The sequence below is a fragment of the Dasypus novemcinctus genome, chromosome 3, assembly GCF_030445035.2.
Source record: "Dasypus novemcinctus isolate mDasNov1 chromosome 3, mDasNov1.1.hap2, whole genome shotgun sequence".
In the NCBI taxonomy this organism is placed as follows: domain Eukaryota; kingdom Metazoa; phylum Chordata; class Mammalia; order Cingulata; family Dasypodidae; genus Dasypus; species Dasypus novemcinctus.
In genome coordinates, this window is record NC_080675.1 from 46578525 (window position 1) to 46722703 (window position 144179).

The 144179-nt window shown below is 38.3% G+C and overlaps 1 protein-coding gene, 1 long non-coding RNA gene, 1 other non-coding gene and 3 pseudogenes across 3 annotated transcripts; 3 read left to right on the plus strand and 3 right to left on the minus strand.

Moving 5' to 3' along the window:
• Positions 1-2638: 2638 nt before the first annotated feature.
• SGPP1 (sphingosine-1-phosphate phosphatase 1) lies at positions 2639-82217 on the plus strand. The gene is made up of 3 exons (XM_004477260.5): positions 2639-3750; positions 70131-70220; positions 79785-82217. The coding sequence occupies exons 1-3, from the start codon at positions 3052-3054 to the stop codon at positions 80334-80336; spliced, it is 1341 nt and encodes a 446-aa protein (XP_004477317.2). The 5' UTR covers positions 2639-3051; the 3' UTR covers positions 80337-82217.
• LOC111760193 (tetraspanin-3-like) lies at positions 60571-64899 on the plus strand (annotated as a pseudogene).
• Positions 66087-67276, minus strand: LOC131277921 (glutamine synthetase pseudogene; annotated as a pseudogene).
• A 10367-nt stretch (positions 82218-92584) lies between the features above and the next one.
• Positions 92585-95267, minus strand: LOC139438651 (uncharacterized). The gene is made up of 2 exons (XR_011648330.1): positions 94986-95267; positions 92585-94804 (listed from the first exon to the last, which is right to left on the minus strand). It is a non-coding gene; the product is annotated as an uncharacterized lncRNA (long non-coding RNA).
• A 23905-nt stretch (positions 95268-119172) lies between these two features.
• Positions 119173-119335, minus strand: LOC111760211 (U1 spliceosomal RNA). Its single transcript, XR_002793968.1, has one exon. It is a non-coding gene; the product is annotated as a U1 spliceosomal RNA (small nuclear RNA).
• Positions 119336-141498: 22163 nt separating this feature from the next.
• LOC131276179 (double homeobox protein A-like) lies at positions 141499-142043 on the plus strand (annotated as a pseudogene).
• Positions 142044-144179: the final 2136 nt, after the last annotated feature.

Consider the following 144179-nt stretch of genomic DNA (forward strand, 5'->3'; position numbering starts at 1 on the left):
CTGACACAGCAGCAACAAAAAGAGACACAGATTCCCAGTGCCACCTGATAAGCAAGCAGACACAGAAGAACACACAGCGAATGGACAGAGAGCAGACAACTTGGGGAAGGGGAGAGAAATAAACCTTAAAAAAAAAAATTAAAAAAATTAAACTTAAAAAAGTTCTCAGTTAAGAATCTGAGTATAAAGCAATGCCTGTTTCTTCTTTTCAATCTTTGAATATCGAATTTCTTTTTTTTCTTTTTTTTAAAAAATTATTTATTTATTTTTTAAAATTACATTATGAAAAATATGAGGTCCCATTCAACCCCACCGCCCCCGCCCCCCACTCCCCCCACAGCAACACTCTCTCCCATCATCATGACACATCCATTGCACCTGGTAAGTTCATCTCTGAGCATCACTGCACCCCATAGTCAATGGTCCACATCATAGCCCAGACTCTCTCATGTTCCATCCAGTGGGCCCTGGGGGGATCTATAATGTCCCGTAATTGTCCGTGAAGCACTATCCAGGACAACTCCACCTCCCGAAAACGCCTCCACATCTCATCTCTTCCTCCCGTTCCCCACACCCAGCAGCCACCATGGCTACCGTTCCCACACCCATTCCACATTTTCTCTGTGGACACTGGATTGGTTGTGTCCATTGCACATCTATGTCAAGTGAGGGCTTAGATTCCATATGGGTACTGGATGCACTCCTCCCGCTTCCAGTTGTAGACACTCTAGGCTCCATGTTGTGGTGGTTGACCTTCTTCAACTCCATGTTAGCTGAGTGGAGTAAGTCCAATAAATCAAAGTGTAGGAGCTGAAGTCTGTTGAGGCTCTGGGCCTGGGTGTCATATTATCAGTCCAGAGATTCGAATCCCCTGAATATCGAATTTCTTAAGCTGATTTTATATTATTGTATTCTAAATGTAGGTTATATCTGAACATCTTAACTCTGCCGCTGCCTTCCTTTCCATTGTCACTGCTCTTGCAACATACCCCTACCCATAACTTTTTTTTTTAATTTATTTCTCTCCCCTTCCCCCCCAATCCCCCCTGTTGTCTGTTTTCTGTGTCCATTCACTGTATGTTCTTCTGTGACCGCTTCTATCCTTATCAGCGGCACCAGGAATCTGTGTTTCCTTTTGTTGCGTCATCTTGTTGTGTCAGCTCTCTGTGTGTGTGTGGCTCCATTCCTGGGCAGGCTGCACTTTCTTTCGCGCTGGACGGCTCTCCTTACAGGGAGTACTCCTTGTGCGTGGGGCTCCCCTATGCTGGGGACACCCCTGCATGGCACAGCACTTCTTGCGCGCATCAGCCCTTTGCATGGGCCAGCTCCACGTGGGTTATGGAGGCTGGGGGTTTGAACTGCCGACCTCCCATGTGGTAGGCAGACACCCTACCCATTGGGCCAAGTCCATGTCCCTACCCATAACTATTACTAGTTTCCTAAGCCTCAATTTTATTTTATTTTTCATATTGCTAGCAAATTTATCTTCCTAAAGATGACTACTACAATCCCAGCATTCATTTACGTTTCTGACTCTCTATTGACTCCAAATTCCTTAGCATAGTTTTAAAATCTTCCCATAATTAGGTCTAACTTTATCTCTTCTTCCTCTCACGAACCCTTTTAGCTATTTAAAAAAAAATTTTTTTTATTAGCAAAAGTGTAGGTTTACAGAAAAATCATGCGGAAAATACAGAGTCCCCATATACTCACCCCCCTCACACACACACATAGTTTTCCCTATTATTAACACTTCGCTTTGGTGTGGTACTTTTGTTATAATTGATGGGAGAATATTAATGAAATTTTTTAAAAAATTAAAAAAATTTTTTAACATATATAACCTAAGATTTCCTCTCTTAGCAACATAATTGAATGGGGTTAATTAAAATCACAATGTTATGCTACCTTCAGCACCATCCATTATCAAGTCATTTCCATCACCCCAATTAAGTTAATTATGCATTAACTCCCCATTGCCTATCTCCACCCTAGCCTCTGGTAACCTGTATTCTAGTTTCTGACCGTATGAACTGCTTATTCCAATAATCCATAGCAGGGAGATGATTCAGTATGTGTTCTTTTGTGTCTGGCTTGTTTTACTCATCATGGTGTCGTAAGGTTCACTCATGTTAGTTAAGCCTCTAAATCAGCCCTATCAAACTAAAAAATCTACATGCTGCATTCAAGACACCAATTACATTTCATCTGTGTAAACTCTCTAGGAATTTAAATTTATTAAAAGGAAATTCTACATGTAAGTCAAGAGTAACTGTCCGATTCCTTAATTTATTCCACAATATTTGATCATTGATACAGTAGTTTGAACTTGTAGGTGACTGACTTTTCTTTTGTGTACTAGAGCTGTTAGTTTTACTAATCATATATCCTTGCTGTATCCTGGGGTCTACATCTAGTCTTGCCACCCCTGGTCAAAGGTACGTGACTTTCCGGACACCAACCGTCGGACGCACTCTGAGATTACTCGTGATTACTTGAGTCTAACAATTCAGGGGGCATGGTGGTTATTTCGCATCCATTCATCATTACCATTTGATTCCGTGCCAGCAGGATGTCCGGGTTCTTGGCACTGGCACCGCCGAAGCTGGCACCAGGATCGTGGCCTCTCCAAGTCAACGTCCCGCACCGAGAAGCGGACGACGCCCCGCTGGTCTCAGGGACAACCTCACCGACACGAGCAGGCGGAGGAAGCGTCCAGCCGCGGTCTCACGCCCTGTGTGCGCCAGGCCTCTCGCCGCGGTGCCCCCGCCCCCAGCAGCAGGGCGGGGCGCGCGCTAGCGCGAGGGGGTTGCGCGGCGGCCTGGCGCGAGCGCGCCGTGAGGGCGGTACGCGCGCGGGGGCGGAGAGGGGGGGGATACGCGAGCGCGCGACGTGAGCGAGCGACGGCTGCTGCGGCCTGTGGCGCGGTCGCCCCGCCGAGGCCAGCGGGTCGAGAGGAGTGCGGCTGCCGCTGCTCGGGCGCGCGTGGCGGGCCCGCTCTGTCGCCCACCCGCCACCGTTTTCTTGTCCGCCGGCCGCACGCGTCCCGTTATGTCGCTGAGACAACGTCTGGCTCGGCTAGCTGGCCGCCTGCAGGAACCGCAGAAAGTGGCCAGTTTCCAGCGGCTGTGCGGGGTGGAAGCGCTGCGGAGTCCCTCCGCCGCGGTCCCCGCCGGCCCTAGGGAGGATGAGGTAGCGGCGGAGGTGCCCTTACCCGGCGATCCCCGGCGGCGAGGGCGGCAGCCCGGGCCGTCCGGGGACCCCCAGCCTCCCGGGGGCGACCGCAATCAGTGCCTGGTCAAGCCAGGCAGCGACGGCGCCCCCAACGGCGTGCGGAACGGGCTGGCGGCCGAGCTGGGCCCAGCCCAGCCGCGGGTCGCCAGCGCTCTGCGCCGCAACTCGCTGACCGGAGAGGTAGGCGAGCTGGCTGGCGTCAGCAACTGGCCTCTCTACTACCTGTTCAGCTTCGGCACCGAACTGGGCAACGAACTCTTTTACATCACTTTCTTCCCCTTCTGGTTCTGGAACCTGGACGCCCTCGTGGGCCGGAGGCTCGTGATCATCTGGGTGTTGGTTATGTACCTGGGCCAGTGCACCAAGGACATCATCCGCTGGCCGCGACCCGCTTCGCCGCCCGTGGTCAAGTTGGAGGTCTTCTACAACTCCGAGTACAGCATGCCCTCCACCCATGCCATGTCCGGCACCGCCATCCCCATTGCCATGATCCTCCTAACTTACGGCCGCTGGCAGGTAAGGTTTCCTGTTTTCACCCCTCTCGGCCTGTGCGAGGAGACGCCCACGTGAAGGCTGGGCTAACAAACTCGGAGTTCCCCTTGCTCTCTACAGTATTTCTCATTTGGCCGTTCCCATCCCAAACCTTTCTTTCCACAGATTTCCACGGTGCCCACAAACAGGCCCTTTCTAGGTTTCAAAAAATTAAACGTCCAGGGAAAACCTGTCAGACGGTATTTCAGCTGTCAAACTATATTTTAGTAGCAGTGCCTATCTTAGAACCCAAAGGAAACAAGTTTTGTAGAATAATGTTTAATCATTGGTCTTTGGTTGACTTTTAAACTTTTAATTCCTGTGATGCACAGTGGAATTGAATTTTCCCTATAATTAATCTTTAAATCTCTCGGACATTGTGACTCTACTGCCATCCCCAACATTGATTCAGCATCAGATGCAGGTTACGTCGTTAGCTTTACTGTGAGTCAGTGTTTACCAAATCTTCGTTTATTCCAAAACGATCTTGTTAGTTCCAGGCCATGAAGCAAATAATTTTAAATGAAAGCCACCGGTTCGGAAGTTAATGGAGCACATTCTACCCTAGTAACAAACACTCTGGGTCCTCCTCTTTCAGGAGTGGTTTTGCTAGTTGCTAATTTGCTGGAAGACAAAGTTTATCTTTTATCTGTAGTATCAATTGCTGACCTACTCTAGAATTCTTGCATTGACTGGAAAAAATGCATGAGTTTAAAGTTATTCTTAAAGATAAGGTTCTTGATCAGATTAGTAAGTTTTGTAAATATGGCAAGTATGACAGCAGGGTCATTCTGACACTCACATTCAGGGATGAGTTATTAAGAGTGGTTTATGTTTTGATTACTTCTTTTGGCCTCTTTTTTTTTTTTTTAGTTTTCCATGGTCCATAAGTATTACTTGGGTTTAAAACTAATTCACTTCCATACAGAAGCAAAATTTATTCTTAAACTGCCTTTTTTGCTATATCTGCCTTTAAATTGTAAAGAGATTTATTGATCCTGCAAACCAGCCCCTTAACAAAGTTATAGAGAATCTTTCTTAGGAATCATACCTTTTTTTTTCCTTCACTGTACAAAATCATCTTATGTTCAGAAATTCACTTTTGATGTAAAACTACGTTATGATAAGCTTCCTTATCCTAGATTAAATTTCTGTATAGATAAAATCTTTGTTCCCATGGGTACTTCTGTAGAGTACATTTATCTTATTGTAAAATGGAAAATATGTAATGCACATAGTAAGACTGTCAGAATTACTAGGGAAGAAGAGTACCATAAAAAGTGTTTCAGAGGACTGTACAGTGATATTGAGATTGTAAAGTAGTGTCACCTATTTTGCATGATAAATAATATCTTGATATTTTTAGTTAAATTTAAACATTTCAGAATTTAAGATTGTCAATGAATTACATTTGGCATGACAATTACTGATTAATATCTTATTTTCATGATACACTCAGGATTCTGTAACTATATGGTCTTTTATAACTAACTCCTCCTCAGTGTTTCATGCTGTTATTAGCAGTCCAAGTAAGGGAAAATAGTTATTTTTGCTCTTATTCAAAGTGCATGCTAACCAGGAAGTCTGAAAACAGTACTGCTGAATTGTTTACCAGATACAGCTATCAATATTTTAACATTTTGGGTTATTTGAATTATCAGAATAAGCTTAAATTATAGTGTTTTTTTTTAAATAACCTAATGTATTTAATTCAAAGTTTGGGGAATTTGTATATCATACAATTTTAGAATTTGGGCTAGATAGGACTTTAGAAATCATCTAGCCTTGAACTTTCATTTTATAGATGTGGAAACTGACCAATTACATTAGAATTAACTTGTAAAAGTAGCTTAAATTTCTTATTTTACATTTTATCCATAAAAACATATACATTTCAATCATTATTTTTTTCGTTAGATGTTTTAAAGACTTCCTTAGATGAAAGTTTTATCTTTATATTTGACTACAAAAATCCAGTACATGAACCAAACTAACTTTTATACCTTTTTTTTTTTGTCCTCATCATTAATTGAAAACAAAAGTACCTTCCTCTCCTTGAGTCATTTTAGTGCTCTTCTCTGTCAGTTAGTTTGTGTATTTATGAAGAGGGGTCCTTGTATTTCCAGGGTGGGTAATGAAAAAACTTTTAGAAACTAGGGTAAGAATGAAAACAATGAAGACCTGGTGTTTTTGTAAGTAACAGCCGTTTGGGTGAACGTTCTGTCCCTTGGCTGTGTTTCTACTGCTTATTCTGGACAGGCATAGTTACTTCTTTGTGCTAAGGTTGCTGTAACATCTCTCAAAACTTGAGTTATCTCACATCCCATCTGTTTGGCTTGCAATAACTGCTTTACTCCCCACAACTTCATGCTTCTGCCCTACTTGAAATTTGCTCAAGAGACGCCTTTTTAAATTAACTCTTTGTGTTTTCAGTATTCCTCAGTTCTTAAAACAACAGGGTAGCAAAATTTTATCTGGGGACTTGTTAAAAGTAGCATTTCTGCACCTTACTCCCAGAGTTTTTCTGATCCGTTAGATAAGTGAGGGCATTGTATTTTACTGAAGTATTTCCCCCCAAGGATTTAAAATAAGAAATATACCTTTTTCAACCCCTTCCAGTAAAATTAAATCTCGATCCAGAGGTTCTATTTTATATTTGTCCAAGATTGCTGTCTTAGTTCTTTTCCAGTTCCAATCTTCGAGTCTTTTTAAGGTATGTTAGGATACAAAAGGGAGATTGGAACAGTACAGCTCCAAGAAGTTATTTGATATTGGAAAAATTTAAAGTTATTATGGTGAATATAAGATAGAAAATATTATGGCATTTCTCAAGGGATTAAATAACTTGAGATCTTTTGGCTAGGGTAGTGTTCATTGTTCTTATATTATGAGATTTTTTTGTAGCCTGAATGGAAAAAAATTAAGAAACAAGGGGCATAAATATTAAAAACAGTCTTTGAAGAATAATATAAAATAAAAAATAAAGCACTACTTTTGTAATTATATTTGCATGTTCTTTCCAGAAATAAAAATTCTTTATTTTAAAATAATATGACATATAATCAATTCTAATATCCTTAATTTAATGATTAAGGAGATATTAGACAAATTTCATTTTTTAAAAAATGATTTCTAGAATTAACCATACTCATTCCCAACTTGTCCACATACTTTCACTGCTTTTTATAATAATAATAATATAGTAATAGTCATCATCCTTATTAATAAATTTATTAAGCTCTTGCTATGGTTCAGATATTGTTCAGATCTGTACCTATTGCCTCATTTAGTTGACTATAACACCTCCGTGTTTGGTCTTACCATTAATACCAGTTTACAGATGAGGAAACTGAGGTACAGGGAGGTTAAATAACTTACTCTGTAAGTGACAGAAGCTGGATTTAAGTTCCTGGACTGACTCAGGAACTTAATAGAGAAAACTTCTCAAATCACTCTTTGTGTGTGATATTTAAAGAATCTTTGCAACAGTATGTACAAAACGGAAGATTATGATTGTATGTTAAGGTACAATCATATTTATAATGTGATTAAATACATATATACTTATGAATATGATTAAATACATAAATATATATAAGTATATATACATAAATAAGTGTATATGTATATATATTCTTATATATATACTTTGAGAAAATGAAACAGTTGTGTGTGTGCATATATATATGCAATATCCACAAATACTTGTGTTTTGGACTGATAATAAGATGTTGGATGAAAATCAAATGCTGATTTGATTAAACTTCCTTTTTCTCTATCTTCTAAATATATATATAAATGGATTATAAAATTCAGTAAATATAGTAACAGCTTTGGAAAAGCACATAAGATAAATCTATTAAAATAAAGAGTAAAAGGAAGATAACTGTGAGGTCATGAAAATGTTAAAGGAAGAAAGACAAAAATAAGTGTTACAAAAATAGGTTAAAAAATGGTAAAGACCAGAAGAGGCTTCAAGAGCCAAGGGAAGAAGTTGATTGTGGTAATTCTTAGAAGAAACACAGTTTTTTAAAAAATTGAATAGGATTGTACTTGATTTATTTTTTACCTAGCAAGATAATTTGAAGTGGACATTTTCCTGATTTTATTACTGCCTATTACTAATTCTTTTTGTTAAGCAGTTTTATTGAGATATATTCATATACCATACAATCTATCCAAAGTGTACAATTGGTGTCTTTCAGAATAATCACAGTGTTGTGCATTCATCACCACAATCAATTTTAGAACATTTTCATTATTCCAAAAAGAAAAACCCCATACCCCTTTAGTAATTATCTCTCATTCCCTCTATCGGTCCCTAGCCCTGAATAACCACTAATCTAATTCTGTCTCTATAGGTTTATTTATAGTTACCTTTCATACAACTGGAATCCGTACTATATGTAGTACTTTGTGTCTGACTTCTTTCACTTAGCATAATGTTTTTTTTTTTTTTAAAGATTTATTTATTTATTTAATTTCCCCCCCTCCCCTGGTTGTCTGTTCTTGGTGTCTATTTGCTGCGTCTTGTTTCTTTGTCCGCTTAGTGTGGGCGGCACCATTCCTGGGCAGGCTGCTCTTTCTTTTCGCGCTGGGCAGCTTTCCTCATGGGCGCACTCCTTGCGCGTGGGGCTCCCCCACGCGGGGGACACCCCTGCGTGGCAGGGCACTCCTTGCGCGCATCAGCGCTGCGCATGGGCCAGCTCCACATGGGTCAAGGAAGCCCGGGGTTTGAACCACGGACCTCCCATATGGTAGACGGATGCCCTAACCACTGGGCCAAAGTCCGTTTCCCTAGCATAATGTTTTTTAAACTATTGTTAATTTTTTAAATTAAGAAGTTGTGGATTTACATAAAAGTCATTAAAAATATAACATTCTCATATAACCTACTATTGTTGACACTTTGCATTGGTGTGGTACCTTTCTTACAACTGATGAATATTAAAATAGTATGTTAACTATACTCCATAGTTTACATTAGGTGTAATTTCTCCCATATACCACCCTGTTAATAACACCTTGTAATAGTGATGTACATTTGTTATAGTTCATGAAAGAACATTCTTATATTTGTAATATTCATCAGTTATCATCCACCATAGGATTTACTATGTTATACAACCCCATATTTTATCCTCTATCTTTCCTTCAATTTATGCACATGATCCAAAATTTCTACCTTTGTGCTACCATCACCTCTGTCCATTTACAAACATTTACAATCAACCTAAATAGGAATTCTGCACAGATTAAGCATCAGTTCCCCATTCTCTACCTCCATTCTATCTCCTGGTAACCTGTATTCTAGATTCTAACTTTATGGGTTTGCTTCATGTATTTACTTTTTATTATTCAGATCATACAATATTTGTCCTTTTGTTTCTGGCTTCTTTTATTCAACATAATGTTCTCCAGGTTCATCCATGTTGTTGCATGCTTCAGAACTTCATTCTTACAGCTGAATAATATTCCATTGTATGGATATACAACTTTCGTTTATCCATTCAGTGGTTGTTGGACACTTGGTTTGCTTGGCAATTGTGAATAATGCTGCTATGAATATCGTCATGTGCAAATGTCAGTTTACATCCCTGCTTTCATTTGTTCTGGATATATGCCTAGTAGTGGGATTGCCGGACCATATGGCAATTTAATCATAGCTTCCTGAGAAACGCTAACCTGTCTTCAAGCACAGCTGCTGCATCATTTTATGTTTTGACCAACTGTGAATGAATGTTCCTCTTTTTTCGCATCCTTTCCAACACTTGTAGTTTTCTCTTTTTTAAATATGCCCATTCTGTAGGTGTGAAATGATATCTCATTGTGATTTTGATTTGCATTTACCTAGTAGATAATGACACTGAGCATCTTTTCATGAGCTTTTTAGCCATTTGTATTCTGTCTTTGGAAAAACGTCTATTCAAGTCTTTTGCCTGTTTTTAAGTTGGGTTGATTGGCTTTTTATTGAGTTACATGATTTCCATATATGTTTTGCATATTAAACCCTTATTGGATATGGGGTTTCCAAATATTTTCTACCATTGCATAGGCTGCCTTTTCACTTTCTTGGTAAGTCCTTTGAAACTCAGAAGCATTTAATTTTGAGGAGGTCCCATTTATCTATTTTTTTTTCTCTTTCTTTCACTGCTTGTGCTTTGGATATGCAGTCTGAGAAACTATTGCATACCACAAGATCTCGAGAATGCTTTCCTACATTTTCTTCTAGGAGTCTTTTGGTCCCAGGCCTTATATTTAGGTTTTTGATCCATGTTCAGTTAATTTTTTGTAAGGTTTAAGATAGGAGTTCTCTGTTATTCTTTTGGATATGGATATCCAGGTTTTCCAGCACCATTTGTTGAAGAAATTCTGTCCCTGTTAGTTGGCCTTGGCAGCTTTGTCAAGGCTGTGAGATTCTATTTCTGAACTCTAAATTGGATTCCATTGGTTAATATATCTCTATTTATGTGAATACCGTGCTGTTCTGACCACTATAGGTTGGTAATATGCTTTAAGGTCAGGAAGTGTGAGTCCTGTAACCTCCTTTTTCAGGGTATTTTTGGCTATTAAGGGGCCCTTACCCTTAAATAAATTTGATAATTAGCTTTTCCATTTTTGCAGAGCCGTTGGTAATTTGATTGAGATTGCATTGAATGTGTAAATCAATTTGGGTAGAATTGACATCTTAATGAAATTCAGTCTTCCAGTCCATGGACCCCTTGTTAAGAACTGCTGAGCTAGACTCTCCAGCACAATCTTGAGTAACAGTGGTGACAGTGGGCCTCCTTGTCTTGTTCCAGGTCTTAGAGGGAAAGCTTTCAGTCTTTTACCATTGAATATGATATAGCTGTGTGTTTTCATATAGTCCCTTAATCATGCTGAGGAAGTTTCCTTCTATTCCTGTCTGTTAAAGTGTTTTTAACAAGAAAGGGTGCTAGATTTTGTCAAATGCCTTTTCTTTGTCAATCGAAATGGTCATGTGTTTTTTTCCCCTTCAATTTGTTAAAATGTGGTGTTTTACATTAATTGGTTTTCTTGTGTTGAACCAGCCTTGCATGCATGGGATAAAACCAACTTGATCATGGTGTATAATTCTTTTAATGTGTTATTGGACTTGATTTGCAAATATTTTGTTGAGGATTTTTGCATCTATATTAGTAAAAGAAATTGATCTGTAATTTTCTTTGCTAGTAGTATCTTAATCTGAGTTTGGTATTAGGATAATGTTGGCTTCATAGAATGAGTTAGGTAGTGTTCCCTCCTCTTCAATTTTTTGGAAGAATTTGAGCAGGATTAGTATTAATTTTCCTGGAGAGATGGGTAAAATTCACGTATTAAGCCCTCTGGTCCTGGGCTTTTCTTTGTTGGTAGGTTTTTGATGACTGATTCAATCTCCTTACTAGAAAATGGCCTGTTGAGGTCTTCTATTTCTTCCAAAGTCAGTGTAGGTTGTTAGTGTGTTTCTAGGAATTTTCCATTTCATCTTAGTTTTCTAATTTGTTGGCATATAGTTGTTCATAGTATCCTGTTAATTTCTGTGGGACAGTAGTGAAGTCCCCTCTCTCATTTCTGATTTTATTTGTATCTTCTCTATTTTTTTTCTTTGTCAGTCTAAGAATTTGTCAATTTTATTAATCTCTTTGAAGAACCATTTTTTGGTTTTGTTTATTCTGTTGTATTTTTTAAATTCTCAATTTCATTTAATTTTGCTGTAATCTTTGTTATTTCTTTTTTTCTGCTTGCTTTGGAATTAGTTTGCTGTTCTTTTTCTAATTCCTCCAGTTGTGCAGTTAGATTTTTGATCTTAGATCTTACTTCTTTTTTAATGTAGGCTTTTAGGGCTATAATTCCCCTCTCAGCACTGCCTTTGCTGCATCCCATAAGTTTTTTTTTTTTTTTTTTTTTTTAAGATTTATTTTTATTTATTTAATTCCCCTCCCCTCCCCCCGTTGTCTGTTTTCTGTGTCTTTTTGCTGCGTCTTGTTTCTTTGTCCGCTTCTGTTGTCATCAGCGGCAGGGGAAGTGTGGGCGGCGCCATTCCTTGGCAAGCTGCTCCCTCCTTCGCGCTGGGCGGCTCTCCTTATGGGTGCACTCCTTGTGCGTGGGGCTCCCCTACGCGGGGGACACCCCTGTGTAGCACGGCACTCCTTGCGCGCATCAGCACTGTGCATGGGCCAGCTCCACACGGGTCAAGGAGGCCCGGGGCTTGAACCACGGACCTCCCATGTGGTAGACGGACGCCCTAACCACTGGGCCAAAGTCCATTTCCCCCATAAGTTTTTATATATCGAGTTCTCATTTGCATTCATCTTGAGTTATTTATTGATTTCTCTTGCAATTTTTTTCTTTGACCCACTGGTTGTTTAAGAGTTTGTTGTTTAACTTCCATGTATTTGTGAATTTTCCAGTTCTCCCCCTGTTATTGATTTCCAGCTTTATTCCATTATGGTCAGAAAAAGTGCTCTGTATGATTTCAGTCTTTTAAAATGTATTAAGACTTGTTTTGTGAGCCAGCATGTGGTCTATGCTAGAGAGTGATCCATGAGTATTTAAGAAGAATATATATCTTACTTTTGGGGGTGCAACATTCTGTATATATCTGTTAGGTCTAGTTCAGTTATCATAATATTAAAATTCTATATTTCCTTACTGATGCTCTGTCGAGATGTTCTTCTATTGATGAGAGTGGTGTATTGAAGTTTCCAAATGTTATTGTAGAGATGTGTATTTCATCTTTCAGTTTTTCCAGTGTTTGCCTCATGTATTTTGGGTTACCCTGGTTATGTGCATAAATATTTATGATTGTTTTTTCTTCTTGATTAGTTGCCTCCTTTATTAATATATAGTGTCTTTGACTCTTACAGCAGTTTGCATTTAAAGTCTAATTTTATGGCAGTGGACTTGGCCCCGTGGTTAGGGCACCTGTCTACCACATGGGAGGTCCGCGGTTCAAACCCCGGGCCTCCTTGACCCATGTGGAGCTGGCCCATGCGCAGTGCTAATGCGTGCAAGCAGTGCCCTGCCACGCAGGGGTGTCCCCCATGTAGGGGAGCCCCACGTGCAAATAAGAGCCGCCCAGCACGAAAGAAAGTGCAGCCTGCCCAGGAATGGTGCCGCGCACACAGAGAGCTGACACAGCAAGATGACGCAACAAAAGGAAACAGATTCCTGTGCCGCTGACAACAACAGAAGCGGACAAAGAAGAAGCTGCAAATAGACACAGAGAATCTTTAAAATAAATAAATAAAAAATAAAGTCTAATATTAGTAATATTAGTATAGCTACCGCAGTTCTTTTTGGTTACATGGAATATCTTTTCCAGCCCTCTACTTTCAGCCTATTTGTGTCTTTGTGTCTAAGGTGAGTCTCTTTTAGACAGTCTATGGATAGATTATATATTTTTCTATCCATTTTGCCAGATCATCTTTTGATTGGGGAGTTTAATCCATTAACATTCAGTCTTATAACTGTAAAGGCACTACTTACTTCAACCATTTTTCCTTTGGCTTTTATATGCCATGTATTATCTTGGTCTCTTTTTTTTAACCCTTTTAGTTACCTTTACTGCTAATCTTCATTTCTATACTCTCCTCTAAATCTCTTTCTCCTGTCATTTCCTTTTAGCCTGAACACCCTTTAATATTTCTTTTTTTTTTTTTTTAAAGATTTATTTTTATTTATTTAATTCCCCTCCCCTCCCCCGGTTGTCTGTTTTCTGTGTCTTTTTGCTGCGTCTTGTTTCTTTGTCCGCTTCTGTTGTCGTCAGCGGCACAGGACATGTGGGCGGCGCCATTCCTCGGCAGGCTGCTCCCTCCTTCACGCTGGGCGGCTCTCCTTATGGGTGCACTCCTTGTGCGTGGGGCTCCCCTACGCAGGGGACATCCCTGTGTGGCACCGCACTCCTTGCGCGCATCAGCACTGTGCATGGGCCAGCTCCACACGGGTCAAGGAGGCCTGGGGCTTGAACCGCGGGCCTCCCATGTGGTAGACGGATGCCCTAACCACTGGGCCAAAGTCCGTTTCCCCCTTTAATATTTCTTATAGGGCAAGTCTCTTTTTGACAAAGTCTTCCAGTTTGTTTATCTGTCAATATTTAAAGCTCCTAAATTTTTTTGTCTTTATTTTTTTAATGTTACATTAAAAAAATATTAGGTCCCCTTATACCCCCCACCCCCCTAAAACTCCTAATTTTTGAAGGATAGTTTTGCCAGGCAAATTTTTGGCTGGCAGTTTTTCTCTCTCTCTTTCTTTTTTTTTAGTATCTTAAATATACCACTATCTTCTAATGAGAAATCACCACTTGGTTGTATTGTAGAACCCTTGTATGTGATGAATCACTTTTCTCTTTCTGCTTTCAGAATTCTCTCTTTATCTTTGGCATTTGAAGTTCTGATTAGTATGTGTCTTGGAGAAGGTATATTTATTCTGTTTGGAGTATGTCATGCTTCTTGGATATGTATATTCATGTCTTTTTTAAGTTTAGACATTTTTGACTATTATTTCCTCAAATATTATTCCTGCCCCTTTTCCCTTCTCTTCTCCTTCTGGGACACCCATGATGTGTATGTTTGTGTACTTCATGCTATATTTCAATTTCCTGAGAATTTGCTCAATTTTTTCCATTCTTTTATCTATCTTTATTCTTCTGTCTGTATAATTTCTGATGTCCTATCTTCTAGTTTGCTGATTCTTTCTTATGCCTGTTCAAAACTGCTGTTGTTCGCCTTTAGTGTATTTTTAATCTCTTCTATGTTGTCTTTCAGTCCCTTAAGTTCTGTTGTTTTTCTTTGCATGCTTCCAAATTCTTCTTCATGGTCACTCAGTGTCTCCTTAATATCCTATATATGTTTAGCCATATTTTCCTTCTTCTCGAATTGAGTTAGGAGATATTTTTGAACATATATGATTAATTGTTCCAAATTCGTGTCTCCTGCAGCTTTGTAAATTGTTCCTTTGGTTGGGCCATATCTTCCTATTTCTCAGTATGTATTTTTTTTTCCCTGATGTTCTAGGCATCTTATTATCTTGATGAATTTACTCTGATAATTTCTTTCTCTTGCCCAGGGTTTGATTGGTGATTGGCTTTGTGTTAAGGCTCTTCTTTGACCCTTGGTTCAACTTATTCTAGATCTTTACATTTGCCCATATTTAGCTCATCAAAACAAAGTCAAGGACCCATGAAGGAAGCACAGACCAGTTCCAAATGGCCCTGGGGAGAGGGAAATATGCCAAAAAAATCTTTTTGACAGCTCCCTGAAGCTACACTTTCCTGACCTGCCCAGCAGATGGTGCTCTTTGGCAAATTGTTTCCCACAGCACTAAGGAGGGAATGTGGTTTTTCACCTTCCACTGTCTCCCTTCTAACCAGGGTTGAAACAGTGGACACGAGGATTCCTAGAACCACAGTTCAGAGTCAGTACCCAGGCATACATATTCACCCATCAGAAGACACACTCAGCCCTCATCCATGTCGCCCTCCCTATTCCCTGGGAGGAAGGCCTCCATGTCCCTCTTCTTCAGCTGCCAGTCACACAGACCATGCCTGAATCATCTTGACCCAAGGGTGGGGGGTGGGTGCTGGCCTTTGCCATGGAGCACTTCAATCATCTTTCCCTCTGCAGCTTCTCAGTCTCACCATCTCGCCCTTTCCTGAATGCTGTATAGTGCTCCCCTGACCTCTAGAGCCCCAGTATTGCTGTTTTAGACAATTTCTCCTATCCACTAGCTGTTTTTGGGAGAGAAGTGTGTCCTGTAGATGCCTACTCTGCCATATTCCCCAGAAGTTCCTCTAATTACTAAATCTTGATTTAAAATTAATTGCATTTATTTACTTGAATAAGTACTATATATACATGGTACAAAATTCAAAATTTCCATAAAAATATGAAGAGGAGAGTATTTTTTCCTCATTCTCTGTAACACAGCTATTCAGGTCTTTTCCCTAGAAGGGATCTTGTTTGCCCTCCCAGAGATAGCTTTAACTTTTGTAGACATATATTTATATACTTTATTTTTCATAGAAATGATAATGTATTATACCATTCAGTACCTTTCTTTTCTTTCTTAGAAATATATTGTGGAGATTTCCCTTTCCTTTGAGCCAATAATTACTGAATATAAATTATGCATTTGTTTTAAATGCCTTATAGGACTTAACTCTTTTAATCCACATACTATCCTATGAGTGTTATTAGTAGTTTACCAAAGAAAAAACTGAGGCAAAGTGAGGTTAGGTTAAGCAACCTGTCCAGAATCACAGCAAATACATGATAGAGCCTGGATTCAGAGTCCACAGTTCTAACCATTAAACATGGACTCTCCCTCCAGAGTTTGGATTCAAACCCAAGCATTTTGGCTCCAAAGTGGTACTATACTACCGTATTATATTGCTTCTCCTTATTAGCACATTCTATATTATATAGAGTGAGAATTATATATTTTTTCACATTTTCATGATGTTCTAATATATTAATGTAGCATGGTTTATTTAATAAGTTGACTATTCTAGGACCCTAGGTTTCCAATTTTTTCCTAATACTACAATTACATAGTAACTGTTATATACAGTTGATAGTTGATCCTAGTTTTTTGCAGTAGTTTTATTTTATAAAGTCACTACTAATACTGAATTATTGCCCCTGGGGAAAATACAGGGTTAGGTTCCTGTTAGCCTTGGATCAACCCTGTCAATACATAACCTTATATTACATGTGTTTCTCTTTTAAGACACTTTTTATCATTTGTTTCCTCCTTAAATTCATACAATAATTCCCTAAGAAGTTCTCACTAGTCTTTTAGAGACTACCCCCATTTAACCCCATCTAGAAATAGCATTATTGCTTTCAGAACATTTTAGAGCAAATGTTCTTTATTATCTTTTTTTTTTTAAAGATACATAGATCACACAAAGTGTTATACTGAAAAATATAAGAGGTTCTCATATACCCCCATTCCTCCCACATCAACAACCTCTTTTATCAGTGTGGCACATTCATTGCATTTGATGAATACTTTTTGGAACATTGCTAGAGCAACATTTTTAAACAGAGCCTCTGAAAATAAATTTAAGCAAATTTAATGAAAATATCATTGAGAAACAGTTGGAACTCATTAAATAAGATGGTGATTCATTGATATTGAACTCATGACCACTGTAACTCATGTTTGGAAAAAAAAAACATGTATTTTCTCAGTAGGGTACATCACAGTCTTTTTTTTTTTTTAAGAATGCAAATTCTTTTACAGTTCTATAATATAGAAAGTCTGGCTTGGTTCACTCTGAGCTAATATCTATGTGTTCTCAGGGTTATGTTCCTTTCTAGAGGCTTTGAGGAAAATCTCTTTCCTTGCCAGCTTCTAGAAAACACCCTCCTTGGCTCATGGCCCCCTTCCTCCATTTTTAAGCCAGCAATGTTATAGCTCTCTAATCATTCTTCCTTAGTCACATCTTTCTCTTTCTTCTTCTCCTCCCTCTTCAATGTTTAAGGATGGGTCTGATCACATTGGACTTCTTGGACCGTAGAAGCTAATCTGCTGATTAGCTTTTTTTTTTTTTTAATTTTATTGGTATAAAGCATAATTCTATCCAAAGAATACAATCTGTGGTAATCACGTTTGTGCATTCTTCACTGCAATCATTCCCAGAGCACTTTCATTATTCCAGTAATAGTAATAAGCAAAAAATAAACAAAAAAACCTCATCACCTTTCAATCTCTCTGTGCCTCACCTGGAGTACATAGCTGCTATTCTTTTTCCTTCTGTCTAGCATATTTGTATTTATATTTTGTAAAAACAGTAATATATGCAATGTCACCCATATTTGTGTTTTACATGAAGTTTTACTATCTTATATATTCCCATGTTACCATTTTTGGCTTTCCTACTTGTAATATACATGACTGTAGCAGTTTGGTATTGTTTATGAATTCCAAAAATAGATATTAGATTCAGAAGTTTCACTTTTACTTATTAGATTATGATTAAGGCTTTGATTGGGCCCTGTCAGTAAGATGTTGAGTCACCAACCCTTGGGCAGCGACTCATAGAGAAAAGGACAAGGTTGAGGAGTTAGCTGGATATTTTTTCTGAATTCCAAAAGTAGATATTGGATTGTTTGTGAACTGGTCTGTTCCTCTGGGTGTATTAGATTGTATTAACTTCAGAGGTTTCACTTTTACTTGAGTAAATTATGATTAGGGCTTTGATTGGACCAAATCAGTAGGATGTTGAGTTCCTGCCCCCTGGTGGGTGGGGACTTACAGAGAAAACAGCATGGCAGAGCAGAGAGTTTTGGGATGCTGGAGCCCAGGGAAATAAACACACAGGGGAAGAACACAGATGAATAGAGAAGGCTCCAAAGACATGGCAGAGGCTCAGGGAAGAGAGAAACCTGATAGTCTACAGCTGATGTTGTGGAGAGACCAGATCAGCTGAGCCAGGAGAGGAATAAGCCCCAGGAAAGAGATGAGATTCATCCCAACCTACAGCTGATACTGGAAGAAGCAAGTCCCACGGAGCCTTAAGAGGAAGACGGAGGCTGAACCCTTGCAGACATTGGCAGCCATCTTGCTCCAACATGTGGCAACAGACTTTGGTGAGAGAAGTAACTTATGCTTTATGGCCTGGTAACTGTAAGCGTCTACCCCAAATAAATATCCTAATTTTTAAAAGCCAACAGATTTCTGGTATTTTGCAACAGCATGCCTTTTGCTGGCTAATATAATGACCTTAGACTTTCCTTTTCAATTACTATCATGCCCATACAATAGCAGTGCTAGTTACAAACACCATGATATGCTTTTAATCATTTCTGTTCATTTCCAAAGATTTACAAACAACCTTTTTTTTTTAACAATTTTGCACAGATTAACCCTCAGCTTTCCATTTTCTACCCACCTTCTATTTTCTGGTAACCTATATTCTAATTATTAACTCCATGGGTTTACACATATATTTAGTTCCTAATAGTGCAGTCATACAGTGTTTGTTCTTTTGTTTCGCTTCCTTCACTCAACATACTGTCCTTCAGGTTCATGCATGTTGTTATATGCTTCACGACTTCATATCTTCTTACTTTTACGTAATATTCCATCACATCGCAAGTCTTCTTATACGTTGGGACACTAAACAGCACTTCAGCACTCTGCTTCCCATTTTAAACAGTGAAAGGATGAACAAAAAGCACAGAAATAAGGAAAATGTGGCACTAAATGTAACACATAAAGGAGACTTGTTTACAGTATGAGAGCAGAAACAAGAAGACAGAACTTCACCTTGTTTGACCTTGGCTGGAAATGTGTGTCAGGTTACTTACAGTTTTTGCTACTCTGATGTCCATGAATGACTGGAAAAGTTCTGCAAATATTGATTTTAAATAGTTTGAAATTTTAATATGAGGATTATTAATAAATTTTAGCAAGTAGGTGAAATGACAAATACTGAATCCATAAGTAATTAGGACAACTGTATATATTTGAACACATGCTATGTCAAAGAGTATATGCATTTGAAGCTTGACAGATAATACAGAATTGCCCTCCATAAAGATTATCTCAATTTACATTGCTACCAGTAATATCAGAGTACCTAATTTCCTATATTCTCATTAATGTAATCAGGCTATTTGATTTTTTGCCATTCTGGTAGGTGAAAAATAATTTTAACATTGTATTAATTTGGATTTCTTTGATCAATAAGGGTGAATAGCTTTACATAAGTTTATTGATCCGTTATCTCTCCTTTTCTGTGACCTACCTATTTAAAGCTTTTCTCTACTTTTTTCTGTTAGGTTGTTGGTATTTTACTCATGGATTTTTAAAACTATACTTCCTTGTTTTCTTTGTGGTGGTGGTTTTTTTAAGTGGTGTCTCTACCTTCAGGTAATATTATACAGCTTCAAATATAACATAAGAACATGTCTTCCATTTTTCGCCTCTCCTGTTCTTTTTGGTATTATTGTCATATGTTTTCTATCTATGTATATTATAAAACTCATAATGCATTGTTATTATTTTTGTATGGTTATTGCAATATATAAAATGGAATGTGCTAATACAGTTTTGGAGCTGGTATAATTTTTTTCCTGCCTGACAAGTTTCTATTCACATTTTTTGTAGTATATATCTGTTGGCAGTTAATTTTTGTCTTAGCCTTTTTTCTCTGAAAAAATATTTTGCTTTCATTTTTGAAAAATATTTATATGGGATATAGAATTCTAGATTGTCAGAACAGATTTTTTCCCTCCCTCAGTTCTTTAAATATGTTACTCTGTTGTCTTTTGGTTTGCATAGTTTCAGACAAGAAGCCTAATGTAATTCTAATCTGTGATCCTATGTGTGTAATATGTCTTGTTTTTTTCTGGCTGCTTTTAAGCCACTAGTGTTGAACAATTTAAAAATGTTATACCTTGAAGTTATTTTCATTTGTTTGGTGTTCATTGATCTTCTTGGATCTGTGTGTTTATACTTTTCATTCAATTTGGGAAATGTTCAGCATTATTCTAGAGATTATACCAAGTAAAAAGTGTTCTTTTCCTCCACCAAGTTTTAAAGAGAGAAAAAGAGTTTGTTTGCTGAAGCAAAGGAGCACGGTGGCCTCATGTCCCAAAACTGCCTCCTGGAACTGCAGTAATCCTGGTTATTTTATAACATCAGTCTTAGAAGTTTATGCTAATGAGTAATTGGGGTGAAGCTGGCACAGGTTTCTTCATTAATAAGCATTAAGGGACTGAATAGGATGGGTTTGAGAACAAGGTTTTTCTTATGGATATTAAACAGAGGAGGGTGAAGTGTTTATCCTTTTGATAGAAATGTTAATATAAGGGTGTGATCAATCTGGAATAATCATCATAATAGTAGGTCTTACTTTGCACTTCTCTCCCAGAAAAATTGCCAGAGGACAGGCAGAAACTGTCTGGAAAACTGTTGTAGGGCTTAGGATACTAGGGGAAGGCTAGACACCACCCAGAAGAGAGAGGGACAAAGGAAAGGCATCTTGGCTGCCTGAAATCACATGAGTAAAGCTGCAGCAGTAGCTGCTGGCACCCATCCATCCCCAGCTGGAGCAAACAGCAGTGAGTCCTACAGCCCCAGGCAGTCTGCTACAGACTGAGGGTGTTGAAAGAGTCCTCTTCCTCAAGAAAGGGGCAAGTGAGGGATGCAGCCTACAACAAGTTCAGATTTTGGCCAGAAAACTTGGTCTGCTGCGTTGGAGGGGTTGAACACTTTCAGGCCTGATGGGGCTGTGACATTGTTTGCTCTGAGAGCCAGCAGGGAGAGATAAAGATAATTTGCCTTCTCAAACACCCTCCCTGTTGCTCTGGGCTGGTTGCTGAGCACTCAGAAGTGAGAGTACAGCTGGCCAAGGGAGGAAAGCAGATTCTGAGAAAGTTTGTTGGGGAACCTTGGCCTGCCCTGAGGACATTTGCCTCTGCACTGCTTGCCAGAGCTAGGTAATACTGAATGCATTTTCCCTAACGTTTGGGGGAGAGGAATGTTGAAGAGTGCCATCTGCTGGCAGACAAGGAAAATGCATGTAAAGATGGGAACAATAGTAAGAAATAAATAAAAGAGACAGTCTAGTGCTTTTACTGCCCCCCTCTCCCAGGCCCCTGGAAACTGGCCTGAAGCCCATTACAGAGTCTTTAGCCATGGTTTGAGCAGTTAAACAGGGGTAATCAGAAATATCTAGAACAAGTTGAACCAAGAATTAAAGAACAGTAGTAGCACACAGCTACTTAACAGTACAGCCCTGGGCAAGAGAGAGAGAAACTGAACATCAGAGTAATCTCAGCATCAGAATCAGATGCCTAGACATCAGCAAAAAATTACAAGTCATACTAAGAAAAAGGAAGATGACTCAGGCAAAGGAATAAATCAAAGCTCCAGATGGGACAATGGACTTGAAACAACTAATTAATGATGCTCATACAAATCTCCTAAATCAGATCATGGTGTTGAAGGACAATATAGCTAGAGAAATAAGAGACATGAAGAAGACATTGGAAGAGTGGAGGTGGCTTAGGTGATTAGGCACCTCCTTCCTGCATCAGAGGTCCCAGGTTCAGCTCCTGGTGTCTCCTAAAAAGAAACAAGCAAGACAAACACAGCAAGTGCAAACAACAAAGTGGATGCGGAGAAATAAATCTTTTTTTAAAAAAAGCAGATGTGACTCCAGTGGTTGGGTGCCTGCCTCCCATGTGGGAAGTTCTGAGTTTGGCTCCTGGTATCTCCTAAAGAAGATGAGCAGACAGCAAGCTGGTGCAATGGGCTGGTATGGCAATCTAATGTAATGAGCTGACACAGCTATCTGATGCAACAAGATGACGCAATGAAGAGACACAAAAAGAGACACAACAAGGAGGGAGTGGTATGTAGCTTAAGTGGTTGGGCACATCCCTCCCACATGGGAATTCCCAGGTTTGGTTCTTGGTGCCTCCTCATGAAAATGAGCAGAACCAGCACTCAACTAACAGAGCACAGAGAGCAACAGCAAGTGCAAACAATGTGTGGGGGGGAAATACATCTTTAACAAAAAAGGGAAGCAGACTTGGCCCAGTGGTTAGGGCATCTGTCTACCACATGGGAGGTCTGTGGTTCAAACCCCGGGCCTCCTTGACCCGTGTGGAGCTGGTCCACGTGCAGTGCTGATGCGCGCAAGGAGTGCCATGCCAGGCAGGGGTGTCCCTGCATAGGGGAGCCCCACATGCAAGGAGTGCACCCCGTAAGGAGAGCCGCCTAGCGTGAAAGAAAGTTCATCCTGCCCAAGAATGGTGCCACACACATGGGAGAGCTGACAGTCACAAGATGAATCAACAAAAAGAAACACAGATTCCCGTGCCGCTGACAACAACAGAAGCAGACAAAGAAGAACACACAGCAAATAGACACAGAGAACAGACAACTGGGGTGGAGCGGGGAGAAATAAAATAAAAGTAAATAAATTAAAAAAAAAAAAAAGACACTCGGCGAACACAAAGAAAACCTTGAAACTGAATAAAAACGAGACAGAGCTTATGGGAATGAAAGACAAAATAAATGAAATTAAAAATACAATAGAGGCATTGAACAGCAGCTTTGAAATCATAGAAGGAAGAATCAGTGATGTAGAGAACAAAAATTTCAAAGCGAGAACAGAGAGAGAAATGAATGAATAAAGTTGAGCAGGGCCTCAGGGAGTTGAATGGTAACAGCAAGGACACCAACATATGTGTTATGGGAGATCCAGGAGAAGAAGAGAAAGGAAAAGGATAATTACAGAAAGAGTAATTGAGGAAATAATGGCCCCCAAAGCCCACATATCATGAAAAATATGAATTTACATGTCTAGGAAGTACAGCGTACTCCACTTAGACTATATCTAAATAGTCCTAGCCCAAGACTATTCAGAATGCCAAACACCAAAAATAAAGAGAAAATTCTCAAGACAGCAAGGGGGCAGCAAAACATCACATACAAGTGATGTCTAATAAGATTTAGTATGAATTTCTCTTCAGAAACCATGGAGGCAAGAAGGCAGTGGTATGGTATAATTAAGGTAATGGAAGAGAAAAATTGCCAGCCAATAATTTTTTTTCCAGCAAAATTGTCCTTCAAATATGATAGTGAGTTTAAAATAGTCACAGATAAAAAGAAACAGAGTTTTTAAGCAAGAATCCACATCTGCAGGAAACACTAAAGGGAATTCTGTAGCCAGAAAAGAGAAGAGAGGGAGGAATGGGGGAGAGTGTAGAAGTGAAGACTAGCAAAAAAGTTCACCAAAACTGTGAAAAGAGAATAAAAAATAATACATGACATGAAGCTAAAGATAAAAGTGTTGAAGTAAGTAATGCCATTATAGTAATGACATTGAATGTTAATGGATTAAACTCCCAAACCACAAGACGTGCTTTTTTGGATAAGAAAACCATTAGCTATCCATTTACTGTGTGCAGGAGACTCACCTTAGACCCAAGAATGCAAATAGATGGAAAGTGAAAAGTTGGAAAAAGATATTACATATAAATAGTATCTAAAAGTAAGCAGGGGTAGCTACACTGGTGTCAGACAACACAGACTTTAAATTTAAAAAAAGAGACAAGAGATTCAGAAGGACATTATAAATAAAAGAGATAATCCACCAGGAAGGTTTAACAGTCATAAATATCTTTGCACTTAATTAACTAGGGTGCCCTAAAATATGTGAGAAAAACTCTGCCAAAACTGAAAGGAAAGGAAATAGTAGAAAGATGGCATCTGGAAAGGCAGACAGGGCTCAAAACCGTCACAAAAACAATGGAGAAATAGCCAAAAGCTGTATGAAGGCGCTGCTTTGGGGATCAGCAGACCATGACAGTGCTTCACAACTCCCAAGAGAGTGAGGGACATAGAGACAAAGAACCCAAAATAACAAACCTGAGTTATCAAATCCCCTCCACAGCCAGGAAGGGCTCCCCTGCTCTGCCCCAAAGATATCCCTGGCTCATTGCAGGTGAGAAAAGAACAGACAGCTTCCTCCCTGTCAGCTATTACAAGAGAAAGAAGGGAGTGCTGGGGGCTTCTCTTCAGTGAATTTGGCCAGCAGAGCCTGCTTTGAACCTCAGTTCTGGCCAGACCAAAAGAGAGATTAAAAGGCTTCTGTGGAAAGGAGTGCCAACGAGTGCCATCTGCTGGCTGGTCTGGAAATTGCATGGACAAAAACTGCTTTTGGTTCTCTCTGTACCCTAACTCTTGGGAGAAAATCTGCCCACCATTAGTGAGTCACTGGCCCTATTTTGATAACTTAAGCTGAGCAATTATAAAGACTTGTAATAAGTTGAACCAAATATCAAGGAAGAGCTGTGGGAATAAAAAAACAATAGGCAAGAGAAAGAAATTAGCCATCAGAATAAATTTACCAACATAATTCAGATGCCTAGACAACAGCAAAAAATTACAAATCATGCTAGGAAACAGGAAGAGATGGCCAAGCCAAAGGAACAAACCAAATGTCCTGAAGAAATACAGGGTTTGATCCGTGTGGAGCTGGCCCATGCGCAGTGCTGATGCGCGCAAAGAGTCCCGTGCCACCCAGGGGTGTCCCCGTGTAGGGGAGCCCCACGCGCAAGGAGTGCACCCCGTAAGAGGAGCTGCCCAGTGTGAAAGAAAGTGCAGCCTGCCCAGGAATGGTGCCGCCCACACGGAGAGCTGACACAACAAGATGATGCAACAAAAAAAGACATAGATTCCTGTGCCACTGACAACAACAGAAGTGGACAAAGAAGATGCAGCAAGTAGACACAGAGAAGAGACAACTGGGGTGGGTGGGGGGAAGGGAAGATAAATAAATAAAAATTTTTTTAAAAAAAATTAAAAAAAGAAATACAGGGTTTGAGACAATCAATGATAATCACACATATCTCCTAACTCAGTTCAAAGAATTGAAATAGACTATGAGTAAAGAGATAAAGGATATGAAGAAGACACTGGGTGAGCAGAGAGAACAATTTGAAAGCCTACAAAGAAAAGTAACAGACCTTATGAGACTAAAGGACACAATGGATGAGATTAAAAATCCAAAGAACATATTTGAATTGCTCAAAGACAGAACATCTGGACTATAAAAGACAGGAGAACAGAGAAAAGAATGGAAAAAATGAAGCAGTGTTTCAGTAATTGAATGACAACGTGAATACACAAACATATGCATTAACAGTGTCCCAGAAGGAGAAGAGAATGGAAAGGGGCAGGAAGAATATTTGAGGAATAATGACCAAAAACTTCACAGCCCTTATCAAGGCCATAAATATCAATATCCAAGAAGGACAACACACCCCAAGCAGAATAAATCTGAATATACCTACTGAGACACCCTACTATTCAGATTGACAAATATCAGAGAAAAAGAGAGGATTCTGAAAGCAGCAAGAGAAAAGCAGAGTATCACATGCAAGGGAAACTTGATAAGATTAAGTGATACCCTCTCATTAGAAACCATGGAGGTGAGAAGAAAGTGGTATGATGTATTTAAGGTAATGGAAGAGAAAAACTGCCAGCCAGTAATTCTTTGTCTGGCAAAACTGTCCTTCAGAAATGAGAGTAAGTTAGAAGACTTCACAACAAACAAAAACTGATAGAGAATATGTTACCAAAAGAACAGAATTACAAGATATACTAAATGAAGTTCTGCAGCCTGCAAGGGAAAACCAAGGATGAGAAAACTGGAAAAGAGTGTAGAAAGGAAGTTAATTAGAGAGGGTAAATTAAAAGGTAAGAAGACAGACAGTAGTAAGATATGGCAACAGAAAGTCAAAGGACAGAATGGGTGAAGTAAGCGATACCTTTACAGTAATTAACTTTGAATGTTAATGGTTTGAACTCCTTAATCAAAAGAGATAGATTGATAGAATGGATTAAAAATATATGATATATGTATATTGTCTTCAAGACATGCACCTCAGAGGTATGGACACAACCACATTAAAAGTGAATGGTTGGAAAAAGATAGTCCATGAAAATAGTAACCAAAACTGGGCTGGAATAGTGATATTATTATCAGACAAAATAGATTTTAAATACAGAACTGTTATAAGGGATGAAGAGAGTTATTATATATTAATAAAAGTGGCAATTCACCAAGAAGAAATAACTATACTAAATATTTATGCACCTAAACTGATACATGAGTCATACAAAGGCAAAACTGAAGGGAGAAATAGATGTCCCTACTATAATAGTTGGAGACTTCAATACACCATTGCCTGTATTGGATAGAACATCTGGATAGAGGTTAAATAAGGAAACAGCTTGAATAATATGATAAATGACCTAGCAGACATCTATAGAGCAACCCAAAACAACAGGATAGACATTCTTTTCAAGCACTCATGGATCCTTCTTCAGAATAGACTATAAGTCGGGTCACAAGACAAGTCTCAATAAATTTAGAAAGATTGAAATTATACAAAACAATTTCTCTGATCATAACTGAATAAAGCTGGAAATCAATAATGGATGAAAAAAGGGAAATTCATAAATATATGGATATCAAACAAGGCACACTTAATAATCAGTGAGTCAGAGAAGGCATTGCAAGAAAATTCAGCAAATATCTTGAGATGAGTGAAAATGAGAACACAAGTTATCAAAACCTATGAGACACAGGAAAGGCAGTACTGAGGGAAATTTATAGCCCGCAATGCTTACATTAAAAAAGAAGAGCTAAAGTTGAAGATCTAACTGCACACCTGAAGGAGCTAGAAAAAGGATAGCTAACTTAATCCCAAACCAACCTGAAGGAAAGAAATAATAAAAATTTAGGGGAGCAGATGTAGCTCAGTGGTTGAGCATCTGCTTCACATGTACGAGGTCCTGGGTACAATCCCTGGTGCCTCCTTAGAAAAAAAAAGAAAAAGAATTCCACTAGAAATAATAAAGATCATAGCTGAAATAAATGAAATGAAGAACAACAAAACAATAGAGAAGATCACCAAAACCAAAAGTTGGTTCTTTGAGAAGATCAACAAAATCAACAAACCTTAGCTAGACTGACAAAAAATGAAAGAAGACAGAAATAAATAAAATCAGAAATGAGAGGGGGAACATTTCCACTGACTCAACAGAAATAAGGGAGATTATAAGAGGATACTATGAACAACTGTATGCCAAAAAACTAGACAACGTAGAGGAGATGGCCAAATTCCTAGAAATATATGAACCACCTACACTGACCCTAGAAGAAGTAGAAGACCTTAACAAGCCAATTACAAGTGAAAAGATTGAAACAGTCATCAAAGACCTCCCAAAGATAAAAAGCCCAGGACCACATGGCTTCATTGGTGAATTTTACCCATCATTCAGATTTTTAACAAATTTGCTCAAGCTCTTCCAAAAAAACTGAACAGGAAGGAACACTACCAAACTCATTCTATGAAGCCAACATCACCCTAATACAAAAACCAGATAAAGATAATTTGAAAAAAGAAAATTATAGACCGATATCTCTAATGAATATAGATGCAAATATCCTCAACAAAATACTTGCAAACCAAATCCAAAAGCACATTAAAAGAATTATACAGAATGGTCAGGTGTTTTACCCCAGTATGCAAGGGTGGTTCAACACAAGAAAATCAATTAGTGTAATAAATCAGATTGATAAATTGAAGAAGAAAAATCATATGACCCTCTTGATTGATGCAGAAAAGGCATTCGACAAAATACAGCACCCTTTCTTGATAAAACCACTCCAAAAGATAGAAATAAAAGGAAACTTTCTCAATATGTTAAAGTGCATACATGCAAAACCTACAGCTAGCATTGTACTCAACAGTGAAAGAAGGAAATCTTTCCTGCTAAAATCTGGAACAAGTCAAGGATGCCCACTTTTACCATTGGTATTTGATATTGTGCTAGAAGTTACAGCTAGAACAAATAGGTTAGATAAAGAAATAAAAGGCACCCAAATAGGAAAGGAAGAAGTAAAACTTTGACTATTCACTGATAATATAATCCTGTATCTAGAAAATATTCAAAAATCCACAACAAAGATACTAGAATTAATAGATGAGTTCAGTAAAGTGGCAGAATACAAGACTGCTGTGCAAAAATCAGTAGTTTTCTTTTTTTTTGTCTTTATTTTTTTAGTATTACATTAAAAAAATATGAGGTCCCCATATACCCCCCACCCCCCTCACCCCACTCCTCCCATAACAACAACCTCCTCCATCATCATGGGACATTCATTGCACTTGGTGAATACATCTCTGAGCACCACTGCACCTCATGGTCAATGGTCCACATCATAGCCCACACTCTCCCACGTTCCATCCATTGGGCCATGGGAGGACATAAAATGTCCAATAACTGCCCCTGCAGCATTACCCAGGACAACTCCAAGTCCCAAAAACGCCTCCACATCTCATCTCTTCCTCCCATTCTCCACACCCAGCAGCCACCATGGCCACTTTCTCCACACCAATGACACATTTTTTTCAATTACTAATCACAATAGTTCATGAATAGAATATCAGTAAGTCCACTCTAATCCATATTCTATTCCTCCATCCGGTGGACCTTGGATTGGTTGTGTCCACTCCACATCTATATCAAGAAGGGGCTTAGATTCCACATGGATGCTGGATGCAATCCTCTTGCTTTCAGTTGTAGGCACTCTTGGCTCCATGGTGTGGTGGTTGACCTTCTTCAACTCCATGTTAGCTGATTGGGGTAAGTCCAATAAACCAGAGTGTAGGAGCTGAAGTCTTTTGAGGCTCAGGGCCTGGCTATCATATGGTCAGTCCAGAGATTCAGATCCTCTGGGTATATATTAAACCCCAGCACCAACTACAGTTCTGGTAAAAGTAACAGGAGAGGCTTGTGAAAAAAGATCACATCTGAGTCCAACTCCATCACACAGGAACACAAACTCCAAAGAAGGGCCAACTGACATGGCACTGAACTCCATCTGCCATGATCATAGAACTGTGGGTCTCTGTAGCCCTCAGAAGAACCAATACCCAGGGTTGTATCTACTTTATCTGTTTCTGGGACTCTGCTGAGGTGTGCATAAGGACAACCCCTCTGATAACCTCCTGGCTCTTTTTGGAGACTCATAGCCATATATACTCATTTGTCCTTTCCATTTCCCCCTTGATTCAGGTCAAAAAGCATTTTTAACTCCTGGTATTATATGTAGACTGAGATATTCTGCTGGTCCAAGTAGACCCTTTTATTCAAGGTCATTTTCTAGTTACATCATCAGCTGGTACTTGGTAGTAATCCCTCGGCACCAGGGAGGGTCATCCCTGGGAGTCATGTCCCACGCTGGGGGGAAGGCAATGCATTTACATGCTGAGTTTGGCTTCAAGACTGGCCACGTTTGAGCAACATGGAGGCTCTCAGGAGGTAACTCTTAGGCACCCTGCAGCTCTAGGCCTTGTTCTTATTTCAGGTGTACAGGCTCACAAGCATAGTCAGTAGTATCAAGGGCTCATTGTTGGACCTTCCTTCTTTTTTGGTCTTTGCCATTGCACTTGGGGCATTGTTGCTGTTCCTTTAGGGACTGTGATAGAGCTCCCCTGGCTAGGAACTCAGCACTCCCTCAGTTTTTGTTTTTAATTGTATCCACTATGAAAATATCCAAGCATTTTTATGTACCCTGGATATATGCCCTGTAGAACTCCCTGCCAACCATGTGTCCCCTGTCAATAACATCCCACACCAGTATTCCTCCACTGCCATTGTTGAACCTCTCTGTGATCCAAAACTTCCTGAAAAGTGAAGTATATTGCCAGGTTCCCTTAATAGTATAATGGAATATAGCGATGAGTTTAAAGGTTAGATATAGAATACATATTAATTTGGAAAAATTGCAGTAAAAATAAACTGGGGTATCAAAAAATTTAAAAATGCAAAAGCTTTGTTTTTGATGTTTTGCCTTTTATCACTGCAATAAGTGTTGCCCTGTATGCAAATTGGCAAGGCACCTACTTGCGTCTTTTCCTCAGTGTCTATGTCCTGTCTTTTTCTTTTCTTTTCTCTAATTATTAAGCTTATCTTCACAAGAGTTTTAGATCACAGTAATTCATATATACAATATACAGTACTCCCACATATCCAACATAAAACCTTTTCCCTTCCACAGCAATAATCTTTTTACATATTCATACTATATTTACTGAAACTGATGTACAGATATTGAGACAATAGCTTTCAAACAAGGTAACATTTGTGTTTACATTGTGGTTTATATTTTAGACTATACAATTTTCTAAATTTTTAGTTATCTTGTGTTTTACATTATGATTTACATTTTAGCCTATTAGCCCCTATATATTTTTGGTGTAATTTAACATGTCTTATATCCATCCTTGAGTACTCTTGTGAAACACTTCTATTGCCCACACAGTTACATTGGTTCCATCTATCAATACCTCTTTCCCCCTCCTCTTAGGGCCCACAGTGACAGTCAATCTTCATTGCTTGAAGGGCCATGTTCAGAGATACTTGCAACAGTGTTGAGGGCTTGACATGCTCAACTGCACTAATGCCCTGGGAGCCACCATTTCTCTTGAGAGATACAGTTCCCTCTATTAAAAATCAGTAGTTTCTATACACTACTAATGTGCAATCTGAGGAGGAAATCAGGGGAAAAAAACCATTTATAAAAGTGACTAAAAATATCAAATGTTTAGGAATAAACTTAACCAAGGGCATAAGGGACCTTTATTTAGAAAACTACAGGGAAGTGGACGTGGCTCAATTGATAGAGTGTCCGTCTACCATAAGGAGGGTCCAGGGTTCGATCCCCAGGGCCTCCTGACCTGTGTGGTAAGCTGGCTCATGTGCAGTGCTGCCACCCATGAGTAGTGCTGTGCCATGCAGGGCTGCCCCTGTGTAGGGGTGCCCCACATGCAAGGAGTGTGCCTATAAGGAGAGCCGCCCTGCGTGAAAAAAGCACAGCCTGCCCAGGAGTGGCGCCGTACACACGGAGAGCTGATGCAGCAAGATGATACAACAAAAAAGAGACGTAGTTCCCAGCGCTGCCAGATAATGCAAGGGAATGCAGAAGAACACACAGTGAATGGACACAGAGTGCAGACAATGGGGTGGGAGGGGGAAGGGAGAGAAATAAATAAAATCTTAAAAAAAAAAGGAGAAAAAAAGAAAACTACAAAACATTGCTAAAAGAAACTGAAGAAGACTTAAATACCTGGAAGGATATTTTGTGTTCGTGGATTAGAAGACTAAATATCATTAATTTCTTTTTAAGATTTATTTATTTCTCCCTACCCTTTTGTTGTTTTTTACTTGCTGTGTCTGTTCGTCTTCCCTGTTTCTCTAGGAGGCATTGGTTGCTGAACCCGGGACCTCTGATGTTGGAGGGAGGTGCCTAATTGCTTGAACCACTTCCCCTCCCTGCTTTGTTGTGTCTCTCATTCTGTTTTTCCTTCCCACGTCTCTTGTTATGTCATCTTGCACCAGCTCACATTGCCTGCCCATCATGTCAGCTCGCTGTCTTCTTTAGAGTCATTGGAAGCCTCTGCTCCCTGCTTTGTTGGGTGTCTCATGTTTTTTCTTATTGTGTCTCTTTTCGGGTCAGCTTGCTATACCTGCCCGTCACAGCAGCTTGCTGTCTTCTTTAGGAGGCACCGGGATCTGAACCAGCAACCTCCCATGTAGTAGGTGGGAGCCCGGTTGCCCAAGCCACATCTAGTTCCCTAAATATCATAAGATGTCAATTCTAGGCTGACTTACAGCTTCAATGAAATCCCAATAAAAATTCCAACAGTCTATTTTGAAGAAATATAAAAGCCAATTATAAAATTTATTGGAAGGAGAAGGGACCCCAAATAAAAATATCTTAAGAAAGAAGAACAAAGTTGCAGGACTCTCACTTCCTGACTTTAAAGCATATTGTTTAGCTACAGTTGTAGAAACAGCATAGTACTGGAATAAAGACAGACAGATTGACCACTGGAACCAAATTGAGAACTCAGAAATAGACCCTTCCATCTAGAGTCAAATGATTTTTGACAAGGTGGTCAAACCCTCCCAGATGGACCAGAACAGTCTATTCAACAAATGGTGCTATGAGAACTGGGTAGCCATATCCAAAAGAAAGAAAGAAGACCCCTCTATCACACCTTATACAAAAATTAACTCAAAATAGATAAGGACCTAAATATAAAAGTGACAACCATAAAATTCCTAGGAGAAAATGTAGGAAAACATCTTCAAGATTTTGTGGTAGGTGGTAGTTTCTTAAATCTTACACCCAAAGCATGAGCAACAAAAGAAAAAAGAGATGAATGGACTTTTGAACCCCAAAGGACTTTGTCAAAAGTGAAAAGGCAGCCGATTCAATGGGAGAAAATATTTGGAAATCACATATCCAATAAGGGTTTTATATCCATATTATATAAAGAGATGTTACAACTCAACAATAAAAAGACAAATTACCCTATTAAAAAATGGGCAAAAGACTTGAAAAGACAATTGTCCAAAGAAGAAATACAAATGGCAAAGAAATGTGAAAAAAATGTTCAGTGTCACTAGTGATTAGGGAAATGCAAATCAAAACTACAGTGGGATCTCATTCCACACCTATTAGCCTAGTCACTTTTTAAAAATTGGAAAACTGTAAATATTAGAGAGGATGTGGAGAGATAGGAACGCTAATTCACTGTTGGTGGGAATGTAGAATGGTACAGCCACTGTGGAGAACTGTTTGGCAATTCCTTAGAAAGCTGAATATAGACTTGCCATGTTACCTGCAATGCCATTACTAGGTATATATCTGGAAGAGCTGAGAGCAGTAATATGAATAGACATTTGCACACCAGTGTTCATATTGGCATTATTTACACTTGCCAAAAGTTGGAAACAACCCAGGCATCCATCAACTGATGAATGGATAAATTGTGGTATATTTACATGATGGAATATTATGCAGTGGTTAAAAGAAAATAACGTCTTAAGCATTTCACGACATAGATGAAACTGGAGAACATTATGTTGAGTGAAGCAAGCCAGACACAAAAGGACAAAGACTGTATTATTGTGCTATTATTAACTAAATATATTATGTAATCTCAAGGAATTAATAAGTAGAATATAGGTCACCAGAAAATAGAATGAGAGTAGAGAATGAAAAGCTGAGAGTTAATCTGTGCAGAATTGGTTAAAAGGTTGTTCGTAGATCTTTGGAAATGAATGGAAAAGGTGAGAGCACATCATGGTGTTTATGACTAGCAGAGCTATTAAATGGGTATGACAGTGGTTGAAAGGGAAAGTCTAAGGACATTTAAATTATTAGAAGGAAAGCTAAAAAATGTAAATGGGAATGTATAACATAGTAAAATCTCATTAAAATACAAATATGGGTAATATTGCATATATAAGCATGTGTTTACAAAATATAAATGCAAATAAACCAGAAAGAAAAAATAGCAGCTATGTATGGCATGGGAAGCATAGAGATTGAGAGGTAATGAGTTTTGTTTGTTTGGTTTTTGGTATTATTATTACTGGAATAATGAAAATGCTCTAAAAATGGTTGATATGATGAATGCACAAATATCTGTTTATTCCAAATACCATTGATTGTACACTTTGGATGGATTTATGCTTTATTAATAAGTACCAATATAATTGATTTGTTTAAAAAAACTGAGAGAAGAAATAGATCTCTCTCCGATAATAGTTACCACTCACATCAATAGGTAGAACAACTAGAAAGATGATCATCAAGGAAACAGAGAACTTGAACAATATGATAAACAAGCTGTACCTGACAGACATATTCAGAACATTGCACTCCATAAGAGCAGGTTATACATTCTTCTCAAGTTCTCATGGATCTGTCTCCAGGATAGGCCAATGTTGAGCCACAAAACAGTTCTCAGTAAATTTAAGAAGATTAAATTATACAAAGCACCTTGTCTTATAATAATGGAATGAAGCTGGAAATCAATAATAGGTGGGAAAGGGGAAAGTCTTCCAACTTTTATTTTTTTAAAGATGGTTTTGGCTATTCGGTGCCCATTACCCTTCCACAGAAATATGATCATTGGCTTTTCCATTTCTGCAAAGAAGTCTAATGGAATTTTTATTGGTATTACAATGAATCTGTAAATAGCTTTAGGTAGAATTGACAGTTTAACAATATTTAGTTATCCAATCCATGAACATGGAATATCCTTCCAATTATTTATGTCTTTTTTGATTTCTGTCAAAAGCACTTTATAGTTTTCCATGCACAAGTCCTTTATATCACTGGTTACATTTATTTATAGATATTTTAATTCTTTTAGTTGGCTATTGTAAATGGAGTTTTTTCATGATTTCTTTTTCAAGTCATCCATTATTAACAACAACAAAAAAACCTTCATTTTTGTGTATTGACTTTGTGCACTGCCACTTTGCTGAATTCATTTATTGAATTTAGTAGCTTTGCTATGGACTTTCCAGAATTTCCTGTATATAATAGGGTCATGTCATCTGCAATAAGAAAAGTGTTTCTTCTTCCTTTCCAGTGCCTTTTATATCTTTTTCTTACCTAATTGTTCTGGCTAGAACTGCCATTACAATGTTGAATAACATTGGTGACTGATATTAGGCAGAAAGCTATCAGTCTTTCACTATTGCACAGGATGCTACCTGTGGGTTTTTCATATGTGCCTTTTTTTCATTATAGGAATGTTGCCTTCTATTCTGAATATTCTGTGTTTTTACCAAGAAAGGGTGCTGGATTTTGCCAAATATCTTTTTTTGCATTAATTGAGATGATCATGTAGTTAGTTTTATTCTTTCACTCTTTTAATGTGGTGTATTACATTAACTGATTTTCTTATGTTGAATTACCCTTGCATACCTGGGATAAATCCCATTTGATTATGATGTATAATCTTGTGACGTAGTGTTGGATTCCATTTGCTAGTATTTTCTTGAGGATTTTTGCATTTATATTCATAAGGGATATTGGTCTGTAATTTTTTTTCTTGTGGTAATTTTTTTCTGGCTTTGATATGAGGATGGATGCTGGCCTTACAGAATAAGTTATGAATTGTTATGAATTGAGTAGGGTTGATGTTAATTCTTGAAATGTTTTGTAAAATTCACCTGTGAAGCCATCCTGTCTTGGAGTTTACTTTTTTGGGAGGTTTTTGAACATTGATTCAATATCTTTACTACTTATTGATCTGTTGAGTTCTGTTTCTTCTTGAGTCAGTTTAAGTAGATTTTGTGTTTCTAGGAATTTGTCGACCTCATCCAGTTTATCTAATTTGTTGTCATATAATTGTTCATAGTATCCTCTCATCCTCTTTATTTTTGTGGCAGCAGTAGAAAATGTCTCCCTTTTATTTCTTATTTTTAAAATTTATACCCTACTTTTTTTATTATAGTGTTTTTATCGTTCTTTCAATGAACCAACTATCGGTTTCCTTGGTTTTATCTATGGTTCCTTTACCCTCCTTTTTTTTTTTTTTAACCCTCTTTTTCACTTATCTCCTCTCTAGTCTTTTCTTTCTTTATTTTTTTTTTTAAGATTTATTTATTTATTTATCTCCCCCTCTACCCCCACCCCTGTTGTCTGTTCTCTGTGTCTCTTTGCTGTGTCTTCTTTTTTGTCCGCTTCTGTTGTTGTCAGCGGCAGGGGAATCTGTGTTTCTTTTTGTTGCATCATCTTGTGTCAGCTCTCCATGTGGGCGGTGCCATTCCTGGGCAGGCTGCACTTTCTTTCGCGCTGGGCAGCTTTCCTTACGGGGTGCACTCCTTGCGCGTGGGGCACGCTGGGGACACCCCTGCGTGGCACGGCACTCCTTGTGCGCATCAGCACTGCGCATGGACCAGCTCCACACGGGTCAAGGAGGCCCGGGTTTGAAACGTGGACCTCCCGTGTGGTAGGCGGACGCCTTAACCACTGGGCCAAGTCCGCCGCCTCCTCTCTAGTCTTTATTTCCTTCCTTTTGCTCACTTTGGGGTTAGTTTGCTCTACTCTTTCTACATCCTCCAGTTGTAAGGTTTGGTCTCTGATTTGAAATCTTTCTTCTGTTTGCTGATTTAAAAATATATATATTTTATTAGAGAGAAGGTGTAGGTTTTCAGAACAATCCTGTATAAAACACTGGATTCCCATATATTACCCTATTATTAATGTGCATTGGTGTGGAACATTTGTTACAATTGATGAAAGCATACTTATATAATAGTACTATTAACTATTCAAAAGGAACACTCATCTGTGGTTTACTGAGGGCTCTTTTTGTACTTCCATGGATTTCTTTTAAAATTTTTATTCTGTTACCATATATACAACCTATTACTTCCCACTTTTAACCACAATCGGATATATATATATATATACGCACACACACACATATATATATTTCAGTACACTTAATTTTGTTTACAGTATTGTGCTACCACCCATTATCAAAACTTTTCCATCACTCCAAACAGAAACTTTGTGACAATTAAGCTTAAGCCCCCTTTTCCCTAACCCCACACTAGTCTCTGGTAAACTGTATTCTAGTGTCTGACTCTATGGATATACATGTTCTAATTATTTCATATCAGGGAGATTGTATCATATTCTTTTGTGTTTGGCTTATTTCATTCAACATGATGCCTTCAGTTTTCATTCATGTTGTCACATGTATCAGAATAAAATTCCTCTTTACAACTGAATGTTCCAGTGTGTATATATATATATACACATATACCACATTATATTTGTCATTCATTGGTTGGTGGACACTGGGGTTGCTTTCACCTTTTGGCTATTGTGAATAGTGTTGCTATGAACATTGGTGTACAAAGAATTAGTGAAGTTGAAGATAATACATTTGAATTAAGAGGTAGTAGAATAGATAGATTTTAAAAAATCAGTAGTGGCTTACTCAATGGAGAAAATATTTGATAACCATTTATCTGATAAGGGCCTGATATTCAGCATATATAAATAAATCCTACATCTGGAAAATAAAGACAAGCAACTCATTTCAAAAATGGGCAAGAGATTTGAATAGTTAACTTTTCCAAAGAAGAAATAAAAATGACCAAAAAACATGTGAAAAGCTGTTCAACATTACTAGCTGTTAGAGAAATGCAAATCAAAACTACAATGAAATATCAACTTATACCTATTAGACTGGTGGCTATATAAAAAACAGAACTGCAAGTGTTGGAGAGGATGTGGATGAAAGGGAACACTCATCCACTGCTGGTGGGAATGTGGAATGGTACAGCATTATGGAGGACAGTTTATCAGTTCCTCAGGAAGCTAACTATAGAACTGCCATATCGTCTAATCAGTAGCTGATTACATACCTAAAATAATTGAAAGCAGGGACGCGGAACAGATGTGTGCATACCATTGTTCATAGCGGCATTATTCACTGTTGCCAAAAGTTGAAAGCAACCCAAGTGAGTATCCATCAACAAATGAATATAAGCAAATTATGATATATTTGTACAGTGGAATATTACTCAGCTGTAAGAAGGAATGCAGTATTCACACACAGGACAAAATGGATGAAACTTGAAGAACTTAGGTTGAGTGAAGTAAGCCAGTCACTGAAGGACAAATATCACGTGGCCTCACTGATATGACTTAAGCCTATTGAGCAGACTCACAGAGCTAGAATCTGGAAGATAGGTCATCGGGAGACAGAAAGAAAGTAAAGTGAGGTGAGCTGATGCTCAATGTGCGCAGAACCTATGATAAGTGGAAGGGGTGGTTGGGCAGTAAATGATATGATAGTGGTGCAGCAATGTGATTGGGGTCAACGGTGCTAGCATGTGAGGGGGAGTAGGGTGCGGGGTTTGGATTGGACTTTCTGTGGAACTGGGAGAAGGGTTGGAGGAAGGAACAAGTGAACTGTGGGGATTTGTAGGTCTGTGGTTAAAACTACAATAGTTGGAATGCTCTTTTTGGCAAATATGGCAGGGAAGGGTTACTGGTGCAGGGCGTTGGGGGGGGCGCGGCACATATTTGTAATAGGATGCACCTGGGGCATGCTTTATGGAATAGGAAATGTTCATCTTGTCATTGTGTGTTAGCTCAGTGGTTGGAGACCCACACGATAAACAAGAAAATATTAAACTCCCATTTGGGGAGTCCTGCTTTATTCTCAATTAGAGGGGCTAGAATCTCTCAAGAACGTAGGCAGTGCCTAATAAAAGAGAACAGAGTGATATGTCAGGCCCTATAAAAGTGTATGGTGCAATATGTTAACCACAATGTAAACCATTAACTGGTTAGTAGCAATGCTTCAGTATTCATCAATTGTAACAAATGTACCATATTCATGTAAGATGTTATTAATAAGGAAAAAATGTGAGGGGGGAGGCAGTGGGGTATATGAGAATCCCCTATATTTTCTGTGACTTTTCTGTAACCTAAAACTTCTTTGAAAATACAACTAAAAAAGTAAGACACTGAGGGAACATACAGAAGAAGTTGTCACTCTACATAAAAGATAACATATCTTATGGTGATGAAAGAAAAATGAAAAAAAAATTTTATTTTATTATTATTTAATTTATTTATTTTTGGCTTTTTGAGGGGGAGGTTTTGGTTTGCAGCTGTGGCAGGGGAGGATCAGTGGTGCAGGGTGTCAGTGATGGGGGCTGTGTAGGGAGCATTGCACCTGGGGCATTCCTTTATGGAATATGAATATGTTCAAGTGGTCATGGGGTGTTGTCTCAGTGGGTGGAGATCCATACAATAACCGAAAGAATATTGAATCCTCATCTTGGGAGGTCCTGCTGCATTCTCTAATAGAGAGCGTCAAGAATACCTTGAGCACATAGGCAGTGCCTAACAAAGGAGGACAGAACAATACACCAATCCCTTGATATTGATGCTTGTACTAATGAACTTTGTTCTTGTTAAATTGAAGCTTAGCCTAGTATTATATCTTGCCTAAGTGTTACCTCGAAAGCCTCATTCTTTTTCAAATGTTTACTCCTTCCTTTCCAATTTGGGTACCTTTTATTTCTTAGTTCTTGCCAAATTGCTCTGACAAGCATTTCCATTACCGTGTTGAATAACAGTAGGCCAGTAGTTTTCTTTTCTTGTGATATCTTTTTAAAAAAAAATGTATACTTTTTTTAAGATATATTTTATTTATTTCTCTCCCCTTTCCCCCCTCCCCTGCCATTGTCTGCTCTCTGTGTCCATTTGCTGTGTGTTGTTCTGCATCTGCTTGCATTTTCCAGCAGCACTGGGAAACTGTGTCACTTTTTTGTTGCGTCATCTTGCTGTGTCAGCTCTCCTTGTGTGCGGCGCCACTCCTGGGTGGGCCGCACTTTTTTTCATGTGGGGTGGCTCTCCTTGCGGGGAGTACTCCTTGCACATGCTACATAGGGGTGCCCCTGCATGGCACGACACTTCTTACAAGTGGCAGCACTGCACGTGGGCCAGCTTACCACACAGGTCAAGAGGCCCTGGGGATAGGACCCTGGACCATCCATAGTATATGGACGCTCTATCAGTTGAGCCATGTCCGCTTCCCTCTTGTGATATCTTTATCTGGCTTTGGTATGAGGTTGATGTTAGCCTTATAGAATGAGTATGGTAGCGTTCCCTGCTCTTAAACTTTTTTGTGTTTTGGCAGACTTGGAGTTAAGTCTTCTTGGAAATTTTGTTACAATTCTCCTATGAAGGCATCTGGTCCTGGGCTTTTCTTTGTTGGTAGGTTTTTGATAATTGATTCAGTCTACTTACTAGTAATTGGTTTGTTGAGATCTTCTATTTCCTCTATAGTCAATGTAGTAGTTGGTATGTTTCTAAGAATTTGTCCAACTCATGTAAGTTATCTAAATTATTGGCATACATTTGTTCATAGTATTCACTTACAGTCCTTTTTATTTCAGCAGGGTCATTAATAATGCCCTCCTCTTCATTTCTGATTTTTGATATATGTATTCCCTCACTTTTTTTTTGTTGTTATAACTAAAAGTTTTTGGATTTTATTGATTTTTTTTTCAAAAAACCAACTTTTGGTTTTGTTGATTCTCTCTATTGTTTTTGCTGTTTTGTTTTGTTTTCTATTTCATTTATCTCCACTCTCATCTTTGGTATTTCCTTCTTCTGCTTGCTTTGTGTTTAGTTTGCTCTTCCTTTTCTAGTTTTCTAGTTTTACAGTTAGGTTTCTGATTCGAAGTCTTTCTTGTTTTTTAATGTAAGTAGAGTATAAAATTCCTCTCAGCACTGCCTTTGCTGCATCAACTAAGTTTTGGTATGTTGAATTTTCATTTTCTTTTGCCTCAGTATATTTCCTAATTTTGCTTCTGATTTCATCTTTAACCCATTGTTGCTTAAGAGTATGTTACTAAATTTTCACATATTTGTGAATTTCCCTTTCTCCCTTTGCTATTGATTTCTAGCTTTATTTTGTTGTGGTCAGAGAATATGCATTATATGATTTCCATATTTTTTAATTTATTGAGACCCCAGACCTCATATGTGGGAAGCTGTCACTCAACCACTTGGCCACATTGACTTCCATGAGTTGGTTTTTTCATTTGTTTTGCTTGTTATTTTTGCTTTTTTTCAAGGAAGCCCCAAGAATCCAACCTGGAACCTCCTGTGTGGGAAGTGGGCACTCAACTACTTGAGCCACATCTGTTCCCCCAGCTTTCTTTTGATTACTACTTGCATGGCATTATTTTTTTCCATCCTTTTATCATCAGCTTACCTGCGTCTGTTACTTTAAGGTGATTCTTTTGCAGGCAACATTTAGTTGGGCCATGCTTTTTTGTCCATTCCGCCAATCTCCACCTTTTGACTAGAGAGTTTCATCTATTCACATTTAAAGTCAATACTGATAATATGGGATTTCCTTCTGCCAATTTGCCTTGATAAGTCTTATATTTTTTTTGGTCCCTCACTTCTATTAAAGCCTACATTTATATTTATTTCCTTTCTTGTGTTAACCATATTGAGTACCTTTGCATGTCTATCAATATATTTTTCATGGTTTCCTTGTGGTTACCATGGGTATAAAATTTAACATCCTAGTTATATAACCATCATATGTGATTTCATATGAAATTAACTTGAATAGCATACCCATATTTTTTTCCTATATCCCCCTTTCAACCCCATTTTTTGGTACTTGTTAACACCTATATCTTTGTACATTGCCTGTTCAAAAATCTAGATTTATGATTACTTTTTATGCATTTGCATTTTTTAAAAAAACTCCACTTTTTTTTTTAAAAGATTTATTTTATTTATTTCTCTCCCCTTTTCCTCCACCCTGGTTGTCTGTTCTCTGTGTCTATTTGCTGCATCTTCTTCTTTGTCCACTTCTGTTGTTGTCAGCAGCATGGGAATCTGTATTTCTTTTTGTTGCATCATCCTGTGTCAGCTCTCTGTGTGGGCGGCGCCACTCTTAGGCAGGTTGCACTTTCTTTTGCGCTGGGCAGCTCTCCTTATGGGGCGCACTCCTTGTGCGTGGGGCTCCCCTACATGGGGGACTCCCCTGCACGGGAGACTCCCCTGCATGGCACAGCAGTCCTTGCACGCATCAGCACTGTGCATGGTCCAGCTCATCACACGGGTCAAATTTGCATTTTAACACCTATAGAAAGTAAGAAGTTGAGTTACCTACCAAACAATGTAATACAATAATACTGGCATTTATAATTATCCAAATGGTTTCCTTTACTGCAGGTTTTTATTTCATTATGGTGCTTTGAAGCCCTTCTAGTGTCCTTTCATTTCAATCTGAAGAACTCTCTTTAGTGTTGCTTGTAGGGCAGGTCTAGAGGTGATGAACTCCCTCAGCTTTTGTTTATTTAAGAATATCTCCATCACTGCCTCATTTTTGAAAGAGAGTATTGCTGGATATAAAATTCTTGGCTGACAGTTATTTTCCTTCATTGCTAAGTATTTCAACCCACTGCTTTCTTGCCTCCATGGTTTCTGATGAGAAATTGCCACACAATTTAATTGAGACTCCCTTGTATGTAACACATTACTTTTCTCTTGTGCTTTCAGAACTCTCTCCTTGTCCTTTGCATTTGATAGCGTAATTAGTATATGTTGTGGTGTTTATCCTGTTTGGTGTTCTCTGAGCTTCTTAGATGTGCTTATTCACCTCTTTTGCCATGTTTGGAAAGTTCTTTGTCGGTATTTCTTTGACTATTCATTCTGCCCCTTTCTCTTTTCTCTTTCAAGGACTCCCATTTTGCCTATATTGGTGTCCCATAGTTGTCTTAGGCTGTTTTCACTTTTTAATATTTTTTTTCTTTCTGCTCAGCCTGACTCATTTCAAGTGTCTTATCTTCAAATTCATTGATTCTTTCTTCTGTCAGCTCTATTCTGCTCTTGAAATCCTCCTGGGCATTTTTCATTTCAGTTATTTGTATCTTCAACTCCAGTAATTCTGTTTGATACCTTTTTAAAATTTTTATCTCTTTACTTAGACTTTCACTTTGTTACTTTGCTCTTTTTCTAATATCCTTTACTTATTTCTCTGTACTTTCTTTCATCTCCTTGAGCATTTTACATTTTTAAGATCATTTTTTAAAGGTTTTGTTTGGGATGGTGACAGTTTCATCTTCTTCATTGGTGGTTTCTGTACTTTTGCCCTCTTCCTTTAGATGCACCATCATTTCCTTTTTCTTTGTCTTATAGTATTTTGTTGCACACATTATAATATTGTAAAATGTCAACTCTGGGATTTACTCTTTGATGTTTTTTTCTTGGATTTGTAACCAGCTGGTGATAAGACAGAGATTTTGAGCTTCAGCTCTCCTTTCCTGCCCAAAGCGAATGCAGTATGAAGGACATTCCCTGTCTTTCTCGGTCTCTGTCTTGTCCTGAACTTTTTCTTGTTAGTTGTTTTGGGGTTGCCCTGTTTACAAGAGTTTGGTTGTTCCCTCGCTTTCCCAGGTTCCAAATCTCTCCTTTTCTGGGTATGTGAAGCACAGGCTTTGTCCCAGACTGTCCACCTCTATAGTTTTTTACACTCTTTTTGTTATCTCATGCTGTTTTTGCATAGAGGGCAAATTCTGGGAGGAGGGTCACCCCGGGAGGAATCTCCCAAGTCAATCTTTCTCAGCCAAAACAGGGCCAGAGACTCACAAAGGAGTTATAGACTGGCTCCAAAGTGCCCCGTGGAAGAGGTCAGGAAGGGCACCAAAAGCTTCTCTGATGGCTCCGTGAAGCTGAGCTTTTCTAGCTTGTCCAACAAATGTAGCCCTTCAGCTAACTTTCCCCTGCAGCCCTGAGGAGGTACTGTGTCTTTAAATCTTCACAGCTTACACCCCTGTCTGGGGAAAGATGAAACAATTGCTGCCACTGCCTTTTTCTGAGATGGGCTTGAAACAATAGCTATCACCACCTTTGTCTGGGGTGGGTAGAAACAACAGCTGCCCTCAGAGCTGGGATCCAGTGATCTGAATTCACTAATCAAAAGCCATGATCAGTGATGGGCTGCCCCACCCCTATTCTTGGGGAAGAGGATTTTTGTGTCCCTTTCTGTCACTAGCAGCTAGCCAGGGACTGGGCCCCATAGCAGCCTGTTGAATGAGTGGGATCTGAGCCAGTAGTTCCAGCATGGAGATAACAATTTACAGTTCTTTATTGTAATTTATCAGCCTCTTCTTCCCGCTCTTCCCTGGATGCTATGCAGTGTTTTTCTTTCCTTTGGAGTTTTAAAATAGTTGTTTCAGACAGTTCCTGTCTGTTTAATAGTTGTTTTGGTGGAAGGGTTTAGTCCTGGAGCTCCCTACTTTGCTATGTTCTCCAAAAGTCTTCCCTTTCTTCCATTGTAATATAAGCATTTAGAGATATAAATTTTCTTCTTGCCACTTTTTTGCTGCATTCTGTAAGTTGTTGTGTGGTGTTTTTGTTTGTTTGTTTGTTTTCATTTGCCTTGAGAATTTCCCAATTTCCCTGTGATTTCCTCTTTGGCCCATTGGTTGTTTAAGAGCACATTGTTAAATTTTGACATCTTTGTGAATTTTCCAGTTCTCCCTCACTTTGATTTCTAGCTCCATTTGATTATAGTTGGAAAACATACATTGTATAATTTCATTTTCTTTAGAAATTTATTGAGATGTGTTTTATGACCTAACATATGGTCTATCCTGAAGCATGACTCGTGTACTAGAGAGAATATATATATTCTGCTGTTGTTTGGTGAACTATTCTATATATTAATATATGAGTCTGTTGGTTCTAGTTGGTTTTTAGTATATTCAAGCCTTCTATTTCCTTATTGATTTTCTGTCTAGAGTTCAATCCTTTATTTACAGGGGTTCTTCACAAGGGATCTGTGAGCTTGAATTTAAACTTAAAAAAAACACCACGTTATCCTTGTGGGGATGTACTGGTGTGGTTGTGATATAGTTATTAAATGATACACAGTATAGTGTGGGCTTGGTAAGGGGTCCATGGTTTTCTCCTAACTGGCAAAGGGGTCCATGGAACAAAAAAGTTTCAGAACCCCCGCTTTATTGAAAGTGGTGTATTAAAGTCTCCTACTATTAATGTAGAATTGTCTCCTTTTTTTAAAGATGTATTTTTATTTATTTCTCTCCCCTCCTCTCCCCCCCAGTTGTCTGTTCTCTGTGTCCATTCATTGTGTGTTCTTCTGTGTCTGCTTCTATTCTTGTCAGCGGCACTGGGACACTGCATCTCTTTTTCTTTTTTTTTTTTTTAGATTTTATTTATTTATTTAATTTCCCCCCCTCCCCTGGTTGTCTGTTCTTGGTGTCTATTTGCTGCGTCTTGTTTCTTTGTCCGCTTCTGTTGTCATCAGCGGCACGGGAAGTGTGGGCGGCGCCATTCCTGGGCAGGCTGCTCTTTCTTTTCACGCTGGGTGGCTTTCCTCACGGGCGCACTCCTTGCGCGTGGGGCTCCCCCACGCGGGGGACACCCTTGCGTGGCAAGGCACTCCTTGCGCGCATCAGCACTGCGCATGGCCAGCTCCACACGGGTCAAGGAGGCCCGGGGTTTGAACCACGGACCTCCCATATGGTAGACGGACGCCCTAACCACTGGGCCAAAGTCCGTTTCCCTGCATCTCTTTTTTGTTGTATCATCTTGCTGTGTCAGCTCTCCATGTGTGCGGTGCCACTCTGGGCAGGCTGCATGTTTTTCGCGCAGGGCTGCTCTCCTTACAGGGTGCACTCCTTGGACGTGGGGCTCCCCTATACGGGGACACCCCTGCATGGCACGGCACCCCTTGTGTGTATCAGCACTGCACGTGGACCAGGTCACTACATGAGTCAGGAGGCCCTGGATTTGAACCCTGAACCTCTCATTTGGTAGGCGGACATTATATCAGTTGAGCCAAATCCGCTTCCCTCTTTTTTCTTGAAATTTGTCAATATTTGCTTCATACTTTTTGGGACTCTGCCATTAGGTTCATATAAATTAATAATCATCATGTCTTCTTATTGAATTGACCTCTTTATCAGTATATGATGACCTTCTTTGTCACTCATAACAGTTTTTTACTTAAAGTCTTTTTTATCTGGTAGTAATATTTCCCCAGCTCTAGTTTGGTTACTATTTGCATGGTATATTTTTTTCCGTTCTTTCACTTTCAATCTGCCTGTGTCTTTGAATTTAAGGTGAGTCTCTTGCAGACAGCGTATAGTTGGGTCATATGTTTTTATCCATTCTGCTGATTTCTATCTTTTGACTGGTAAATTTAATCCATTTACATTTAAAGTAACTACTGATAATGGAGGGATTTCTCTTGCCACTTTGCTAACTGGTCTTCATAAGTCTTACACATTTTTAGTCCTCCAATTCTTTTAATACCCTCTCTCATATTTGATTTTTTTTTAGTAGACCATTTTAAGTCCCTTCTCATTACCTTCTGTGTATATTTTTCAGTTTTTTTTTCTTTTTAATTATTGTGTGCTTAAGTCTATAGCAATCATGTCTGATTTGATACCAAATTAATTTCTATAGCATACACAAACTATGTTCCTGTACATCCCTTTACCCCACCTTTTTGCTGTACTTTTTGCAAATTTTATCTTTAGATACTGTGTACATGCATACATAGATTTATCATTACATTTTATGCATTTGCATTTTAGAACTGGTAAGAAGTTAAAAATGGAGTTACATACCAAAAAATACAATGCAATGATATTGGCATTTTAAAATTACCTATATGAAAAAAATAAAATAATAAAATAAAATAAAATAACCCATATGGTTACTTTCACGGGAGGGCTTTATTTCTTTATGCTGCTTCTATCCTCTGTCTGGTGTCCTTTTCTTTCAGTCTGAAGAACTCCTTTTAGCATTGCTTATAAAGCAACCCTACTGATGATAAACCCCCTCAGCTTTTGTTTATATGGTAATATCTTAATATGCCCTTCATTTTTTTTTTTTTTTCTTTTTCTTTTTGCTGTGTTTTGTTTCTTTGTTTCTTTGTCCGCTTCTGTTGTCGTCAGCGGCACGGGAAGTGTGGGCGGCGCCATTCCTCGGCAGGCTGCTCCCTCCTTCGCGCTGGGCGGCTCTCTTTATGGGTGCACTCCTTGCGCGTGGGGCTCCCCTACGCGGGGGACACCCCTGTGTGGCACGGCACTCCTTGTGCGCATCAGCACTGCGCATGGGCCAGCTCCACACGGGTCAAGGAGGCCCGGGGCTTGAACCGCGGACCTCCCATGTGATAGACGGACACCCTAACCACTGGGCCAAAGTCCGTTTCCCCCTTCATTTTTAAAAGACAGTTTTCCTGAATATATGATTCTCTGTTGCCAATTGTTTTCTTTCAGCATTTTAAATATTTTATTCCAATACCTTCTTTTTTTAAAAAAGATTTACTTATTTATTTCTCTCCCCCCGCCATCCCAGTTGTCTGTTCTCTGTGTCTATTTGCTGTGTCTTGTTTCTTTGTCCGCTTTTATTGTCAGCAGCACAGGAATCTATGTTTCTTTTTGTTGCGTCATCTTGTTGTGTCAGTTCTCCATGTGTGCAGTGCCATTCCTGGGCAGGCTGCACTTTCTTTCGCACTGGGCGGTTCTCCTTACGAGGCGCACTCCTTGCGCGTGGGGCTCCCCTATGTGGGGGACACCCCTGCGTGGCAGGGCACTCCTTGTGCGCATCAGCACTGCGCATGGGCCAGCTCCACATGGGTCAAGGAGGCCCGGGGTTTGAACCGCGGACCTCCCATGTGGTAGATGGACGCCCTAACCACTGGGCCAAGTTTGTTTCCCTAAAATGCCTTCTTCCATGGTTTCTTAGGAGAAATCAGCTCTTACTCTTATTGGATCTCCCTTGTACATGACACATTATTTTTTTCTAGCGGGTTTCAGAATACTCTCTTTTTCTTTGGTATTTGGCAGTTTGATTATAATGTGTTTGAATGTGATCTTTGAGTTTATTGTGTTTGGGATTTTGGGCCTTCTTGAATATATATATTCATATCCTTCTTTAAATTTCAGAAGTTTTCTGCTATTTATTTGAATATTCCTTCTGATCCTTTCCCTCTTTATTCTCCTTCTGGGACTCCCAAAGTGCATATATTGGTACACTTGATGATGTTCCACAATTCTCTTAGATTCATTCACTCTTCTGCCAGTCTGCTATGAAATCCTCTAGGGAATTTTTCATTTCAGTTATTGTCGTCTTCAACTTCAGTGTTTATGTTTGGTTCCTTTTTATATTATCCATGTCTTTATTGAGATTCTCATTTTTTTTTTTCGTTTATTATTTTCCTGGTATCCTTCAGTTCTTTTGCTGTGGTTTTTTTTTTTTTTTTTTTAGCTCTTTGAGCATATTTAAGATCAGTTTGTATCCAGCTAGTAATATGACAAAGATTTCTTTTAGTACCAGTTTCTAATAGAAGCAAAGCAAAGCAAGGCAAAAATTGTTGTTTGTGGTTTTTTCAAATTGACTCAAGGTTGACTGGGCTGTCCTTCAGAGTTTAGTCCTCCTGCCAAGAAGTCAGCCAGAGGTGAAAATGTGGGGTCCTCTCTGTCTTTTCTGAGCATGAGCCTTATCCTGTGCATACACTTATGGCCTTAGTAATTCTTTTGTTTTCAGGGATCCAAGTACTCCCTCTATTCCTTTTGATATAGCTTTTCCCCCATCCTGGTTGCTCCACTATATGTTTTGAAGCCAGTAATTTTTTGCCCCAGATCTCTTCTGTTTAGTTGTTTCTTACACTACTTTATCTGTGAGCAATCTACTTCTGCCTACAGAGTAAGTTCTCAGATGGCAAGCCAGATGCAAGTGTCCTGGTACAGTCCTTCAAACTGCCACCCAGTATATTTGCTTTGACAAGCACGCACCTTATTTTATGCTGGGGCTCACTCTACTCTCTCTAGAACAGTGCCAGGGACCTATAGTAAGAGTGTAGGCCAGCTCCACATTCTGCTCTGGAGCAGTTGGGGAAAGGGTCAGCCAGGCACCACAAGCTTCTACTACTGCTTTTAAGTTGTGTTTTCTTTCTTTTTTTTTTCAAAGAGTTATTTATTTATTTCTCTCCCCTTCCCCCCACCTCCACCCCGGTTGTCTGTTCTCTGTGTCTATTTGCTGCGTCGTCTTTGTCTGCTTCTGTTGTTGCCAGTGGCACGGGAATCTGTGTTTCTTTTTGTTGTGTCGTCTTGTTTTGTCAGCTCTCCGTGTGTGCGGCGCCATTCCTGGGAAGGCTGCACTCTCTTTCGTGCTGGGCGGCTCTCCTTATGGGCCGCACTCCTAGCGCATGGGGCTTCCCTACATGGGGCACACCCCTGCATGGCAGGGCACTCCTTGCGCGCATCAGCACTGCGCATGGACCAGCTCCACATGGGTCAAGGAGGCCTGGGGCTTGAACCGTGGACCTCCCATATGGTAGACGGACGCCCTATCCATTGGGCCAAGTCTGCTTCCCTTAACGGTTTATTTTTCTATATTTACTTTGAATTTAGTTTGTCTGGTTACAGAACAAAAATCTTTTTGTTATTTTTTTTATTGGAAAGATAAGGTTATACTTTCACTTTTAAGTCTTTAATCTACTTTCAGTTAATTTTGTGTATGTTCTGTTATTTGGATCCCATGTAATTTTTCCATATAGAAAGTTAATTGACCTAATCCCATTTTTGAATAGTTTATCCTTTTCCCACTTATCTATAATGTCCCCTCTGTCACCTCTGTGTCTGGTTCTAAGTTCTCTATTCTGTTTCATTGGTTTGTCTTTCTCTGTATCAATACAGATGCAGATATCCTAATTGCTTTAATTGTTTTAGAGTGAGTCTTGATAACTTTTTAAAAAATATTTATTTTATTTCTACCCCCTTCCCCTCCCCCTCCCCCACTCCCACCCTGCTGTTTTTGCTATCTGTGTCCATTTGCTATGTGATCTTCTGTATCTATTTCTCTTTTTGGTCTTCTCTTCTCATTTTTTTCCTCTAGGATTCACTGGGATTCGATCCTGGGGACTTCTGATATGGAGAGAGGTTCCCTGTTAGCTGAACCACCTCATTTCCTGGTCTCTGCTGTGCTTCACCTTGACTCTCCCCTTTGTCTCTCTTTTTTGTTGTTGTCGCATCATCATCTTGCTGTGTGACTCAATTGCACAGGCACTGGCTCACTGCATGGGCACTCTTGCCATGTGGGCACTGACTTACCATGTGGGCAGTAATTTGCCACACAGGCTGCTTTCTCTTCTCCTTTTTCACCAGGATGCCCCAGGGACTGATTGAACCTGAGTCCTCCCATATGGTAGGTGGAAGCCCTATCACTTCAGCCACATCTGCTTCCCCTTGATGACTTTTTTTTTTTGATAATGCTTATTGTAAGTTCCCTACCATGTTCTGCAAAAGTGTCTTAGCTATTTTTGGATTTTTGCTTTCAATATGCATTTTAGAATCAGTTCTTTAATTTCCATAAATAACTCTGTCTGAACTGGAGTGAATTTATAAATCTGGATAGAATTAATGGCCTTACAATATTGAGTCTTCTTATCTTTGAATATAGTATAAGTGTACTTATTTATTTAGATTTTCTTAAATGACTCTCAAGGAAGCTTTATAATTTTCTCCATATGGGTCAGGCATATCTTTTTGTTATATTGATTTCTAGTTACTATTTCTAGAAAGAGTTATTTATTTCTATTTTTCACTCCTGCTTTAATTATATCTTGTTAAAAGTCAAATGTTTTAACTTTTTGTTCCAATAATGTAGAAAAGTACTTGATTTTGTCCAGCTGTTTAAAACTCTCATTAATTTAATAATTTGTATGTAGATTCTCTTATGTTACAGAGAAAATCGTTTCAACTGAGAATAATGACAAGTATATTTCTCTTTTTTGTACAATTTTTATTGTCTTTTTTTAAAGATAAATAGATCACATACACTGTTACGTTAAAAAACATAAGTGGTCCCCATATATATACCCCACTCCCAACCCCCATATTTCTTCCTTTGCAATTATACATTTTCTTATTTTTCTTGACTGAAAAGCTTCAATCAAGAGAGTAATGTTCAATTCAACAAATATAATTTTTTTGTTTCTAAAAACTACTAGGCTTAGGACTATGGTTGGCCCTACAGATATCAGGGTGAATAAAACAAATATGGTCTGTTTCCTTGAAGAGATTAGGTTGGTGTTCTAAGAAGATTCTTCTGGCTATAGTATAGAAAATGGACAAGAGGGAAGCAAGACTGGAGGCAAGGAGACCAAACCAGGTAGGAGGTTATTCCACCTGTCTAAGTAAGAGATGACCTAGGTCAGGGGTCAGCAAACAATACCCTGCTACCTGTTTTTATATGATCCATGAACAGAGACTGTTTTTTACATATTTAAATAGTAGAAAAAAAGTCAAAAGAAGAATAAAATTTTGTAGCATGTGAAAATTATATGAAATTCAAAATCTTAATGTCTATAAATAAAGTTTGATTGGAATACAGCCATGTCCACTCATTTACATACTGTTTGGGCTGCTCTTGTGCTGCTACATCAGTAGAGTTGAGTAGTTGTGACACTGACCGTAGTCCGCAAAGCCTAAGATAGTTAACTTTCTGGCTCTTTACAGAAAAACTTACCAACCCCTCACCTAGATAGTGTCAGTGGCAGTAGAAAGAAAGGATGAATTTGAGAGATATTAAGAAGTAAAATTGACAAGACATGGTGATTAATTGGATCTGGCAGTAAAGAAAGGGAAAAAAGACTGTGGCAGTTTGATATTATTGATGAATTCCAAAAAGAAATACTGATTATGTTTGTAAACTGCTCTGTTCCTTTGGGCTAGTGATACCCTTAGCTTTTATTGAAGTCAGAGGTTTCACTTTTGCTTGATTAAAGTATGTCTAGGGCTTTGATTGGACCACATCAGTAGGACGAATTCCTGCTCACTTGGTGGGTACGACTCACAGAGAAACCTACACGGCAGAGGAGACAGTTTTGATCGTGGAGCACAGAAACTAAACACACAGAGAAGGCTTCATTAGACATGGCAGACAGAGGTCCAGGAAGAAAGACAACCATTCACCTGACAGTTTACAGCTGGCCTTGTAGAGAGAACAGAGCAGCTGAGCTCAGAGAGAGAAGCAAGCCCTGGGAGAGAGATAAGACTTGTCCCACCCTGCGGCTGAGATTGGAAGAAGCTGGGACCGTGGAACCTTGAGAGGAAGAGGAAGACTGAACTCTCGCAGATATTGCCCACATCTTGCATCAACAGCACTTGACTCTGGGTGAGAAAGTACTCTTCTGGTACCTTGATTTGGACTCTTCAGGGTCTTGTGACTGTAAGCTTCTACCCCAAATAAATACCCTTTATAAATGCTAACCGGTTTCTGGTATTTTGCATCAGTACCCCTTTGTCTTATACAAATACTAAAGAATTATTCCCAAGTTTCCTATTGGGAAAGCTATGAAATAGTAGTTTGATTTACAGAGCAAGAAGATACTGGAAGTAGGTCAGATTTGGGGAAGAGCATAGAGAAAATGATTTCAGTTTTAAATAAGTTGAGTTTGAAGTGCCTGTAAGACATCCAGTTGGAGTTATCCAGAAGGCAGTCCTGTACATGAAAGCGATCTGGGCAGTCTTGGTGTCATCAACACATAAATGTTATTGAAGTGATGAGCGTGGATGATATTGCCCAGGGACAGTACACACAATGAAAAGTACAGAGGGCCTATGAAAAACAGCATTTAAAGACATCAATATTTAAGTGATAGGTAGTGTACAAAGAACCTGTAACAGAATCTGATAAGTAGTAGTTTGAGAGATAGAAAAGTATCTTAGGGCTTGTCCAACTAAGGCTGTTTTATTTTGGGGGGTGGGGAAGTGGAGGGAGAAGAAGGTATTCTAATAACAGAAACCCATTTGAAGTAGCTTAAACAACAACAAAAAGTAAATTTATGTTAAAACTATGGGGATATGGAAGCCACGGGCAAGAAAGTGTTGCCAGGCCTCCTGAGGGATTTGAACCAGACTCTGGAATGCTGTCAGACCTAGGCATGATGTCCATCTTTTATTCTTAGTATTGTATAATCTCTTATTTCTGATTCTTTCTTCTCTCTCTCTACTTTGGTGTGTGCATGTCTTCCTTACCCCTAGTTCTACATAATTTCTAAATTCAAGCACACACCAGAGAGTGACTGTTTATTTCTGACTTTATCAAATTACTAAGAAGAATCTGATGGCCTCAGTCCAGTCAATGGATTTGCTGTCCCTGGCCAGGTGTCCATGTGTAATCCTGTTAGCTGTGGCCAAGGGAGCAAGATTACTCAATAGAAACTTGCCTCCAGGACCATACTATTGTATCCAGGTGGGGAAGTTTTCAGAAGAGAAGGGTGTAGATTGAACAAGATCATAAAAAAAAGATACTAGAGATAGACACTGTAAGTGAAAGAGAGAGTGTTTCTCAAAGGGAAAGTAGTCAGCATTGTTAAATGCTCCTAAGAAGACAAGCAAGATAAGTACTAAAATTTATAGAAGACTTGGAAAATAAATGAATAAGAAAAAGCTCCAGTTAACATTTTATTGTATATCCTTACAATTTGAAAATAATTGGGACCATATTGTGAGTTAATTATTTTTTAAATTTAATATTGTCACATAAATTTTCACATCAATAAATATTCCAAGAACACATTTTTATTGAATCTAACGTTTTCATATTACTGCAAAATAGTTTTATACTAGATTGTCATTACTGTTGATTATATTATTCTCCTCATTTATAGATAAGGAAACTGAAGAGCAAAAGAGTATGTAACTAGCCCATGGTCCCACAACTGAAGAAGTAGACATCTTTCAGGGATTCTGTCTAGCTCACAACCTTCTAATTTCCCTCACCTATAAGGCAGTCATATGTTCTCTCCATGATCTTTTCCCTTAGAAGCTGAGAATAGGAACAGAGTCTTGGCTAGTTTCCTCAATGAAAAAAGTAAATTCAGAAGCCTTCATTTACCATATGGATTGAAGAATAAAAAATTTGGTCTGCAGAAAAAGAAAAAGGAAACAAATATGTAGAAAGAAATAGAGGCAAGAGATAGTCCTGTGACCATCCAGTTTACAATTTTAGTTTCTTCTGGAATCCTTGCCTAATTCTACCTTAGGATTCTGTGAGGCACTCTGTATTCCTTTTTTTTTTTTTTCCTTTTTTCAAACTTAAGGTAATTCAATTTGGTTTCTGCTGTTTACATCTTTAGAATCCTAATAAATGCATGTAGTAAATGGTTAGAGCCAGACCTGTTTAGCACTAAAATCTCATGTTTTTAACTGCTACATAATAGTAATAATCAACATTGGTTTATTCATTGTTGTATGTTATAAACAATTTTGTAATAAACATTGCTGTATATGAATCCTTGCCCACATTTCTTTCTCCTTAGTATAGAATTCTAGGACAGGTATTACTTGGTTAATCTATATAAATATTTAAAGCTCTTTTATGTATTGACAAAATACCTTCCAGAAAGGGTGTACCGATTTTCCTTTCACTAGCATTGTATGAGAACAAGAGATAATACATTTTTAATGTGTCATCCTTGTCATTTGTTGTTTTTATATACATTATCCATTCTTAGAATACAAAATAGAACTTTTTTTTCTGGTGCTTGCTATTGCTCCATATTTAAGTTACTTTGAAATTTTTTAACTTACTCTGAAAGACAGCTTTTATAATTTAATTGCAAAATTTTTACTGACTTTTTCCCTAACTTCAATAAATGTGTTGGAAAATGCCCCCATATATAAAATAATTCTGATTATGTTTGATAAATAATTGAATAAGTCATATCAGGAAAATAAAACCAGTAGAATAACAGAAGAAAATTCTTAGATAAGTTTTCTAGTAATAAGATGTGCAATGAAAAGATTAGATTGTGGAATGAAATTAAAACCACTAGGAAGTCTGTAATTTGTTTTGGGTTTGGCAAATTTTTATTAATTTTAAAATAATGTAAAGGACTTGTAAATTTTTAATTTCATCTTTTTGGATAAATCTAAGTATTTAATTTTAGTAAACATGTTTCTTACTAGAGGAAATACATGAATTCATTAGTTAAAGCTCAAATTCTTTAAGAAAAAAAAACTAGAAACCCCAAGCAAACTTAAAATTATTACTGAGTGATAAAAGTGATAAACGTTGTTCCTCAAAATGCCTAGCATTCCACCAAGGTAGACATGATATTCTTAACTATTGCATAGACTTGCAGAAAATTATCACCATTTTAAAAATGTATTTTTCCTAAGGCAGTTAAATGTGTTCATTTTTTGGTGTTTGTGTCTTCATATTTCTTTCTTGCCCTAACAAGCAGAATTGTACATTTACCATATTATGGTTTTTTGATAAACCCTCCCTGTGATCTTATATCATTGCCCTTTTCATAGATAACACCCTTTCCTTTAAAAATTTCATGGGAAAAAAAGGATGATTCTAGCTCTGTGTTTAGACTAGCTATGTATAAAATAATAAGCATAGTAAATTAGAAAAGGTGTTAGAATATTCCACTAGAATATAATATGAAATGTAATTTTATATCTCTGTATCTATTTCTTTATTTGTAAAGACAGGGGTGGGGCAGAACATGAAATTAAAATCTTTAAGATCCTTTCTACCTCTAATTAAGTGAAATTGGTACCTAGGCTCCATTCTAAGAAAATCTTAAATAAAAAGTAATTGAGTGACACTCTGCTTGGGCCTAAGGATATAAGGCATTAACCAAGCACAGTTTGAAGGATTTTTTACTTGAAAAGAAGCATAGAATAAGGGGTTAAGCACTGTATTAGTCAGCCAGAGGAGTACTCATGCAAAATACCAAATTGGTTGTTTTTTGTTTTTTGTTTTTTAGAGATTTATTTATTTCTTTCTCTCCCCCTCTCCCCCAGTTGTCTGTTCTCTGTGTCTATCTGCTGCATGTTCTTCTTTGTCCGCTTCTGTTGTTGTCAGCGGCATGGGATTCTGTGTTTCTTTTTGTTGCGTCATCTTACTGCGTCAACTCTCTGTGTGTGCGGCACCATTCTTGGGCAGGCTGCATTTTTGCTCTGGGCAGCTCTCCTTACGGGGTGCAGTCCTTGCGCATGGGGCTCCCCTATGCGGGGGACACCCTTGCATGGCACAGCACTCCTTGCGCGCATCAGCACTGCCCATGGGCCAGCTCCACACGGGTCAAGGAGGCCCGGGGTTTGAACTGTGAACCTCCCATGTGGTAGATGGATGCCCTAACCACTGGCCCAAGTCTGCTTCCCAGGTTGGTTTTTATTTGGTGTAGAAGCTTACCATTACCAGGCCATAAAGCATAAGTTACTTCCCTCACCAGAGTCTGCTGCCATGTGTTGGAGCAAGATGGCTGCCAACATCTGCGAGGGTTCAGCCTTCCTTCTCCTTCTTAAGGCTCTGTGGTTCTAACTCCTTCCAATCTCAGTTATAGACTAATATAAGGCTGGTCTCTCTCCTTGGGGCTCATTTCTCTCTGGGCTCAGCTGCAGCTGTAGGCTATTAGGCTCATCTCTCTTCCCAGGATCTCTGCTGTGTCTCTATTCCTCTGTGTTCTTCTCCTGTGTGTTTACTTCCCTGGGCTTAAACTCAAAACTCCCACTTTCTTCTCTGCCATGTAGTTTTCTCTGTGAGTGCCTGCCCACCAAGGGTACAAGAACTTAACATCTTACTGCTGTGGCCAAATCAAAGCCTTAATCATTATTTAATCAAGTAAAAGTGAAACCTCTGAATCCAATATAATCTATTATGCCTGGTGGGACAGACCAGTTTACAATCATAATCCACTATTTTTGGAATTCATAAACAATATCAAACTGCCACAAGAGCTAATATACTGGAATCAGACTTCCTGGATTTGAATCCCACTCTGACTTCATACTGGTTAGTCTTGGTCAAGTCACTTAATCTGTCTGTACCTCAGTTTCATTTATAAAATGAAGTAAATTATATTACCTATCTCATAAGGTTATTCTGAGGTTTGAGGGAGTTAATATTTGCAAAGCTCTTAAATTAATGTCTGGTACATAGTAAGTTGTATGTTGAATAAAATTATTTAATCTGTTGACAATTCAGTATGATACAGAACAAATCCACATTCATTTCTCCTAATGCCTGCCTAGAATTGAATTTTGGCTTTAAAACAAATCTGGCCAGATTAATGGTCAGGAATAAAGAATTGGGTTAGGTAGGAATCAAACAAAGTAGAGGGAGAGAGTGAAGTGAAAGACAGTACAACAAATATGTATCAGAAATGAAAGAAAGGTTGTTGAGATTGCTATGGCAAAGGAAAGGGAGAAGAAAGTCTTTTTAGTTCTAATTTTGACTTTTAAATAGAAACTAGGGCTCTTACAGAACTTCCTAAACTTGCCACTGTGGAAAAGACAGAATTTGAGATTTCTCTTATAATGCCTTTTGCATTTTCAAAATTTACTGTATTTGATTGGCCTTTATCTGGTCACTCTCCCAAGTGTTGTTCCATAAGAGCTGTTGACATCCTGGACTAGATTTGCTCCCAAACCCTGGAGATGTTTTCTAAATTGTTGTCCAAGAGAACATTAGATTAAAAAAAAAAACATTTTAATATGTAAGGAAGGACTATTGGTGAATTGGAAACTACCTGAAAGTCTGGATTTACTGTTTCTTTTAAGTCTTCTCTGGTTACTGGAGAGAGAATTAGAAATGTTTTATACATCTTAGCTATCTGGAAGGACTCTGCTCTACTTGTATCTCTAAAATGATATATAAGATAAAATGTATAGTCCTTCTCTTTCTTTCCCCACAAATCACTTCCATGAAATAGGAATTGGGAAGAGGATACCATTTTATTAACATAAGACCACATCAGGGAAGCGGATTTGGCTCAATGGTTAGAGTGTCTGCCTACCATATGAAAGGTCCAGGGTTTGAACCCTGGGCCTCCTGACCTGTGTGATGAGCTGGCCCATGCACAGTGCTGATGTGTACAAGGAGTGCTGTGCCATGCAGGGGTGTCCCCTGTGTAGGGGAGCCCCAAGGAGGGCCATGCCACACAGGGGTGTCCCCTGCTTAGGGGAGCCCCACGTGCAAAGAGTGCGCCCAGTAAGGAGAGCCACCCAGCACGAAAAAAGTGCAGTCTGCCCAGGGTGGCATGAGACACACGGAGAGCTGACACAGCACGATGACACAACAAAGAGACACAGATTCCCAGTGCAGCTGACAAGAATACAAGCAGACACAGAAGGGGAGAGAAATAAATAAAAAATAAATCTTAAAGAAAAAGACCACATCAGCTAGTATGGTAACAAATAATACTTTCTTTATTGTGATTTCTGATATAAAATATATTTATAATTATAATTAACATTTATGTGGTGAGATCTATTCCTAAATTGATACTTTGTGACTTAAGAGGTTGAAAGAGAAGAAATAACTAAACTGTTGTCAGTTATAAATAGATCAAAACTATAGGCTAAGATTAGAGGTAAAAATGTTAGTTTACATTTTTCTCATTATTATGTATATTACATGACTGTATATGGGTTTTTGTTTTATTTTTTTGTAACCTATATATTATTCTGCATTAGCCTTTGTGGAAAGAATACTAAAGAAAATTAAATTTGTGACTGAGCTTTTTTCCTTGTTTATGCTTTTAGTGTAGAAAATACAATAGTTCCTAATTTGCTATTTTAAGAAGTAGTTTTATATTTCTATGCTATACATATTAAGAATATGTATTCTTAAAAAAAGTAAAATAAAGAATGTATATTCTTATTAAATGCTTATGTTATAGAATTCTTAACTAATGATGCTTGTTCTAAAAGAAGCTTTGTAAATTCTCTCAAGTTTACTTAAAAGAGTTGGATCAGGTGCTCCTCCGAATGTATTTCTTTCCAGAAAAAAAACTAGAGAAAATATTCTGACTTTAGAAACTAATGGCCCCATATCAATCAACCAATAAAATTAAAATGATATATTTAAAGGCTTAGCCAGACATACTGACTCCAGTGCTTATACGTTTAGCAGTATCTTTATTTCTTCCAAATTTTAAAGGAAAGGGACTGAAAAGTATTTTAAGATTTTGCTGGTTTCAACAGATAGAGTTAATTAGGAATCTTAGATTACAAAGCACCATTTTCTCTGTACTTATTTCTCTCTGATGCAGTTCAGATAACTTAATTGGCTTAATCAGCATATACTGAGGCTTACTTTCTGAAGTGTAAATTTCATTCCACTGTCTAAGAATTAGGAAATAATCTAAAAAGCTCTAATATGTATCCCTAATAAACTAAACTTTGATCACTGTAAAAATGTAAAAGAGACCCTGTCTTGCATGAGTTGTTTTGCATGCAGTATATTCTAAATTCAGGAAGAAAAAGCTTTTTTTGCAACAAAGAAAAAAGGAACTAAAATTAATCCAAGATAAGCTTTCCCTTAGTCTCATTACCATTTCCTCTCAGGTCTTCTAAATCTCTTTTCTCTAGAAAGCTTAGCCTTCGCTGTTTTGTTTTTTTTTTTAAAGATTTTTTAATTTTTATTTATTTAATTCCCCTCCCCTCCCCTGGTTGTCTGTTTTTTTTTTTCTGTGTCTTTTTGCTGCGTCTTGTTTCTTTGTCCGCTTCTGTTGTCGTCAGCGGCTCGGGAAGTGTGGGCGGCGCCATTCCTCGGCAGGCTGCTCCCTCCTTCGCGCTGGGCGGCTCTCCTTATGGGTGCACTCCTTGCGCGTGGGGCTCCCCTACGCGGGGGACACCCCTGTGTGGCACTGCACTCCTTGCGCGCATCAGCACTGTGCATGGGCCAGCTCCACACGGGTCAAGGAGGCCCGGGGCTTGAACCGCGGACCTCCCATGTGGTAGACGGACGCCCTAACCACTGGGCCAAAGTCCGTTTCCCAACCTTCGCTGTTTTGAACAACATATTTTATGCATTTACGTTCATTTATAGGGAACATATAATCCTTATTTTATCCTAAATAAAAGGAAAAAAAATTATTAAAAGAACAGAAAAGTGTGCTACTGTAGTAACTCTCAGTCACAAAATCATTAATTTCTTTTCATTTTTTATTATCTTTTTAAAAAGATACATAGATCACACAAAATGTTACAATAAAAAATATAAGAGGTTCCCATATACCCCACTCCCCACCCACCCATTCCTCCCACATCAACAGCTTCTTTCATTAGTATGGTATATTCATTGCATTTGATGAGTACATTTTGGAGCATTGCTAAATAGCGTGGATTATAGTTTTGTTTTGTTTTGTTTTTTTTCTTTTTTTTAATTGTATTTTTTTGAAGACACATGGATCATTCAAATGTTACATTAAAAAATATAAGAGGTTCCCATATACCCCATACCTACCCCACTCCACTCCTTCCATATCAACAACCTCTGTCATCATTGTGGCACATTCATTGCATTTGGTGAATACATTTTTTTTTTAAATTATTTATTTATTTTTTTAAAGTTACATTAAAAAAATATGAGGTCCCATTCAACACCCCCGCCCCCACCCCCCACTCCCCCCACAGCAACACTCTCTCCCATCATTGTGACACATCCATTGCACCTGGTAAGTACATCTCTGAGCATCACTGTACCCCTAGTCAATGGTCCACATCATAGCCCACACTCTCCCATGTTCCATCCAGTGGGCCCTGGGGGGATCTACAATGTCCCGTAATTGTCCGTGAAGCACCACCCAGGACATCTCCTCATCCCGAAAACGCCTCCACATCTCATCTCTTCCTCCCATTCCCCAAACCCAGCTGCTACCATGGCTACCTTCCCACACCCATTCCACATTGTCTCTGTGGACATTGGATTGGTTGTGTCCATTGCACATCTATGTCAAGTGGGGGCTTAGATTCCACATGGATACTGGATGCACTCCTCCTGCTTTCAGTTGTAGACACTCTAGGCTCCATGGTGTGGTGGTTGACCTTCTTCAACTCGATGTTAGCTGAGTGGGGTAAGTCCAATAAATCAAAGTGTAGGAGCTGAAGTCTGTTGAGGTTCTGGGCCTGGGTGTCATATTATCAGTCCAGAGATTCAGAACCCGTAAATATATCTAAAACCCCAGCACCAACTACAATTCCATTAAAGTAGCATGCAAATCTTGTGAAGAGAGATCCCCTCTGAGTCCAATTCCAACACTCAGAAACACCAGCTCCAAAGAAGTGCCCTCTGCCATGGCAGTGAACCCCATCTGCCATGAGCATAGGACCCGTAGGTCTCTTTATCCCTCAAAAGACCAATACCTGGGGTTGTATCTACTTTATCTGTCTCTCAGACTCTGCTCAGTTGTACATAAGGGCATTCCTTCTGACAACCTCCAGACTCTTTTTTAGAGACTCATAGCCTTATATTCTCATTTCTCCTTTCCATTTCCCCCTTACATTAGGTCAAACAGCATTTTGAAGTCATGTTATTATATGTAGACAGCGATATTCTGCTGATCCGTGTTGAACCTTTAATTCAAGGTCCTTTTCTAGTTGCATCTTCAGCTGATATGTGGTAGTGATCCTTCGGTGCCAGGGAGGCTCATCCCCGGGTGTCATGTCCCACGCTGGGGGGAATGCACTGCATCTACATGCTGAGTTTGGCTGTGAGAGTGGCCACATTTGAGTAACATGAAGGCTGTCAGGAGGAAACTCCCAGGCACAGTGCTACTCTAGTCCTTATTCTTATTGCAGGTGTATAGGCTCAAAAGCATACCCATAAGTATCAGGAGCTCACTGTTGGGCCCTCCTTCCTTCCTGGTTCTTGCTGTTGCACCTGGGGGACTGCCGCTGCTCCCCTAGGGTCCACGCGACAGTGTCTCCCCGGCCAGGGGCCCAGTACCCTCCCCAGCTATGAATACATTTTGGAGTACTGCTGCACCACATGGATCATAGTTTACATTGTAGTTTACACTCTCCCCCACTCCATTCAGTGGGTTATGGCAGGATATATAATGTCCAGCATCTGTCCCTGCAGTATCATTTAGGACAACTCCAAGTCCCGAAAATACCCCACATCACATCTCTTCTTCCCTCTCCCTGTCCTCAGTAACTACTGTGGCCACTTTCTCCACATCAGTGCTACAATTTCTTCCATTACTACTCAACAATAATTCTATAGTAGAATACAAGAAGTCCACTCTAATCCATTTTTTATTCCTCCATCCTGTGGACCCTGGGATGGTGATGTCCACTCCACCTCTATATCGAGAGGGGGCTTAGATCCCACGTGGTTGATGGATACGATTCTCTTGCTTGGAGTTGTAGGCACTCTCTGTTCCCTGGCGTGGTAGTTGACCATCTTCACCTCCCTGTTAGCTGACCTGGGTAAGACCAACGAACCAGAGAGTAGGAGTTGCAACTCTGCTGAGGCTCAGTGCCTAGGTGGCACATGGCCAGTCCAGAGATTCGAGTTTCCTGAGTATACACCAACTGCAGCACCAACCACAGGTTCAGTGAAAGTGACAGAAGAGGCATGTGTGGAAAGGATCTGAGTCCAACTCCATCACACTCAGGAACACAAATTCCAAAGTAGGGCCCAGATACTTCTAACATGTTGTCAAAACTTCATCACCAAAGCATATGTTACCTTTTGTATACTGTGTTACTAAGCAAACATGATCCCTATCATAACTGTATTGTTAATGTTTTATTTCTTAATCAGGATAGTGCCCACATGGGTGCTCGTTATATTGTTCTTTATATTTTTTATATGTCTCATTTATTGTGAAAAGAAAATTAAAACAAATATAAATGATTCCTGGCTGTTTTTTCTTTATTGCTATAATCCACTTGATGTTTGTTAAAAGACCTTATAAATGTTAGGTTAATTTATGAGAGCTGCAAGTTATGCAATTTGTTTACAATAAGGAATCATCTAACTGTGAACATACTGTACATGGCAATTAGAAGTCGTCACGGCAAGAGTAAGCCACAGCCTACTTGCTGCAGCCAACACAAAAATAACCAGAGGACAGTGGTGTCATGGAAAAAGACACCAGAATACAAAATAACAATTGTGTGACTCCAGGCCTTCCCCATCTCCTCAAAGGGTAGAGACGGGGAAGAAAACAGTTGAAGCTCACAAGCAGTTCTATAAAACAGAAAGACTTAAAAACATTACAAGCATGGACTGCGGCGGTTGCGCGGAAGACCTAGGCACCTGTCGGGCAGGGCTGCGCGACTGAGCCAGGGCTGTGGGAGCACCGTGCAGGCCGTGCAATTCCTAGCGGTGTTGCTGCCTCGCTCGCTCGGTGAGTGCGGCTCCGCTCCTGAGCAGGGCCTCCGCCGGCTGCCGGCACCATGGGCCAGTGCAGCATCACCTCCTCCTCTGAGACTGTGCTCGTCTTTCTCAACCTCAACTTCTGGAGGGCAGCTGGTATTTTATGCTATGTAGGAGCCTACGTGTTCATCACTTATGACGACTGTGACCACTCTTTTGAAGATGTGTACACTCTCATCCCTGCTGTAGTGATCATAGCTGTAGGAGACCTGCTTTCCATTATTGGGCTAGTTGGCTGCTGCGCCACAATCCGGGAAAGCCACTGTGGACTTGCCACGGTTGCCATCCTCCTCCTCTTGATTTTTGTTACGGAAGTTGTTGTTGTTGTGGTTTTGGGATATGTTTGCAGAGCAAAGGTGGAAAATGAGGTGGATTGCAGCATTCAGAAATTATATAAGGGAAACGGACTTTGGCCCAGTGGTTAGGGCGTCCGTCTACCATATGGGAGGTCCGCGGTTCAAACCCCGGGCCTCCTTGACCCGTGTGGAGCTGGCCATACGCAGTGCTGATGCGCGCAAGGAGTGCCGTGCCACGCAAGGGTGTCCCCCGCGTGGGGGAGCCCCACGCGCAAGGAGTGCGCCCGTGAGGAAAGCCGCCCAGCGTGAAAAAGAAAGTGCAGCCTGCCCAGGAATGGCGCCGCCCACACTTCCCGTGCCACTGACGACAACAGAAGCGGACAAAGAAACAAGACGCAGCAAATAGACACCAAGAACAGACAACCAGGGGAAGGGGGGGAAATTAAATAAATAAATAAATCTTTAAAAAAAAAAAAAAAAAAAAAAAAAAAGAAATTATATAAGACCTACAAGGGAACCAACCCCGATGCTGCTAGTCGGGCTATTGATTATGTGCAGAAACAGCTGCACGTTGTGGAATTCACAACTACTCAGACTGGGAAAATACAGACTGATTTAAAGAAACCAAAAACCAGAGTGTCCCTCTTAGCTGTTGTAGAGACACTGCCATCAGCTGTAATGGCAGTCTGGCCCACCCTTCTGACGTCTATGCTGAGGGTGTGAGGCTCTGGTTTTGAAGAAGCTACAGGAAATTATGATGCATGTTATCTGGGCAGCACTAGCATTTGCAGCTATTCAGCTGCTGGGCATGCTGTGTGCGTGCATTGTGTTGTGCAGAAGGAGAAGAAATCCTGCTTATGAGCTCCTCATCATTGGCAGAACCTATGCGTAGTAGAAAATTTAAACCTGAGCTGTTTAGTCTTGTTTTTCTGATTTGGAATGTGAATTGAGCAGGTCTGCTGCTGTTGGCCCCCTGAGTTCATTTAGTTAAAGCACATATGCACTGGTGTTGGGCAAAGCAACTTGATTCTTCATGTACCTACTTTTCTACCTACCTTCCTACCTCCTCACCCACAACTTTTTTTCCCTTGTTCTAGCTGACTCTCTGTGTCCCTAAGTTTTTAAAGTTTGGTGGTAAATTATCTAATTTCAGAACTATTTGCAAGTTGTGTAGTGTGGTAGACTTGAAGGAGGATGTGGGCCTGCTTTTGTTACCTCCAGTTAACAGGAATAATTCTGAAGTAGCACAAGATCCTTTCAGTCTTTACAATGTAGAATTCTTGGCCAAAGATTTTCGGGGGAGGGGGGAAGTCAGCTCTCTGGTTGAACTTAACAGCAGTTGATGCTCCCTCATCATTGTCCTTTAAAAATATATATACCATAGTCTAATACGATAGCAGTTGTACAAAATGGCTAAAATAGACTTTAGAATCATACGATGTACATCTTAGTTCATCTTCAAAATCAGACTGATCTTTGAAACTAGTGGTTTTTAATCAAAGGTGGCTTTATAGGAGGAATATAATATATGCAGTACTGTTTTAAACAATTAGTGTGAGTGTGTGTTTTGTATGATTGAGCCCATTCATCATAAGTCTTAAACTCGTTTGGAAATAATGTACCCATGTAGACTAGCAAAATAGTATGTAGATGTGATCTCAGTTGTAAATAGAAAACTCTAATTCAATAAATTCTGTATCACCCCCTCAAAAAAAACAAGTTACATGTATGATTAAAATCGAAAATTGTTTTCCTTTTTGAAAAATGTTTTAATATATAAAAAATCCTGTTTTAGTGACATGCTATTTCCACCAGTACATAATCCCAATATCCCCTTATCAGGAACATGCTTACGTTGACCATCCATCTCATATTGTTAAACCCGTTTGTACAAGCACATGTGTGTGCTTGGGTCAGGTGACTGCTACTGCGAGTTACCTGCCTCCACTTATTAACAGTCCAATTTCCACTCCTTTCTGAAAAGTGGATGGGACACAACCAAACTCCTTCTTAAGTGGTAGGGAGGAAATAATAGCACTAAATTAGCCAACTTTTCAAGCATTTTCTTTGCCAGATCCTTATTTCTAACCACACTGCTTGGATCATATTTGCCTCCCAGTGATTAGAATGGTTTTCTCTTTTAGAAAACACACATATCCACAATTTCCTATATATATATATATATATATATATATATATAATTTTTTGTTTTTACATTTAAATATAAAAATACTACTCAGTTATGTTTTTATAAATGGAAGACCAAGCAATAAGAACTTTTTCTTCTTAAAAAGATAGGGATATCTATCACTTAATCCTCTGTGCTTTGTCTTCAGGCTAGGGCATTTAGTCCCAAGCCAGGGAAGCCTAACAGCCAAGAGACCAAGGGCATTTTCCTCCTGATCTCCCTAAATTTCTTCCTCTACTAATTCCCAATTCAAAAGTAAAAATGGTTATAATCTTTTCAAAGAATGGAACATCCCACCAAAAGGGTAGGGGGCCGGGGGGTAGTGTTCTACACTAACTACAGAGTAAGTCAGGTCCCCACTTACCTTCAGCTACCTCACAGAAAACGTTCTGCTCTCCCTTCATAAACAGATGCTCTCTGACCAGACAGCTGTGCATACTGAACATACACACCTGATTAAATGGAAGTAGTGGTTAAGTGCCCCTGCCCCCTTTCCCACTAATGGCACTATTTCCTCAGTGTTTATAAGCTTCAATGATAGGGAAAAAAGGGAGCTGGAGTGGGTGGGTGTGCAGAAATTAAGAACTTGACCCCTCTACCCTGGCCCCAAAAAAGCAAGGCTTATTAACTGGACATGAGAAATAAAAAAGACCTTGATATTCTACCCTTTGAGTTACAGCCAATAGGACATGTGGGAGAGAAGAAAATTGGGAGCGGGATGATGAACAGGGAAGGGTTTGAATAGTAGGGGGTCTACTCAGTTTTTGTATTGGAAGGGCTCATTACCAGTCTCATTGAGAAGACGTGTGTTTGAGGGCTTTTGTCACCACGAAGTGGTTACAATTGACAGAGGGGTAGTAGTCTTCAAAGTAACCCTTCTCCTGACCAACAGTCCAGGAAATGTGGATTCTGGCATCATGGTTGGCCACACTGGCTGAAAAATCATTGATGTTGATGGTTTTGTGAAATCCAGTTAGTCTCCAGTGTTGTCAAAGCCCCCCTTGGGATCATAGGTATGGATGTGGTACTGGTGCCACTTGTTTAGTTTCCTGATGGACTCCTCTGTATTTCAGACATTCTTTTCTCTCATGGCCTTAGTGCTGAAGTTGGTATGGCAGCTATTCCATTTCTCAGGAATGGGCTTAGGATCAAATTGCTATCACACCGAAGTCCTCACATACATGATACAAGATGAAATGGGCAGATGATCTCCCATGTTGATTCCTTCATAATATCTTATCTGGAATTGCCACTGAGCAGGGATGACCTAAATATTCATTGCTTCAATCTTGATGCTGACATTTAAGCAGGCCCAGTAGTGGGCCTCCACAGAGTCTCTGCCATCGGCCCTTTCTGTTCCCACACTACAGTAATATGGGTCTTGGGGAAGCCATTGGAAGGCCGGTTAAAGTGGTGTCCATCAGTGTTTATTCCTGCTCTAATCCAAACCAGGGGTGCTGGTTGCTCACCATGTCCATTATCTGTTTACAGGTATGCCTTAAATTGCTCTCTGCAGGCTTTTGGTTGTACTTGAAAACATCACAAAATGTCAGCTTGTTGGGGTCCTTGCAGAAAGGATCCTGAAACATGGCGACAGGGTTGAGATACATGCCACTATTGGAGCCTTCAGGCTGAAAAGTACTAAAGCCATCAAAATTCCAGTTGGACAGCTCTTCTATATACTTAGGCTCACTGTGCAGGTACAGGTCTTGCAGTGGAGTCCTACCCCTGCCATCAATCCAGATTTACTCGGCTTAGACTTTCTCACCCAAAGACAGAGCCACGTATACCTGGTTGATGCCTTTGTTCAAGAGGGAACTTACTGAGGTGGCCATGGTGGAAGGTGCTCTAGGCGTCAGGCAGGACATAGGGAGGGCAGACTATGTGAGTGAGGTGAAGAGAGGAGACTGGGTTTGTGGGTCAGATGCTCAACTCTTCTCTTTTTCTCTGCTCGGCCATGTAGTCTGTGGTTTTTAAAAGTAAAGAATTGTGTAAATGCCTTCATGTAAGGTTATTTTGCATTTTGGCTAATATGAATTTTTTCTCTACTTTTTTTTTTTTAAGATTTACTTTATTTCTCTCTACTTCCCCCCTGTTGTCTGTTCTTTGTGTCCTTTCGCTATGTGTTCTTTTGTGTCCACTTGTGTTCTTGTCATGCAGGACCGGGAAACTGTGTCGCTTTTTTGTTGCGTCATCTTGCTGCATCAGCTCTCCATGTGTGTGGCACCACTTCTAGGTGGGCTGTGCTTTTTTTGTGTGGGGCAGCACTCCTTGCAGGGTGCACTCCTTGCATGTGGGGCTCCCCTACGCGGGGGAAACCCCTGCGTGGCATGGCCCTCTTTGCATGCAGTAGCACTACGCGTGGGCCAGCTCACACATGGGTCAGGAGGCCCTGGGTATAGAACCCTGACCCTCCATATGGTAGGTGGATGCTCTATCAGTTGAGTCACAACCGGTTCCCTGAAATTTTTCTTGAAGCTTTAATGAACAGATATTAGCTGATGTCTAATATTGGAACCTGATTTATCATAGATTTATCAATAGTCTTTATTTTATTTTATTTCTGTTTCTCTCCCCTTCCCTGCCTACCCCCTTCCACCCCCCCAGTTGTCTGCTCTCTGTGTCCATTCACTGTGTGTTCTTCTGTGTCTGCTTATATTCTTTTCAGTGGCACCGGGGATCTGTGTCTTTTTTTGTTGCGTCATCTTGCTGTGTCAGTTCTCCGTGTGTGTGGCATCACTCCTGGGCAGGCTGCACTTTTTTTGCTCTGGGCAGCTCTCCCTACAGGGTGTACTCCTTGCGCATGGGGCTCCCCTACACAGGGAGCACCCCTATGTGGCATGGCACTCCTTGCGTGCATCAGCACTGCATGTGGGCCAGCTCACCACATGGGTCAGGAGGCCCTGGGTCTGAACCCTGGACCTTCCATGTGGTAGGTGGATGCTCTATCTGTTGAGCCAAATCTGCTTCCCTGATAGTCTTTATATATGATATCTTAAAAACACTGCTTATCTCTCCATAACTTCTACTTGGTTGTTTGAAATTTCACTTTCTTTTTCCTTTCCACTCTTTTTTGGTAAGACATGTTCTTGTGTGAGAAACAATGAAGAAGAGAAAACAAAGATGATCAAAGGGGAACCAGGATTGCCAGGGGCCAGGAATAGGGAGAATGGGAGTTGATGCATAATTGGTATAGGGTTTCTGTTTCAGGAATTGGGAAAGTTTTAGTAATGGAAGGTGGCGAGGGTACCCCAACATTGTGAATGTGATTAATCTCATTGAATTGTGTGCTTGAGAGTGTCTGAGATGGGAGTTTATGTGTATATGTTACTACAATTAAAAAAAAATAAAACAGTACACAAAAGAGATGATAATTAGATATAAGTTATGATCCTGGAAGGGAATCTAATAACAGAGGAGAAAAGGCTCAAAAAGATTTTACTAGGGCATATAAAAAATTGGAATATAGACTGTATGCCTTATAACAATGTTAAATTTCTTGAACTTGATAACTGCACTTAAGTTGGTTATAAAAGTAAAATGTACGTGGTAGTGTTAGGTGTTCAAGGAGCATGATGTATACAACATATATTCAAGTGTTCAGAAAGTTGATTTATAGACACATAGATGGATAGATGGTATGATATGATGGATGTGGCAAAGTGTTAGAATTTGATGGATCTGGGTATCTGGAGGATAGACGTATGTTGGAGTTCTCTTATGAGATTTGTATTATTTTTGTAACTGTTCTGTAAGTTTGAAAATGTTACAAACTTTTAAAAAATATTAAAAATGGGGATGGGGAGAACCAGGAGAGTGTGATGCCACAGGAATTTTGAGTAGAGTATCAGGAGAAAGTGGTGGTCCATGTTAAACATGGCAGAGAAGCCCAATCAAGACAACCATGTACTAAATCTTTACCACTCTTCTCACAACTTTAACTCCCTTCTTTCAAGCCCGCTCCTACCTTGCCTCCAACTTCATTGAGAAATTTGAAGTCATCAGGCATAAACTTTCTCAAAGGTACCTTCCCATTCTTCCTTTACAAGCTTACCTATATACCCATTCATTTTTTCCTCCTTCCCTCATGTCAGAAGATTCAAAGTCAACTCTTAAACTAGTATAAACTAAGAGGTATCTATACTTTCTGTTTTTCATTTTCCCTTTTATGGCTTTCTGCTCCAGGTATTTCATGAAAATTGTATTCAGTAAGGTTGCTATTGAAATTTTGATGGAGGCAAAAGTAAAAGCCAAACTATAAGGTGTTGATTATTGAATACAAGGTAAGGAAATGTCAACAGAAATTGCAGATAGCCATCACTTATGGAAGTGAGGGAGGGAGATGATACCCAGTCCTCCTACCCAGGGAAGTGAGGGCGCTTATATACATCTGATTCTGGAGGATTTTTCAGTTTGGAGCCATATCAAAAGGACATCTCCTCCCTATCTTTTTCTGTAGTAGCTTACTGGCAATTGAATCTTTATTGTAGAAGCAAAAATGAGACAGTTCCCACATTGAAGAGGGTAGAAAAGCAAGATTTTATTCATTCATTCATTTGTCCAAAAAATATGTCTTGAATGCCTTTTATATGCTGTGCTCTGTCTTAGGTGCCAGAAATATAATGGGGAGTAAAAATATATGGTTCTTGTTCTCATGGAGCTTAATAATATAGTGATTTGTTTTGTATTTGCTTGATTATATTTAACTTTCTTAACTAATTTTAATTTTTTCCCCCTTTAGTATCCTCTCATATATGGACTGATTCTTATTCCCTGCTGGTGTTCTCTAGTATGCCTAAGTAGAATTTACATGGGAATGCACTCCATTCTGGTAAGGAAAACGTCGTATTCACAGTGCCTTATTTTTTCTGACATTGACAGGTCAATTTTATAATTTTTAACCATTTGTAAACTTAAATGAAACCTAAATGAGAAAATACAGTTATTATAAATAGTCTCACTTTATTTTGCAAAAGTATCAACATGATGCTTTGCTAAGTTTTAATGTAGTAATCATTTATTTCATAGAAACGTTTGCCAGCAATCACAATGGCTAAGTATTGTACCTGGAGTAACATTTCTTCCTTCCTCCAGTCTGTTTTATTTTCTTTTGCAGTCCCTTCTATGCCTTTCCTACTGCTGATTCAAAACCAACAATGTGGGTTCAGAAATCCAGGAGAACTCTAAGAGGTAGAGAAGGCCCAGTGACTAAAAACTAAGTCAAATTAAACTGCCTGGTACCATTCATATTCCCATATTAAATTATAGTTTTCTTGTCTTTCTTAACAGTATTTTAGAGCTTATATCAGATAGTTTATTTTGAGCATACAATTCAGTTTCAGAAGAGACAGCATAGGGACCCTGCACTGTGGACAGCCACACCTGTTCACTTCCCTTTTTCTGTATCCCTATTGGCATCCACTTAATTCTGGCCTGTATCATCTCTTGACCAAATTACTGCAGCTTCCTAATCAGTAGTCCTACTTCCAGTTTGACACTCCTCCATCCAGTAATCACTCTCCTGTAGTAGTGGACTTCTCAAAACACAAATATGATCCTACATGGACTTAACTTATGCTTCCTTAAATGTAAAGGGTGTGCCCTACCCCCTTTAGGAATGCTATAACCTCTTCTGAATGTCTTTTCCCTTTCTTTGCCCAGCTAATCATCCCATTTATCCTTCAAGACTCACTCACGAAAAAATACTAGATGTTTTATGTCAAACTGAAGTACTTTTGAAAGTATAATTGATATCAGAGAATTTATCATTTTAAAAAATTCTTAGAAATCTTAAAGTGATGAAATGTAAAAAAAATCCTAACATTTAATTGAGTTTTCATTTATTCAAGATACAATAAAGATTTTATAGGAATGAAAATATACTTACATCTATATTATGAAAGAAATATAATTAAAAAAAATAGCTATCCAGAGCTATTAGCCTTTCCTTTCATTTAACGTTAGAGTAAATATATAACTCTTGTTTTATATAAATAATTCATCATTTGTCATTTACCAGAAACATCTAATGTGGTACACATTCTTTGTGAGAATTATAAGACTTATAACGTTTCCCTGTTAGCATAAAATTAAATTATACATAAATTTATTAAATAGGTCATTAAATCTTAAAGCAAAAATGAAGTTTAGCCTAAATGCTATATTATTTCCCACAACCTATGCCTTTAATTGCAAGGGATATAGAGAAAAGGGTGAGATAGTAGGGATAGTAAAAAATGGTCTTATAAAGTTAAATCAGTATCACAATTTGGGGTCTGAAATACGAAGACAAGAGGTTTGGCAGTCATATAATTTGAGATCTCCAAATCCAAAAGCATGGTTGGAGTTTGGGCCACTTGTAGAATCTTTGAGTAGTTGCAATAAAATTCAATTAACCAGGTATATACCCCAAAAGAATTGAAAGCAGAGACTTGAACAGATATTTGAACACCATGTTCATAATGGCATTATTTACAACTACCAAAATATGGAAGCAACCCAAGTGTCCAGAAACTGATGAATAGATAAACAAAATGTGATATATACATGCAAGGGGCTATTATTCAGCCATAAAAAGAAATCAAGTTCTGGTACATGCTACAACATGGATGAACCTTGAAGACATATGTTGAGTTGAAATAAACCAGACACAAAAGGACAAATAGTGTATGATCTCACTGATAAGAAATAATTAAGCAAATTCATAGAATCAGAAATTAGAATATAGGTTACCAGGGTCTGGAGGTAGGGGTAAGGAATTGGGAGTTAAGGTATAAATTGTACAGTTTCTATTTTGTACAATGGAACAGTTTTGGTAATGGATGTTTGTAATGGTAGCACAACATTGTGAATGTAGTTAAAAGGGGAAATTTTAGGTGTATATATGTTACTAGAATAAAATTTTTAAAAAAATATACCCATAGGACTGTAGAACACAATGAACCCTGGAGTAAACCATGGACTGTGAATAATAGTACATTTATAAAAATGTTCTTTCATCAATTGCAACAAATGTACCATACTAAAATGCAGCATGTTAAAATAGGGTGGTATTTGGGAACTCTGTATTTTATGCATGATTCTTCTGTAACCTACAACTTTCCTAATAAAAAAGAATTTTTAAAAATTCAATTAATCTGAATTCTTAGGTAACGTCTAGTCTATATATATGAATTTTCATGGGAGACCATGTTAAAGTTCACGTTTTTAAAAAAGTGCAAAATTTAGTTTCTTCTCACTCCCAATGTTCAACTTCTAATGCTTAGAAGACTCTTTTTTTTTCAACAAGTATATTGGGCATCTTCAATCTAAAATGAGGTTAAATAACTATGTTTTCCTATTTAAAAACTGGAGATAATCATTAATAGCATTAAGGATGTATAATTAGTGATGAAATCATATAATTTTCATCAAATTTGGACACTTTTGATGGGGGAAGGATGCTTTTAATACTTACTGTCTCAATCAAGTCATCTCAGGATGATTATGAGTGTTTTTAGTACAATATATTTATTACTAGTATAATGATAATATTTTATTATTATTATTACTAGACCCTAAAAATGACTTTAGCCCAAGTGCAAGAAATTAGATATCACTTATTTTTCCTAAAGATTCTTTGTCAGGGAAGATTATATAGTATAGTGATGAGTCTAAATATGTAACATATTATGTAAATATGTACAACAGTATCTACCAACCCTGGCTGTAGCATAGAATCACCAGGGAGCTTTTTAAAAAGATAATGCCCCATTCCTACTTCAATTAAATTACATAAGAATCTCTGGGGGTTCACCCAGACATCAATATTCCTGTAAAGTGTTTCATGTGATTTTAATCTGCAGCAGGGCTCATGAACTTTTGATTTCCTGGGAGAAATAGACAAGCAAAGAAATTGAAAGCAGTGTGGTAATGGTTGTAGCATGTATGTGGAGGATGCTGTGGAAGCAAGAGGAGGAAGTTCCTATTTATGGGATGAAGGGAAAGTTTATGGAGGAAGTAAATGCTTGAGCAGAAACTCAAAAGATATATGAAAGTTTGTCTAAAATATAGTTAGGAAAGATAATTCCAAGATGAGAGTAAATAGAGTCTGTAAATTCGTTATGGAATCTGGCAGTACATGAACTGTAAGGATAGGTAGAAGCCAGATATGAAATACTTTGCGTGTCCTGGATAAGAAGTTTAAATGCCTAAATGGTATTTAGTGCCTTAGTTGTTACTTTCATAAAAATTGTGTTTACTAATTATATAACATCCTTCCTAGACCTACTATTAAAAAAATCATATAAAGAGAACACAAAATTTTCATTTTTAGAAGAATAGAAAACTATCAGTGAAAAACATGTTCTATAGAAAAAAATTTTTAAACATGTTTTTCTTAAGAGATTCAAAATACAGTAAATTGTTGAAAACAGAATAAAGCATATTCACTTTCAAGTAATTTACTGTGGTAAAATAGTTGACACCAATTCCTGTAAAGGATGCATTCTTTGGTTTATTCATCCATTCAACAGATATTTGAGTGCTTCCAGTATGCTGGGCACTGGAGTAGTGGTGAATATACATAATCCATCTCTTCAACATCTTTTTAGTTGAATGTTCAATTCTTAGTCTATTTAATAATTGTCTTTCTTTTGCCACTATTCTTATATTCCCATAGTATTCTGATTTGGAGTCAAATTACATTTAGATCAATGGTTTCTATATCTTGATTGGAGTGATGATTACACAAGTATACATTTATTAAAACACATCATATATTACATTGGAGATCTGCACATTTCACTGTGTAAATTTTAACTCAACAAAATAAAGTTAGAAAAATTTGCTCATAAAGAAAATATCAGATTCCTAGACAGTTTTATGTACAAGTTCTTCTGATCATTCAAGGAACAGATAATTCCAACCTTAAGCAAATGTTTTAGAGAACAAAAAGGAAAAAAAAGGAGGAAATGCTTCTCAATTCACTTTATGAAACTAACATTATCAAGATACTAAAAATAGTAGGAGTATAGAAAACCATATGTACTAACTTACAGACATCTAACTTACAGATTAGATGTAAAAGTTCTAATCAAACATTATCAGATGGAACCCAGAAATGTATAAAAAATATTTAATACATTATTTGTAAGTTGGATTTTCCCAAGAATCCAAGGATGGTTTAACATTAGAAAATACATTAGTTTAATCTACTATATTCACGCATTTAAAAAGAATCTCAAAGAATGCATCAAAAAGAAAAGTTATTCAATAATTTTCAGTATCCACTTGTGATTTTTAAAAGTCATAGTAAAATAGGAATAGAAGGAAACTTCCATAATCTGATAGACTATCTACCAAAAATTACAACATATATTCCCTTAGCAATAAAACATTGGAAGTATTTTTTTTTAAACCAGAAACAGGGAGGGGATGTGGTTCAAGCAGTTGAGCACCTATTCCCACATGGGAGGTTCCTGGGTTCCATTCCTGTTGCCTATTAAAAACCAAAAACAAACAATAAGCAAACAAACAAAAAACCAACTCAGGGGAGTCAGTGTGGCTCAGTGGTTGAGTGCTGGCTTCCCATGTACGAGGTCCCGGGTTCAGTCCCCGGACCCAGTACCTCAAAAACAAAAAACAAAACAAAACAAAAACCAGGAACAAGACACTGGTGCTCACTATTGTTTCTATTCAGTGTTATATAGGGCAGAATTAGCCAATGCAGTAAGACTAGAGGGAAAAAAAGTTTTAAGGATTGGAAAGGAGAAAACAAAACTGGTTTTCACAGGTGAGATAATTGTTTACATTCAAAATATAAAAACTTTACACATATATTACTGGAATTAATAAGTGAATTAGCAGGGTGGCCAACTATAACATCAAATATTAAAATCAATTGTAGATCTATAAGCAGCAATAAAAGTTAGAAAACATTAATAAAATATATTATTTACAAAAATAACACAAAGTACCTAGAATTGTAAAAGACTTGTATCAAGAAATTAAAAAAATGTTTTCAAAGATATTGAAGAGGGAGCAGTTGTGGCTCAAGAAGTTGAGCTCCTACATCCCACATGGGAAGTCCTGGGTTCAGTTTTGGTGCCTCCTGAAAACACAAAAAAAAACAATAACAAACCAACCAACCAACCCAGGGAAGGCCAGGTTAGATTCCTGGTGCCTCTTGGAAAAACAGAAACAAATAATAAGGAAAACACATAAAAAAGGGAAGTGGATGTGGCTCAAATGATTGGGCTTCCATCTACCATATGGGAGGACCCAGGTTCCATCCCCATGGCCTCTTGATAAAGGTGTGCCTGTACAGTGAGCCAGGCCTGTGTGATGAGCCAGGCCCATGTGGCAAGCAACGCAGCAAGATGATGATATAAAAAAAGAGAGATGCAGGGTAGAGTCAAGGCAAGATGCAACAGAAACCAGGAACCGAGGTCGCACAAGAGAGAGGGAACCTCTCTCCCATAACAGAGGTCCCCAGGATCAAATCCTGGTGAAGCCTAGAGGAAGAAATGAGAAGAGAAGACAAAAAGAAACAGACACAAAAGATCACACAGTGAATAAACACAGCAAAACAGCAGGGGTCATGCAGCAAATGGACACAGACAGCAAAACAGCAGGGTGGGACGGGGGCAGGGGAGGAATCCTAAAAAAACAAAAAAAAAACATGAAAAAACCTACTCAGGGAAGGTGATGTGGCTCAGTGGTTGAGCACTGGCTTCCCACATACAGGGTCTCAGTTTCAATCCCAAGTCCCCAGTACCTAAAGAAAAAAAAAGATAGTGAAGAGTCTTGAACAAATGGATATCTATATTTTCATTGATAGGAAGACTCATGATAGTAATGATTTTATTTCTGCTTAAATTTACCTATAAATGAAGTATAATCCCAATCAAAATCCAAACAAAGTGTTTTGAGGAACCTAGGAAGCCAATCCTAAAATTCACTTAGAAGAGCAATTGCCTAAGAAGAGGCAATAAACTTGTGAAAAATAAGGTGAGGGACTTGCTAAGAGTTTAGTATGTAAAGACATTATAGGGAAGCAGATGTGGCTTAGGTGATAGAACTTTCTCCTACCATATGGGAGGACCCAGATTTGATCCCTGGGGCCTCTTGGTGAAAAAAGAAGAAGAGAAATCATTCCTGCATGGTGAGCCAGTGCCGGTGCGAGTGCCCGCATGGCTAGCCAGTGCCCGCATGGCTAGCCAGTGCCCGTGCAAGTGAGTCACAGCAATATGATGTCTCATCAAAAGAGAGACAAGGGGAGGGTCAAGGTGAAGCGTAGCAGAAACCAGGAAATGAGGTGGCGCAATTGACAGGGAACCTCTTTCCACATCAGGGGTCTCCAGGTTCGAATCTCGGTGAATCCTAGAGGAGAGAAAATGAGAAGATAACACAGACAGCAAAAACAGCAGGGCAGGAAAAGAAGGGGGGGGGGGGGGGAATTAATCTTTAAAAAAATAATAAAAAAAAACTTATTATAAAGCAACACTAATTAGACTGAGGGAGCAGGGTTAAACAAATTAACAAATGAAGTAGAACAAAGAGCCTAGAAATATACCCATGAATATATGGAGACTTAATATATAACAGAGGCCATATTGCTGATCAATACAGGGTTGAACCAATTTGGTTATCCATATTTTAAAAAATGAAACTGAACTTAACTACTTCACACTAGATCCAAAAATCAATTCCAGGTATATTGAAGTCTTAAATGTAAAAGGCAAAACTTGAAAGCTTTTTGACTACTATACCTTTATGATATTGGAGTAGGGAAGATTTTCTTAAACAAGAAATACTGATAAATATGACTATATTAAAATTCAGAATTTCTGTTAATCAGAAAAGCCCATTATAAAAAATGAAAAGGCAAGCCACAAACTCCAAAAAGATATTTGCAACACATATTATTGATAAAAGCTTTTATTGGTGAACTATTTGTACACAGAACATAAACAGAAATCCTATAAATTGGTAAGAAAAAGAAAACCCAAAAGAACAATTTCCCAAAAGACTCAGATATGCATTACCTAGAAAAGGAAAAGCACATAAACTTATGCAAAGATGCTTAATTTAATAAATAGGAAAATGCAAATTAAAACATCAGTGAAATATCATTTCATAGTCATCAGCTGAGAGAATGTAAATTCTCTAAACACTTGGGAAATTAGTTTTTATTGCCTTGTAAAATTGAACATGCACATATCCTCTGACTCAGCCAGTCCATTCCTAGACAGATTCCCTGGTAAAACTCTTGCTAGACCTATTCCAGGGAATATTACAAGAAAGAACATTAAAAGCATTGCATTATTTATCATATTCTTGATTGCCTTAAGAATATCTGCCAGTGGAGAAACTTTCATGCTCAGCCATAACCAATTAACTAAACCAAAATCTGAAACAATCTAAATGACCATGAATGAGAAAATGGATAAACACCTGACCTACATATAATTACATTAATGAATCTTAAAATCTTAATGTCAAGTGTTAAAAGCAAAGCAAAGGAGGCTGCGTACCATATAGTAGCATTTGTATAAAGCTCAGAAACAAAACTAAATATTTTGTTTGGAGATAGGTGATAAAATAATTCTTAAAAAAACAAGTATTAAGCCAAAATTCAGGATAATAATTGTCTCTGGAAAGGATGCAGAGTGATAGAATTAAGAGACAGCACACTAGTAGATTCAGCAGTATTGGTAATATTATTTTCTTTTGTTGGGTGATCATTGCATGGATTTTTATAATTTTGGATATGTTTACGTATATTTTTCTATGTATCAAGCATTACATAATAAAAATGTCAAGATAGAAGAAAATTAAAGAACTGGTTAACTGTATTGAATGCAGTTAAGAAGTGACCATTGTTTGTGGCAGTATGAAAATCACCAGTTTCCATTAAAGAGTAGTTTCAGCACAGTGATGAGTTTAGAAAAAAAGGAAGTGAGGAAGTGGAGGCAGTGAATATAAGCAACTCTTTTGATAAATTTTTCTGTGATAGTAGATTTCAGGGTTTTGTTTTGCTTTAAGGTGGAAGTATGCTGTTGAGAATGATTCAGAAGGGAAAATTCTTTTAATAATATCTGATTATATTGTTAAAACATCTTCCCTCCTCTTTGACTATCATCTTAGTAATTTGCTCTTGTTTAAATTTTTTTTCTCTCTCGTTTTCCCTTCCCATATTCAGCCCATCACCAAGTTAAAGTTGTCAGCTCTAATTTTAAAATATTTTACTAAATACATCTATGCATTTCTCTCCATCTAGATATGGACCATATCTAGAGTACACCACTGTGATAACCCCCTACTAGTATCTTCAGTGGTCTTGTGTCTTCCCATATAATCCATTTTCTACAAAGCAGATAGTGGGCCCTTTTTCAAATGTCTGTCAGATCATGTTCATATTCCGACTTTAAAATCTTTCAATGGCTTCCTATCACTTTTGAATTAAAATCTAAACTCCTCACCTAATCTACAAGGCCCTACCTGATTTGACCTCTGCCCATCTCTTTGACCTATCACATCACTCTCTCCTTTGCTCACTATTTCAGTCACACTAGACTTATCTCTGTTCATTGTACACACCAGGTTCTTTTCTGCCTCAAGGACTTAGGATTTGGTATTCCATCTACCTGGAACACTTTTCATCTAGACTTGAAGATAACGGTCTGGATTCTTTTTGGAATTAGGCCTCTGCTCAAGTGTTACCTCTTCAGACAGGTTTCCCTGATGTCATTAAGCCTGCTCATCATCAATTCCATTGTTCTGTTTTTGTTTCTTCATAACACAGCAATCTAAAATTATATTTACCCACGTTCTTACATGGTTATTGTCAGTTATCCCTGCTAAACTGTAAGCTCAGTGAGAGCAGGGATCTTGGCATTCTTGTTTAGCAGTGTCCCCTTGGTCCCTAAAATAATACCAGGCACATATAGATACTTAATAAGGATTTGTTAAATGATTGAATGGATGGATGAATGAATAAGAAAAGAAAACTGTCCCAGTGTATTCAAGCTTTGTATCCTCTTTGGTCATGGAAATAATTATATATTTAAATGCATGGAAATGAAGATCATTTCTTTCAAAAATAAGTATACTATTTTTCTCAGAGTCAAAACTACACATCTTAAACATAGTTTATTGTTAAGGATTTGAATATAAATGTATGTGTAGTTAATTTATAGAAGTGTAAAACGTTGAAAACAAGTATTTTTATAATTAAAAGTTTTTAGTGTCTACTATATAGTCAGTAAAGTTTCCTTTGAGAATCTAACAACTTTATTAAAATTTAAATCTATTCAACATTTGAAATGTGAAATAGATATTATTAGTATTAGTATTATTATAAAATGTACAAAACAATATTAAACTAAACAACTATACTTTTCTCTTTTCTCAGGATATTATTGTTGGATTCCTATATGCCATTTTAATCTTGACTGTCTTCTATCCATTTGTGGACCTGATTGACAACTTCAACCAAACTTACAAATATGCTCCATTTGTCATCATTGGGCTTCATTTAGCTTTGGGGATCTTTTCTTTCACCCTTGATACCTGGAGTACATCCCGAGGAGACACAACTGAGATTCTAGGAAGTGGTGCTGGAATTGCATTTGGATCTCATGTTACTTATAACATGGGTCTAATATTAGAGCCTTCTCTAGATATGTTACCTTTAACTAGGCCACCCATTACTGTGACTCTGTTTGGAAAAGCCATATTGCGGATCTTCTTAGGAATGCTATTTGTACTAATAGTCAGAAATATCGTGAAAAAGATCACCATTCCCTTAGCCTGTAAAATCTTTAACATACCATGTGATGATGTTCGAAAAGCAAGACAGTACACAGAGGTTGAACTTCCTTATCGGTATATTACCTATGGCATGGTTGGCTTCTCCATCACGTTTTTGGTTCCTCACTTATTTTTCTTTATTGGTCTCTTTTGATGGAGAAATGTTGTTTATGATGAAAGGAGGGTTTCGGTGACTGATATCTGAAAATATATTTTAGGTAACAGTCAGATCAAAGTTAGGCTTTTGTGGGAATTTTTAACTTAAATAATTATTTAAGTAAATTTGTAAGAGTCAGTGCATTTTATCATTGCACATCCAGTTACTGTTTTAGGTGAGGTGAGCTGTTCCAACACTGAGAAAATGATTAAGTTTCCATTTAGAATGTTCATGTAATGTTTGGAGAGTTTTAGTGCTGTTACAGATTCAAGTTAAATATAATATATATTAAGGTACATAATATGCAATTATATATCTAATATATGTTATATATGAAATAATATACCAGTTTTTTAAAGTATGGGGATTACTATAAAATCAATAATAATATGCAAACAGTTCTGCCTGTGTATTTGGACTTAATACAGGTATGTTAACTGATACATTAAACTCTCATTTATTTACTGTGGGAGCCATTTTCCAGTTGAATTGCATAATTACTAGATTCATATGCTACCACATATTGATTTACTGCCTCTTTTTACACTGCCATCACCTTTCATGTTATCCCTGATGTTGAACATGGGAGGTATTTTTAATGGACCAAATTTTCAGAAAAATTCGTTTTGGGATTCTTTAATTTTTTCAGTTCTGTACACTGTGTTGAATGTACTTCATTTGCAACCGTTCTGGATATCAGTTTAATAATTCAGGTACTGAATTTTATTGTTTGCTAATTGTGCCTTTCTGTTGTTGAATTAAGAAATGCCATCTATACTGTGATATAAAAATAAGATTCTAACTTTATGTTAAGTTACATATAATCAGGCAAATATTTTTAAAACATATATCAAGCTAACAGGATAGAAGTAAATCATCCTTAACTCTTTAGCTTTTATTTAGAAAGAAAGGTGAAATGGGCTAAACTTTCTCACTAATTTATTGGAAAAGTACATGGATAAATATTTCCATTTTGTAGGTATTTTCTGTGCATTTTAAGTTATAGGAACAAGATATATGTTTTTGTACATTGTCTTGATTGTTTATACTGCAGGTAGATATTTCCAATGATGGAAATGAAATTTATAGATGGGAAAGTGCACATACTTCATATTTAAATAAACCATTTTTCTAAATTATTCAGAAAGAATTGGATTTAGAAGTGTTAACTTTAATACCCATTTATTAGCCACTTAAGGTAAATTATAAAATCTAAAAATAAGTATAAGTATTTTGGGTCCTATTTTTTTTTTCAACTTTTTATTTTCACAGTGGAAAATTTGGGTATAGTATTAAACTATTCTTTATTCTGTCTGTGCCTTTATATTTTCAAGTGTAATTGTAATAAGATTAATATTGTTTATTTGTAGTAAGTTTTTCGTAAAGAAAAAATTGAATGTTCATATAAATGAATATCAGCTATGGAATCACTGATTTTAGTGCAATATCTGTATGATTATTCAGAAGTATCACTTAAGATGTTTCTATTTTAAGCGGTATAACTATTTGAGCTCATATTTTTATAATTCTGATTGGGAATTTAGGGACATGGTAATTTTTACCAACACTGAATAATTTTAAGTAAAGCAGCTAAATTTGGGTCCGTTCCCTGTTAGTTAAAAGGAAACAAAGGCATGTAGGAAAATACCGGTACGTTGGAAAATGTAAAAAAAACTTTTCTTTCAAAATTTGTGTTTAATAAATTGAATTGTAGGGACAGTTTTCCATTAGTTGGGTCTATGTTGTCCTATCAGTTCTTACATTGACCTTAACAGGTATTTGAAAATATTCCATTTCTTTGTGTGTTACTATTTTCTGTCCCATGACAGTTCTATGCTAAATGTATTTTAAAATAAAGCCAAACTCAATATTAAAGGATTTATTTATTTTGTTTTGTTTCATTATTTTGTTTTGTTTTTGCTGTCTATGCATTTGTTCTTGAATTATCTGTTAGGGATTTAAAAAATTTTCATTCTAGCATGCTTTTCCCTCTGAAGCAGTTTGTTCTAAATCAAAATACAGTGTTTTTAGCAGTAAAAGACAATGAAGAAATTCTTTTGCTCCATTTTTGGTAATTTCTAATGTACTTCTAGTGAATTTTTCATAATATTTCTTTAGAGCATGCATAAAAATAATTTCAGTAAAATCTGTGGCTAATATACTATGGCTAGTTTACTACTGTTCCATTAAAGTCAGGAATTAATGATCAGGCTAGGAAAAGGTACTTTGGAACGTCTTAAAGGAAATTAAAAACATAGGGACATTTTACTTCCTATTTTTAAAGTGCTATGATATGTGAATTGCAAAAACAGTCTGCCAGAAACTCATTATAATACCAAATATAAGCAATGCTACTCTAAGATTGATATAATTATTTTTATTACTATTTTTTAGTTTTCTTCATATGAAATGCTTATTAAATGTGACCTCCAAAGAGCATAAAAATTAATTCAGTGAAATTAATATAATTTAAAGAATTAAAAAATTAAAAAATAATTTAAAGAATATTTGATAAAGATGTATAGATGCTAAAATGTTTTCATTTTGAATTTATAATCACTCACAATTTTATATGGCAAAAGATTTTTTTTGTTGCAAATGCAATTTTATTCTTAACAAAGAAGGTTTATTCTTTATTTAAAAACTGAAATGTTTAATCTGGGCATCATTAAGGACCAATTTTATTTTTTATTTTTTACCTCAGTGTTTATTTTTCATTAAAATGTCACAACCAATTTTGGTTTGTTTACTTCTGGGGATGAAGAAATAGGGAGGAAAAAGGGAAGTGAGGTCCCTTTAGGCTGCCAAGTCTTTCCTCCTTTCCTAAGCAGCTAGGCAGATGGTTTTTAGTTGCCTTGAGGATCTTTCGAATGAGGAGCAATCATTCTCTTCATTCCCTCATTTGGGATAACCATTTTGTTCTATAAACTGCTCTCTCTTCACAATGGCTACTGGCTAAGGACCAATTTTTAAAATTCATCTTTACAGTTGAGTTAGAGTTTTTGAAGGGAGTTTTGTTGTTTGTTAAGGAGATTTTTTTGAGAAAGGAAGAGGGAACAGTTTGTGAAAGAGTAATTCAATTCAGTAGATGTTACTATGCTGGATATTTTGTCAAGTCTTGGTCTCATTCTTATAGTTCCTTTTGAAGTGTACATAGTTAAAAAGAAAAACACTTTTTCACTTGAATTTTAATCGTGGTTACATAATCTATACATAGCACAATAAAAATGAGTTTTAACATGCTGATCATAAAGAACATTTTAAAAAGCTCTTCCCTTCATTTTTAAGACCACCATTGCAAATCTTTACAAGGAAAGATATATGTGTTCCTTGTAAGACACAGAGGAGAATTTGAGGAAAAATAAAAAAATTTAAGGAAATACACAATTTTTTTACCTCAACTAATTGGGTTTTATCTTTTCTCATATTATTAAAGTGAGCAACTACCTTGCAGATCCTAATTAGTCCTTCCCCTGAACCCTTCCTCCTCCAAATACGGAATTAAATATCTGATAGCAGCAATATAAATAATAATAATAAATAGTTCAGCAATATATAATAAAATGTACTTTGGAAACTTTATTATTATTACTGACTGTTCACTATGAAACTTAGTGAGTTGGAAAGACCTCTTTGCTGTAACTATGAAAAGCCAGTTTTTTTCATGGCCATAGAAAGCCTCTAAGAGACTATTCCTCTTTCCCCTTCATCATCTTTAGTCTTGGTGCATTTTCTGTGGAAGTCCATAAAGCCATCCCCTAGTACTGAAAGCAACAACAGAATAGCTGATGCTTGTTTTGTAAAGTTGTTTGTGTTTTTTTGTTTTCTAAAAACAGACAACAGATTATATCATGATGTCTAGCACATAATTGGGTTTATTTGCAACCTTAAATGCCATAAAATCCACCTCTGATTTTAAGTTTTCATACACTTACCTATTGTGCTTGTTACAGTATTTGTTGATTTAACACATTTTTTGTTTCCTTTGTTACATAGGAGCAGATGTGGCTCAAGCAGTTGAGCTCCTGCCTCCCACACAGGAGGTCCCAGGTTTGGTTCCCAGCGCCTCCTGGAAAAAAACAAAAGCAAACAACAAGCAAAACAAATGAAAAAAACCAACTCAGGGAAGACAATGTGGCTCAGTGGTTGAACGTCGGTTTCCTACATATGAGGTCCCAGGTTCAATCCCCAGCCCCCCAGCACCTCAAAAAAATAAATAAATGAAATAAAAATAGATTCACTTTAAAAAGAAAACTACCACAATAGTATTATCTATTCAGTTTTATGGTTCATCCCTTCTAAAATTGGGGGTTCTTTTAACTGAAATCTGTGTAGCACACATCACAATCCGGAATTATCTTATTTGCCTGTTATTTCATTTTAAATTTTCTGTCTTCATCTCTACAATGTAAGCACTTAAGAGTCTACCTTTTATTTTCTCGTATTAGCTATTTTAAAGCTTTCATTTGTAAATAAATGCTTCTAATTTATCTGAATTATGTCGCTGTCATGCAAATATTTAAGAATTTAGATTCTTAAAAATAAGTTTGCATGTAATAACTGCAATACTCTATTATATCAACTGTGCTTTGTGTCCAAATTAGTTTTAAAATATCTTTTTTTAGAATTAAAATCAAACCTGAAAAGAAACTATTCTGCATATATAGGGATATTAACATTTGTTTATAGTAATAGCTAAGTAACTTTTCTTGAGAATATTACTTTGTACAGTTGCTCTTTAACCTTCCATATAATCAACTACTTCATTTAAAAATTTGAAGTGATATTTATATAAAATTTAGATAAAAATATATAAAATAATATATATATGGATTACATGCCAATTATTATTATTATTTTTACTTAAATGCTCCCTTTGCTTTTCAAAGGTCTTCAGGACCAAATTTAGGAGACTCAGTAGGGTTGAGTCAAGATTAATGGTCATGAAATGAAGGCTAATTCTCTTACTAGTTAAAGACTTTCCCCCCTTTATCTGGATTAATTTAAATGGAAATCTTAACTAAATTCATTTTAATGGCCAGAATTTTTGCTTATTTGTGATTGAAATGCTATGATAAAAATCTTGATTTAGCAAAAGTTAGTCAGGATATAACTTGTAAAAACATATAACTAGATTTAGACAATTGATTATAAATCTGAATATGGCATTTTCATTTGAAATGTTTTTCTACATTGTCTAAAATTGCCCACATTTTCCCAGTATTCATAGAATTAAAACATATTTTAGGTAGATTTTGTATCCTAGACTAGAGCTCATTTATAGCAATTTAATCCAGAAATCTCTTCTACAATATTATTAACAGATAATATGTGGAATCTTTTAAAATACTTCCTCAGTCAGGCAGACTACAACCTATGAGGGACTCTGTTCTACTGTTGAATACTTATAAGTGAAATAAGATTTTTATGGACTAAACTCAGTGTGGTGGGGCAAAGGATAAATTTTTAGGTAGAAGAAATAGGTTGTAGAACCAAAATGTGGAAATGGGATATAAAAGACATGTGGCAAACAAATAGATTGCAGTTTGGAGTATCAAGGTACATAGAAGGGAATAATAGGATAAAAAGCTGAATGTTTATTAAAATATTCAGTAAATAATGGACATAGTGAAGTATTACCTTTTATAGTAGAAGAGCTGCATGATTTATTGCTCACTTACCTCATGGATGAAAATACAGCCAACTTGATGGTAATAAAAACTTGTTTGATAATTAGTAAGCATTTGTTTCTTGTTATTTTTTTATTTGGTCTAATAAAACAAGAGAATTACTTGTTTTGCTTTAAGTCTTATTACTTATAAAGAGAAATATGGCAATTTCATATGTTAACACTGGAGTTTATATGAAAAACCCAAGGCGTTGAATTTTGGTGAAATTATCAAGACTGCTTAGAGTTGCAGTTATTTAGAAAAGAAGTCCCCAGGGAGTTAAGAGAACTTTGAATGTAAAGTTATGCTCCCTCACCCTACAAACCATCACTAGAGGGTTGTAAAATAAACTAATGACACCCACAAACCTACTCACAGACCGTGAGGAACTACGCCATGAGGCAGAAGTATGCAGATCATCCATAAGGGAACTTTATATGTTCTACAACATGTGGACTAGGTCGCAAGGGACTTTCTGCTTTCCAGGCATGATCTGGGATTAAAGCTGGCATTCCTAGCTTAGGTCTTATCCCACCATATTTAAGAATTGTGGAATTTCCTCTGTGAATTGATGTCAGAACCTAACACACATCTGGCTAGGCCTAGTTGCTGGAAAGGTGAAGTTCGACTTGTGTAGGAAGGATGTTTGCCGGGAGAATCAAGGAGACACCACAAATATATTCTGTGTGCTTGAGGTCATCTACAGCACATCCAGGAACACGTACATTTTCTGACTCAACAATATTGTCCAACCTAATTTGACTTTCCCATTAGGTTGTCTATTACCTATTGTGACAGTTTGAAGCTCTTCTATGAATCCCAAAAAGGAAAAGCTGTTTCTGGTTTCTGGTAATTGCATTGGCAAACCTTTGGCAAACTAAGACAACTATGAAAAAAAGAACATGATGAACACACTGTCTTAATTAAAGGTAGATTTACCTTTTAATTAGCCTACAAGTTACTAGCTATTGCAGATCTGTGAACATAGCCATTCCATGTGTATCATTCACCTGAGACTCCTATCCTAAAGAAACCTTGATGATTTATCCATAAGATGCTTTCATAAGTAGGGAAGAGAGTGGAGGAAATCTTACAGACTTCTGTCCTTGGGAATGTTAAGCTGTTCCATGATACATTGCATTTTATTCCTGGCCCTTGCAAGCCTATCATAAAGTTGGCTTCAGATTCTGGGCTTGCAAGCAGTGGCTGTTCCAAAATCCAAACCCTGTCACTTTACAGACCTCTTTTGTGTATCTTGAAAATACTTGCATATGAATTGCTTTCTGTGTGAAGGTGCTAGTGCTACTAGTGCAACTGGTATTGACTTTCATGTTTCTTTTTGTATATTTTTCCCCCCGATAAATATAGTAACAAAAGATACGCACACTGAGTAAAAGAAATAGACTCAAGCCAGTATGTTATGTATGAAGTGTTTAAACAAATGTCAGAAGACCAGGATTTTAGTCTTCATTTTGATGATAATTTGGTATGTGATACCTTTCATTAGGTACTATATTTACCTTCTCTCAGTTTCCTCACACATAAAATGAAGAGATTGAATTTGATGTTCTCTAAGATCCCTTTCAACCTTAAAATTTAATACTAAAATTTATTTAAACCAAATGTGCAAAAACAAAGAGAACATATATGTCTTTATTGGGATGTTGACATTTAACAAAAATGGAAATTTTCATCCACAAAAGCATAAGAGAAAAGAACGTTAATTTATACAGATTTCTGTACCATCATTAGTATAGCAATGTGCCATTTATTTAACCACAAGTCTTAGTGTGTAGTTGCCAGGAATTTCACTACGATAATAGAGGTGAGGGAGCATGTATTATCCTTGAGAATAGCTTTCCCTTCCTTTCCTGTTTGTGAAAAGTTTGTATATTACCCCCACTAAAGAAGGCTCAAGTTTCACCAAAGAGCAGCAAGGAGGTGATTGCTTTAGAATGCTCATAAGAGGAGGTTACAAGTCTGCATCATAACTTTCGTTTAAATCATAAGGTTTACTCAGGGAATTCTTGCCACTCTATTAGAGAATGTAGCAGGATTCCCAGGATGGGAATTCAATATTCGGTTATGGTGTGGGTCTCCACCCGCTGAGACAATGCCCCATGACCACTTGAATTTATTCATGTACCATAGATGCATGCCTCAGGTGCGTTTCTCTCCACACATCCCCCATCAGTGACACCTCACACCAGTGATCCTTCCGTGCCACAGTTGTAGCCCTTCTACAATTCAAAACTTCCCTGAAAACAAAGCCAAACATAAAAATAAAATAATAATAAATAACAAATGAAATGGGCAGTGCTTAGCAAAGAAGGACAGACCACATTATGCCAAGCCCTTGATATTGATGGTTGTATTTATGAATGTTTTCTCATGAAATTGAAATTTAGCCTAGTATTATATATTGCCTAAGAGTTACCTCCTGAAAGCCTCCTTGTCACTCAGATGTGGCTTCTCTCTTAGCCAAACTCAGCATATAAATACACTACTTTCCCGCCACCTACCTCCACCCCCCCACTCTGGGACATGACTTCCAGGGATGAGCCTTCCTGGCACAGGGAATTATTACCAAGTGCCAACTAGCAATGCATCTGGAAAAAGACCTTGACTGAAAGGGGGAAATACTACAAATGAAGTTCTATGGCTCAGAGATTTCATAGTGAGTCTGGTGGTCATTCCAGAGGTTACACTTACGTATGTCTCAGAGGGATCTCATTGACTGCCACAAGAAACAGTGCCTCAAGCAGGTGGGCTTTTGAGGGCTCTTGAGACACCTAGACACTATAGGCTGGGCAGACATCTCTGGAATTCAGCACCTGTTATCAGAATATATGTTCCACAATGTAGCAGAGTTAGATTCATTTATAATTTTCCTACACATGGCTCTTCTTCCCCTTTTATTTGAACCTATGATTAGCATTATACTTGTCCCAGAGACTTAAATCTTTGTTTTGTTCCTATGCCAGTTGAGCCCTATCAGCAGAGTTGCAGAGTTGCAGAGTTGCAACACCTATTCTCTAGTTCATTGGACTTGCCCAGGACAACTAACAAATGATGATGATGGACAGCACTCATACCAAAAAACAGGGTATCTACAACAGCAAGCAAGACATTTCAATCCACATGCCCCATGAGATCTAAGCCTCTTCTCACTCAGAAACAGCCCATTCTGAAAGAACACTATAAGCTGCGCAGACAATCTCAGAAATTCAGCACCTTGTCAATGGGCTGTATGCTCATTGGACTGTATGCTCCCCAATGTAACAGAGTTAGACTCACTTATAATTTCCTTTCACAGGGCTCTTCTGTCCTTTTTATTTGAATCTATAATTAGCACTATACTCATTAAATATGTGTCCCAGAGATTTAAATCTTCAGTCTTTTCACTTGCTAGCTGAGCCCTGAATCTCAGCAGTATTGCAACACCTACTCTCCAGTTCAATGGACTCACGCAGGACAATTAATAAAAGGATATTGATGGACAACATCCATCCCAAAAACCGTATATACAACTGCAAGCAAGTCAGTTCTATACATCTGCCCCATGAGATGTAAGGCCCCTCTCAATCAGACACAGAGTGGTCATCACCATCCCAAAATTCTCAAGTTTGAGGAATGAACAAACATAAGGGAGGAATGCAACTACGGATTAAAGTAGACATTATTATTCTAGCAATGGAAGAACTTGTATCATTGATATAAAGGCAGTGACCACCAGAGTTTCTGAGGGGAGGGAGAGGTGAATATAGTGTAACATGGGAGCATTTCTGAGAATTGCAATTTTCCTGCAAAACATTGCAATGATGGATAAAGGCCATTATAAAATGTGTGAGGCAAAGTGTAAATTATAATGTAAACGGGAAACGGACTTTGGCCCAGTGGTTAGGGCGTCCGTCTACCACATGGGAGGTCCGCGGTTCAAACCCCGGGCCTCCTTGACCCGTGTGGAGCTGGCCATGCGCAGTGCTGATGCGCGCAAGGAGTGCCGTGCCACGCAAGGGTGTCCCCCGCGTGAGAGCCCCACGCGCAAGGAGTGCGCCCGTGAGGAAAGCCGCCCAGCGTGAAAAGAGAGAGCAGCCTGCCCAGGAATGGCGCCGCCCACACTTCCCGTGCCGCTGACGACAACAGAAGCGGACAAAGCAACAAGACGCAGCAAATAGACACCAAGAACAGACAACCAGGGGAGGGGGGGAATTAAATAAATAAATAAATCTTTAAAAAAAAAAATTATAATGTAAACTATAATCCATGGCTAATAGCAATGCTTCAATATGTGTTCATCATTTGTAACAAGTGTACCACAATAATGCAAGATGTTGTTAATGGGAGAAAGTGTGGAAGAGGGAGAAGGTGGGGAATATGGGAATCTCCTATATTTTTGATGTAACATTTATGTAATCTAAATCTTCTTTAAAATTAAAAAAAGGGAGGGGAGGAGCAAAAAAAAAAAAACCAAAAACTAAAAATGTGTAAGTGTATATAGAAAAAAATCACAAGGTTTAAAGTAGCTGCTAGGGGTGTTACCTTATCCAACCTACTCACCAAATAGTTCTGAGCTGAAATCACCCCAAACAGATAGATCTGTATGAAAGAAAGAATGAATGAATGAATGAAAGAGAGAGAGAAAGATGAAAAGGAGGAGAGAAAGAGGAAGGAGGGAAGGAAGGAGGAAAGGGAAACAAGTTAGATATCAAAGACTTCTGTAATTCTATAATTCATTCAACAAATCTTTCTAAGGAAATGTATATGTAAATGGAAAAAGGAAAAAAGAAAATCTCTGCTTTGGGAATCTTGGTCTGAATTAAAAGGAAAAAAAGAAATGCTGGATAATGTATGTAAAACTGGGGAGCAGATGTAGCTCTAGTGGTTGAGCACCTGCTTCCCATGTACAAGATTCTGGGTTCAATCTCCAGTACTTCCTCAAAAAAGAAGAATGTAAAACTACCTCATTAAATAGCTCATATGAGGAAAGTGGCTGTGGTTCAACCAATTAGGCACCCACCTACCACATGGGAGGTCCCAGGTTCAGGTTCCAGTGCTTCCTAAAAAGGACGAGCAGATGCCGCAACAAGCTGGATGCCACATCCACTGCAATGAGCAGATGCCACAAACAAGCAGATGCCACAGCCTGCAGGGAGCAGATGTGGCTCAGGTTGTTGGGCACTTGCCTCCCATGTTGGAGGTCCTGGGTTCAGTTCCCTATGCCTCCTGGAGAAGGTGAGCAAATAACAAGGAGACAGATGAGAAAACCATCTTGGGGGGGGTAGGGATAAAAGAAGTAAATATGTTTTTTAAAAAGCTCATATGAACCTTAAAGATTCATGTTACATTTTGGAAAATAAGACCCTAACAAATTAAAAACTAATTTTAAAATTGGAGAGCATATTATCAAGTTATAGAGATATTTTTAAATAAAAGTGGGCAGAACATAAAATGACTACCTTTATTTGAGATTTTCTAGAAAGGCTTTTTTTTTGTATTTCGTAAGTTCTGTTAGAAAACATATTCTTGGGAAGCAGTTGTGGCTCAACTCATAGAGTGTCTGCCTACCATATGGAGGGTGCAGGGTTCGATACCCAGGGCCTGCTGGCCCATGTGCAATGCTGCCAACACTCCTTGCCGTGCCATGCGGGGGTGTCTCCCGCATAGCGGTGTCCCGTGCACAAGGAGTGCACCCCACAAGGAGAGCCACCCAGCGTGAAAAAAGCGCAGTCTGCCTAGGAATAGCACCACACACATGGAGAGCTGACACAACAAAAAAAAGCAACACAGTTTCCCAGTGCCTCATGACAAGAATGCAAACGGACATAGAAGAACACACTGCGAATAGACAAAAAGAGTAGATAATGGGGAGGAAGGGGAAAGAAGTAAATAAAATAAATCTTAAAAAAAAAAAATTCTTGAAAGTCAGCCTTTTTTTGCACAGTAAAATTATTTCACAGAAATGAGAAGTTACTTGCTTCTAAATATTACATAAGATATTGATGGATATATTCTTATTGTTCAAAAAAATTCAAATAACACAGAAAAGCAGTAGCTCCTCCCCCTCCTTTTTTTTCAAAATTAGTAAACTTTATTTCAACTTCAAAAAATAAAGGAGTCCCCTTTTGCCCACTGTAACAATTACACTCCCTTCCCAAAAATAACCACCGTTAACAGTTTGGAGTATACTCTTTTTCTTTGTATGTATATGTGTGTGTATACCCACATGTGTGATGTGTATATGTTTTATATAAGTTGAAATATGCAATTGTATTTTATAAGGGTTGGGTGTTTTTAAACAAAAAAAATACTTTACATATTCCATAAATCCCTTTTTTATTCCAATTAATGACATATCCTAGAGTTCATATAGGATTTTTCTCTTACCATCATCTTTATCCTGAAATACTAATTTTCCCTCTCTACTAAATCACTCCCAACAACACACTAACATGCTCTGCCTTGTTTCTCTGTTTTCCACCACTACTCGAGAATTGTCTCTATTTTCTGTCTCTACTTCCTCACCACGTGTATTAGTCAGCCAATGGGGTGCTAATGCAAAATACCAGAAATTGGTTGGTTTTTATAAGGGGTATTTATTTGGGGTACGCGCTTACAGATACCAGGCCATAAAGCATAAGTTACTTCCCTCACCAAAGTCTATTTTCACGTGTTGGAGCAAGATGGCTGCTGATGTCTGCGAGGGTTCCGGTTACTGGGTTCCTTTCTTCCCAGGGCTTGCTTCTTTCCAGGCTTAGGTTCCTCTCTTCCTAGGCTCCAGTTTAAGGCTTCAGCATTGAACTCCAACATCAAAAATGGTTAACTCTGTCCTTTGCCATGCCTTTTATCTCTGAGTCCCCACCCACCAAAGGCTCAAGAGGTTTACAACACCCTACTGGCACAAGAGGTTAACATAATTACTTAATCAAGTAAACCTATGAAACCGATATGCCCAGAGGAAAGCTCAGTTTACAAACATAATCCAATATTTCCTTTTGGAATTCATCAATAATATCAGACTGCTACACCACCCATTCCTTCTGTTTTGTTTGAGAAATTTAGGAATTATGGACAAGTTAAAAGAAATATTATAAATATTTATATTCTCACTACCTGGAATGAACTGCCATTAACATTTTGTCATATTTTCTAAGTCTTTATTTTTAAAGAGGTAAAACATTACAGATGAAGCTAAAGCATCTTTTAATCACTGCAACATCCTATTCTCCTCTCTTGCTCTGCAAAGGCAACTCTTCACTCAGCATTATATTTTTTTGGCTATATCCATGTTGATAATTAATAGGTCTAATTTATTTATATTACATACTATATAATGTTTCATGAGAAATATACCACAGTTGACTTATCTAGTCCCCTGTAATAGACAATTTGACTTATTACCAATGATTGTATATTAAAAACAATTTGCCAAGAAAAAGCCAAGTGATGAAGGCAGAGATTGAGTTATGCCACCACAAGCCAAGCAATGCCATGCCCTGTGGGCCATCCACTAGAAGCCAGGGAAAATGCATAGAAGGCATTCTCCCCTTTAAAAGGAAGCATCTTGATTTGACTTACAGCTTCCAGAACAGAGACAATGAATTTCTGTTGTTTTAAAAAATTTGCTTACAAAAATTAACTCAAAGTGGATCAAAGAACTACATTTAAGAACTAAAACTGTTAAACTCTTAGGAAAAAACTTGGATTAGACAATAATTTCTTAGATATGACACCAAAACAAAAAAAGCTAAAAAAAAAAAAAATACATAAATTGACTTCATCAAAATTTGAAAATTTCTATGCTTCCCAGGACACCATCAAGAATGGAAGAAAATATTTGCAGATCATATATCTGATAAAGGACTTGTGTTCAGAATATATAAAGAACTTTTATAACTCACTAATAAAAATAAAAATTACCCAATTATAAAGGCAAAGGATTTGAATGACATTTCTCCAAAGAAGATAAATACCAAAAAGCACATGAAAAGTTCAACATCATTAATCCTTAGAGAAATTCCATTGAAAACCACAGTGAGATATTACTTCATACCCATTAGGGTGAAAATTAAAACGGCAGACAATAACAAGTGCTGGTAACGATGTGGTGAAATTGGAATCTTCATATATTGCTGATGGGAACATAAAATGGTGCAGTCACTTCGCAAAGCAGTTTGGAAGTTCCTCAAAAGCTAAATATAGAATCACCTACCACATAAACCCCCCAACTCCAACACATTTACCCAAGAGAATAAAAAATATATGTCTGCTTAAAAACTTGTACACAGAGAACTAAGATGGCCGCAGAGCTCTAAGATTCAGCTTGTCCAGGGCAGCTAATAATCAGACAGGATCTGTCTAAATCACCTGTTTGGTGGGCTCCAGAGATCAGAAGAACACGGTACACCATCCAGCAAAGAGCAGAAGGAAGAGAGTGACAACTGCAGAATTGTAGGTAGATCTTCCGTGCTGTAGAAATTGGTGCCCATCTCCCACTGGCAGGGCAGGCCACCTTGGGAGCCACTCCCTGGCTGGAATTGAAAGCTCCATTTCCCAAAAGCAGGGAAGGGGGACACGGCTGGGCACCGACTACGGCTACTGACTAGCAAATTCGGCTAGTCAACTAAACTTTAAACCTGCCCAAGTCAGAAAGAAGGCAGCCTCCATTTTAACTCTTCCGCAGAAGGAGTGGAAGCAGGGTTGATTGAAAAAACGCAGTGAATTCCTGGGAAGTAGGATCAATTTCCATCTGCCCTGTTCAGATGACCGCCCACAGTCTCTGCTCCAAACCTGCCCCTGATGGGAGGAAGGTGGGCAAGAGTTTGATCAGTTTCTCAGCGAAATGCGGACGGGTTCAACCCATACAGCTCAGATTACCACCTGCAGCCTCAGCTCCAGCCCCACCCCCTGAGCGCTGGGGGTTGAAATCTAAGCAGTTTTTTTTTTACGGCAGGCAAAGCAGACTGTTTCAATTTACCCAGCTCAGAATGCCGTTCACAGGTACTTCTCCAACTCTAGCCCCGGGAGAAAGTTGGTCAGAATTTGATCGGGTCTGATTAGTTTCTCAGCTGTTTCACAACCTGAGCTGCGCGTATTGAATGCGGAGTTTCAACCTGCCCAACTCAGAAAGCTGACTGTAGCTCTGCTCCAAACCTGCCCCGGCAGAGGAGCAGGAGGGCTGAAGTTTGATCAGTCGCTGAGAACAATGCGGACAGTTTTAATCTGCTCGGCTCTGAAAGCCTTCCGCAGCCACTGCTCCGAGCACGTCTCTGACGGGGGAGGAAGTTGGACAGAGTTTGATCAGCTTCTCCGCGCCACGTGGACAGTTTCAACCTGGCCGGAAGTGAACACAATCAACGGCCTGTTTCAACCCAGCCTCCGAAGGCACTGGGGCTAATTTAGAGGCACAATGCCTTCTTGAGCAGCAGGGAACAGCTTGTTGAAGGGTAGCTCCCCAAGAAATGACGGATGGCGAGGCCGTGGCTGTGATGGTTGATTAGGGAACTCAGATCACAGAGTCTGAATTCTCTGCAACGGTTTCATCCTGAGCTGGCAGCGTCAGTCTCAACCCCGCACCCAACAGTGACTAAAATGAGCAAGGTACAAGTGTCACTGGAAGAAAGAGAAGACCTCAACAAACCAATCACAAGTAACAGGATTCAATCATTCATCAAAAACCTCCCCAAAAACAATTAAAAACAACAGCTGGGGGGGTACTGGGCTCCTGGCCGGGGGGTCACTGTTGTGGGCCCTGGGAGAGCAGCGGCAATCCTCCAGGTGCAACGGCAAGAACCAGGAAGGAAGGAGGGCCCAACAGTGGGCCCTTGATATTAATGGCTACACTTTTGAGCCTATGCACCTGCAATAAGAACAAGGCCTAGAGTAGCATTGTGCCTGGGGGTTTCCTCCTGACAGCCTTCATGTTACTCAAATGTGGCCACTCTCACAGCCAAACTCAGCGTGTAGATGTGATGCATTCCCCCCAGCGTGGGACACGACACCCGGGGATGAGCCTCCCTGGCACCGAGGGATCACTACCACATACCAGCTGAAGAAGCAACTAGAAAATGACCTTGAATTAAAGATTCAATGCGGAACAGCAGAATATACCTGTCTACATATAATAACATGACTTCGGGAAGCGGTTTGACCTAATGTAAGGGGGAAATGGAGAGGAGAAATGAGATTATAAGGCTGTGAGTCTCTAAAAAAGAGTCTGGAGGTTGTCAGAAGGAATACCCCTATGTACAACTGAACAGAGTCTAAGAGACAGATAAGGTAGATACAACCCCAGGTATTGGTTCTTTTGAGGGATAAAGAGACCCACGGGTTCTATGGTCATGGCAGAAGGGGTTCACTGCCATGACAGATGGCCCTTCTTTGGAGCTGGTGTTTCTGCGTGATGGAAATGGACTCAGAGGGGATCTCTTTTCACAAGACTTGCATGCTACTTTATTGGAATTGTATTTGGTGCTGAGTTTAAGATATATGTAGGGGATTTGAATCTCTGGACTGATAATATGACACCCAGGCCCAGAGCCTCAACAGACTTCAGCTCCTACACTTTGACTTATTTGGACTTACTCCACTCAGCTAACATGGAGTTGAAGAAGGTCAACCACCACAGCATGGAGCCTAGAGTGTCTACAACTAGAAGCGGGAAGAGTGCATCCAGTACCCATGTGGAATCTAAGCCCTCACTTGACATAGGTGTGCAATGGACACAACCAATCCAATGTCCACAGAGGAAATGTGAAATGGGTGTGGGAACGGTAGCCATGGGGGCTGCTGGGTGTGGGGAACGGGAGGAAGAGATGAGATGTGGAGGCGTTTTCGGGATGTGGAGTTGTCCTGGATAGTGCTTCATGGACAATTACGGGACACTGTAGATCCCCCCAGGGCCCACTGGATGGAACGTGAGAGAGTCTAGGCTATGATGTGGACCATTGACTATGGGGTGCAGTGATGCTCAGAGATGAACTTACCAGGTGCAATGGATGTATCACGATGATGGGAGAGAGTGTTGCTGTGGGGGGAGTGGGGGGCGGGGGCGGTGGGGTTGAATGGGACCTCATATATATTTTTTAATGTAATTAAAAAATAATAATAATAAATAAATATTAAAAAAAAAAAACAAAAAAACAAACAAACAAACAAAAAAAACCTCCCCAAAAAAGAAAAGCCCAGGACCAGATGGCTTTACAGGCAGGTTCTACCAATCATTCCAAGAAGAATTAATGCCAGTCCTTCTCAAACTCTTCCAAAAAACTGAACAGGAAGGAATACTACCAAACTCCCCCTAATACCAAAGCCAGATAAAGATACTACAAGAAAAGAAAATTACAGACCAATTCTGTATTGAACATAGATGCAAAAATACTTGCAAATCAAATCCAACAACATATTAAGAAAAATTATAAGCACCAGCTTGTGATGCACCTAGAAAAAGACCTTGAGTACAAGAGGGAAATAGTAAAGACAAATGAGTTTATATGGCTAAGAGACTTCAATATGAGTCGGGAGGTCATCAGAGGGGTCAAGCTTACACATGTCTCAGCAGAATCTCAGAGACAGCCAAAGTAGATGCAACCCAGGTAGTGGTGCTCCTGAGGGCTACGGAGACACCCAGGTCCTATGGTCATGACAGATGGCTCTGGAGTTCAGAGCCTTGCCAGTAGGCCCTACTTTGGATTTTGTGCTCCTGAGTGTGATGGAGTTGGACTCAGATGTGACCTCTCTACACATGCCTCTTCTGTCACTTTTACTGAACCTGTGGTTGGTGCTGGGGCTGGTATATGCTCAGGAGACTTGAATCTCTGGACTGCCTATGTGCCAGCTGGGCCCTGAGCCTCAGCAGAGTTGCAACACCTACTCTCTGGTTCATTAGACTTACCCAGGTCAGCTAACAGGGAAGTGAGGATAGTCAACAACCACATCAGGGAACCGAGAGAGTCTACAGCTGCAAGCAGGAGAATTCCATCCATTAGCCATGTGGGATCTAAGCCCCCTCTTGATTTAGAGGTGGAGTGGACATCACCATCCTAGGGTCCTCAGGATGGAGGAATAAAATATGGATTAGAGTGGACTTACTAGTATTCTATAGAATTATTGTGACTCTAGCAATGGAAGAAATTATATCATTGATGTGGAGACAGTGACCACAGGAGTTGCTGAAGTCAGGGAGAGGGAAAAAGCTGTGTGATATGGGGGCATTTTCAGGACTTGGAGTGGTCCTCAATGATATTGCAGGGACAGATGCAGAACATTATATATCCTGCCATAACCCACTGAACGGACTGGGAGAGAGTGTAAACTACTATGTAAACTATAATCCATGCTGTGTAGCAGTGCTCCAAAATGTATTCCTCTAATGCAATGAATGTACCACGCTAATAAAAGAAGTTGTTGATGTGGAAGGAGTAGAGGGGTGGGGAGTGGGGTATATGGGAACCTCTTATTTTTTTTTTAAGATTTATTTATTTATTCTTCACCCCTCCGCCCCTGTTGTCTGTTCTCTGTGTCTATTTGCTGCGTCTTCTTTGTCCGCTTTGTTGTCAGCGGCACGAGAATCTGTATTTCTCTTTGTTGCGTCATCTTGTGTGTCAGCTCTCCATGTGTGTGCGGTGCCATTCCTGAGCAGGCTGCACTTTCTTTTGCGCTAGGTGGCTCTCCTTACGGGGTGCACTCTTTGCGCGTGGGGCTCCCCTACGCGGGGGACACCCCTGCATGGCAGGGCACTCCTTGCACGCATCAGCACTGCACATGGGCCAGCTCCACACGGGTCAGGGAGGCCCGGGGTTTGAACCGCGGACCTCCCATGTGGTAGACGGACACCCTAACCACTGGGCCAAGTCCGCTTCCCTCTTATTTTTTTTTTAATGTAACATTTTATGTGATCTATGTATCTTTAAAAAATGAAAAAAAGTTATACACCATGATCAGGTGGACTTTATCTAAGGTAAGCAAGGAGAACATAAGAACATCAGTCAGTGTAATACAACACATTAATAAATTGAAGGAGAAAAATCATGTGAGCATCCTGATTGATGCAGAAAAGGTATTTGACAAAATGCAGCATCCTTTCTTAAGAAAATGTTCTGAAAGATAGTAATAGAAGGAAACATTCTCAAAATGATAAAGGACAAAATCCCACAGCTAACATTGTACTCAATGGTGAAAGACTGAAAGCTTTCCTGCTGAGACTGGGAACAAGACAACGATGCCCATTATCATCACTGTTAATTAAATATTGTACAAAAGTTCTAGGTAGAATGATTGGGCAAGAAAAAGAATTAAGATGAATCCAAATCACAAAGGAACAAGTAAAACTTTTGTTGTTTGCAGATTATATGATCCTATATCCAGAGAGTCCCAAAAACTTACAACAAAGCTATTAGAGCTAATAAATGATTTCAGCAAAGTGGCAGGATATAAGAGCAATGTGCAAAAATCAGTAGTGTTTCTATACACAAGCAATCTGATAAAGAAATCGGGGGAGGGGGGATTCCATTTACAATGGTGACCAAAATAATGGAATATTTAGGAATAAATTTAACCAAGAATATAAAGGACATGTATACAGAAAATTACATAACATTGTTTAAAAAAATCAAAGAAGAGCTTAATAAATGGAAGGATATTCCATGTCATGGATGGAAGACTAATTATCTTTAAGATGTCAATTCTACCCGAATTGATTTACAGATTCAATGCAGTCCCAACCAAAAATTCCAGCAGCCTATTTTGCAGAAATGGAAAAGTCAATTATCAAATTTATTTAAAAGGGTAAGGGGCCCCAAAAGCCAAAAATGTCTTTAAAAAGAATGAAGTTGGAAGACCCTCACTTCTTGACTTTAAAGCATATCACAAAGCTACAGTGGTAAAAACAGCATGGTAGAGGCATAAAGATAGACATATTGGCCAATGAAATTGAATTGAGAGTTCAGAAATAGACCCTTACATCTATAGTCAAGTGATTTTTAAAATTTCTTATTTATATCAATGTTACAAGTTACTCAATAAACACAAGATAATAGCTTATGGTAACGGTAAATCTGCTGAGCTCAGTGGTTTCACTCTTCCCCATTTTTGTTCATTCCTCAATCTTGAGGGGTTTTGGACAAGATCTCCTCTGACTGCTTCAGGCTGAGAATGGACATAGATATTATGAGGCAGAGGAGTGGAATTGTTTTGTTTGTCACTGAAGAGACTCCTTCTTTTGAGAGTGGAGTTGGTCCATCCTCATCATTTTTTAAATTGACCTAAAGAACTGGAGAGTAGGAGTTGACCACATATCTTCTGGATTTCAGGACTCAACTGGCATTTGAACAGTCCAAAGACTTTATTATTATTATTTTAAAAGATTTTATTTTTTATTAATTTTTCTCCCATCCTCCCCAGTTGTCTGCTCTCTGTTTCCATTCGCTATGTGTTCTTCTGTGACCACTTCTATCCTTATCAGCGGCACTGGGAATCTGTGTTTCTTTTTATTGTGTCATCTCATTGTGTCAGCTGTCCGTGTGTGTGTGCGGTGCCCTTCTTGGGCAGGCTGCACTTTCTTTTGTGCTGGGCAGCTCTCCTTACGGGGCATACTCTTTGTGTGTGGGGATCCCCTACACGGGGGACACCCCTGCATGGCAGGGCACTCCTTGCCCGCATCAGCACTGTGAATGGGCCAGCTCCACATGGGTCAAGGAGGCCCAGGGTTTTGAACTTCAGACTTCCCATATGGTAGGTGGACACCCTATCCATTGGGCCAAGTCAGCTTCCCCCAAAGACTTTAAGTCTCTGAGAAATATACTTAACAGGTAAATTGAAAATTACAGGTTCAGATAAACAGAGTAGAAGAATCATGATTAGGGGACTTATAAGTGAGTATAACTATGTTATATTGTGGGAGTAGAATTACATCTATTCCCTGATAGGGCCCACTGAGAGGGTATTGATTTCATGAAGCTGTGCGGTTGCCTGTGGTGTCCCGACGTCCTTAGGACCCTCAGGAGCACTTTTGTTTGAGGCTTTGTTTACTGTAGCAGTTTACGAAGTTTATGGCATCTGCATAAGTGGTCAATTGATTTTGACAAGGCTGTCTAGTCCACCCAGCTAAGTCAGAACAGTCTGTTCAACAAACAGTGCTGGAAAAACAGGATATCCATATCCAAACAAAAGAAAGAGGACCCTTATCTCACATCTTATACAAAAATTAACTCAAAAGGGATCAAAGATTTAAATATGAAAGCTAGAACCATAAAATTCCTAGAAGAAAATATAGAGAACATCTTCCAGGTCTTGTGGTAGAAGGTGGTTTCTTAAACCTTATACCAAACCATGAACAATGAAAGAAATAGATAAATGGGACTTCCTCAAAATAAAATGTTTGTGCTTCAAATTACTTTGTCAAGAAAGTGAAAAGATAGCCTTCACAATAGGAGAAAATATTTTTGGAAACCACATATCCGATAGGTTTGAGTTCCAGGATATGTAGAGATCATACAACTCAGTGATAAAAAGACAAGCAACCCAATTTAAAAACAGGAAAAAGACTTGGATAGACATTTTTTCCAAAGAGGAAAAACAAATGGCTTCAAAGCATATGAAAGGTGTTCAACATCGCTAACTATTAGGGAAATCCAAGTCAACTAGGAGATCCTTCACACCTTATAGAATGGCCACTATTTAAAAAAACCAGAAAGCTACAAGTGCAGGAGAGGATGTGGATAAATAGGAACACTCCTTCACCGTTGGTGGGAATGTGAAATGGTGCAGCCTCTGTGGAAAGCCACTTTGGTGGTTTCTCAGGAAGCTAAATATAGATCTGCCATATGATTGGGCAATCCTATTACTAGGAATATATTTAGAAAAACTAAAAGCAGGGACACAAACTGGCATTTGTGCACCAGTGCTCATAGCAGTATTATTCACAATTGCCAAAAATGGAAACAACCCAAGTGTTTATCAACCAATGACTGGATAAACAAAATGTGATATATTCATACAATGAAATACTTTTCAGTTGTAAGAATAAATGAAGTCGGGATGCATATGACAATATAGATGAACCATAAGGATGTTATATTGCGTGAAATAAGCCAGACACAGAAGGACAAATATTATGTGGTCTCACTAATATGAACTAAATATGTTGGGTAAACTCATGGAGTTAAACTATAGAGTATAGGTTACTAGGAGAATGAGGGTTGAGAAGGGGAACTGATGCTTAATGTCTGTAGAATTTTTAATAAGGTTATAGTAAATGTTTGGAAATGGATAGAAATGATGGAAACACATTACAGTTACTTCTGTTTTATAGATGTTATTGTGGTTGACAGGGGTAGACTAGGGTCATAAATGTCAATAGAAGGAAAGCCAGATGATAAATTTGGGACTGTTTAATACTGTGAACTTGGCGTTAGATGAGGAATGTGGTTAATAGTACAAATATGAGAATGTTCTTCCATGAACTAGAACAAAGGTATGTCACTATTACAAGCTGTTAATAATATGGTGATATATGGGGAAAATATAACTAGTGTAACTTATGGACTATAGTTAACAGTAATATAATATTTTTTCATCAATTGCTGTGAAGGTACTATATCAATGCTAAGTGTCAACAATAGGGGGTATGAGCTTTTTCTTTTTTGTAGTAGTGAAAATATTCTAAAGGTGACTGTGGTGATGACAACACAACTCTGTGATTATACTGAGAGCCATTGAGCATACACTTTGGATGGATTTGTTATTAATACAAAACGTGAGACTGTACAACACAGTGAACACTGTGGTAGATAATGGACTATGGTTAACAGCACAAATATAAGAATGTTCTCTCATGAATTATGACAAATGTACTATATTATTACAAGGTTTTAATAATAGGGTGGTATATGGAAAAAATACACCTAATGTAAGACTATGGTTAGCAGCAATATTTTAATGTTCTTTCATCAATTGTAACAAAGATACCCCACTAAAGCTAAGTGTCAACAAAAGGCTGTTATATGAGAATGCTGTATTTTTTGCTTGACTTTTTTATAAATGTACACCTTTTTTAATTTAAAAAAAAATGTACAGAGTTCCTATTTGGAATGATGGAAATATTTTGGTAATGGATGGTGGTGATGGTAGTACAACATTGTGAATGTAATTAACAGTACTGATATATATGTATGTGTGTGTGTGTCTGTGTGTGTTTGTGTGTTTAAAAGGGGAAATGTTAGATTGCATATATGGTAACAGAATAAAAAGTGTGGCAGTTTGAAGTTATTTTATGAATCCCAAAAAGAGAAAGATGTTTGTCAAGTAATCTTTTCTTCTGGATATGATACCTTTGATTGCATTAAAGTCAGTTGAGGAGGCTTTGACTGGGTTACCTGTTAAGATTGATTTAGAACTTTTGCTTGAACTATGTCAGTGAGTGTGATTCAGGTTGAGTGCCTGCTCCCTAGCTGGGTGTGATCTAATGGACACTCAGACAGACAGGAGAGAGCACTGTCATTTTTGATCCTGCCATGGGACAGAAAGGAGAAGGCCCAGGGAGAGATGAGCCGTTTTGCGTGATAGCTTACAGCTGAACTTAGGAAGAGAGGTGAATAGCCAAGACTAATATAGGAAGCCCAAAGAGAAAAACCCTATGCCAGCTTGCAGCTGAAATCGGGAAGAAAATAAAGCAGCTGAGCATGAAAGGAAGCCAGAGGGGAAGCCTGAAACCTCGCAGGGTCCGGTGACCCTCCTTCTTCACCACATGGCAACACGCTGAGATCAATAGTAGCTGACTTTCATTAGAAAGCATCTCTGCTGATGCCTTGATTTGGCCTTGGAGCTGTAAGCTTTTACCCCTCAAATAAATCCCCATTATAAAAGCCAACAGATTTCTAGTACTTTGCATTAACACCCTTTTGGCAAACTAATATAAAAAGTAAAAACAAACAAACAAACAAACAAAAACCATGGGATTGCTCTACACAGTGAACCCTAAGTTAAACCATGGTAGAGTATAATTATAAAAATATGCTTTCAGCAATTGTAACAAATGTTCCACACCAATGCAAGGTGTTATTAATAGGATGGTATACACATAACAAATGGACACTGAGAGCAGATAACTGTGGGGGGCGGGGAGGGGAGAGAAATAAATTTTAAAAATAAATCTTAAAAAATAATAGGATGGTATAATGGAATCCTGTATTATGTAAACCTATAACTTCTCTATTAAAGGAAAAAGAGAGACAAAGGAAGGAAGGAAGGAAGGAAGGAAGGAAGGAAGGAAGGAAGGAAGGAAGGAAGGAAGGAAGGAAGGAAGGAAGGAAGGAAGGAAGGAAGGAAGGAAGGAAGGAAGGAAGGAAGGAAGGAAGGAAGGAAGGAAGGAAGGAAGGAAGGAAGGAAGGAGAAAGAAAAGATAAAGAGAGATAGAGAAGAAAGAAATGAAGGGAGGGAGTGAGAAAGAAAAGAAAAGGGAAAGAAAGAAAAAGTAACTTGTACACAAATGTTCACAGCCACATTGTGGCATAATATCCAAAAAGTGGAAACAACCTGAAGCCCATCATCTAATGGATGGATGAACAAATGTGATATATCAATTCAATGGAATAGTATTCAACCATAAAAAGGGATGAAGTACTGATAACTGATACAAAATGGATGAACCTTAAAAAGTTTCACTTATGCTGAGTGAAAGGAGCCAGACACAAAATACCACATACCATGTAAATCCATTTATATGAAATGTCTAGAATAGGCAAATCTATAGAGACAGAAAATAGATGAGTAGAGTGGTGCCCAGGACTGGGGGTGGGATGTTGTGGAGGCAGAATGTTAAATAACTGTTAATAGGCATGGGGTTTTTTTTCTGGAATTAGTGGTGAAAATATTCTGGAATTAGTGGTGATGTGAAAATATTCTGGAATTAGTGGTGATGTTTGCACAACGTGGTGAGTATATGAAAAACAAATATTCTGGAATTAGTGGTGATGTGAAAATATTCTGGAATTAGTGGTGATGTTTGCACAACGTGGTGAGTATATGAAAAACAACTGAATTGTATGCTTTTTAAAAATAAAAAATAAAATAAATGTTCTAAAAACACTTTTATACAAGTCTCCTTGTGGACATGTGCAAGAATTTCTCTTGGGTATATATCAAAGTGGAATTGTTGGGTTGTGAGCTATGCACATTAATAATTTTAATAGAAATAACAAAATTGCTGTCCAAAGTAGTTGTACCAATTTATATTCCCAATCAATAGCAGCACTTTTGCCCACATCCTACGCTTTTTAATTTTTGCCCATTTTTAGGATAATGAAATGGTATCTCATTGCTTTTATTTGAATTTCTCTACTCCCTGTTCTCTCTATTAGCCATTTGAATTTCCTTTTGTGCTTTGTCTGCTCATTTTGTGGTTCGTCTGCTCAATCCAATTCCTATTGGAATATCTTCTCCCAGCCTAGCACTTATCTTTTAATCTTATTTGTCATATCTTTGCAACATGGACCTTTTTTATTTTTTAATATATAATAATTGTACTAATCTTTTGCTTTATGGGCTATGCTGTTTTAGTCTTATTTATGAAAGCCTTCCCTACTTTAAGATCATAAAGATATTTCCCCATATTTCCCCATAAATTCTAATATTTATAGAGTTTGGCTTTTTAGTGTATTTAAAGTTTTTCCTTCTGGATTTTATTATTATGTGCTTGGTGTGAAGTATGGGACCTATTTTTTTTCTTTATGGAGACCCAATTATCCTGATACTGTTAGGCCTCAAAACAGGGCCTTTATGGATAACCAGAGATGGCATGAAGAAAACTTCAACACGAGAGTTAGGCAAACTCACATTTATTACATCTGCAGAGGTAAGGAGCCAAGGCCAGTCCAAAGGACTCAGACCCGTGCTGCAGTTTCACTCTTGTTTAAATACCCAAGTTACTACTTAGCATTTGCTTTGATTATGCATTAGTTTTTATGCATATGGATGAACACACATAGCTGGTTATATAATTGTATGATTAGTATGTTCAGGAAATCACACTTGCACATATATTGCATAATCAAGAAAGGGGCAGATAACTCCACCCCTGGGTTGGAATTTTACTATGTTAATTAAGCAATTTGAAGTGAGGGCAGCAAGGGGCTGCTTCTGTGCAGGTCCGGCCAACTGGTTGAAGCTGGTTTTCACACTTCATTGCTTCAACAGGATATTCTTGACCACCCAAAAGCGGATTTTGGCCCAAAGAGAGGGTTGCATTTCATTACCTTCTGATTTACATACAATTCTTTTCTTTGTATCCTAGCAACAGGGAGAGAAACAATTTTCTTTCAGGTATTCGGTCATCCTACATCCATCAATACCATTTATTGAAGAACCACTTATTTGTGACACCACATTATCAAACACTAAGTTCCTATATTTGTATGGATCTATTTCTTGGTTCTGCACTTTGTTTCATTTTATCTTTTCTCTTTTCTTCTCCTTTACTTTTACCACACTACAATACTATACTTTTTACATTGCTGTAGTTTTATTGTGTCTTCATATCTAATAGAATTCTCTTCATTGTTCCTCCAAATAGACTTAGATATTTGTATAACTTTCTTCTTCAATGTGAATTAGATAATCTAGTTATCAAGTTCCTGACACTACACTATTAAGAATCTCATTAATTTCTGAAATAATCTGAGAAGAAACACTTTAAAATGTTATGCATTCCCATTCATTGATAATATATCTTTCCATTTATTCAGGTCTTTTTAAATGCCCTTAATAAAGTTATTTTTTCCAGATGATCTTACACATTTTTATCCTATACATTTTGTTGCTATTGCCAATGTTGCCTGTTTTAAAAAAAAATACATTTTCTAATTGGCTGTTCTGGTATAAAAGAAAGCTATAGATTTTTATACATTAATTTTGTTTCCACCAACTTTAAATTTTCTCCAGGAAACTTTAAGCTTCACTCACAAGTTAATGTAAGATAGTATTTCAATTTTAATCAGGTTCTAAATATTTCATATTTTCTATTATTTCCTTTTTCTGCCATGTATTAGGTAGAAGTTTTATTTTCAGTTTTCAAATTTATGGGGCCATTTGAGGAGGTTTAAAGGTATTTGTGCTGTTGACTTCTACTTTTATTAAAGTGTACAAAGAAAAGTGGTCTGTTTATTATCTTTGGATTTTGTTCACATTTTTCTTGTAATTTTGTACGTGGTAAGTATTTAAAATTATTCCATGAATTCTTGAAAAAAGTCTTTGGAGGAAAAGATCACTCTATATTTATTTGATTAATCTTGTTAATCCTGTTTTCAAATCAGTCTAGCTAATCAGGCTATTTGGGGGCTACCTGATATACGCAGTTCTTAGATTTGTTAGAATTTAATTTTTATGATTAAGGAAGTATCCATTTTTCTCTGTAATATCAGATTTTTTACATTTCAGCACAAAATATCCCTATTTTGCTATTATATTGTCTATGTGGTTGTGTTTAAGGAATGTCTCTTTTAAATAGAAAATACTCAGATTTAGTGTTTTTAATCCAATCTAAGATTCTGTCTTGCTCTGAATCTGTAAATCTGGTTTATTTACATTTATCATAATTATTGGAACATTTGGGGATTTTTCTGCCATCTTACTTTGCTTTTTCCATTTGTCATACTTTCTCCTGGCCTCCCCACCAACTCTTTCTCTTCAACTCATTCCAATTAGATTTCCATCCTCAACCACTCCACTGCAATCGATCTTATCCACATAAGCAGCAACCTCCATTTTGTCAAATCCAGTGACATCTTCTCTTTCCTTACCTTTCTGAACTCTCAGCAAAATTCCTCACTGTTGACACTCCCCCCGCACACACATAAAACACTCTCTTGTACCTTCTACGATGATGTGTTTTCATCCTTAGTCATTGCATTTCAGTCTCCTTTGCTGGGTACTCCTCTGCCAATACACTGTTGCTGAAATGCATCAGGCTTATTTGCAAACTACTTTCACTACTCTGTCAACACTGTTTCCTTAGATAAGTTCAGCAAGTCCCTGGACTCTAAATATACATGTAATTACACCCCAACCTCTCCCCACCATGAGCTTCAGATACATATATCCCACTATCTACTTGACCTTTCCACTTAGATGTCTAATAGGCATCTCAAACTTAACATGTCCAAAGGGGAACTCTTGCCTTTCTCCACCAAACCACTAATCCAGTGGTACCATCAACCCCTCATTTGTTCAATTAAAAAAGCTAATTGGGGAGGGAAACGGACTTGGCCCCGTGGTTAGGGCATCCGTCTACCACATGGGAGGTCCGCGGTTCAAACCCCGGGCCTCCTTGACCCGTGTGGAGCTGGCCCATGCGCAGTGCCGATGCGCGCAAGGAGTGCCGCACCACGCAAGGGTGTCCCCCACATAGGGGAGCCCCACGCGCAAGGACTGCACCCATGAGGAGGGCCGCCCAGCGCGAAGGAGAGTGCAGCCTGCCCAGGAATGGCACCGCCCATACTTCCCGTGCCGCTGATGACAACAGAAGTGGACAAAGAAACAAAACACAGCAAACAGACAAAGAGAACAGACAACGGGGGGGGGGGGGGGGGGGGGCGGGGGGGATTAAATAATAAATAAATAAATCTTTTAAAAAAGGCTAATTGTCATTCTTCCCTTCTCTTATTCTTGACATCCAATCCAATTATTTTCAAAATATAATTTGAAAACATCCACACCATTGCCATTGCCACCACCCAGTTCTTAGCTACCATCAGCTCTTAGACTGCAGTAATAGCCTACTAATTGGTCTTCCGCCTCCCACACTAGACTCCCTTCCCTCCATGATTCATTCTTCACACCGCTGGGTGGACATGCTCAGAGACCATCATCCAACCCTCACCTATCCTCCTCCTGTTCTCCTCTTCCTTGTTTGCATGCAGGTGTTTCAGAATGCATCCATTTTACAGCCTGGGAGAGAAGTTAGGTCTAAACCATGAAAAACACGTTATCCAGAAAAGGAATGGCCTGACGCTACCTTGAATCAGAAACCATAAACAAGCAGCCCAGCTGCTTATCAGGGTAGAGACTCTACACAAAGTTTGCTTGATACATTCTTTGTACTCAGTGTTAGGGCCCCATTCCTCTGGGATGTATGAAAACCATCCCTTGGGCAGCATAGTTCCCTCATCTCCAACTCAAAGCAGGGTGTGCAGAGCTGTCATCCACCTACCCTGACCCACACAAGGGGTCCAGCCATAAGGGGATCTTTTCCCCTGATCTTTTTTACCCTTTGTGCTGTATAAGTAATAAAGCGGTGATTTGTTGAAAATCTATGTTGTGCCTGAGCCTATAATCCCACAACATACCATGTAACAACTTTTTCCATACCCACAGAGTAAAATTTTAAACTATGACTCTGATTATGTCACTCCTCTTCTTAAAACCCTCTAGGGTATTCTCATTGTACTTGAAATTAACTTCTTAACAATGTCACTAAGGTTCTGACAACTTCTTTGACTTAAATTCCATTCCAACCACACTGGCCTATTTTTCTAACTCACCCATCAGAGCCTTTGCAATGTGTTTTCCTCTGCCTGGGGCATTTCCCCTGACTCTTCATGTGGATGGGTCCCCCTCATCATTCATATCTGGCTTAAATACTGTGTTAATTAGGTTTCTCTATGGAACCAGAACCAAATGGAAATAGATGTAAATATTATGACATTTTTATTATAATTGTCACATGTGACTGTGGGGATGGGCAAGTCCATATTCTGTAGAGCAGACCACAAACTAGGAACTCCACTAAAGGTTTTTGATGAATTCCTCAGGAGAAGCCGGCTGGCTGAAGTAGAGATGGAAATTCTCCCTTCAGACTGTTGACATCTTCACTTCTCCTTTTAAAGTCTTCAAGTGATTGAATGAGCATTCTCTCATTGTTGAAGGTAATCTGCTCAGGTGATGGTAGATGTAATCAGCCATAGATACAGTCAATTTACTGATGATTTAAGTCCAGGAAATATCCTCACAGTAACAACCAGGCAATGCTTGCTTGACCAAACAACAGGACACCATAACCTGGCCAAGTTGACACATGAAATGAATGATCGCAGTCCACCCTTTGCCAACTTGGCAGTTATACACAAACATAATCTCTAAATAATAGTCTTATTTTCATTTAGCACTGCTCAACAGTCCTATGCACAACTGGAAATGTACGGTACCAGAATAGGGTACAAGTCCTTGGGTAATATTCACTGTTAAATTGATATCCTGAAACTTAAATACTACAACATGAAGCTAATACAATTTACGTCATATGACAAGGGGATAAGATAGGGAAGAAAACAAAGATATTTGCTTTATGTGTATACTAACACACTCACCAAAACAAGGAAGAAGTATTTGTAACTCTTAGAGTCCTCCTTTCATTAACTGGTCACATGGTCAAAGCTCATATATATAACGACCTTCTTCCACTACCCATTCCATTTTTCTTTTACCCTCAGTAAGCATCTCAGTTGCCTGTGGTTCCTTGCCTAGTGGGGTGGCCCAAACCTTCATTCCTGAAATTTCTGGGCCATTGGCAGGCCTACCTTGATTAGGTTGTTGCAGTTTTCCATGGGCTTTAATCACGGGGTATAGTAGTACTAGCACACGCTAGGGGATCTTCTGTAAAGGAAACTCTTCTTACCTCTGTTGTGTAGTTGCAGTACAATTTTCCCTTGGTTGTCAGGATCAATCACCTCAGTGAGGAGGGTAATTCTCTTCTTTGCCTGTTGATTCAGAGGCATGAGGAAGTCAAAGTCATCAGGTGGCAGTCTTAACTTCCATTTCAGTGGAATCATTGTGTATCATGGTATGGAAGCACTCCTCTTTTCAGAACTAAAACCTGTAGATCAGCAGAGCTTAAGGTTGCAGGGACAGGAAACAAAATTTTTTCTAATGGATCACCAGGGTTAAAAGTGAGTGGTGTGGGAAGCAAATGTGGCTCAAGTGATAAGGCTCCTGCCTACCATATGGGAGGACCCGGGTTTGATCCCTGGGGCCTCCTGGTAAAAAAAAAAAAAGAAAAAGAGAAAGCGTGCCCATGCGGTGAGCCAGTGCCTGTGCAAGTGAGTCACGCAGCAAGATGATGACGCAAAAAAAAAAAAGAGAGACAAAGGGAAGAGTCAAAATGATGTGCAGCAGAGACCAGAAACTGAGGTGGCACAGATGACAGGAAACCTCTCTCCACATCAGAGGTCTCCAGGATCAAATGTGGGTAAATCCTAGAGGTAAAAAAACAAGAAGAGAAGACAAAAAAAGAGAGAAATAGATACAAAAGATCACACAGCAAATGGACACAGACAGCAAAAACAGCAGGGCAGGCAGAGGGGGGAAAACAAACAAAAAACCCATACATTTGTTCTGTTTCAGAGAAAAAAATTCTTATGTATATATACACTATTAACCATGCTCATTGCCAATTCATGCCATAGACTATCAGTGCCATCTTTATTATTGTAAATAGTCGTTAGTGCCTTTGAATATAATCAGGTTACAGAACCAGTCACAAAAACCCTAGAACTAATTCAGAAATCTCATTCTTAAGATTTTGTTTCTCAGGAACCATCTCAGGCATCAAAGTGGTATTAGTCAAGGTTCTATAGAGAAACAGAATGTTTATCTTTTAAAACTCTTGGTATAAATCAAGAAAATGTATATTAATTTTAAAAAAATTAATATCAAAAATTAAAAGACTAGCAACAAATCTGCTAATGTTCTTCTTCATGGCCAATAATTTATTGTATTCCTCACTTTTTCCCCTTTTTTACTGTCCCCCTAAGTTTTTTCCTAAAAAGAAACGATGTATTATTCCTCATAAAGATTATATACTGTACCTAATCATATTAGTTCAATTGGAGAATATGTTCCTTTAGTTATTACAGGATTTTTTAACCTGCATATAATATTGATAAGATTAAATAACATTAATTCTCAGATATGAATTCTGTATTAGTCGGCCAAAGGGGTGCTGAAACAAAGTACCAGAAATCTGCTGGCTTTTATAAAGGGTATTTATGTGGGGTAGAAGCTTACAGTTAGAAGGCCCTAAAGTGTCCAACTCAAGGTACCATAAGAGGTACTTTCTCACCCAAGACAGTTGCCACATGTCTTTCTCACCCAAGACATGTTGCCACATGGCTGGCAAACTCTGCAAGGGTTCAGCCTTCCTCTATCTCAGCTATAGGCTGGCACAGAGCTTGTTTCTTTCTTTCCTGACTCAGCTGCAGACTCTCAGGTGAATGGCTCAACTTCCTTCCGAGAACTGCAGGGTCGAATTTCTCTCCTCTGTCATGTCTACGGAGCTCTCTCTCTCTTCCTGTGTGTTTTTCCGTAGGTCTTCTTGAGTGAGTGTCTGTTTCTATCAGCCCACCAAGGGAGCAGGGTCTCAACCCTGAGTTACACACTACTGATGTGGTCAAATCAAAGCCTTCATCTTTACATAACTTAATCAGAGACATCTCAACTGAATCCAATACAATCAAAGGGAAACAGACCAGATTACAAACATAATCCTTCTTTTCTGGCATTCATAAATAATATCAAGCTGCTACAAATCCCAATAAATTACCCATGTTTCATCAGTTCAAATCCAAGAATATACTGTAAAGTAATGGCTACAAAATGAACTGTAAAAGAGCCATGAGGCAGGCATAGAGAGATTGAGAGCTGATGAGTTTTGTTTGTTTATTATTATTATTGGAATAATGAAATTGCTCTAAGAATGACTGGAGTGATGAATGCACAAATACCTCCTTAAAAAAAAAAAAAGGAACAAATTGCCCCATTTAACTGAAATTCCAGGTACAGTGGGCTTCATGTCAGGCTTGATCCACCAGGTCCATGCTGTCACTGAGCATTTAGTTTCTTTTCAATCGTTCTTCCTGCCTTCCATGATGTGGGATTTTTTTCCCCCTTTTTGGGGGGTGGGGTGGGTACCAGAGATTGAACCCAGGACCTCATACATGGGAAGCAGGTGCTCAACCTCTGGACTATATCCACTCCCTGGATTCATTCTGAAGTGAGCTTTCCTCATGGACATATGATAAGATGGCTGGCAAGAAGTGACCAGGGTTATACTTTCCTATTCACATTTAGCAATAGAGAACATGTCTTCACCCAACCACTAAGCAAAAATCTTGGGCTTCAATCAGATTGGACTAACCAATCACAATGAACAGGGAAATTCCATGCACTAATTACTTTGAATGAGTCAAGGGCCACCCAGGAACAGAGGGGGTCAATCCTATGTAAAACACATGGCTACTACACTTTGGGGGAGAGGTAGGATAACTGATGGGAGGTAAACACAAAGTCCATTTTTGGGGATTAAATCTTTGTTCCCCCAAGGTTACAGCACTTTAGGCTCTCCCGAATTCCTTCAGTTTACCATCTTCTCAGGTTTTAGGTTTTATTTCCCAAGAGCACTTAAAAGGGACCGTCCAGAGTCAAACTCAAAATGATTCCTCAAATAAGAGTCTTCAACTGGCCCTGGAGTACATATATATCTTTTTTACTTTTCTTACCTCAGAGTTGATTCATTGCCTTCTCTGCACACTTTTTCCTAAAGACTGGGGTAAGCCTTTATCTCCTTCAAAGTCTAAAATTCCATATCTGGGGAATAAATTGATATGTAAAATATAAAAAGGTGAGGGGGAACAAAAAACCAAAATGCTGTGAGAGAGTAATTCAGACTGCAATGGATGAAAATTTTATTTAAAAATAAAGTAGCATTTGGATATTGGCTCAGAAATAAATAATATTTCAAATGGTATTGAGAGGGCTGGGGTGGGATTGTATGTCTATTATAAAAAGATAATATGAACAAAGTAATCTATAGTGGCTAAATTTTTCTGGGCAAGATTCTATAGCATCATAAATGTGTGTGAGAAATCTTGAAGATTGTTTGTTTACATTTTGAGTCAGAATGATTTAATGAGCTCCATATTTAAGGTAGTTCGTTCTGTCAACAATTGACAGATAAATTGGAGAAGAAGTAGAAAAGAGAGGCAAGTAGACAAATAAAGGGGCCAAAACTAAAGAATGGTCATTGGAATGGAAAGAAGCAGGGCAATTCAAGACATGTATTGAAGGTAGAATTGGTTATACCCTTATGAATATTAAATGTGAGAGTATACAAAAAGACAAAGATTATTTCATGGTTTTTGCTTTCGATGGAATCATGAACTGAATGAGGAAAAGGACTGGGTATGAGGGAATGATCATACGTTTAATTTAGAACATGCTGCATTTGAAATGCTGGCAGAATATACATGGGGAAATGATTCCAAATATGTGTCTGAGCCTGGAAAAAAGCAGTCAGGACTAGAGATGTAGGGGTAGGGGGAGTAGGCATTGTGAAATCTGAAGCCATGGAAATAGGATTGTTTTGGAGATAGAGTCTCTACATGTTTCAAGTACAAACACCAGTCAACTAAGAGTGTTTTCCTGAAGGGCTATATTAGAAGAATTACTCAATTCTATTGATAGGAATGCTTAAGGATGTCTGCCAAGGGCAAATGTGGAAGAGGGTTAAAAAGTAGACTAAGGAAGATACTGAAAATCTGTCATTACCTTGGACCTACAGTTTCAGGATGATAGAGTATCAGCCAATGAAAGGTTCTCTAAAATCTAGACTGAAAGGGAAGAACAAAGGGGTCAACAGTGCCAAATTCTAGTGGACAAGAGCAGAGAAAAGCCATAGGTTTCTGGTTTACTTCTAAAAGAACAATTTCATTGCTCTATGTGGTAGGGGCCATAGTCAGATTGTAGTGAGTTGAAGAAAAAATAAAAATAGGAATTTGAAATATAATGTAATAATTACATTTCTGAGGTTTCTGGATTTTGAACTTGGTAGATATTTTATTATATACAGTTTTTAAAATCCACACTAAATCTTCCTAAAATTAGACTACATCTGAATCAGGAAGACTATAAAAACTAAAGCCAGCAATAACCACCAAATGACTTTGTGGCACCTGATCTTAAGTAATACATTTTAGTACCATTAATCCACCTTTTCCAAGCTCTCTCACATTCATCAAGCACTAAAGAGAAAAGATTAAGGAACCAGATCCAGGAAATTAGTCTAAATAGCCGGGCCAGTGGTTCTCAGTCTGGTCCCAGGTCAGCAGCTTCAGCATCACCTGGCGATTGCTAGAATTACAAATTCTCTGAACCCATCTCAGACTTCATGAATCAGAAACTTGCAGACAGGACCAGCAATTAGTTTAACAAACCCACCTGGTGTTTCAGATGCACACTCAAGTTATTGTATTGTCACCACGCTTTCTCATTAAACGAGCCATGCAGTTATTAAGTTACGAATCCACTTGATCCGCCTGCCCTAGATCCTGCAAAGTCAAACCTTTTCAAGGAATTGGCACTAACAAAAAGGTTTTTAAGGGTATTGTTGACCAGATTAGCCAGCTTAAGTCTATTTTTAAATTCTAAACTGGAGGAAACGTCATTGTTCACATTAGGAGCCCAAGAATTCCTATGAGTTCAGCAATCCCCATAGGTGAGAGGCGCTCTCCCTAATCATCAGGGCTCGGGCAACCAGAGCCAGTTCCTAACCCGTCATAGCTGCAGATGGCCATTTTTTCCACACACTTGTCTATGAAGAATGTGTTGTATTTTTTTGTCTGTGTTTTTAAAAAATTTTTTAATCTTTTACTTATAACCTGTGATGGTTAATTTCATGTGTCAATTTGGCCAGGCTATGGTGTCCAGTTGTTTGGTCAAGCAAGCACTGACGTGATTGTTAAGGTGAGGGTATTTCCTGGACTTAAATCATCAATAAGTTGAGTGCATCTATGGCTGATGACGTCTACAATGAATTAAGAAGATTGCCCTTCATAATGAGAGATATCTCATCTAATCAGATGAAGGCCTAAAGAGAACTGATGATTTCAGCAGTCAAGAGGCAGAATTCCCCTCTCTCTTTCAGCTGGCTAGCTTCTCCTGGGGAATTCATTGAAAACCCTCATTGCAGTTCCCGGTTTGCAACCTGCTCTGTGGAACTCGGACTTCCTGATCTCATAGCTGCATGAACCAATTCCTTTACTAAATCTCATGAAACCTGGCTAATACCCTACCCATTTGCAACATCTTATCTGCAAAAATTGTCACCTTTTTTTATAATAGTTCATTTAGACATCTATTATACATTATATAGACATCATTATACATTATATTGCATTTCAAAATTATCAGATTCCTTAGAGAATCGCCTAGAAAGCATATTTTTCTTGTCAAGTTCTCCCTTTCAACCTTGCGATTATTTAAGGTCTTCACCTAAGGTAACTAAAATCTGGCTTATTTGTATAATGTTAGCCCAGACTCAGAAAATAGATGATCTAGTCACTATTTATATGTTGTGGCGTTGACTCTGCTGCACCTGTGTTCATGACACAACACCTCTGACTTTCTCTGCTGACTGTGGTTTGCTTCCGGTTATTTCTACAGATCAATTTGTGCTATGAGAAGGGGCTGTAAGGAGTAGCCTAGCAATTGCCAACCCTTTGTGCACAAGGGAAGAAAGTCTAAGACAGATTCCAACATTTAGATCAATAATCATGTGATTTCGTATTGACATAACTGGCAAAGAACATTGACTATTCGTGTTTTTTAAAGTAAAAAATTGAAATCCCCTTTACTCATCAGTGTTTTATTTATAATAAAAATTATACTATGATTTAATGGATATCTGCACCATCAGTTTCAAAGCGTTTTTTATAACCTTCCATAACATCTTTGTTCCTCCTTCTAAACTTAGTCTTTAATTTGTTTATAATTATATGAGTATCTAGATAACCTGTGCTTCATAATTATTTAAACTCAAAATGATTAACTGTGTTTATGGTTCAGTTCTAAATTTGTGTTTCAACATATTTACAACTAATTGTTTTATTTGTCAAAATATTTTTAAATTCACTGCTACCAATCAAATTCATGTGCATTATTCCTCTTTCTTTTTTAAATTCAAATTTAAATTAGTGCAGTGAGAAACCTCATATCCTAATATCCATTAATAATCACAAAATAACATAAGCCACCACATTTCAGAAAACATTCCAAACATTTTATGAACAGCCATTTCTAGACGTCTTTATTTTAAAACTGCCAATATTAAACAATTTCTCCTCCAACAAAATTAGCAATTCTTACAGATCAGGGTTTGGTTTAAAACAAGAGCAGAATATTTGCAAAACCTCATATAAAACTACCTTTATTTCATTCAATAATGTATATTTAATAAACTGAATTTCTTCTAGAGTAAATTGAGCAAACTGAAATTTCTGACTTCCTCCTAAATTTGTCAAGATTCTTTCCAAGTCAGCATGTTATTTTCTGTTTTGCAAGTTCTCCTTTCAAGTCCTGACCTTGAAATATTTCACTTGAAAGACATTTCCTATTGTATGATTTTAAAAAAATTTTATATGTATCCAGTACATTTGAGAAATGTATGTTTTTATTCAACTGTTTTCTTTTTACTTTTTAACTATTGTTTATATGTTCAATTATTAAATGTACAAAATCAAGTTAAAAATAAAATAATAAAAAGACATTTCTATTGCAGAAATAAAAATTAGCATCATCATAATAAAGTTAAACAGCTTAAAAGAAACACATGACTCTCTTAATGCTGCTGGAGCTTAAGAATCCATCGGAGAATTTCATCTGCTCAAGGACTGAGCAGATGTGAGGAACATTTTCCTAGGTTTAAAACAAATCAATAACAAGAGGATAAAGACTTTTGAATTGTTAATTATTAACTACCAGTTCGAACCATAAAAGGCTAAAATGTATTGTTCCAGACTGGAAAGTAACCTTTGTTGCCAGACTTCAACAGGTCTTCTTTCCTACAGTGTTCAAAAGAGAGCAGGACTAATGCTTTGGACGTGATTTCCAATATTATATACTAACAAAGGTATGGTTAATAGTACTGATGGGCCTTGAACCTACGTATGTTACCTTTTCCAAAGCTTTCAAGATATAACTGTTTACAAATAAGTGTTCACTACAAATCCTGGTGATACAGCTGACTCTTAAAAAGATTCTGTTCTACTTCAGTATATGGTATTTCTAGGGAAAAACTCTCAATAATTTTATCTTATGAAGACAGTGCTCTGAGGAGAATCACGATTACACTTGTATTTTGAAGCATAAATAGTATGTGTAACTATATGAGAGTAAAACAGATGTTTTCTCTGGAAAGAGAACTTCTCTATTTCGTTGCAAAACACTATAGTGGACTTTTGCAGAATCAGGAAGTAAAATTAGCCATCTACTTTCACTGTCCTAAACAGAGAAATTCTAAAATTAATCAGTAATAAGTTGTACATATCAATATTATATACACTTTAAATTAAACAAAAGTAAACAAAATTAGCCAGAAGGCTTTCAGATGAATATTTGATTAACTTTCATTAGTTGAGTGTTAGAAAGAAAGCCCTTTTTGATGACTCTCAAAATTCATGCATGAATACTTCTAAAACTTTATAATTACACTTTAATCTTCCTATGACAATTGGTATTCTGATCTTTCCCTGCAGTCAATATCTGGAAAAGCACAACTCATGTGCTATTGTAGTCTCTCTATACACCCTGTTCTCAGAGCTTTAAGTCTTGCTTTTTCCTAAGAGGGGACTGCAGCAAAGATTTCTGATTGGTACATATGATGGTTAGGCTAATGTGTGTGGGCACGATCTGGCCCAGTTGTTTGGTCAACCAAGCACTGGGTTAATTGTAATACAAGGACATTTATGGGCTTTAGTCATCAGTGAGTTTACTGCATAGATGGCTGATTACATCTACATCAACCAGGGAGATTACAATGAGTCACATTTTATCTAATCAGTTGAATGCCTTAAAAGGGGAAGTGATTTCAGCATTCAGAGAGAATTTCCCAGCTCGTCTTTGGACAGCCAATGTCTCCTGGAAACCCATCAAGGACCTTCATTGGACTTTCGTTAGAGCCCCTGGTTTGCAGCCTGCCTGTGGAACATGGACTTGTGCATCCCCAAGGTCATGTGAGAGAATTTAATAAAATCTCATGCTATTTACAGATATCTCCTATTAATTCTGTTTCCCTAGAGAACCTTGACTAATGTAGTACCTGATTTCCGCCCCCCCACCCACCCACCCAGGGGAAAGCCTGCACACAATCCACCATCAACACAAATTACATAGTCGAGTCTCCCCAATGTGTAGAATTGCAGGGGTCAGCAGGTCCTCAGTGCAGTGGATCAGCCGTGCCCTGGGAAAACCATCTCCGTGATCACGGGATCTTCCCTGCCAGGGAAGCATGGGTACATGATATTTTAAGGTAGCCATTTTATGTGGTCATTTTGATGCATTAATAGTTTTAAACTATTTTCTTACCATAAAATTAATAATGTTTACAAATGTTAAAAAATTAAAACAGAACTACAAACATGAAAGGAAAAAATTTAAATCTTCCCTTGAACCAAATAGTCTCACTCCCTGGAGGTATCCCATTACTTGTTAACAAGTTCTTCTGTAGACTTTCTTGATTTATACACAAGTATCTATCTATCTATCTATCTATCTATCTATCTATCTATCTATCTATCTATCTATCTATCTATCTTCTATCCTTTTAAAAATTCATTTTAACAAAACTGGGATATACATATGCTTCTTTCAATTTTCTTTAATTTACAGTGTAACTAATGATATATAAGAGTACCAGTTTTTCTGGTCATTACCAACACTGGCTGAATATTATTGAACTTTCCATTTGTTCACTCTGGGGAGTGAAAAATGCCTCATTCCAAAAATTATTTTCATTTTGCATTCATTTATAACATTAAGTATTTTTCAAATATTTATTTCTTTTTTGAGCTAGTTGTACATGTCTTTGTCAAGTTTTCTTTTTTCTTTTGCTTTTTTAGTCTTATTGATTTGGTGGGAGCTTTTTGCATATCAACCTTTTAGATTACTTGATTAGATTGCTTTTGATTCGACTACATCAGTGAGATGTGACTCAGGTTAAGTCTTCACCCTTTTGCTGGGTCTGATATAAAGAGAGAGACACACAAACAGAGAGGAACATGAAGCTGCCATTTTTAATCCTGCCATGTGAGAGAGGACTTAAGGATTGCTAGCAGCCAAAACTTAAACAGGAAACCCTCAAGATGCTGGGCCCATGGAGCAGTTTAAGAGGAGATGAGCCCTGCCATATGCTGTTAGCTTACCTGAACTTGGGAAGAAAGATGGGCAGTCGAAACTGAGAGAGGAAGCCAAAAAGAGACAAGCCCCCTGCCTGCTTGTTCACAGCTAAGCTCCAGGAGCTGGGCTCCAGGAGATGATGAGCCCAGATGGGAAAGCAAAGACCTAGGCAGAGTTTGCCTGCCATTTTGCCTAACCATGTGGCAGCTGACTTTGGTGAGAGAGAATCTCTGATAGTGCCTTGATTTCGACGTGCTGTATACCACAGCCTGGATGGCTTCAACAAAGGAATTGATTAACTCATGTTTCTGGAAACTACAAGTCCAAAACAAAGGTGTCTGTAGAATCATGCTTTCTCTGAAGTCTGTAGCATTCTGGTGGTGGTTTGCTGGCAATTCATAACTCAATCTCTACCTCCGTCACATGGTCAGCTTTCTATGTCTGTCTCCTACTACTATGTCCAAATTCCTTCTGCTTATAAGAACTCCAGCCATATTGGATTAAGGCCCACCCTCATTCAGTTTGGACAAACCTTAATAACATCCTCAAAGATCCTATTTACAAATGGATTCACATCCACAGGACAATGTGGTTATGACCTGAGCATGTCTTTATAGATTCAATCCATATCTAACCAAGTACATCTCACTTATTTATTGATTCACTTAAACATTTATTGAGTATCAATTATTCCAGGAACTTTGTTAGGCACAAGAGATATAAAGGTGACAGAGGCAGTGTATCAAATTCTATAAAGGGGAGGTAGATTGTCTTATGATGAGCTTAGGTAATTTGATTGAATCTCAGGGACCCAGGTGGTCTTCCTTGAAGAAGTAACAACTGAACTGACCCTAGAAAATACATTCAAGGTCTCTTCAGTAACTTTCAATTGGTTTCATACAGGCTCTGTATATTTCTTAGGTTTATTCCTGAACATATCATCTTTTTTGTTGTTAATAGTATATGGGATTTTGTATTCATTTTATTTTTTAACTGATTCTTCTTTGTTTACAGGAAAGCTATTGATTTTTGTAAGTTAAATTTGCAACCAGCTTCTTTTTAGGATTTTATTATTTCTGAGAGGAATCCATTATGTCATTCTTGTACATTTTTGCTTCAGCCAAGAAGATAGGAATGTCTGTCAAAACTTACATGCCTTGGGAAGTCTTAGGGGAAATGCAGTAGTCTCTGAGTGGAAGAGTGACTGGTGAAATGGTGTGCCTATGACCTCTGTTGTATCCCCTTTCTGTGTTGGGTGGAACTGATGTGTGAAAGGCCATGGCTCATATGTGGCCCATCTCTTGTCTCTCTACGGTTAAGAAAGGTAGACCATAATCCATCATGTTGCTGGCTGAGCAATATGTTTGCACTGTTGACACACTCTCTCATTATAGCTAAGATGTTTGAAATCCACACTCTCCATTATCTCATGTAAAATTTCAGGTTGTTTTTGTCAGAAAAATGGAATAGACCGGTGGTCAACAAACTTCGTTGATTTTACATTCATCATTTTAAAAAATTAAGTGTCCATCCCAGTCTTTAATTAATTATCATATGTATTATAATAATGCTGTTTATATTATAACATAAAAATAGGAATTTTTAAAGACAGATTTCTAAATAATTTTGCTTTACTGAGTCAAATATTTTGCTTTCACTAAAAATATTAATACTTTCATTGTTTTTTAAAATCTTGGTTTTACACTTTGGATATATAGCTACTTGAAGGTCAGACTTGACATTTGTATTTCAAGTCTTGGTTCTAAGTCCATCATAACTGAAAAACATATATCAAAAAGATAATAAAATTTAAAGGGAAGTAGTACAAAATCAGGATACTTATCTTTCAGCCTAATACCCTATTTACAGAAATATATTTGCTGAAATTCCACTAAAAATATCCATCTTCTCTAATGCCAATCAGAAGTTATTGCATTTTTATATTTCACAAACGTATTAAAAATCCACTGAAATTCTTCATTTGGAAAATTTTCAAACGAAGTAGATAATTCTATATCCAAACAGTGAACAGATATGAATTTTTAAAAAAGATTTATTTATTTATTTATTTTATTTCCTTCCCCAAAGGTTTGTTTTTATTAAAATAACGAGATCAATGATACTCTGTAGAAATTTGTACAGTTCTGGCTCCAACATTTTCTTTTACTAACTTGCCAATGAAGAATTCAGGGATTTTATTTTACATGTGTTATTAGCATTGTAACCATATTACAGAAAATTCACTTATTCTAGTGAAAGCATCTGCTCCATTAAAAAATATTTTATTTTTCCATTAAAAATGATATTATTAAAGAAATCATTTATGGTTGAAAATACATCTTCTCTGGGATATCTTTCTTCTAATCGCTTATAAAAATGGTTCTTCTTTTCACTATTGACTCAGAATTTGGCAAATAACAAAGAGAGACATACTAGAAACATCTGTTCATCCAACTTAAGAAACTCCGACATGGTATAGTTATTCAAAAACCTGTTTCTTCAAATTTTCCACAATATTTTCTACACATTTCCTATAGCATCTATTAACTAAAGAATGTATTTTAGTTTGTCTCTTTTTATAAATTCTGTAACTTATTTTAGTGACTTTAACTGTGGCAGAAAGACAAATATTTTTTACTAGCGATATACTATTTGGCTTCTTTTTACTTTTTCCTGTTATTTTGTTTGTGTTTTGTGTTTCTTTTTTTTTTTTTTTTTTTAAGATTTATTTATTTATTTAATTCCCCCTCTCCCCTGGTTGTCTGTTCTTGGTGTTTATTTGCTGCGTCTTGTTTCTTTGTCCGCTTCTGTTGTCGTCAGCGGCACGGGAAGTGTGGGCGGCGCCATTCCTGGGCAGGCTGCTCTTTCTTTTCACGCTGGGCGGCTTTCCTCAGGGGCGCACTCCTTGCGCGTGGGGCTCCCCCACACGGGGGACACCCTTGCGTGGCACGGCACTCCTTGCGCGCATCAGCACTGCGCATGGCCAGCTCCACACGGGTCAAGGAGGCCCGGGGTTTGAACCGCGGACCTCCCATATGGTAGACGGACGCCCTAACCACTGGGCCAAAGTCCGTTCCCCTGTGTTTTGTGTTTCACTATTAAGAAACTTCAGAGAAAATCTTAGAACAGATTCTAAAAATATACCATTTAATTTAGAGAAATTTTAGAAATATTGCACATAATTTTAACTATAGTGGAAAAGATTGTTAAAATTTAGCTTTGGAGGGTATATGGGAACCTCTTATATTTTTTGAATGTAACATTTTAAAGAAAATAAAGAGATCATAAAAAATTTAGCTTCATATTCTGGATGTATAGATTTAAAATACCTGAGTAATTGTGGTGTTTCATATTATCATTAGCTAATATCTCATGCCATTAGAGTCACTTATGGCAAGATTCATTTGCTAGAAAAAGTGGATAGAAATCCATATTTTAAATTGCTTTCTTAGAGTTTCTAGTTTCTTTAGCAGACTTCTTGTTCAAATTGATTAAACTGTCATTTTTTATCACGTTTTTGCTAAGAGAAGACTGTACTGGAAGAAGGAAAAGAACTACTTGTGTCATTTTGTTTTTGTTGCTTTTGCTTCTATTATGGATCTTTTCAGTCCTTGGCTTCTTTGCATGACTAATTTTAGATTGTATGTCCACTGTCCTGGACTACATTCCCAAGAAGCAAAGCCTGAGATGGGGGTTCTTGTGCCAATGATTTTTTGAGAGTGCTCTCAGATGAAACCTGTAAGGGAGGGAAGGAAACTGAATAGGATAGGAGAAGGGGCTTGGAAAAAACCTGGGTTCAGCTGAAGTCTGGACTCAGTCTGATCTCACAAGGAGCCTGGAGTATGGATGGCTTCACAGAGTTGTCCCACCTTGAGGCAAGGGGAAAGACTTTGTACCCCCTTATCATTTAGTCATTCTTATAAGTCATCTGGGGTGGGAGTAAAAGGGTGGCAGCACATATAACCTTCCTCTTTAGGTAGCTCTCATCATTTAAGGGCATTTCTCCCAAGCAGAAGGGCACAGCCAAGAGTCACTAGCAGGGAGCTGGTGTAGCTCAAGCAGTTGACTGCTGGCATTATAAGGTCCTGGGTTCAATCTCCAGCCCCATTAGCTTAAAAAAAAAAAAAAAAAGAAGTAGATTTCTTTGGCAGCTAAGAATCACAGCATGTTGGAATGAGTGCAATGACCAATAAATGGGATCTAAGAATGACACCTGTAGCAGTTTGATATTATTTATGAATTCCCAGAAGAGATATTGATTATGTTTGTAAACTAGTCTGTTTCTCTGGGCATGATACTCTTTGATTGGTTTAAATCCAAAGGCTTTATGTTCACTTGATTAAATCAAGATTAGGGCTTTGATTCGACCATATCATTAGGGCATGCAGGGTTGAATCCCTGACCCCTTGGTGGGCTATTTAAACAGATGCTCAAACAAGAACACAGAAGTAAATATACACAGAGAAGATACACAGAGGAGGAAAGACAGCTCCATAAACATGGCAGAAGCCCCAGGAAGAGAGACGAGCCATTCGTCTGATAGCTTACAGAGGACCTTGTGAAGAGAACAGAGCAGTTGAGCCCAGGAGAGAGATGAGATCGAAAGAAGCTTGACCCATGGAGCCTTAAGAGGGAAGAGGAAGGCTGAACCCTCACCGACATTGCCAGCCATCTTGGTTCAACATGAGGCAACAGCGTTTGGGTGAGGAAGTACCTCTTTGGGTACCTTGAGTTGGACTCTTTAGAGCCTTGTAACTGTAAGCTTTTATCCCAGATAAATACCCTTTCTAAAAGCCAACAGATTTCTGGTACTTTGCATCAACACCTGTTTGGCTGACTAATACAACAACATATCCATTTTAGATATAATTTGTAAATTGTTTATTTAACCAGTGTATAGTGTATCACAATGTATTGAAAATGAACAAACCAGTGAGCATGACACTTTTATTATTCCTGTTCTTGTCCTTGGATACTCCGCAGCACATGTGACCATCTGATTTTCAAACAGAGTGAAGAATTAAAGGGCAATCCATATATTAAATATTAGTAAGAATTAATTTTCTGTTTTTTGAATTTAAAAACAGTAAATAGGTGTTCTAATATTTTTTTCCCCCCGAAGCTCAACATGTCCCTGTGCAAACCACATTTTGGAGGTCGCTTCACTAGACCTGCCCAGGAAGCACAGGCCTATAAAACATGTGGAATAGAAAAAGCTGGTCTTCCATACCCTTTCACCTCCCCTTTCAGTTTCTCATTTTCCCTATGTGGACACCGTGATCCATATTTGCCCAGTCTCTTCATACTTCCTATCTTCAGGCTTGCCAGAATCCCCCACTTCCAGCTACTATCTGTCTTCCACTAAATGTATCATACAATATGTAATATATATGAGATTAAAATAATGATAAAAATATATAATGGAACAAAACACAGATAGCATTCATATGTGTGGGGGAAATATACATTAAATAAATAGACAAATGCTAAAAGTAAATTTAGGTTCTTACATCACTCCTTAACCCAAGTAAATTCCAAATCATGTTAGATTTAAATGTAAAAAAATCAATTTTTTTCATATCTAAAAAAAAAACATCTAAAAAGACTAGGTACCACATGTACCACAAAGAGCTTTCATTCCTATATAAAAAGTTTCTACAAATCAGTAAAACCAATTATCCAATAGAGAAATAAGGAATAGTTAATTGAAAAGGGAAAAACAACCTTATAATAGAAAGGCAAATCAAAACTAGAATACAATAACATTTTTTCAGGTATCAGATGACTAATACAAAATAATTTGAATAAACTCTGTTAGAGAAGGTTAGAAAAACAGATATTTTATGCAGGTCAAATTTGGCAGGGGACTTCCAGGAAGATGGTGTTTAAGTAGGTAGGCAGACCTCAACTCTTACAAAAACAACAGAGGATGGCAGCTTTGGTCTGCAGACCATGAGAGTACTATACGTCTTCTAGGAAGAAGCGGGACAGAAGACAAAGAGGCCAGAAGAAAACCATGAGTTCCTCACCCCTGTGACTGGGAAGAGCACATATACCCCACTCTCAAGACAAATAGCCTTGGCAAAACCCCTGGCTCACTGCAGCCAAGTGAATGGGGGAAGATTGTTCTTCTCCCTAGGAGGAAGAGGGGTCTGGCAGAGGGCAGAGAGTGGTTTCTCTTCAGGGAGTTTGGTGAGCTGAGTCCCCTTTGAATCTCAAAAAAGACCCCAGCCAGCACTGAAGTGGCCCCAGGGAGAGGGAAGGGGGGATTGGATAAGGCAGGATGTCATACCCATCCACTCTGGGAGAAAGAGAAACTAGGTCAGTGAGGACATAGATGGAGACAAGCACATAACCAGCCACAGAGAGAAGGAATCAGGGGAGAGAGTCAGCAAACCATTAGAAGCACAACTTAGGGAGCAGATATGGCTCAGGCCATTTGGCACTTGTCTCCCATGTGGGAGGTCCCAGGTTCAGTTCCCAGTTTTCCTCCTGGAAACGGCAAGTAAACAATGAGCAGACAGACCAGACAACCATCTGAGGGAGGTGGGATAAATTTAAAAGAAATAAAGTAAAAAAATAGAAGCCCCATTTGCCTGAGGAAAAGGGGTCAGGGAGACCAGATAAGCTTTCAGAACCCTCCCTAACCTGTGGAGTGGGTGTAGCTCAGCATAGGAATACCTGCCTCACATATATACAAGGTCTCTGATTTGATTCCCATTACCTCCTAAGAGAGGGGATCCAGAGAGTGATCCACCAGGTTGTTATGACCCAGCCTTATGACTGGGACCATATAGACTGGGTTTTTATTTTGTTTTAGGTTTTTTGATAGATTACTTATTTATTTATTTATTTTTTGCTAAAATGGGGCACCAAAAATTGTGGAGGGCAGGCTATAGGATGATTGCTTGATGAGCACTGGCAGCCTAGACACTTAGAAAGGGCCTAAGAGGGAAGCCTGTTTTTCCTGCATTGTTCTTCTGGTTTTTTGTTTGTTGATTTTTTCTCTTCTTTGTTCCTTTTTTTTTTTCCTTATTTTTTTCTCCTTACTTTCTTTAATCCTTTTTTTCCTATCATTTCCCCCTCTTCTACTGCATTTCTTTCATTCTACCTTTTCTTGTTTGGTCTTTTTATTTTCTTCATCTCTTCCTTACAGTCTTTTATTTTATTTTATTTTTTCTTGTTTCATTTTTTTATTCCACTTTTTAAATTATTATTCCTTTATATTATTGCATTCTTTTCACTCTTATTACTTATTTATTTTCCAGGCTCTTTCATGGTTCCTTTTCTAACTTTTTTATTATTATTACTATTATTCTTTTTCTCCTCTCTTTTTCTATTAATGGTTTTAATATTTTTTCAAGGGAACACAGACAACTACAAGGATATAGAATAAGTGGAACCAAGTGTCAAAAAAGAATCTTAACACAAAACCAAACAAGAAACTCTAGAGTAGCAAGAGAAACTAACCATCTGAATAAGCTCATCAAAATAAGCAAATGACTGTACACTTTAAAAAATCACAAGCTATACAAAGAAACAGGAACACATGGCCCAGTCTAATGAACAAACTGAAAAACAGGAGGAAATGCACACTGTTTAGAACAAGTAATCAAGGATATTATGAATCAACTTAATGAAGTGAAGGAAAGATAAAGAATATTAAGAAGACACTGGGGGAACATACTGAAGAAATCATAAACATACATAAAAAGATAATGGATCTGATGGTGATGCAATGCACAATGTGTAATGCAAGAAATAAAAAATACTGGAAGCACATAACAGCAGATTTGAACAGGCAGAGGAAAGAATTAGTGACATTGAAGATAGTACATTTGAAATCAGATAGATAAAAAGATAGAAAAAATTCAGCAGGGACTCAGGGAATTAAATGATGACACAAAACACTCAAACATAAGCATTATAAGCATCCCAGAGGGAGAAGAGAAGGGAAAGAAGGTAGAAGGAGTGTTGAAGGAAATAATGGCTGAAAATTTCCAAACACTTTTGAGGGACATAGATGTGCATGTCAAGGAAGTACAGTGCACTCCAAACAGTATAGATCCTAACAGGCCTACCCTGAGACATGTGCTTATCAAATTGCCAAACACTCAAGACAAAGAGAGAATACTGAAAACAGCAAGAGAAAAGAGATCCATCACATACAAGGGAAGCTTGATAAGATTAGGTGCAGATTTCTCATCTGAAACCATGGAGGTGAGAAGACAGTGGTATGACATAGTGCTAAAAGAAAAAACAAAACAAAACTGTCAACCAACAATTCTGTATTCAACAAAGCCAGCATTCAAAAATGAGGGAGATGGGAAGCGGACAGGGCTCAACTGATGGAGCATCCATCTACCACATGGAAGGTCCAGGGTTCAATCCCCAGGGCCTCCTGACCCATGTGGTGAGCTGGCCCTTGTGCAGTGCTGCCACGTGAAAGGAGTGCTGTGCCATGCATGGGTGCCCCCGCGTAGGGGTGCCCCAGGCACAGGGTGTGCACCCCACATGAAAAAAGTACAGCCTGCACAGCAGTGGCACTGCACACACAGAGAGCTGATGCAACAAGATGATATAGCAGAAAAAAGATGCAGATTCCCAGTGCCACCTGATAATGCAAGCAGACACAGAAGAACACATGGCAGGTGGACACAGAGAGCAGACAACAGGGGAAGGGGAGAGAAATAAATAAAAAATAAACAAAATAAATATTTTTTTTAAATGAGGGAGAGTTCAAAATATTCACAGAAAAACAGAAATGAAGAGTTGTCAATACGAAACCTGCCCTTCAAGAAATACTAAAGGGAATTCTGCAGGTGAAAGGAAAAAAACAGGAGAGAGAAGGTGGAGGAGAGTGTAGAAAGGAAGATTATTAGTAAGAATAATAAAAAGATAAAAGAAAAAAAAACAAAATATGAATATATAAACCTAAAGAAAATATGGCTAATGTAAGGACTACCTCGACAGTAATAACATTGAACATTAATGGATTAAACTTTCCAGTCAAAAGATAAAGTCTTGCAGAATGGATATGGAAATATGGCCCACCTATGTGCTGTCTACAACTTGGGCAATATGTTGCTCTTTCTTTTGAATTTCCCATGGAATAGATCATTGTTCATACTTTTATTTAAGCACACACTGGCAAAACTGAAGGAATAAATAAATGTGTTACAATAATATTTGGAAACTTCAATAAACCATTCTCAGTATTGGATAGAACATCTGGAAAGAGGATAAATAAAGAAACAACTTGAATGATAAATGAACTAGACCTAACAGACATCTCTACAGCATTTCACCCCAAAACAGCAGGATACACATTCTCTTCAAGTGCTCATGGATCCTTCTCCAGGATAGACCATTTATTAGGTCACAAGGAAAGACTCAATAAATTTGAAAAGTTAAAAATTATATAAAACACTTTCTCCGATCATAATGTAATGAAGCTGGAAATCACTAATGGACAGAGAAGGGGAAAATTCATAGATATATGGAGATTAAATAACATACTCTTTAATCAGTGGGTTGAGGAAAAAATTGCAAGAGAATTCAAAAGATCTTGAGACAAATGAAAATAAGGGGAAGCAGACTTGGCCCAATGGATAGGGTATCCACCTACCACATGGGAGGTCCAAGGTTCAAACCCCGGGCCTCCTTGACCCGTGTGGAGCTGGCCCATGCGCAGTGCTGATGCGCACAAGGAGTGCCGTGCCATGCAGGGGTGTTCCCCGTGTAGGGGAACCCCACACGCAAAGAGTGAGCCCCGTAGTGAGAGCTGCCCAGCATGAAAGAAAGTACAGCCTGCCCAGGAATAGAGCCACATACACGGAGAGCTGATGCAGCAAGATGACACAACAAAAAGAGACACAGATTCCCGGTGCCTCTGATAAGGATAGAAGCTGTCACAGAAGAGCATACAGCGAATGGACAGAGAGAGCAGACAACTGGGGGGGTAGGGGGAAGGGGGGAGGGGGAGAGAGAGGAGGGAGGAAGGGTGGGAAGGGGAAATAAATAAATAAATAATAAATCTTTTAAAAAAATGAAAATGAGAATACAACATCTCAAAACCTATGGGACACTGCAAAAGCAGTGCTCAGAAGGAAATTTATAGCCCTCAATGCTTACAATAAAAAAGAAGAACGAGCTAAAATTGAAGGCCTAATTAGCCTATGTGCCAGCTGGGTCCTGAGCCTCAGCAGAGTTGCAGCATCTACTCTCTAGTTCATTGGGCTTACTCAGGTCATCTGACAGGGAGGTGAGGATGGACAACCACCACACCAAGGAACCAAGAGAGTCTACAACTGCAGGCAGGGGTGTCCCACCCATCAACCATGTGGGATCGAAGCCCCCTCTCAGTTAAAAGGTAGAGTTGGCATCACCATCCCAGAGTCCTCAGGATTGGGGAATAAAATATGAACTAGAGTGGACTTACTGGTATTTTACTATAGAATTATTGTGACTCCAGCAAAGGAAGAAATTACATCATTGATGTGGAGAAAGTGGTCACTGGAGTTGCTGAAGGCAGGGAGAGGGAAAAGAGGTGTAATATGGGGGCATTTTTGGGACTTGGAGTTGTCCTGAATGATACTGCAGGGACAGATGCAGGACATTATATATCCTGCCAAAACCCACTGAATGGATTGGGAGAGAGTGTAAAGTACCATATAAAGTAAAATCCATGCTTGTGCAGCAGTACTCCAAAATGTTTTCATCCAATGCAATGAATGTACCACACTAATGAAAGAAGTTGTTGGTGTGGGAAAAGTGGGGTGTGTGGGCAGTGGAGCATATGGGAATCTCCTATATTTTTTAATGTAACATGTTGCAGGATCTATGTATCTTTTTAAAAAAATAAAAACTACATTAAAAAAAAGAATTATTTTTTTAAAAAAAGACCTAACTGCATACCTGGAAGAACTAGAAAAAGAACAGCAAATTAATCCCACCAGGCCAAAGGAAAGAAATATATGGTAAAGATCACAGCTGAGAAAATGAAATCGAGAACAACAACAACAAAAACCAATACAGAGAATCAACAAAACCAAAAGTTGGTTCTTTGAGAAGAACAAACCCTTAGCTAGACTGACAAAGAAAAAAGAGAAAAGATGGAAATAAATAAAATCAGAAATGAGAGAGGGGACATAACCCGACACTGCAGAAACAAGAGAGATTGTAAGAGATCTTATGAGAAACTGTTTGCCAAAAATTAGACAATGTAGATGAGATGGACAAATTCCTAGAAACACACAAACCACCTGCACTGACACTATAAGAAAATAGGAGACCTCAACAAACCAATCACAAGTGTAGAGATTGAAACAGTCATCAAAAACCTCCCAAAAGTGAAAAGCCTGGGACCAGATGGCTTCACAGGTAAATTCTACCAATCTTTCAAAGACCATCTAGATGCACAAAAATTTTTTATTTTTTTTTAAAGATTTATTTATTTATTTAATTCCCCCCCTCCCCCAGTTGTCTGTTCTCTGTGTCTATTTGCTGCGTCTTGTTTCCTTGTCTGCTTCTGTTGTCGTCAGCAGCACGGGAAGTGTGGGCGGCGCCATTCCTGGGAAGGCTGCACTTTCTTTCGCGCTGGGTGGCTCTCCTTATGGGGCGCACTCCTTGCGCATGGGGCTCCCCTACGTGGGGGACACCCCTGTGTGGCAGGGCACTCCTTGCGTGCATCAGCACTGCACATCGGCCAGCTCCACATGGGTCAAGGAGGCCCGGGGTTTGAACCGCGGACCTCCCATGTGGTAGACGGACGCCCTAACCACTGGGCCAAGACCGTTTCCCCAAAATTTTTGGTTTTGATGACATCCCATTTATCTCTCTTTTTTTCTTTGTTGTTTGTGCTTTGGGTGAAAAATCTGGGAAACCATTGCCTAACTGGAGATCCTGAAGATGATTCTCTGCATTTTCTTCTAGGAATTTTTATTCATGGTTCTTATATTTAGCTCTTTGATTCATTGTGAGTTAACTTTTGTATATGGTGTGACAGAGGGGTCTTCCTTCATTTGTATGCATATGGAATACAGGTTGCCCAGCACTATTTGTTTCAAAGTCTATTCTTTTCCAACTGAGTTGAATTCATAGCCTTGTCAAAAATCAATAGGTGAGAATCTACTTCTGAACTCTCAAATGAATTCCTTTGGTCTAGATATCTATCCTTGTGGCAGTACCGTGCTCTTCTTTAACCACTGTACATAGTTGATAAGCTTTTAAACCATGAAGTATGAGTCTTCCATCTTGGTTCTTTTTCAACATGTTTATTGCATTCTGAGTCTCTTACATTTCCAAAAAATTTTGAAAATTGGCTTTTCCATATGTGCAAAGTAGTAGGTATGTTCTTCAGTGTCTGGCTTTTTAAAATGGCATACATTTTTGAGATCCTCCAGGCTGATGTGTGAAACTTGTACATTCCCTTTTATTGCTTAGTGTAGTCCATTGTGTGAATATACCACAATTTTCTCTACTGCTTAACAGTTGATGGAAGCTTTGCAGACTGCTTTGACTATTCACTGTCATTTTTCTTAGTTAAATATAGAAATATGATTGCTGGGCATGTGGAAAGATCCCCTTTAAATTAGTAAGACATCGCCAAACTGCTTCCCAAAGTAAATATATATTACACATTCCTTCAGACTAGTAGAGACATTCTAGTTGCTCCATACCCTCACCAACAGTTGCTATTGCAAGTTTGTTTCTGTATTTTCTCCCTTTTGTCAGATATGAATGTGCCACAGAGATGAAAGAGGATGTTGATGTGGGAGGAGTGGGGGGTGAGGGGTGGGGTATAAGTGAACCTCTTATATTTTTTTAAAATAACATTTTTTGTGATCTATGTATCTTTAAAAAAAAAAAAAAGACAAAAAACCAACAAACAAAAAAAGCCAAAGACCATCTAATACCAATCTTGTTCAAGCTCTTCCAAAAAATTGAAAGAATGATACCAAACTCATTCTATGAAGCCAAAACCACTCTAACACCAAAACCAAATAAAGATACTATGAAAAAAGAAAATTACAGACCAATATCCCTAATGAATATAGATGCAAAAATCTTCAACGAAATGCTTGCAAACTGAATCTAAAAACATATTAAGAGAATTAAACACTATGATCAATTGGGTTTTATCCCAGGTATGAAAGGGTGGTTCAACACAAGAAAATCAATTCGTGTGATAAACCACATTGATAAATTGAAGGAAAAAAAAATCACGATTCTCTTGATTGACACACAAAAGGCATTTGACAAAAAACAGTACTCTTTCTTGATTAAAAAACACTCCAAAACACAAGAATAGAAGGAAGCTTTCTTAATATGGTAAAGTTCAAATATGAAAAACCTGTAGCTAGCATCATACTCAATGGTGAAACACTGAAAGCTTTCCTACTGAGATCGGGAACAAGACAAGGAAGCCCAGTGTCACCAATGTTATTGAATATAATACTACAAGTTCCAGCTAGAGCAATTAGACTAGCTAAAGAAATAAAAGGCACCCGCATAGGAAAGGAAGAAGTAAGCTTTCACTATTTGCTGATGATATGATCCTATATCTAGAAAATCCTGAAAAATCCACAAAAAAGCTGCTAGAACTAAGAAACAAGTTCAGCAAAGTGGCAGGATACATGATTAATACACAAAAATCAATAGTGTTTCTACTGATATGCAATCTGAAGAGGAAATCAGGAAAAAAATTCCATTTATTATAATGACTAAAACAATTAAATATTTAGGAATAAACTTAACGAAAGACACAAAGGATCTGTATTCAGAAAACAATAAAACATTGCTAATAGAACCTGAAGAAGACTTAAATACATGGAAGGAAATTCTGTATTCATGGACTGGAAGACTAAATATCATTAAGATGTCAATTCTACCCACACTGATTTACAGATTCAGTGCAATCCCAATAAAAATCCCAACAGCCTTTTTTTTTTTTTTTTTTGGCAGAAATGGAAAAGTCAATTACCAAATTTATTTGAAAGGGTAAGGGGCCCTGAATAGCCAAAAATGTCTTAAGAAAGAAGAGTGATATTGGAGGACTCTCACTTCCTGACTTTAAAGCATATTGCATGGTACTGGAATAAAGACAGACAGATTGACCAATGGAACTGAATCGAGAACTCAAAAATAGACCCTCACATTTTTGGGCACGTGATTTTTGACAAGGCTCCTCCCAGCTGGACCAAAACAGTTGATTTAACAGATGGTGCTGGGAGAACTGGATGGCCAGTCCAAGAGAGAAAGAGGATCCCTATCTCATACCTTATACAAAAATTAACTCAAAATAGATCAAGGATCTGAATATAAAAGTCAGGACTATAAAACTCCTAGAAGAAAATGTAGGAAAACATCTTCAAGATCTGGTGGTAGATGGAGATCTCTTAAATCTTACACCCAAAGCTTGAGCAATGAAGGGAAAAATAGATAAATGGGACTTCCTCAAAATTTAACAATTTTTGCACCTCAAAGGACTTTGTCAAAAGGGTGAAAAGACAGCAACTCAATCGGAGAAAATATTTGAAAATCACATATCCGATAACGGTTTAAGTTCCATGATATATGGAGGTACTACCACGCAACAATTTAAAAAACTACCCACTTAAAAAATGAAGAAATACAAATGGGGGAAAAAAACCCAAAACACATAAAAAATGTTCAACATCATTAGCAATTAAAGAAATGCAAATCGTTAGGATGGCCACTATTAAAAAGTCATAAACCTATAAATGTTGGAGAGGATGTGGAGAGATGGGAATGCTTATTCACTGTTGGTGGGAATGTAGAATGGTACAGCCACTGTGGAGAACTGTTTGGCAGTTCCTAAGGAAACTGAATATAGACTTGCCATGTGATCCAGCAATCCCATTACTAGGTATGTACCCGGAAGAACTGAGAGCAGTGACACAAACGGACATTTGCATACCAACATTCATAGCCGCATTACTCACAATTGCCAAAAGTTGGAAACAACCCAGGTATTACTAGAAAGAAAGCTAAAAAATGTAACTTGGCACTATATAGCATAGCGAAACCCCCTGTACAATAAGAGTATGGGTGATATTGCATATATATATATATATATATATATATATATATATACACACACACACACACACACACACACATGTTTTTACAAAATATAAAGACAAACTAGAGAGATGGAAACAGAATAGCAACTATGTACAGCAGGGGAAGCATAGAGAGATTGAATGGTGATGAATTTTTTGTTTGTTCTTTTGTTCTTTGTTTATTATTACTATTGGAGTAATGAAAATGCTCTAAAGATGATTGAAGTGATGAATGCAAAACTTTTTGATTATACTGAATACTAGAGATTGTATATTTTCGATGGATTTATATTTTATTAAAATGTATTGATAAAATTGATTTGTTAAAAAAAGGGGAGACCAGGGAAGCTATAAAGTTTTTTTATTAATAATATTTATTTTTCCAAAGTATAGTTTTAAAAAATTAGTCCTGAAAGGTTTAATATTTAAAACATCATTTCCCTGCTCCACCTATCCTCATTATCCAGGCTATTCACCAAGCAACCCATTACCTGAATCTACAAACATATTTCTAAACAATATTCTTATAGGGTTATGTTCTGATTTATTAATTTTAGACATTGACTTCCCACCAGAGTGAATCAGCACTTTGCTTGGCCATAGTCTACCCTCTTATACACACATACTCAAAAACATTTCCCTTTTCTCCCTGATTATACAGCACAATTTTGGTTAAATTAACAATTATCATTTATGTTATTATAACTATGCAAATGTAATTTACAGGGAGCTAAAGCTTGAACTGTGACCCCTGGTTTTTCCTGGAGCTAATAAAGATCTTTCCTTTTATTTGCCCAATTTTTCTACATACCTAACTTAAATATTTTCCCAAATGTTCGGAATCACTTGTCACTCATTTATCAATATTGTTTTCCATGTATTCCCTCTGGGCGTTGAGCCCTCCAGCCTCCTGCTCCAGTGTGAACTGGTAGTCCTCTAAGACTGCTATGCAGCTGTCATCTTAGGTGGTTTTTTCTTTTTTTTTAAATTAAAGTTAATAGATTACAAAGAACGTACATTAAAAAAACAATTTTAAAAAAACTATAAGAGGCTCCCATATATCCCACTCCTCACCCTCCCACACCCGTCATTTTTGTAAATTGTGGTTTTTTGAAGATATATACAACACAAAAAATTTTACATTAAAAAATATAAGAGGTTCCCATATACACCTCCCCCCACCCCACTCCTCCCACACCAACAACCTCCTCCATCATTGTGGCACACTCATCGTACTCGGTGAACACATTTTGGGGCACTGCTGTACCACATGGATAATAGTTTACCCTGTGGTTCACTCTCCCCCAGTACATTCAGTGGGTTATGGCAGGATATATAAAGTCCAGCATCTGACCCTGCAGAATCATTTAGGACGACTCAAAATCCCAAAAATGCCCCCAAATCCTATCTCTTCTACCTTCTCCCTGCCCTCAGCAACTACTGTGGCCACTTTCTCCATTTCAATGCTACAATTTCTTCTATTACTCGTCACAATAGTTTTATAGTAGAGTATCAGTAAGTCCATTCTAGTCCATATTTTATTCCTCCATTCTGCGGACCCTGGAATGGTGATGTCCACTCGTTGGTAGGCTGCCGAAATGCAGACCCACTCTGGGCCACACCTTAACCTAGTCAAAAAGCCCTACATCCAATAGGTTTACCCACAGGAATGGGTTAGCTTTAAGAATATACTTTTCTGGGATCCACGGAGCTTCAAACCATGCAATTAGGACAGAGGTTCTTAGCCTTTTAGTTCCCGGGACCCCTTTGCCAGCCAGGTGAAAACCATGGACGCCTTTTCAGAATGTAGCGGCAGATAGTTTCATGACACTCAATATCGGCAAGTCTTTAAATTAAATTTCAGGATTATTCAAAATTATGTTTTACAACTTTCCTATAATTTTAATACCTGATAACCTAACATGGTTCAACATCTGTTCAAGTGGTCATTTCAGCAAGCATTTAGAAATTTGAGGTTTTCCACAGCATCATAAAACCATCTCCACTATTTTTACCAACCTTTTTGCAGGCAGTTATCCACTGCGCTCAGAACATGCTACATCAAAATAAAAATCATACTAAGTCCACACTATACAGTCTATTATTTAATAAATATATCACACCCTCACCAACACATCCCCACAAGAATAATGCTTTTTTGGATTTTTAATTCAAGCTCATGGACCCCCTGAAATCTTTCCAGGGACCCCTGGTTAAGGACCCCTGCATTAGGTGTTCCCTTCACAGCCATTCAGGGAATTCTTCTGGCCTCTCTGCTGAGTTGGAGTCTCTCTTACTAGATCCCAAGTACTTTTTTTTTTCAGTTTACTCCGTTGTTTTATGGAAGCACATCTTCCAGGTTTTGCCTTAGGAGGAGGGCATAGGAGGCAAAGTTTTGGAGACCTTGACTGTCTGGGAATTGCTTTATTCCACATTTTTTTCTTGCATGCGACTGACTGCTTGGAGGAATACAGACTTCTAATTTGAAAAGTATTTTCCCGCAGAATGTTGAAGGCATTGCCACTTCCTGAATCCAGTATTAATGTTGAAAAGTCCAGTGCCATTCTGATTCCAGATCCTCAGACGATGTCTTGCTTTTCTTTTTGGATGCTTTCTGAATCTTCTCTTTATCCTAGAATACTGAACTTCACCATGATGTACCTTAGTGTGGGTTCTTGTTCATTTTGGGGATTCAGTGGAGAATCATGTCCTGTTCCGTGACATTTCTGGTATTATTTCTGTGATATTGCTTCTCTTGCATTTTCTCTCTTTCTGAACCTCCCATTTGTTCAATTTCCTATATTGATCCTCTATTTCAAATTTTTTTCTCCTGTTTTTTTCTTATCCTTTTGTTTTTGCTTTGTATTATGCTTTCTGGGAGATTATTTCTTCATTTCTAGGCACTCTTATTAATTGATTTTTTTATATATGTATGTACTATGCTATATTATATCATGCACATTATACATTAATCATATATAACAGTTAAGAGCTTTTTATCTGTATATTATATACAGTATATAATATTTATATACATATAACATGTACAAACATATCTGTTATTCTTTTCTGAATAGATCTGTTTATCTTTATGAGTATATTAACAATCATTGTTTTTAAGTTTTCCCTACATTGACTCTATTTTCTTCAGGTCCTTTCCCTGATTTGTTTATTTTATGTTGAAGGTTTTCCTCAGATCACTGGCTGGCTGTTCGTTTTTAGAAGTGAGATCTGTGGGATGGGAGAGGGGTTTTGGGGATCTAACCACATTGTCAACAGACCTTAGGTCCTATGTCTAATGCCATCTTGTGGACTTGGTGCCTGTGAAGGTTAAGTTCATGTGCCAACTTGGCCAGATTATGGTGCCCTATTGTTTGGTCAAGCAAGCATTGGCCTGATTGTCATTGTGAGGATATTTCCTGAATTTAAGTAATCAGTAACCAGCAAACATAGATTTATATAATCAGCATCTATGACTGATTATATCCACAATCATCTGAGGAGACTGTCTTCAACAATGAGAGAAGGCTTATCCAATCAGCTGAAGGCATTAAAAGGAGAAGTGAAGATTTCAGCAGTCAGAAGGGAAAATTTCCCTCTCTACTTCAGCCAGCCAGCTTCTCCTGGGGAATTTATTGAAAATCTTCATTGAAGTTCCCAGCTTGTGGACTAACCTATGGAATTTGGACTTGCCTATCCCCACAGTCAAATGAGACAATTCTTATAAAAATCTCATAGTATTTACAACTATGCCCTTGCGGTTCTGTTTTCCTAGAGAACACTGACTAATACAGTGCCTACAAGTACTGAGCATCTGAGGATTTCTTCAGGGCTATTTGACTTTTTTGTTTTTTATTTTTTATTTATTTATTTTTTTAAAGATTTATTTATTTATTTAATTTCCCCCCCTCCCCTGGTTGTCTGTTCTTGGTGTCTATTTGCTGCGTCTTGTTTCTTTGTCCGCTTCTGTTGTCGTCAGCGGCAGGGGAAGTGTGGGCGGCGCCATTCCTGGGCAGGCTGCTCTTTCTTTTCACGCTGGGCGGCTTTCCTCACGGGCGCACTCCTTGCGCGTGGGGCTCCCCCACGCGGGGGACACCCTTGCGTGGCATGGCACTCCTTGCGCGCATCAGCACTGCGCATGGCCAGCTCCACACGGGTCAAGGAGGCCCAGGGTTTGAACTGCGGACCTCCCATATGGTAGACGGACGCCCTAACCACTGGGCCAAAGTCCGTTTCCCTATTTTTTTAATTAAACAGATTCTTTTAGTTTGTGAAAAGCTGCCAAGAGCAATATACCAGAAATGGGATGATTTTTACAATGGGGGTTTATTAAGTTGCAAGCTTACAGTTCCAAGGCTAAGAAGTGTCCAAATCATGGCATCATCAGGGAACACTCTCTCCCCAATCACCCAAAATTGATCCGGGGCTCCTCTGCCTTCTCTGGGCTCTGTTGCTTTCAGCCTTAGGATGTTCCACCTGTGGCTTTCTCTCTCAACTCCCGTGGGTTCCCATCTGAGCTCCTTTTCTCTCTCTTTCTGTCTCTTGATATTCATCCAATTTATGAAAGACTCTAGTGAGAGGTTTAAGATCCGCCCTGGACATTGGAATTGACCTGCATGGCATTGCAATGATGGGTACAGGCCATTGTAAATCTTGCCATAACCTGTAAAATTGTGTGGGGCAGGGAAGCAGATGTAGCTCAGGCAACCGGGCTCCCCCCACCACATGGGAAATTGTTGGTTCAGATCCCAGTACCTCCCAAAGAAGATAGCAAACTGGTGCAACGGGCAGGCATGGCAAGTTGACAATACAAGAGACACAAGAATAAAAAACATAATGAGAAACACAACAAAACAGTAGGCAGAGATTCCCAGTGCCTTCTAGAGAAGACAGCAAGCTGAAATGATGGGCAGGTATGGTAAGCTGATGCAACGAGATGATGTACAAGAGACACAAAGAAGAAAAACATAATGAAAGACACAACAAAGCAGGGAGTGGAGGTGGCTCAAGCAATTAGGCACCTCCTCTCACATCAGAGGTCCCGGATTTGGTTCCTGATACCTCCTAAAGAAACAAGGGAGACGATCAGACACAGCAAGTGAAAACAACAAAGGGGTGGGGAGAAATAAAATTTTTAAAAAAACGTTGTGCAGGGCCGAATGTAAACTACAATGTAAACTATAGTATTTGGCTAGTACAATGCTTCAATATGTGTCCTGCAATTTTAACAAATGTCCTACACTAATGAAAGATGCAATTAATGTGGGAAAGTGTGTGAGGGGGAAGGGATGGGGCTTATGGGAATCTCCTATATTTTTTATGTAACATTTACATAATCTAAAGCTTCTTGAAAATAAATAAGTAAGTAAATAAATAAATAAAAAGATCCACCCTGAGTCATACCTTACTGAAGTAATCTAATCAAAGGCCCTTAACCGAAGTAATTTAATCAAAGGTCCCACTTACAACAGGTTCACACCTACAGGAATGGATTAGCTCCAAAGACATGATATTTTCTGGAATACATACAGTCTCAAACTACCACACAGACTAACATTCTTTTATTTAATCTGCAGAAAATATACTTCAGATCAGAGAAAGGAACAATACACTCACTTGCTGTGAGAAAAAGTAGGATGTGTTATCTTCAAATAACATTTAATATGATGGGAAAATTATTTTACTTCTTAAAATATGTTCTTTAGTGTTGAAGGCTGATATAAAACTGTTTTGAAGCCTTTTTATAATTTCTACACTGACTATAAAGCTTTTGTCAAAGAGATATATGAGAGCAATGAATAGAGGGCTACACCTCTATAAAAAAAATCACTCACTTCCTACCTGATTCCTGGTACAATCTCCCATCATGACCATTTTTCTATCACAACCTCCCATTCCAATCATGGATAAAAAGTGAGACCTGGACATTAATTCTCATTTTCAGCATATGCATTCTTCTTCGAACCCCAATACTTAAAACAAACAAACAAAACAGTTTTCTCATATTGTCAGGATAAAGAAATGACAGTGTTTATATCATGAAATAGGCTTCAAATATGCCAAAAACTTTTGCCAAAGTAATACTGATACAGACCATTTTACCATTTAAGTAATACACATAATATCCTAAAACAGAATCTCCATGTGGATCACACTCCTAGTCTCATTTGAACACCAGGAATCCCTTCCAACATGGCCCAGGACAACTCATCAAACAAGATCATAGCTGTATATCAAACTCACAGTCACACTAAATTCACAGCAGAGCAATTCAAAATCCTCATTCACGCTTTTAAGTAAAAACCTTACTCGAGTTCTGCTACCAAACAAAAATTTGCTTTAGAAATTAACTCTGAGGAGTCTAGAATCCGGATTTGGTTTCAGAATCGAAGAGTTAGACACTTACTCCAAGAGAAGAGCAGAACCTGAGGAAGACTTAGAATCAAGCCAAGATCACAGGCAAGATCACCCTGCAATGGTTTGAGCTACTCTAGATAGAGAAACCAGATGGTGCTGTACCTCCCATACCTCTTCCCAATACTGCACTCTCATTGAGGCATTTGAAAACAACCTTACCCTGGAATTGATTCCAGAGAATGACTTGCTAAAGAAACTGGGGTCCAGAGTCAAGAGTCCAAATTTGGTTTCAAAACTGAAGATCTAGATTCCATGGCCAGAGAAAAAGAGAAACTGTTGAGGGTTTAGAACAAAGACAAGAACAAGGACACAATCTGTAATGAGAGAATTCAAGGTCTAGAAGCCATCCAAAATATCACCATCCTCACTAGCAACTGCTTGATTTCCCTGGAACCAGAATGAGGGAGCACAGAAACAAGTTCAGTGTATCTGATGTCATCACCCTGGGCCCCAAATATTTCTCTCAACCTTCCTTGGAAAACCCCTTTCCTCTGAGACTGCAAGTTGAGGACCCTGGAAATGGTAAGCAAGACTTCAGGAGGCAGACAGCTCCGCAGCACTCCTGACCCAGCCTGTTTCTAGAGTTCAGCAGAACTTGAGGACAGTGAAAATAAAACTAATATATATCATTTTACAATCATCCGAGTAATAGTTGATTCAGGGAAAAATCATCAGAGTATGTAAAAACCTTGAAATGAATGTTTTATGAAGAAAAAGTTATATATTGTCTCAAAGAATCTTTCCATAGATTACTTAAAAATTACAGAAGGAGGGAAGTAGACTTGGCCCAGTGGTTAGGGCGTCCATCTACCACATGGGAGGTCCATGGTTCAAACCCCAAGGCTCCTTGACCCATGTGGAGCTGGCCCATGTGCAGTGCTGATGCGCGCAAGGAGTTCCGTGCCATGCAGGGGTGTCCCCCACGTAGGGGAGCCCCATGTGCAAGGAGTGCGCCCCATAAGGAGAGCCACCCAGTGTGAAAGAAAGTACAGCCTGCCTAAGAATGGCGCTGCCCACATGAAGAGCTGACACAAGATGACGCAACAAAAAGAAACACAGATTCCTGTGCTGTTGACAACATCAGAAGCGGACAAAGAAGAAGATGCAGCAAATAGACACAGAGAACAGACAACCGGGGTGGGGGGGAGGGGAAGGGGAGAGAAATAAATAAATAAATAAATAAATAGGTAAATCTTAAAAGAAAAATTACAGAAGTGAAATTGATGAATTTCTAGTGGAGAAACTTGGCACACTCCACCTTAGCCAAGTGCTCAAAATTCACTTCACCAGCAGTTACACAGACTGAAATGAGGTGCCTCCTGATGCGAAGCATCTAAGAAGGATAAAATATTCTTTCTGTGGCATTACTGACAAAAGTGCATACATTTAATAAGTAGATAACAAAAAACCAAAAGTGCATAAATTTAATTTAATTATAAGGACATCCATCAGACAAACAAAATTGAATGACATTCTACAAAGTAGCAGACCTGTACTCTTCAACAATGGATTAATTGCAATAAGGATGGAAAGCATGCTAACTGAGGAAATATTTAAAGTAAGTCTCCTGAAGACTTATCTTCTGTATGTAGATTGTTCTACCATTTATGTGAGGAAAAGGACACAAATTCAGAGACCTGTTTATTCCTAAAATTTCTCTCTAAAGATGCTCAAGACCCTGGTAACATTAGCTATCTCCTGGGAGGAGAGGTGGAAACGGGTGGGAGACAAAACTGTTTTTCACTTTAATCCTTTTTCTTTTTCAATTGTAGTGCCATACATACAACTCAATTTCTCATTTGAACCACTTTTAAATGTACAATTCAGTGGCATTAAAAAAGATGGAACAACTTTATATATTCTGATGTAGAAAGGTATAGAAGGGACAATGTTAAGGGAAAAAATAAAAGGTGCAAAACAAATGTGTATCAGCCTATATTTGTGTGCCCACTCCCAAAAAGAACAAATTTGTTCATGCTGGTGTTTGCATAGAATGCCTCTGTAAGGTACACAGTTGTTAACAGTAGTAGTGAAGCCTAGAGGAAAGAAACTGAACAGTTTATTTTTTCTTTAAACTTTTTACTCTGAAGTGATTTCACACTCATCAAACAGTTGAAAAATAATTCAAACCCCATGGAGAACTTTAATGCACCCCTGTGCCCCAATAATGACCAGATCCACCAACTTCAACATTTTGCTACATGTGCCATATCTTTCTTCCTATCTATCTATCTAATCTATCTATCTATCTGTCTGTCTATCTATCTATCTATCTGTCTATCTATCTATCTACCTACCTACTTGAACATCTGAAAGCAGGTTACATCCTTCATGCTTATTGAATACATAATATATCCTCATATATTTCTTAAGATCAATTATGTAACCAGCTCAGGTGTGTAACAGTTTGGTATTATTTATGAACTCCCAGAAAAGATATGGATTATTGTAGGGTG

What these genes read in the sequence shown, in the direction of transcription:
- SGPP1 (XM_004477260.5), top strand. Translation starts at nt 3,052, where the DNA reads ATGTCGCTGAGACAACGTCTGGCTCGGCTAGCTGGCCGCCTGCAGGAA. An exon ending in TAACTTACGGCCGCTGGCAG is followed by an intron (nt 3,751 to 70,130) that starts GTAAGGTTTCCT and finishes TTCCCCCTTTAG; the next exon opens with TATCCTCTCATATATGGACT. An exon ending in TGGGAATGCACTCCATTCTG is followed by an intron (nt 70,221 to 79,784) that starts GTAAGGAAAACG and finishes CTCTTTTCTCAG; the next exon opens with GATATTATTGTTGGATTCCT.